The sequence below is a fragment of the Rhododendron vialii genome, chromosome 13a, assembly GCF_030253575.1.
Source record: "Rhododendron vialii isolate Sample 1 chromosome 13a, ASM3025357v1".
NCBI lineage: Eukaryota > Viridiplantae > Streptophyta > Magnoliopsida > Ericales > Ericaceae > Rhododendron > Rhododendron vialii.
In genome coordinates this window covers 3723045-3864492 of record NC_080569.1, presented here as the reverse complement: position 1 = coordinate 3864492, position 141448 = coordinate 3723045, and the positions used below count along the sequence as shown (strand labels likewise).

Below are 141448 nucleotides of genomic sequence, written 5' to 3'. Positions count from 1 at the left end.
GGAGAAAATAGCCTTCAAAATTTGAGAAAGGATTTGGTTCAAACCAAATTTGGGAAGATTTGATATGAGTTTGAGTAAGGAGTGGAGTGATGTTTTTGGTAATTTTTTACTCAAATTTGAGTAAGGAATAGAAATACTCTAATGATTATCTTTTAAGTTAGAATTTTTTTTTTAAGTTTCCATCCAAACAAAGCAACACTGCCTTGTTCTCTTTGCTTTTCAAAAAGCATTTTTCAAAAAATACTTCCTAAATTTTTCCTACTTTCATATTTCTCTTTCTATCTCTCTCCACTTATTATCCCTACTATTTTTCAAAAAAAAAAATTAAATCCAAATCCAAACACAACATCGAATGGTTTGAATTATTACTATATGAGTGGGACAATGAAGTTGCCTTCACTAATGTAAAATTATACCATAATAATAGACCCCTCAGAAATGTATAATTATAAAGTAGTCGGAGTATGGTACTCTCCGACTATTGAATCTAATACCGTTCCTACTTCCTTGACTCTAGTGAGAGCACAAAACAAAACAAATGCACCAGATAGAATGGGGGGGCCAAAAGATAGACGACAACAAGGTGTGATATTGCTGTTATTCTGCTTCACCCTCTTAGCAGAGAGAGAGAGAGAGAGAGACGAGTTTACCCACACACAAAAAAGACAAAAGGTAGACGACAAATATTAAGGTGTAATACTGTTGATATATCTTCTGCCTTATTTTCTTTTTCCTGGCAATCAGGAAGAACGCAACATCGTCGACGGCGTACAAACAGTCAAACACCACCTTAATTTGGCCAGACAACCACTGCGGCGGGGCATATCCAGGTGTAGCCCCTCTTGAGCAATTCATGTAGCGTCTCTTCTACACACATTCAGACATATACATACATACATACATAGATAAGCGTATAATGAGATATTTTAGAACGAGCTGTGCACAGCAGCTGTGCACAGATTCCGTTTTCTCCCATCTCGGATCGCACAAAGATGATCGGAGCAGCACATTTTGTTCAAAATATGTTGTTTAAGATCTCTGTAAAAAATGAGCTTTGTTCGATATCGTTAGAGGCGTTAACAAAACACCCAAAATCACTTCAGAATTTAGGCGTCTCTTCTACACACATTCAAACAATATATTTTGAACAAAATGAGCAGCTCCAATCATCTTTTGACAACCCAAAGCGGAAAAAAACGGGATCTGTGCACAGCATACTGTGCACGTAGCTTTTCTGTTATATGAAAGTGTGCGCACTTACTTTTAACCCTAGCATCTCTCGTACACAAACTTCCAAGAAAAGGTCAAAAAAAGTTGACTTTTTTCAAGTTTTTTTTTTTTTTTTGGATATTTTAAAAAATACTTGTGCAAATTCATAATTTTTTTTAATTTTTTGATTCCTCTCGTCGAAACAAATAATAATACATTAAAAAAAATTGGCTCAAAACTAGTAAATAGGTTAGCGAAAACGCCCCACTTAATGGAACGGTGATTAATTTAGTCCTACTTATATTTATCGGCACACAAAATGAATATAATTGGTCAAATTGCTCATTTAAGGGCGAGTCCCTTAAATTAATCATGTCTTTTTCTTCTTCGCTTTTTGTATTTTTATATTTGTATCAAACTTTGTGAGGTTAATCTTTGATCTTGATGGGAGAAAATTACGAAAAATTTAATTTCTTCACTAACAAAGCATTCCCACGATTTGTTTATGCACAAACGGTCGGTACCCATGCATGCTCAAGGTTTTATCCCGCATAGGCCCAACAATAAAATCCAACCCCATTTTCCAGGAACCTCAAGCTAGCCCAGTCCGATTGAAGAGGTTTTCCATCATATGTTATGTATGTTATGATGTTATAGCCGAGCCCAACACTCGAGAGGAAAGCCCAAGAAGACTCTGTTGATATTTTCCATACCTATTGACATGTTTAATTGGTAATCCTAATAAAATCCTAGTCCCAGAAAAGCTAAACCAAGTTTGAATCGTAATTTGAGAAACATGTTTGTTACAGCTGTGAGATTTTGAGATCTTTATTCCTTTTTTTTTTTTGAGAATTTGTGTTGCGGAATTCTAAAAGCTGCTTGATAATTTTATATGTTGTTTTTTTCCACTGAATTAACGACAAGTAGTACAATGTGCATGAGGAATAGATCCCAATTTGTCAAAATAAACTTAAAAAGAATTAGCTACAAAGTGTTTTAAACTCATGAGATGGGTATGCTTTAAGGAATTTTGTCCAAGGATGGTTTCATATGCCTTGGAACAACAGCAGTAGATATCAGGTGAAAACAAGTGTAGATATCGGGTGCAACGGTGATGCCACAACCGAGCTACAGGGAGCTAATAATGCGACGGGTGATGTGGTGGGAGATAAGTACATTTGACGTTACTCTATGCCATTTGGGGGCTTCTTATTGATAGGTGACTAGACAACACATAGTTATATTAGGACTTATATAGAAAAGGATCCCTTCGCTCTCTGCTAATTTGTTAGAGATTTACTTGGTTCTGAGTCTTCTTGACTATTCTTTCAAACGGTCCCCTCTGTGTTGATTGGGCAAACAACAACTGTTTTATGTTTTCTTTCAACTCGTTTGCTGCATTGTCGACTTTGTCTTCTATCAAATTCTATGACAGTTGTTGAGGACGAAGAGGGTTCTGCATGCGTGTTTTCAAATTAAACAGTGGACAAGATTATTTGAATCAGGTTTCGTGGTTTCTAGTATTTGTTTTTGATGTCTAGACTCCAATTTTTATGACAAAGTGCAACTAGAGTGTGACGTCTCTGCATACCTGGATGGACGTTTCTGAAAACGATTATAAATGTGTCGGTTTTGGTGGTTTATGCAGTTAGATAGATTTAGGAAATGGAAGTGCACTAATGATACTTCTTGGTTGTGATGTGTAATTCTAGATTAAGCGTGCTGTGACAAGAATGCCAGCAAAAAAGGAAGATGATCTTCTAGTTTTGTAGTGGTTCAAAACTTAAATGTTTTCACTTCCAAGCTGGAAACAGAGTATCAGAGCTCGTGAGTAGATGTAGGAGCCCGGTGTCTTCCAAAATGGCAATGAGGCCTACAGGAATGGGACTGGAAACAGTGATGCAAAAGAAGGCAATGAGGCCTTTAGGTGTTACGGGCATTGTCCCGAATGGCTGTTTATCCAACCTTGATTGGATTCCCTTTCCCCTTTCTTGAGGTACCCTTGTCAAGATTCCTCTAATAAAACGTTAATTTTGCCGATTAAAAAAGGAGGCGGCAATAAGTAGTAAGTGAACAAAGTGAGTTTTCTAATGTAGCCTCTCTCGAAAGATTCCGAGTATCCAACTCAAGCAAAAGATCAAAGCAAACCACATTAGGCCAAGCAAACCTCTTTCGAATGATTCCGAGTACCCAACAAAACGCTATTCCTTTTCTACTCAATAACTTAAAAAGGGAAAAAGACAAACGAATATTTAATAAAAACCCTAGTTCACACAAAACCATTCAAATTTCAGATTTTTCTACGGGACTTTCTTTGCCTCGAATCAACTTCACTAATTCTTTGAGATCATCAGACATAGCACAACTTACGGAATGTGCTTTAAGGATATCCGGAGTTCTTGATCTGGCAATAATTGTCGGCAATACAAGAATCTGCACAAAAATGACCAAAAAAAACTTGCCAACCATTAGTCACGGATATGGTAATTATGGTAATTACAGGGATGTCATAAGAACACAAAAAATGGTAAGAATGACGCAGACAAAACAATCTGGCTTTTTCTTGATCCCACCAAAAGAACAAAAAAAACTCCATAAGATGAACAAATGAGGATATAAGTTGGCCTTTGTTGAAAACTAAGAACAAAATCAGAGAGGGGTCCACCTTGTGGTTTCCAAAACTGAACTTCATGAAATCCTCATTACAAGTCTCTACCATACTGACCAAGCTCTCAAGGCCCTCAACAGACTTATTATTGAAAGTGACGAGAACCTACATTGCGATAAGCGAAAGAGGTCTAAGCAAACTAGCGTCAATGTATCTATTCATTAGTTTGACTTTTGTATCGAAAGAGGCACAAATTCCCAAACCTGATTCTCCACTAGAAACTCTGTATCATACCCAGCATTAATTTCATCTTTAAGCACCTGACAAACACATTCACACCCAAAATTTAAATACAATAGACCAACATATTCATGCTTTGCTTAACCTGGAGCCAAAACCCTAAACACAATTAAGGATGAGCAAATATTTAGCTTAGCACCACTGTGCCACTAAGGCTACCTAATAAGCATAATAATTGATAATTAGAGTCCCAAATAGTTCTCATGTAGTGCTTGATTGGATAATATAATTATCTTTTTGATCATGCACACACAATTGTTGATTATGTAGAAAAGATGATTATTGCCAATGTATCGTCAAAGCTATCAGCAAAGTTGTCAGCGGACTTAGCACATAACCCACATGGTTTGCATGACCGACGTGCTGGCTAGCCTAAAGAAGCAATGAACGACCATAGCGATGAAGATTTGCAGTTGAGTGAAGTAAAATCTGTCAATATTGCTAAGACTAAACCCCATGTTTTTCGGGGGCAACAAATGTTCACATTGAGTTTGTCATTTCACATAAGTTTGATGGAGCCAATGGGGTGATGAAAAGTTCGGCATTTTGGGCCTTCTCATTGTTTGTTCTAAAATATCAATTTGAATGGTTGAAACTCTGGCGCTCCTCAACTTTAATATTTAGACACTACAAAACTCGAGGTCGAGTCTTTTCCAACCAAGGGAGAATGAGGGGGACAATAAAAAACAATAAATTGATAGATGAGGGTATTTTGGTAATTGAAGAGACTCTAATCAAGAGTTTCAGTTCGTTCCAGGATTGGTGGATCTAGATGCATTAAATGCATGTTAGTAGGTTCAATGTATGCATTTATATCTAGATTCTAGGTTCATTCAATATCTTATTAAATGTGTTCATTGATTAAGCTCATTTCATTTAGACTTCTAGGAATTCGAAAGGCCATTGTTTAGCCTATAAATTTGGATGTAATCTTTCTTTCCAATACAGAGTCGATTAATGAATTGAGTTTTATAAGGCTAAGGCCATTGTGATTGGGTTTTGGGTTGCAGTCCTTCCTTGCAGAAACCCCCTAACCCTTCGAGAGTGAAGCACCTCTATCTCTCTCTACCTCTTCTCATTCTTTCCTTAATTCTTCTTTGCGCACTTATCCAAGTAATATTCTAATTTTCCCACCCAAATCCACCACAATTCTAGTTGTATGAGGCAATACTGCTTGTTCAATTTTAACTTAAACAGATTATCACATTTTTGTTAACTAGGTTAGTGTCTAATCGCTTTAGAGCTGTCTCTTTTTGCCACAAAACAGCAGTCCTTGTGGGTTCAGCCTCCCTCCCGCCAAAATGCATTTCGATACAATTCATGAATAAAATAAAATATCAAACACATGAGAACAATATTATGAAATGAACAGAAGGTGACCTGACAAAGCACAACAGGCTCTTCGTATAACATCTTTGAGAAAAGCTTGTCTTCGTCTGGCGTCTCATTTTCATCATTCCAATAATCCTATGGTAAGAAGTTTAATAAACCCAAGAAAAGAAAGCACGACAGTTAGGAACATACCATACAAATAATAATAAAAAAGCCTGATTAATGCAACAGTATTCTATTTTTTTTATCAAAAGAGCTACCACGAGATATCTAAGTGAACTACTCACCTCGACTTGCAAATAGGGAAAAGAAAGAGTGGTGAAAACAAATCCTCCAATAATGTAATACCGAAGAGGCCTCCCAATTATGTTGGCTGGGACGGATTGTTTGTGTGTTGCGAGTTCTATGATGAATTCACGTATCTCTGGACCTCGGCGCACTTTAATAACAATAGAATCACCACTATATTTTTTACCCATAAGATAACTGAATTCTATCCGCCGTCCTCTTAAAAATGGAACTGAAAATTAATTTCAAAGTAGAGCATAAATTTAAAGATGATGTTTTGAGGATCAAATCTTGCATAAAATAAAAGGATAGAAAGAACAAAAGATTTACCTGTTCCGTCATTATTAATGTTAATCCCATCAATGCTGAGAATAACGTCATATGGTTTCAGAATCATAGATTCTGGATAGTTAGGCTTGACTTCTGTAATAAGGACGCCTTGTTGATCATGTTCCATCTTCATTACCACGTGCAAATCGGGATTTTCCATCTTTTGCCACTTGATGCCAAGTTGTGGGAATCCTGTCGTTTGAAGATACGAATGTGATGTTTAGATTGTTAAGATTTTGAAAACCCAAACACAAGATTTAAGGGAAGAAACATAAAAATAAGGTGTAGCGGTGCTGGCATTAGATACAAATAGATAGATGGGATCAATAATCCTTAGTTTTAGTTACAGTAGACCTTCATATATATGGCTTCTCAAAAAGCAAAGGGCCAACTTGATTGTCTTCCCCGGGGATCCTAGATGAGGGAACCTAGGGGAGCCACTGACTCCAACTATGGTCTGTGTAAACACCATATAAAGGATTAGACTAGTTCAATTGAAGAGAATGTTTCTATGGTTAGATTCATATCATGACATACATGTGGAGGCTTCGTAAGATCTAGTAGAAGAAATGAAATAGATAAAGGTTTTTCTATTTCAATTGTTTAATTTAAGACTTAAAAATATTTACCCACGCCCAATCTAATATGAATTCATACATTTCTTTCCTTTTTTAGCCCCCATGTCGCCAAGAATTCATTTTGATTGAACCGGCTAGTTTCGAATGTTAACTCCGGGGCATGTTTCGTTTCAAATTTCAGCGCCAAAATACTTTTGCTAAGAAAGAGAGTATCCCAAACTCTCTGAGAGTTCCACAATTTGCAACCTCTATGAGAGAGCAGGAAAAAAAACATGTTTTTCCCGCATTGGTACTTAACCACATACGCGGTTCCATCATTTTACTCAATCGAAGTTGTTAAAGCATCCAACTCAATATCAATGGGTAATGACTGGAAAGGCTGTCCAGGCTCATATACTACTTTTGGAGGCTCATATACTACTTTTGGAGGAGATAATTAACCAATGTAGGACAAATTCCAACACTCCTACGCATGTGCAACCCCCAACTCGCACGTGGAGAGGTAAACAAACGATCCATAACACTTAGATCGCAACAAACAACGCTGCACTTACGACACAAACAAGGGAGAACAAATTCTTCAAAACCCTAGTTCTAATGCCATGTTAAAGCATTCAACTCAAAACCAATTTGGCAATGAGTGTAGAAGCTGCCCAAGCTCATATTCTAATTTTGGAGGAGATAATTAACCAATGCAGGATAAACTCTAATAGAAGTTTTATTCACCCCTATAGATGTACGAGCCTTTTTTTGTTTGGTTTAAAAGTTCTTTAAATTATATATTACAGCTTAACATAGGGCTACTTTGAATTAAACTTTTGCTTCTATTTTATTTCTACTTGTCACGTCTATACGAACTTGAACCGTAGACCCTTTTCTTTTTTTGTCTAGGTGCAGGTAGTCTACATCTTCACAGACATGTCTATTTCACAGAGCCAATCTATGAGACAGTGCCCAAACATGTATACAAGAATACATTAGTTAATACTCCCACTTCCCTTTATTTGAGATTTCCAAAAGGTGCTGGTTGGCGGAGAGATCTGAAGGAATCCGATGTTCCCACCCTTCCCGGTCGGTTGCGGAGGAGAGAAAGGTGCCCTTCGCATCTTGCCCCCCCCCCCCCCCCCCCCCCCCCCTCCCCCCCGCCCATTGCCTAGCCTAAGGCTCTATCTGTTTTCCAGTGGTTGGCGATGTGGGACAATTGATGCAATTTTTTCACTATGACAAAGAAGATAGAATACATTCGGTTGCCCATTACAAGAAGCTACAAAATCCAAGCATACCAGTATATGCTCCATTCTTGTCATAGTCTTGAATGAAGTGGTTAATAACTTCCGCAGGTATAAAATCACTTTTGTTGTTTTTGGACTGAAGTTTCAATCCTATACATTTGCCTCTTTCATCAAAAGCAGGTCCACTGCACATCGCCCCCTTCAAGCCTACATCGAGCTGTTAAACGCAAGCAAAGAATTTTGATTTGGTGAACCAAAAACAGACCGATATACAGTTGCAAAGAACAATGCAGTCGCTTTGGGGTCCCCAATTTTGACCAAAAAATGGAAGCCCCACATAGGCATAACCCTTGTCCTTGACAAAAATAGTAACATATCATTTCTCTTGGGCCTCAATCGATATCAAGAATACCAAAATGTACCTAATGTTTGTAATTGATAATAAAAATCTATTAACCATCAGGGTTAGCCCAATGGCTAGAATATCATTCCCCAATTAGAGGTCAGGAGTTAGATTGCTGTACCCTCCAATGTACCAATAAAAACATAATAAAAGTAAATAGACATAAGTTTTACGAAGTGTAAAAATAAATAACCAATACAAGTGCTCGATTAATTAGAAGGATCATTAATGGACAGTATCAAATGTAAGCATTACCTGGAAAACTTATTATAGTCATCATAATTGCCTTTCAGAGCATAACTTTTCAAAGTTGAAATTGAACAAATCATAGCTTACCCTAACAATGATCCTTTTTTTAAAGTTTCATCATTTTAAATTTTGTTGTGTACCACAAAAAGTTTAGGGTCATCCTTATAGAATTGGCAAATTCGGTTTGACAAGTTTGATACAAGTCCTACCTAATATGGTTGAGTATTAATCAAACATGTTGCCAATTACCTTGTTCCTCTAAGAGCTTTAGGGGCTTTTTGAGATTTGTCTTTATTCAAAAAAAATTCGCGTTTGTTAGTTTTGCATCAAACTATTGTGGATTATTGCTTTGTCTTGTCAAGAAGAATCGAAAAAGTAAAAAATTCACTTTTACCCTAAATCTTTTGAAATATCCAAATAAAGCCTAAAAAGCCGGCTTCTTGGACTTTATCTGGATATTTCAAAAAATATTAGGGTAAAAGTAAATTTTCTTTACTTTTCCGACTTCTCTCGTTGAGACGAATCAATAAGCCACAAAAGTTTGGCCCAAACTAAAAAATACAGCCCCTAAAGCTCTTAGAGGAACAAGTATGTAGAGTTAAATTAATAATAACCCCTCGATGTACTGACAACGAATGATAATATGCATGTGTTTGTCGCAGCTGCACTGATGGTACAGTTGCTTAGTAAAAAGCAGAATTTTCTTTCGAACATCTTGAAAGAAAAATTCAAAAAGCATTTTATAGAAGTAGCCTTTTCATCTTTTTTAGAAGAAGTTTTCGGTTTTCAACCCAAAAGCATAAAGAAGAAACTGTGCAAAAAAAATAGCAAAGTTTCGAAAACCGGACAGTTCGAACAGAATTGAAGCATGACATCATTATTATGACACAAACCTAATAAAGATAGCAAAATTTTCATCCTCCTCGTAAGAGTGTTTACTCTTTGAAATCTGCTTGGGAAGCAATTAGAGTGTCGAATGGTACTCAGGACTGGTGTAACATTGATTGGTTTCCCAAAAATGTCAATAGATGGGCATTCATCTTATGGATGGCCATGCAAGGTAAACTTGCTTCAAAGGGACTGCTGAAATGGAGTGTGGTGGACAATGCCACTTGTGTTTTGAGCAGCAATGGGGCTCTTGAGTCCCATAATCATTTATTCTTCGACTGCCCTTATTCAAGTGTTGTTTGGAGGGTGATTTCAGGAAAGAATCATATTCACAGAGGTCCTCTCAATTGGGAAGATGAAAAGAAATGGTTTCTGCTGCATTCGAAGGGGAAGACTATTAAGAAATCTATACTTAAATTATCCCTGGCAGCTACTGTCTGGTATTTGGTGCGAAAGGAATATGATAATCTTTCAACAATAGATGAAGGAGGCTACTGTATTGGGCTCCAAGATTTGTAACAATATCAGAGATGCCATGATTGCTTGGAGAAATATCAAAGCTACGCAGAACAGGATAATGTGCAGGACTTGGGGAGTTCCTTCCCCAAGATTGAGGCCTTTTGCTGTAGTAGATTAAATTTTGGTTTCTGTCCCTTTTGTTGATAGGTGCCTGGTTGTGTGTGTGTATATACAGTCCGGATCTGGTCAGGACGTCCTGACCAGAGCTTAGGTCCTGACTTCTCCCACAGCTGTCGGATTGTGTTTTCGATGTTCCGGATGCACGGATAGTTTGTTCGCACGAACAAACTATCCGTGCATCCGGACCATTGAAAACACAATCCAACGGCTGAGATCGTGGTCCGGACCTAAGCTCTGGTCAGGACATCCTGACCAGATCCGGAATATATATATATATACACACACAGTTGTTTTCAAGTCCGGACGCCTTATGGTCCGGACCTCCCATTTCCCGATCGATTTTCGATGATCTGAGTCGCTCAATGTGATCAGAACGTGATTTTAAGTGTACTTGAGAGAAATCAGCAAAAAAAATGATCGGGAAGGGCTTGATCCAAACAGTTTTTTATTGAACCGTTCAGTAAAAAACTGCTCGGATCAAGCATTTCCCGATCATTTTTTTTTCTGATTTCTCACGCGTACTTTTAAAATCACGTTCTGAACACATTGAGCGGCTCGGATCATCGCAAATCGATTGGGAAATGAGAAATCCAGACCATAAGAAAATCCGGGCGACTGGACCTGAAAAGAACTATATATATAAATATATATATATTCATGTTTAGTGACTCCTAAACTTATGTCTTAGGGACTTAGCTGAGATAGTTTTGGTTTTGTGTCCTGTTTTGGACCTTGCTGTGTCTTGTAAAAAAAGAAAAAGATAACAAAGACTACAGCTATTAGATGCAGTTACACAAATAACTTGTCTCCTTTGTTGTTTATAATTTGTTATTTAAAGAGGTTCTTTAAATGCAGTTGTTCAGTTCCCAAACAAGACTTCCCAAGTTTTCGACGGGTTGGGGATGACAACCATTTGGAGGATTAGTGACCTGATTACAGTTAGGGAACCTCTCCAATATTCTTTCTTAAAATGATTTAAAAAATAATAATACCTAATGAGGACTTTAGACATCTATTCATAGACTCAAGGACCCTACTAAAAGTAGAGGATGCTAAAATGACAAAATAGATGCTCTAAATTTACTGCACCAAAATTCCACATCAAATAAGCACCAAACAAGTGAGGCTTTCTTGTTCTATAAAAGCACTCCCCAAACTCTTACAATCCCACATCCGCTAGAGAAGTTAAAAACTTGCCTGGACACTCTAGTTCCATAATAATTTAAGCGGTGGTGTAGAGTTATATCTACTGCAAAAAAAAAAGTCCAGTTCTTTTGACCCACGACCGGTTTGATAGGTTTGCCAAGTCAACCGGCATTTTCTTCTTTGGTTTATCACGCAACAGTGCAACACTTTTGGATATAAAAACATTGGACTGTAGCACAGCTTCCGATACAGGAAAATCATAAACTGCAACACTTACACGGTAATAAACACTGCTAAGAAGCATGGACACATGGAAGTGCCGATCAAACTTATTTCTTAGGCATTGACATCAAAGAAGTGCTGGACACGTTACGAAAAGAGTGTCAAACAAGTGTCTGAATTAAATTTTTCTTCCCTAATTGTGGACACGAAAAAAAGAGAGTATTCGACACATGTCCAAGGAGTGTCGGTGTCACTCGCATGTCGGACAAAGACATACCATCTTCTTTTAAGTGTTTGTGCTTCTTAGCTTAGGTGTAGTGTATATGATATCAATAAGCAGTCAGATTTAAAAGGAATGCAATTCATTTGCTTAATTGTAGTTTCTAGGCTCTGTGTCCAACCTAAACCAACGTAATAATGTGCAATTTCTTCTCTCCAAAATTTGCATAATGACAGTCCTACACTAGAGTTTTCCCAATAGTTTTCTACATGGATTGCTAATACTCAGATTTTAGCATGAAGTTTTATTTCCTTCTTATGTGGTAAGGTAAAACAACTGGTAAGTCCAGTATATCTTTGCTGCCATTTTGGAATAAGTTTAACTATTAACCAAAATTCCATTAAATCCATTGTTTCTGCATCTTTGATGATGGACCCACATTTTGCATTTTTATAGGTTTGAGAAAATAGGCGGGGGGAAGTATTTGTACCATACTACCATTAAAGTAACAATTTTACACCACGACACTATAAACACAATTTTTACAACAAAAACGACACAATCTATAAGCAAAGTATAATAGATTAATAATGGCTAACCGTATAACTACTAAACCATTGGGGATTTTCATGTAATTGATGCAGTGGAAAAAGGAGATTTCTAAACTCCTGAAAAAGAAAAGGGACTCGACTATATGATTAATAGAACTTCACGGACGTTTTCCCATTACCGTACCTGAAAAGCCAGAAGTTTGGTGCCCCAAAATAAATAGCGTGTCATGCCCAATCTCAGCACACGAGCAGTCATCAGAGGCACATAATCTCTATCTTCTCGAGAGAGGGCAATGATCGCTTTATCCCCGGGTGATGGCATATCTCCAAACTCCATTGGCTTAACTCCCTTCCAGAATTCATCATCATTGACTGTAAGAAGTGCTGCATGCAAAATCACCCCATACAATATCACCTAATTGTTTTGAGCAAAAAAATTATCAAAAGTCCATGAACAATGAATCTTATCCAGCCTATCTTTATTATTTGTAAGCCAAGAATGGCAGTGGTTTGAAAGTCCCTCTGCTTTTCTAAGAGTTGCTTCTTCTTTTTTGATGAACCTTCCCTTATTTGCTGCAAACATTGAGATCTAATATCTTGTATTGTGCAAGATCTCTAGCACTCCAAACGAAAACATCAAACACCAACAACCACTAGATGAAATAGATTATTTGACGGTCCACTTGTTCTGAACGACCAAATTCTACTATCTTTTCTTGTCATATCATTTGGGTAGAGACTATATGCAGGAATCACGAGAATAATTATTTAAACTTGAGGATCAAATATGTAAGGCCTGAGAAAGCCCGACATATAACCACAAATCAAACACAAATAAGAAACAAACCACTAACGAGAGCCCATAGCTGGAGATGCGTAATAAAATCCCCACCCTAGAAGAAATTGACCTTCTAATGTCCCAGCTACTACACAAAGCAGAACTAACCCAGTCGTTCATATTACCTTTTCAATAGGGATACTTATACGCAGGGGTATATAAGTGCAAAGCAGATCGATAGAGTAAAAGCAGAGCATCTAATCAAGGGCTATAAAAGTCAAATTGGTTTACTTCAACATTCATAGGTCAAAAAAGAACTATTGTTTGCCTAAATCTCTTTTTTTTTTTTGCAAGATTTAACGATACAAAGAGTAGTGCATTAAATGACGCAGAGAGAAAGCAAAGTAAATCATACCAAGACCACACTCAGGTGCTATAGCAAGCATTGTAGCTGTATACAATGTATGACAGTTGTCTTTCATGAGCTTCAATACAGTGTGGTGATCCACTGAATGAGCAGTAGTTAACACTCTTCTCCCACTCATGATTAACCCATAAGCATAAGACTGATGTTCCTGTTCCCTTCTCCACGGGGATGAGAAATCTGGTTCCGCCATAATGCAAACTACCATGACAAGTGCATCTAATTGTGGCTGGAAAAAGACCAATAATTAGCATACACTTACTTTTGTGGTGTTCCGCATGATCATCACTAATGGTCTAGCTTATCTAACAAGGATGCAAGAAGAATGAAATAGAAATGGAAGAGAATGTTATTATCCTTTCACAACTTTAGTCAGAGAAAAAAGAATTATTCGTTGAGTTTATTTTGTTTTTCTTTTTGCATAACCAACCTTAATGGAGCATGGCTGCAAGTAAATTCTTTTTTTAAGAGCTGAAACTATGAGTAAATAACAAGAATACAGTGATACTACATGGGACATCATTAATCATAGTAGAGAGTGCACCACATGGTATTGTGATTTTTTATTGGCAACTTTTTGTTGGCAACAGCCATTGGGCACTAGGTAACCATGGTGTCACTGTCAAACTCAGTATCAAATCGTTACTGTCGTCAGTTTGGATTCTGGAATGTTTATAAAACCAGTTTTTTTTCGAGTCTTAGTATCATGTAGTAGTCTATTCTTGGGGTAAAAAGCTTTGTAACTTCTTTCAGAATTACCATAAAATCCAAATTGACTATACCTGCAAATTTTCAAACAAACGCAAATAAATAAAAAAGAAACTCTTTATTGTCTTCTCATAAACGATTCGCTTTTTAATTACTCTCTTCGTTCTTAGTTTTGAGATCACGACCATGGACTAAGTTATTGGGGGGCCAACAGGGAAATAAATAAATAGAAGAACCCCCGATTATTGAGCTGGTCATTCACGTTAGTCTGACTTCAACCAAATAAAAAGGGAGGGTGTGTGTGTGTGTGTGTGAGAGAGAGAGAGAGAGAGAGAGAGAGAGAGAGAGAGAGTTTTCCTATTGAATACCTCTGTGATCCACCAGAAATAAAGGATGGGTTTTTAATTCAAATTCGGGAAGAAGACTTTAGGGAGATGAGAGGGACGTAGAATTCTTTGGAGAGCAAATTGTTAAGAGTTTGCATTGTCCTATTTGGGCCAGTTTTTGGACCCACTTTGATGATCAAAACAGCTGAGTCTCGAACCAAGCAGCAAATAATCAAGAAACTAAAAAACGTAACTATTCCAATCATCAAACCGAGCCCGCAAAACAGCCACATAGGTAAGGGACGGGAGAGAGTACGATCTCGATTTTCCGGACGCCTTGATTATATTTCGTTCGCTAGCCAGTAAAAGGACAGAGCCATACTAGTTGCAAGAGTGAGTGTCAAGCTGTTTTGTCAACCTGATTCTCAAGTGAATGGTCGAATGCTTAAGCAACCCATGCTGTTTTATATACTTGTATATACAATCCATCATGTAAAATTTGTTACCCAAATTTAACTGAAAGCGACAGACGAAAAGGAATTTGACGACTTTCAAGAGAATCGAAACTGTCTGTCTTCTCTTCTGATTAAATACTAAGAGAAAGGAAAGGATCGGGTGTGATAAAGATATGGTGAGGAACGAAATAGACCCAACAAAGATTCCATCTTTTATTTCATCTCCTTTTTTCACCATTCAGGGGGCGGATAATTAATTAATCAAGCTTACCATATCCTCCGCCCGGCCGTATTCTTCACGATCTTCTTCTTCTTCATCATCATCTTCGTGGTCTTCAGCCCAAACTAACGATTTCTTCCCAAGCGAAGAGATATCGTCCCTGACAGAGGCGCGACGAGAGGAGAAAGACCCAGTAATGGTGGTGGCACTATTATGGATTACAGTACAATGGTCGACCCAATCATTACATGATGATGATGAAATTAAGAGGAACGATTGAATTCTTTTGGCCACGAGGAATTTGAAGGCAGAAGAAGAAGAAGAAGAAGAAACAACAACGGACGGCAACCGGCAGGAGTTTTTGGAATATGTGTTGATTGCCTTTAAATTAAGAAAGAGAGGATTAGCGATCGGAGAAGAAGTAGCCAACACCATCTTCTCCTTGTTGGGATGAAGAAACGACGGACTGAGGGCATGCCGGTTACTGACAAATTGTACTTGTAAGCTTTATAGGTTTTGAGAAATTTTTTGTCGTCGGATGGATACCCACGTAGTGTCCGCTTGACACGTCTGAGTCATCCAATGTGATTTTGGACGGCTCAGATTTAAAAAGAGAAAGAGGAGAGATGAGAGAAGAGATAATGTTTTAATCTGAGCCATCTAAAAATATGTCGGACGGCTCGAAAGTGCCGAACGGACACCGTATAGTATATACCTTGTCTGCACCGAAAAATTTATCCTTTTATATAGTATATGCTTAGCCCTAATAAATTTTGGGCAAGTGAACAAGTTTAGTCGAAAACCACTTTTAAATTGGTAACTCATCCGAGGCCGTAGATGAACCGAGCAGTTTGCGAGCTCGACTCGTTAAGGCTTGGTTCGGTTCGTTTACTAACTTCAGTTTTCTGCTCATTTATTGAACGAGTCAAGCCGAGCTCAACTCGTTCGATAAAAGCTTTGCTCGTTAAGGATGGTTTGGCTCGATTAAAGAGGATTGCTCAACTCAGCTCGATAAAAGCTCGACTTATTTACAACCCATAGTGGTGATGAACGTTCCAGTCCCATGAGGGGTGGGGCTTTGGGAGCCGCCGAGCCAAGACTATGCATAGCCTTTGGATTCCCTAAGGTCCCGTTCCAGAACCTTAAATAAGTACTTATTTTTTCGAAAGACAATTTTAAGCTCAAAAATAATGTGGTTATGAAAATAATTTTCTACCAATATGGATCTTACTCCCTCCGTCTCAAATTCTTTGTCCGGTCCACAGAACGGAGTGTTAAAAATAATACAATTTTTTCAAGAAAAAATCAAAAGTTTTTTAACAACTTACTAGATATTAATGAGTATTTTTAATTCGTGAAAAAAGTTCGAATTTTTTCTTTAAAAAATTGCATTATTTTTAATGCTCCGTTTTGCGGACTGGACAAAGAATTTGGGACGGAAGGAGTATTTAATAGATCTTATCAAGATCTTTTATACAGTGCAAAAAAAAAATCAAAAAACCATTTTTCATTTACATTATTTTTGAGTTTAAAAATGTAAATTAAGCTGTTTATTTTTTAAGAAGATTTTGGAATGAGACCTAACTCTAACACCCCGCTAATATCGATAAAAACTAGTTTAGCCAATATCGAAAAAAAGAAAAAAAAAAACTACTAGTGCATTTTATAATCTCTACTAAATTACTACTACTGCCTGTTAGTAAAATTTAGAATGGCCCCCAAGCCAGATTTTAGCCCGATTATAGGCCCACCCAATCCCTATGGGTAGGGCTTTGAGTTAGAGGATTTGAAGCCTGGCTCGTTGGGCTACTGACAAGCCCGGCCCGTTACCCCAAGATTTTAGCTCGCGGAAGCCCGATTAAAGTCTGCCGTGAGTAATATGTTCGGTGTCTATAAATCCATAGGGGCGAGCATGGATCGGATTTGTTGGATTTTATGGTAAACCAAGAATCGAACAAATCTTCACGGTTTTAAAAGTTTCTGAGAACCAAATCAATCTATGAAATGCATATAAACAATTAATGTAACCAATTCAAACCATTAGGCCACGGTTCAATTTTGATCTTGAGCCATGGTTTATCTAAATTTGAGGTAATTTGTTTACAAAGCATTTTGAAGCAACAAGATTCGCGTAACAAATTAAAACAAAACTTGATTTAGAACCAATTCATTTAAATCACCGAAGATCACTAAAATAAATTCAAACTCAATGAATAATGATAGTCCCTAATAGGATGTGTGTTTCTTTCGAGATAATAGGATGTGTTAATTACTGTATAAAGTATCTTAATAGAATAGGACGAAAGTATATCATAATTGGGCCCATTAGTTTTGCTATATGTACCGACAGGGGAGGGATTTTGTACCGCCGGCCGCCGGCGGGCCGTCTCCGGCCACCAGACGACCGATCCAAGCCGTCCAAAAATTCTATAAAAAAAAACCCGATGGGCCTACGTGAGAATCAATGGCATCCGAGGTGTGTAGGGTGCTTAATCCAAGCATATGCATATATACATGAAAAGGGATGCTCAGATCAAACACACTACACAAAGGGGTGCTCAGATCAAGCACCCTACACACCTCAGATGCCATTGATTCTCACATAGGCCCCATCGGTTTTTGTTTTTTAGAATTTTTGGACGGCTCGGATCGGCCGTCTGGTGGTCAGAGACGGCCCGCCGGCGGTACGAATTCCCTCCCCCCGTCGGTATCTCTATCATTTATGTTATTTATTTAGTGTTTTCAAATAAAGTATCTGTTAAATGTATTATCTATAATTGTAGTTCGAATCAATTTGGAACCAAAACTATCAACATAAAATATGCAATTCAAACCATATGATTCGATTTTTCATTTTATAAATCAGGACTAAACAACACTAGTAAAAAATCGTACCAAATTGGCCGATTTGAATTGTTTCAAACTGGATCCGTGGTTCAACGGTCATTTTGCTCTAAATTTGTATATTTCAAAGTCCAAAGTAGATAATGTTTTTCATTTTATAAATCAGGACTAAACAACACTAGTAAAAAATCGTACCAAATTGGCCGATTTGAATTGGTTCAAACCGGATCCGCGGTTCGACGGTCATTTTGCTCTAAATTTGTATATTTCAAAGTCCAAAGTACATAATGTTTAAAATTCTTTGGGTGTGTTCCACTAACTAAAATTCAAATAAGTACATAGTTTTTCAATTAAAAATGATGTATTATAAGAGAATGATATGTCTTATAAAACGAAAAATAAGAACCTTAGTGAAATGGAGCCTTAATCTAAAATCCAAACTCTACCGTACAAAGTCCAAAACTTTGAATATTGAAACTAGAATGCCCAATATTATTAGTGTCCAATGCTGGTGCTTTTGATGGTGATTTTTACGTGCAATTTTTTTTTATTCACTCTTGTTAAATATATAGTGCAATATCTTGCTTTTTAAGTTAGTATTAGTGGCGGAGACAAAATTTCAATTTGGTTCGGAATGAGTATATATTCGGTACAAATATATGTATATATGTGTGTGTGTGCGCGCACACACTCTACAGTTAATCACTAAAATACATAGTAAAGAGATACACATCTTAATCAAATTTTAGTAGCACCACATCCAAACACACACCCGCAATTACATACTTAATAACCCAAAACAGACGTGTAACGCGTTCTAAGGTCAACTATCCATAATACTACCAAAAAAGTCCACTTCCATGTTCCATCAGTTAATCACTTATAAACATAATTCTAAATGCAAAACTAGCTTCTTCTTTTTTCTTAAAAGACTCCAGGTAGCACGTGCCACCCCGCCCCACTTATTGCCTCTGCCCCCTGAGAAGTATGGAATCACATCGTTTCAACTTCTTCTTTTTTTTACCTGTATATAAAACCCGAAGGCAGATCGGTTCAACTTGATCTCTCTTTTTTGGAAAAATAACGACCAAAAACGTGTTTTGATAATTAACACCAACCAATGACATCCTGAGAACATTTGTTAATGCTGAAAATGTCTTTGGGAAGTATTAATTATCAAACGCGTCCCGGGCCGTCATTTTCCCCTCTTTTTTTTGCTGAAAAGAGGTTCAAAGGTAAAGCTTGATAATAGCGAAAACAAGGGAATGATTGTGTAGGTGAACAGCTATCAAAAAAAAGATGGCGTAGGATAACAAAACAGAAATTCTTCAAAAGGAACCAGATCCATCCCTTCGGCAGTTCTCTCCAGTTTTGGAGTTTTTGGGCTCATCCCGGGCCCACAATAGTTATCGGAACAGTTCGCATTGTACATCTCGTCAAGAACTTCAGCCACACCAAATATTATGTTGATCGGATATTAATCAATACCCGACCAGCAAGCATTCATATTGAAAAAGAATATATAGCGCACACTGGATTCGAACCCATTTGTGCGTGTTTTTTCAATATAAATGGGTGCCAATCAAGTATTGAGCCCAATCGGATGATTTTTGGGATGTTAAAAGGTCTCGACGAAATCTACAACGTGAACGGTCACGATCATTACTGTGGACCGGAGAGAACTGCTACTGGGAGGAGCTGGTTCCTTGAAAACTCAAGAAAAGGCTGAACAAAAACCTGAAACCGCATTAAACAATATATACTGCAGTAGCTATTACCCAATATTCCTTTCCTCCTATACAATTTTGAATCTGAAGTTAAAAAATAGAAATTATAGCTCGCTCCAACTCACAATTTCACATGATCTACGAGACTTTCTTTGCATCGAGTCAACTTCATTTACACCAAAGACATGGCACAAGGAATGTCGTATGCTTTAAGAATATCCGGAGTTCTTGCTCTGGCGATATCCGTCCGCAATACCAAAATCTGTACCAACATGACAGAGAAAACATCGCCCTATTAATAGGAGGATTTCTGTACATCCGCTCGCTCAAATTAAAAACCGTTTGAGCTTGTCCAACATCGGTCAATTATAACCTTTAAAACTGGTATATGAACATGGACAACCTCATCACTCGTTGCCAATTGATTTTGAATTGGATTCTTAACACGGGATCAGAGCTAGGCTAGATGCCATTCTAGTATATGTAATTATACATTATGCCTCTGAAGTTTATAAGCTTACAACAAACAATTCTCTAAGTAAGGTTTTCAAACAAGTTAAAGTTTTTTCCCTATGGGTTGGAGTGGGGGTTCTCCTAACTAGTGAATATGTTTGCAATGGTAGATTTACTATGACTAATTCAATTATTGCTTCTTCACGTAATTCGTTAAAGATAACTATATTTGCAATATTAGGGTCACTATGCTTCCCAATGCTAGCGTAGAACTGTCCACACTGACTACGTTTAGGTAGGTAATGGTCTAACAGATGAATCCTCTGAATATTGTTCTCATTAGAGCATACATACATTTACAGTAAATATATAGAATATTGGCAAAAGCAAAAAAAAAAAAAAGATTTCAAAAGGAAAAAACAATATCTTTTTAACATTATATTATATAATTATAGAAGAGATTATACACGTAGAAGAGAAAGAAAATATATTCATCTCTAACGAATTATGTGAATAAGTCATACTTGAAATAGCTATAATAATCTACTGTTACGTGTGTGTGTGCACACGTATCATATCACTTAGATTTATTAATAGAATTTTAGTATTTAAATAAATATTTACTAGTTAGGAGGAACCCACTCCAAGCCAATACAAAAACCTCGTGTTTACAAACCTAAAATAACTGTAAGGATAAAATTGAAACATTTAAAAATATAAGGACCAAATCTAAGCCTACCTATAGCTACAAGGACTAAAAAACTAGATAGGCCAAAATAAAAATGGAGGAGGACTCACCTTGTGGTTTTCAAGAGTAAATTTCATGAATTCATCACCACAACTTTCTACCATACTAACCAAGCTCTTCAGCCCCTTTACAAGCTTATCATTAAAAGTCACGAGAACCTACATTGCGATAAGCAAACAAATAAGGAGATTTTATAAGCAACCATAAGGACGACTAATTTATAGCTTAACGTTGAGTGTAACATATTCCCAAACCTGATTTTGCACCAAGTTTTCCCCCTCACACCCTACTGTAATGTCAGCTTTAAGCACCTGACCAGGAATATGCCCAAATAGTCTTAATTATAATTTGAAAGACCAACATATTCACCCATCAGGGAAAAAAACAGACAATTTAGGAGAGACCAACATATTCGTGCTTGCATTTCACTTCAAAAACAGTAGAAGCAATTTAAGATTAGCAAATTTTCATGTGCTTGCATTTCACTTCAAAAACAGTAGAAGCAATTTAAGAAAATATATTAAGACTAAAACAATAGAGAAATGGCATGAAATGGAAAGAAAATCATAGGGCAATTCCTCAAACACAAGGTTCACCTGACAAAGCACAACACGCTCTTCATATACTGCGTGGGACAAAAGCTCGTATTCATCTGGAATCTCACATCCATCGTACTTTACATCCTAGATTAGGAATTTAACAATAAATGAAAAGAAAACACTAGGGTTAGGTGCATAACACAGGTAACACAACAGTACTTATGACATTTTCATAATATTGGATGAAGACCTGACCTATCTATGTGATTTACTCACCACATCTTGCAAATATGGGATAGAAAGAGTTGTGAAAACAAATCCTCCAATAACATAATACCGAGGAAGCATCCCAGTACTGTTGGCTGGAACAAATTGTTTGTGCGTTGGGAGTTGTGTGATCAATTCATGAATCTTTGAATCACGGAGAACCTTAATAACAATCTTATCGCCTTTATATTTTTGAGCGATAAGGTAAGTGAACTCTATTCGTCGCCCTTGTTGAAATGGAACTGAAATTAATTGCAACACAGAGCATAAATTCATGGAACAATATTTACTTGATTATAGAAAACACAGAAAAATCAGGTGACATTTCAAGCCACTCAAATGATGTTTTAGTAGAATTCACTTTTCTTGCCCATACATTGAATGAAGAGACTACAAATGAAGAAAGTTGGCTTGAGGATTGACGTTACATGAAAAAAGAGGATAAACATAAAAGATTTACCTGTTCCATCGTTATTAATGCTAATCCCATCAATGCTGAGAATAACATCGTATGGTTTCAGGATCTCAAACTCTGGATAATTGGGCAAAACTTGTGTTATAAGAACACCTTGTTGATCATGTTCCATGTTCATGAACACTCGCAAACTAAAATTTTCCATCTTCTGCCACTTGATGCCGAGTATTGGGAGTCCTGTTGTTTCAATAAATGAAGCATATGTTCAGATTATTAGTTATCTATGGATTCCTCCCCATGATCTAGGGAGTAAAAAAAAAATCATAAAAATTCTTCTTTTTAGAAAATCATAAAAAGCCAAAGGAAAAATATGAACATAAGAATGCTGGAGTTTACATGGTTCACCTAGTAAGTCAACATAAAAGGCTGCGGCAGTTGTTTCACTATGATGAAGAAAAATGCAAAACTTATTGGGGTTTCCCTTTAGCTAACAATATAGACCTAGGATAACAGTTATCCGAAAATACAAGAAGTAGCTTTATTCATAGCTTCGTACTATCAAACCTCAAACCCAGTAATAGAGAATTCTACTGTTTAAAAAGCATAAAAATCAAGGATTGCATGAAACAAAAACACTTAAAATAGTACAATTAGGGTATTTAATGAGATAGAGAGATCCAAACCCACCAGTGTATGCTCCATTCTTGTCATAGTCTTGAATGAGGTGCTTAATAGTCACTGCAGGTACAGCCTCAACTTTGTCGCCTCCATACTGGAGTATCATTCCCACACATTTGCCCCTGCCATTAAAAACAGGTCCACCAACTTTCCCTAGGTTCCAAGCCGCCTTGAACTGTTTGACACAAACTAAGACATCTAAGATTGTGGGGGAAAAAAAAAACAAAAAACAGACAGACCAAAAATTGCAATGTTGGCCATGAAGGCAAACAAACTATAGTATTTTGACCAAAAAACTAGTGAGCCCACATAAGCTCCAATTGGATTAACTTGGCCACAGTCTACTCATTTTTACAAGCAAAATATAAAAATACATTAACTACTTGGGTTATGATGCCGGTCAATCAACGAAAAAGATGAACCCTTAGAATTGTGCACGTAAACAACCCTAAAATCACATCTAAGGATTGTAATGGTACCCACATCAGTAGTGAAAAAAAATCAATTCCGTTTCGTAAGCTAAATCACATAATATTAGAAGAAGAACTTTTTATTCTGCAGAACAAAAAAAAAAGTTGACAACAAAAACAACCAACAAAATGGATCCATTTGCTCTCATACCAAATACAACCTTTGGAATCTGCATAAAGAAACCCTATAAATACATATCTAGGGGGAACATGGGCTCCACACCAGTAATAAAAAGCAAGAAAGTAAATTTCAAAAACTGAACTCGAACAGTGGTTGTGGAGTCCTTTGAATAGGCTCCACCAAACCATAACAATACGTTAAGTTCTACGACTAGACTAATAATATTCCATAATATAAATAGGTGGCAATCACAACCCATATTGATCCATATCCACCCATTTACAACCCACCCATATTCTCTAATGGGTATAAATGGATAACTCAATTTCAACCCTTTTTTATGGCTTTAAGCAGGTTGTAAATAAGACTACTTGTAAACTATATAAACTCCATCATTATAACATGACAAAAATATCCTTGTATAGAGATATCAAAGGTATACATGCATATCTTTAGGTAATGATTGGTATGTTGTAACTTCTTTGCTCTTTTGAGTCATGCATTGTTTGGTTGAAGGAGAGAAGTTACAACATCTCATTTTCTGGTGAAATCTAAAAATTGTTGCCTCCATATATAATACGATTTTGTAATTTTATTTCCAACATTAATCTTATGTAGTATAATGTGTCTATGAGGACCCGAAGCCTTACTAAGAAGGAGAAAATGACAGAGCATTTCTTGTAACTACCTCAAAAGCCAAAAGATTGGCCTGTGAAATCACATAACATGTCATGCCCACTCTCGACACACGGCTCTTAATCACAGAAACATAATCAGCCCCACGTGGATAGCCAGCAACAGTTATCTCTTCTCTAGATGCTGGCATATCCCCCAACTCGACTGGATTAACGCCTTTCCAAAACTCGTCATCATTCACTGTCAAAATTGCTGCATACAACATCATTCCACGAAATATCATCAGAACTACCAAAGAACAGAAAGTTAACCAAATAATTTAACATACTTAAAAAGTTGGTCTAAAGTCTTATTAATGGAAAGAATCCTGAGATGAATCTATCATAATACATTCCAATCTAAAAGGCCATCGTTTTAAAAGTTCTCTAAGTACGCATCTATCTTCTTGAAATTGTCATTCTATGGACGAATTTGCAAGTATTTCTAACAAAAATGTAGATATGTGATCATGCAACACTGCTAGAGAATCGCAATCACCAACACCAGACATCTTTCTGTTACCTTTTCGTTTCGTTTCTTGATTTTCCAATCCCATAGTAGTAAAAATCACACGATTTACGATTCGATTAGTTATTGGATTCAAGATTCATGAAAAACAATACGAATCTATAGGTGAATCAAGGTTTAGACAAAATCGGTGATGAATCGTACGATTCACGGTTCGATTCATCCAAATATTACAATTGTTTTGCATTCGACGAATATGAAACCACTTTGACCTTAAAATTAGGAGAATGAAAAAGCAAGAATATAAGATGAAAAAGTTGCAAGTACGAAAATTGGAATTTCCATACAAAACTATATTCATAATTCTTTTGACATGAACACACATTTTGACATATCCATCTTTTTAATTCTTGTATCTTTTAAATCATATCGATCACAGCAGGGCTCAGAGCCTCAGACCAACCCACATATGCTGTCGTCATATATGCCAGTTTCTTAACTATGAGGCTACATGATCATTGGTAAAAACAACATTTTATTGTTTCAAGGGTAAGCTTTCATTTCTACAATGAATCTTTAATACATATATGCATACATGTATTTTCCTATTATATTTAAGTTCCTATTATGTACAAGTGTCATCATCAATTACTGGTAGAAAACAAACTGCAAAAAAGATTTAAGCTTAAATATATCAATTTCACAATGTAAATGCATAGATTTAATCCCCAACGTGTTTTTGAAATGTTGAACGAATCGTTACAAATCACAGTTCCAAAAAAGGATCAATCCAATTCACAATTTGACGACCTTGCCAATCAGTACGAAACCACATACCTGTATCATAAAAGTTGCATCAAATTGGAAAATCAACCAAGTAAGAAAGTCCAACATATGACCACAAGTCAATAAGAATAAGCCCAGTGATGAGACAGAAACCAACCAACCATTCAAAAGCACAAAACGGGATATAATTTCTAAAATCGGTGACCTTGAAAGGATTCTGCAAGGTCAAACAAGTATGACAAATACACAAAGAATACTAGACAGTAAATCCTCTCTTGATCTTTCACAAATAAGTGAGATTCCTGGTATGATTGCCTTGACTCCAACAAGAAGGTAATATGTCCTCAATTTCATCTATTCTTCTATTTTTATTGAAAGATTTCTTTTCGTCTTTCATCTTTAGGAGCGAAGTAATTGCTCCCCACCATAGACAATATAGTTAACGGTATCCATTTCAATTTGGCAATTTGTACTATTACATCACAACGACGGTGTCTTCCTAAGTTATTTCATTTCCACAATTCACTTTTAGTGCCCTACTTCTCGAGCTTTTCAATGTTGGTCATACTACCTTTAGTTCTCCAATAGAATTCCGTGTTAAATTTCTTCTGTGGAGGATAACTTTGCTTAGCTAAACACCTACTGAAGCTTCTTCGCCGAAATTTGACATTTTCTAGACTTCTAATCTGGCACATAATTTTGCCACGAACAATAAGGTTTTTTTTTTCTTTTTCAGTTAGTCTGAATATCTAGACGATAAACTAATTTGTTAATCAACTTAGTTCAAAAAATTCATGGTTTCACATCCCACACAGCTGTTATAGCAGCTGGATTTCAGACTGCAAACTAAAGAATGAATCCGGATAAAATTTGAGTAGGATAGACAAAGTGTTTTGGGTCAAATTTCAATTCATCATAGAACACCCCATTATAAGATTTCCTCAAATTGTACACAATGATTTTATGTGCATGTGCAATCATACGTGGGGTTGCTACTATCTGTAACCCTATCTTAAAGTTACATTTTATGGCATTGTGATTTTCCTTCAGTTTCCAAGGTATTATCTATATATAAAGGAGAACTAATATCTGCTCTAGATTTCATACATTGTCACCCAATAAATTTTCTTAAAAAATACTGTGTATAGAGATGGAAAAGATAATCGTACCTAGATTGGTCTCAAACGCTACAGAAAGCACTGTAGCTGTGTACCACACATCGCACTTGCTTGTCTTAAGCTTCACTTCCTTGTGAAGATCAACAGCGCTGGCACTAGTGCATACTTTTCGCCCGCTTACAATAAATCCACTCCAGCATCCCTCTTCTTGTTTCATTTCCCATGGGAAAGCATAATTTGGTTCTACTCTGACGCTAATTACCTTGACAATTGCGTCTGCAAATGACTGAGAAATTTTCACATAACTAACATTTCTTCACTTTTGTGGTATTCCACGCATGAATACCACAAAAGGGTGAGAAGAATCTCTAGGGTGAGGCCTAAAAGACACCGTTTCACTTCCTAGACACTTCCACTTATGAGCTCACGAGAAAGCAAAAGAGAGTTTTTTTGCCATGTTCCCATTAATTTCATCCCTATCCCCAGCCATACTATAATTCATCGAATGCTTAAAACCCTTAATTTGGGCCGGGATAGAATGGGGGTATGATTTAAATTATAACATACCGAAACAATAAAACAATAAACTTCCTATGAAATGAAAACAGTAAAGAATGGTATTTTCCCTCGACAACTTTACTTGATGCGAAAAAAATTATCTTATATCTCACTTCAATTGGTACTTTTCTTTTGATTTTTTAGTTTCCATTAAGTTTTTTATTCTAAGAACCTAAACTGAGAGTAAATATCACACATCATGGAGATAGCTATCACCAACTAATGAACAACTTTGCCTTGTGGCACCGAGTAAAAGTTAAAACATGGACGAAAGAGACAAAGCAGTGTCCACGTAGATTTATTTGTGATTTCTTATTTGCGGGTGACACTGGATAACATGGTATCAACATCATGGGCTGAGCCATGTGCAGGTAAGTGGGCTAAAGACTCATATTCAGGGCGTTTAATAGACGAATCTAACTGGAAGGAGTCTTTACTGACTCAAGCCTCGAACAACAGTGAATGTTCGGTTTGTTTGCAAGCCTACTCAGAACCAGACGAAACAATTCTTAAACAGAGTGCACAGCTCTAAATAACATTTTGGGTCAACTGCTACTTTTCCATATTTATCCGTTTCGATTAATGAAGGGAAGAGTACTCGTCCATTGAAAATAGTAAGCTCAGACTTCAGAGAATCAGAGGGTAATTATGACAAAGAAAAAACTTGACAAAGCTTCACCAAAAAAAAATTAACACAAAGTTGAATTTACGCTACCCATGGAAAAACGAAATAGGCCTTTTTTTCTACCTTTTCTGTTTGGTTACGGGACATCAACCACTGATTGTAATACGTAATCCAAAAGGGTTTTTCACTTTTCTTTTTCTTGAATAAACTCGCAAATTTTGGGAAAAAGCAACCAAATAGGAATTTGTACATATCAAATTTAAAAATGCAAACACGCCTAATAAATCAGACTTACAGTAACGGTCGGTTCTTCTTCTTCTTCATCCTGCTCCTCCTCCTCCTCCTCCTCATCATCATCATGGTCGCAGTCTTTAGTCCAATCCACCGTTTCATGCCCTAGCGAAGAAACCAAATTTCGGACATCGCGCAATTTAGAAAAGGTAATTCTTCGACACGGTGAGCAGAAGACACCACGACTGGGAAATTTTGCGGTGGAGGGGTGGGGTTTCTTGGTATCATTAAATTCATCAATGATCGACAACTTAGAATTGCATAGGAAGGGAATATTACTATTGGTAATCAGGGAAGAAGGCATTAGTTCCGACGCAGAGATGGGAAAACTATGTTTAGGGTTTTGTACATGTGGGAGTAGAAATATTGTTGCACTTTATTGTTGGCCCAAATTAGATAAACCATAACTAAACTTGTTTGGTTTGGCTTTGATTTTGAGCAACTTCTAACCGGTCCTGTCTGGGTGAGGTATAGCCGACTAGGTCCTGCCCAGAGAGCCTATAGCCCAGTAAGTTTTCTTTCATTATTTTGTTGACAAAAATACTCCTCGTAAAAAAAAACAATTGGAGAGAGACGATCCAACCACCACCACTCCACCCCACCATTGCCGCCGCTGCCACTACGTCACCACCACTGCCGCCGCCACATTGCCACCGTGTCGCCACCACCACCGCTGCCCACGCCACCACGCTATCGCCATCACCACCATGTTGCCACCACCACCACGCCGTTTCCGCCGCCACCACTCCACCATCACGACAAACCATCACCATCACGCCGCCGCCACAATCACCACTGTCACGCCGCTGCCGCCACCACCACCACCACCACAATCAACAGTGTTAATTTCTATTAAAATTAACAATGTTAATTCCTCTCTAAATTAACGATGCTAATCTTTATATAAATTTAAGCCACAATTAACAGTGTAATTAACAGTTGGCCTATATATACATCCTATATACCACCACTCCACCACCGCCGCCGCCACAATTAACAGTATTAAATTCTGTCTAAATTTATAATTAACAATGTTAAATTCAGGAGAAATGATATTGGCACTCCAAAATTTAATGCAGACACTCCAAAAAACAAAGGAAAATGACTTTGGAATTACTCTGATTTTTGAGTGCATGCATCAATTTTATAATTAGCAGTGTTAAATTATGTCCAAATTTACAATTAACACTGTTAGTTGAAAAAGGTGGAGACAGAGAAGGCGGTCGCCATCGAGTGGCCGGCGGTCACACGGAGGTGGAAGGACGGCATCGCACCGCTTCGGACGGAGTGATCCTGGTTGAAGAGAGGGGCGGTGGTGGAGGGATGGGCGGGGAGATTTGAAACCCTAAAATTATGAAATGGGGCATTCATTTTGTGAACCGCGGCAAAAACAACGATTGCAGTTTCAGACGGAGGCGGCGGAGGCATCAACATCCATGGAGGCGGCGGACGGAGGTGACGACAAAGGCATCGACATCCATGGAGGCGGCGGGGGTGGAATGGCCAGAGGAGGAGTAGTTGGCAGTGGAGCTAAGACCCGCAAAGGAGTGGGCGTTGGCATGGATGAAACCGGTAGAGGAGTAGCCAGTGGTGGCGGGGCTGACTAGAGGAGAGAAGGAGAGAGAGAGAGAGGGGGGGGGGGGACTGGGTTCATTTGAAACCCTAAAATAATGGATTATGTTCATTAGTTGCTATTTAAAGTGGAGTAAACAAGTAAAATCACACCCACAGGACTTAGTGAGCATTGCACTTTTATCTCATATGACTTGGTGGGCTATAGAATCCAATATTAGGACTAACCCAGAATTAACTTTTTGGTTGAGCTTTCTAAAGTCCAAGCCGAAGGAACCTGTTTGATTGTAAAATTTGTCGAAAACCAGACCAAATCGAACCGATTTCACCCTTGCTACTACTACAATATATTTCATTCTCTCAGTTTGTACTTATACAGATGCATTCTCTCAAATCTCAATATGCGACACGTCTTTTTCTATTTGGAAGATTAGATATTCGGGTCAGCTTACGTGCAACTCATCTTTTTCTGTTTGGAAGGTTAGAGATCTCCGGGTCAGCTTACGTGCAACTCAACTAATTTCCTTTCTGATCTTGTCATGCCGGGACTAGAAATTACTTCCTCGCGACCTAATCCTAAGAATCAAGGTCAATTGCGCATGAGGCAAATTCACCAACCAACTAGACTAACTATTGGGACATCAAGTGTAACAATTTGAAATTTTGGGGCTCGTTATACTTAATTTGAGAGGTTGTAAATGTAATTCATTCATTCATGAAAAAATGGAAAATGAAAAGCATAGAGCTGCTCCTTCTTTAAACCTTCGAGGCAGCTCTGTCTCCCTCCGTAAATAAAAAAATCTATACGTATATATAATTCTGCAAAATTCCGCATTGACTTTTCGGAACATCCGTCTCCGGTACAGCGCCACCATCGAATCGAAGCCATGAACATCTTCGCCAAAAAGCCCACAGCCAAAGGTTTGTGCCCTAATTTTGCTCTCTGGTTTTCAAATTCACATCAAATTTGGATTCTTTGTATGTGAATCTCCGGTCAATTGCTCATGTTTTTCGATTTGGTTCAAAATTGATCAATTAGTGTGGTTAGTTTGGACTTTGAGGCGAAAATGTTGTGATTCTCAATAAATTTTGTTTTTTTGGGGTCTATTGTAGAGGCGCTTCGTGAGAGTAAGCGAGAAATGTCCAATGCAACCAGAGGTATTGTTCTTACTTCTTACTTTTGTCGTGTTGAATTTCATGAATCCTAAGAAGTCGAAGTTCCTCTTCAGTTTTCGTAATCATAACGATGAGCATCAAAATTTGACTTTTTGGTCAACTTGATATGATTTGAAATTCCATTATGTAGATGCTTCATAATGAATTTTATGATTATTGCTCGTGTGCTAGAACTTGTGTTTCATTTACTAGTTTCGAAGTCGGTTTTTCATAGTAAATCTTGTAAATCTTCATGTATAAGTGAAGATTACTCGTTTTGAATCTGTGCTTCATAGTAAATCTTGTAAATCTTCATGTATAAGTGAAGATTCTAATTTCTATGTTGGCTAGTTGCTCTCTCCTACATAGCTACTCTGTTGATTACTTGATCAGTCACGGACATAGAAGTTGTATAATTGAATACGAGGGATTCCTGAGGTTGTTTTTGAATGGCTTTTTTCGGAAAATAGTTATACTTCTGTGTGGGGAATTTCATTATTTGGTTTAATGGCATTGAGGTGGTGTGATTGTAGAAACTGTTGAATAGATATGTTCACTTGTTGCTGCTCTCAGCATGAAGAGTCACATTTATTTGTTGGCATGGCAGACTTTATTTTCGGCTTAATGACTTGTTGGACTTTTGTCTTGATTTAGGTATTGAGAGGGAAATCACCACCTTGCAATTGGAAGTATGTTCAGAGTTCCTGGATGATGCTTCTTTTGTATGTTTTGGTTTTTGACCTATCTAATATTAGTTGTTGTTGAGACAGGAAAAGAAGCTTGTTGCCGAAATAAAGAGAACTGCTAAAACAGGAAATGAGGTACATATCGTATCCATGTTTCACTAATATTTTGAGGGCTTACTTAAAAAAAGAGGAAATCTAAGCTCCAGTTATTGATGGGATTCGTACTTGCTGGGTTTCTCTTTGTTGTCCATTAGCCTTTTTTCTTTTCTGGCATATATTCTGGTTGAAGCAGCCATTGTTTCATAACTTCCATATCAATAACAAATAACCATCTAAGTTAGTTGCACTCGTTGATTTATTCAGATTTGTCATGTTATTTCTTTGTATCTGTATTGTGCAGGCAGCAACTAAAACTTTAGCACGCCAGCTAGTCAGGCTTAGGCAACAGATTGGCAAGCTGCAAGGTAGCCGAGCTCAGATGAGAGGTATAGCAACTCACACCCAGGTGAAATCTCATAACCACTGTCTTTTACTTGTCAGGTTCCTTCGGTTTTGCATTGCGCCGTTTTCCTCTTATCCAAGTTCTCTTAGCAAGTGTATCTCCTTTGCAGGCAATATCTGCCCAATCATCAGTTGCTGTGGGCATAAAAGGGGCCACCAAAGCGATGGCATCTATGAGTAAGGTTAGCTAGTATTACCTTAAAAAACTCTTCTACCATTCATTAACATTGCATGTATGATTTATTTCTCGATTATAAGACTGGAGTCTGTTCAGCTGTGTTAAACTTGAAAGAATGGATCCTCGATTTAATTAGTCTGACAGAGTATCTTTCTGACTTTTGATTTTGTTAATGAACATGGGGAATGAAAAACAAAAGCTTGTAGTTTTGTTCAATACTTACTGTCCGGGATCTGTCTTATGTACAGCAAATGGAACCTGCAAAGCAAGCGAAGGTGATGCAAGAATTCCAGAGGCAATCAGCACAGATGGATATGACTGTAAGATTGTGCATTTTGTTTTTGAATGTTTTATGGAATGTTGATCAAGCTCACTTCTTAAGTTTCATAGTTGTGTAATCTAACTTTTAGCACTCGATGTTGCAGACTGAGATGATGTCAGACGCCATTGATGATGCTTTGGATGATGATGAAGCTGAAGAGGAAACGGAAGATCTGACAAATCAGGTGCACTTGATAAATTAGTGCCCTAATTTTGTGTGAACTTACTTTTTCGATGTGGATGCTGGAATAGTTTTGTTTTGAGTTTCATATTTATCAAGGGGGTAAAATAAGGACTTCTCAGCAGCTCATTTATCTCACTGCCCCAGATTGCATTCATTCTAATGAATGCATGTGTGTGTGTGTGTGTGTGTATATCTACGAAGAATAACTGTCTTCTAACGAAGCCTGGTGACTTTTTAAGGGTAATTATAGTGGGTGCTGATATTTCGCGTATTTAACTCTAAGCAACTTTTGGCGTAACATCACTATAGACAGTGTTGATGTTTCCCGTACTTTTGTTTGAGCACGGTCTAGTTAATTAAGTTTTGGATGTCATTGACTAGTGGATTTGTTCAAAAAATAAAAATAAAAATAAAAATTGACTAGTGGATTTGAAACATGGAACTGATGGCACTATTCTTTTCCCTGTTAAAATTCAAAGAAACTGTAATCTTTAACTATTTATTTTTCACTTTCCAGGTCCTTGATGAAATTGGAGTTGATGTGGCCTCACAGGTCTGCATTTCTAGGAATATTTTTTGAATTTATCTTTTCAATTGATGCTACTTTTATGTATCATGTGGATTTAAGTTTAACATGTGTCTGAGCAGTTATCAGCAGCACCAAAAGGAAGAATTGCAGGGAAGACAGCTGAGGGTGCTAGCAGGTACATTACTGTTCTTTGCCCTATGCCTTAGCCCCTCCCCATTTTTCCTCTCCGTAAACTATGAAAAGAGAAATTTGCTACTTTGGCGAGTCCATTGCATGATACAGCAACAGTAACATATGGAAACTGGATCATAGGAATTGTCTTGTATAACTTGCAATTTGGAGCAATCGTAATATTATTGGGTGAAAATCCATGGTCCGAGTTCGTTTCGTGTTTTAAAGAGGAAGGTGACATATTTGCGGTTTAATGCGGGTGTGAATACTGGGAATTCCTATCCAATTTTTGCAATTTACTTAATTTTGGCAATGGAGATTGATGCACGTGTTGGTATCAAGTTCTGATCAGTTATTTGACTCGCAGCCATAATTATGTTTCTGGCTGTCTTTTCTTTACGGCATCCTCTCTTCCCTGCAGTTCTAGCGTTGATGAGCTGGAGAAGAGGTTGGCAGCCCTTAGAAATCCTTGAGCTAAAGATTGGAGGACCTTGTTTTCTGCGGAAGTTTATGATTGGGGCTCATTCCTTCAATTTGTTCCAAGGTTGTACACTGGACACATATCTTTTCCGACCGAGCTTACATTTTTTGTCCTCCCAATCCTTGTATCCGATCAAATTTTCATGAATCTATTCTCGAGAAAATGTGCAACTCTCAGCCTATTAATGCTCATCTGAAGATTGTATATATATACTATATAAAATAATATTGAAGTTAGTTTGTATTTGCTCAAAATAAGAATGATTATAAAGTTAATCATCCGTGTCGGTGAACCTCCTCCTGTCGATACTGAACGTGCAAACCGATGTTTTGATGTTGCTGCCAACTGCTATACTCTTCTAGTCGTCATAACTACGAAATGAGAATGACTGGAAATCTCTCTTCCTTTGCAAGACTCACTGGAAATCTCTCTTGCTTTGCAAGACTATGGTTCGATAAAATATTATCGAATTAGGCCCCGTTCCAGAACTTGAATAAGTTTTTATTTTTTGTTTAATAATAAGACTTGTTCCACAAAATAAGAAGTAAGTACTTATTTTTTGGTCAAGGCAACTTTAAACTCAAAAATCATGTGTTTACGCAAATAATTTTCCTATCAATATGGATCTTATTCGATAGATCTCATTGAGATTTTTAATACGGTGCAAAAAAAATTGAAAAATTATTTTTCATTTACGTTATTTTTGAGTTTGAAAATGTAAAATAAGCTGCTTATTTGAGTTTTCTAGAACAACCCTTTCTTATTTTTCTTTGTGAAGTTCCAAAATAAGTACTTATTTTTTAAAAAAGTTTCTGAAACGGAGCCCCGAGAATTCTGTGGAATTTCACAGTGGAGGTACTTTGATTTTAAATCCTTGGCAAAACGATCTAGATTCACGCCCAAATGAGGTTATTTACCAGCAAGAGTTGAATCCGGCAAGGGCGTTACGAGCAAGAGCCGAATCCAAAGTCCATAGCACGATTCATTTCAGTTACAATGTTAAAAGTTCAATTGTACTCGAGAACCATCAGCTCAACAAAAGGAAGCTCAAGATCGATGCTGGCATTAAATCCCCATGTTTACGACTTAAAAGGATATTTCATGGTACATCAACGGCAGCAGTATTAATCACAGCCACCAAGTCTCGTACATGACAGAAATTTCCGACCATGTAAACTCAACCTTATAAAATGCGGCACACTGAAAGAGGGAAGAAGAAAAAAAAGTGGACAACAAATATTGGCAGTAAAAATGCCAATGCTTTCCCATGTACAAGATTGAGATACTGCTATAGACTCAACAAATAGAGTGGTTTTCATCCACTTGACACAAGAGTGGTACTTTTTAATGGACAAATACCCACCCCATTTACTTCCTTATTGAGAGAAGCTCAAAGCTGCGAAGAGGGTCGTCCCGGGTCCCCTTCATGATTGAGGTACGTGTAAAAGATGATGATTTTGGATCTACTCCCGGTTGGATTCTTTGTGCGGTGGACACACGGCCCCCACTCGAAGCCAGCCGGCTAGAGCGCACTTCACTGGGTTCGGTGGAGGAGGTTGGTCTGCTGGCAGAGATGGCCCGTTTTGAGGAGCTTCCATTTCGAGAAGTTCGGCCTCTGTCTGAATCAAATTCCTGTAAAATGCACGTGTATTAATTTTACGATCTCAAGTGCAGGCAGGGAACCTTAATGCTTCATCTCTTTGCATGACTCAAATAAAGATTGGTACTGAGAGTAGATTTGATTAATTAGTCAGACTAAACCTCGAGATTCTAATCATCGCATGCATGGGACAATTGTAAGGTTTTATCTGTCAGACACTTTCCTCATCATGACTCAAGAGTATACATGATACATCCTGGAGCGAGGAGTCATACGATCAACTATTATGCATACCACCCAGCCATTAAATTTAATCAACAGAGAATCAAGAACTGTTTGGAGAGCCAAAAATGATGGAATAGTAACTACCAGTGCTGAAAATGAAGCCAGGCTCAAACTTCATCTCAAATTGATTAGATGGTGGGAAAAAAACCATGAAAGTGATTAATACAGAAACATAACCAATGAAATCACTAATACATTTTTTTTTGAACATCACCCATACTGGAGATCGAAAGGGTAAGGCAGGTCCAAAAAAGAATTAAAGCCACAAAAACTTAATGCATAAATTTCCCTAAGAAATAAACATTACCACATCCTTAGATGAAGGCACATCCTCTGAAGTCCTGTTTTTGGAGTGGTCACCATGCCGACCAGAAGTCGAAGCATGTTTTCTAGAAAATACTTCAACTGCACCTGAGAATTTCTCTCTAATCTCTTGCCCTACTGGATAAAACAGATAAAACACAAAGGTCAAGCACGACAATCCATCAGAACTATCAGTCTTCTTTGGAATTAGGGTAGGGCATGTGAACTTGGCTCTTCCCATAAGGTGAACCCCCAACCCAGAAAATTAAAATCCCAGATGCAGCATGTGTTCAATCGTTAATGGGCCAAAGCAAGTGCTACGCCACAAGAGGATTTGTTGCCTCCACTCCAATTTGAACATTCTTTATTACAAAAGCACTGAATGTGCTGTGGAAGCAACACTATTTAAGTTTTGGCATCATCATTTCCATTACCAATTCAAGTTCGGGTTAGAGAGAATACCTGAGGTCCTTTCTGGTCTCTCGGCAGATGGTCCAGGATTTAGGCCTCCACTCCCGCTGGGAATCTACATGGAATTAAGTACCATTACTTAACCCCCCCAAAAAAATTAAGTACCATCATGGCAAGAAAAGTACTCCATCCATCACATTTACAAGCACTTACCCGTCCTCTAGAACTGGCACCAATCTGAGGATACTTCAAGATGGTCCAATCGAACACATAATCGAACTGATAACCTGCAGCAGTAGCAAGACCAAAATGAAAAACAAGTCTATAATATACACTAGATCTAGAAGCTTTAGATGCTCATCGAGACTTGGCGGGTAACAGGGGGGGTGAAAGAAGAATTGAAAGCAAATCATAAACACATCCATAGGCTATTACATTTTCAGTTCTTATTCGCAAATCATAAACACATCCATAGGCTATAACATTTTCAGTTCTTACTTACCTTCTCGAATAAATAAGTCGCGGAAAAGCCTCTTCAAATACGAGTAATCTGGTTTGTCTTCAAATCGTAACGATCGGCAATAGTGAAAATATGATATGAACTCCGATGGATATGATTTACAAAGTACCTATTGAACACAAGTGATCAAGCAAAATGTCATCCGGCAAATATAAGTAAAGCAACATGTCCAACAATTCCATCCAATCACTGAATCAGGGTGTTCTACAAGCCCAAACACAGGCCAAGGTAGGACCAGCCCGGCAGAGTAACTAAACTTAGTTCAACCTGGATTGAGCAATGTCATTAATCATTTGTAAGATGAGAGCAAGATTAAATTACTATGGCAGCCTATCTGTCCAGCAACGCTTTCATACTCAAACTATTTCAATTTTGATTAATAACCCATGTTCATAACTCACAAACTTGACTCTCAAGTGTGTCTAGGACCTGCCAAGATGTTAAAATGGGCATGAAGCCCGATCCATCCCTAAATGGGCACAGAGCATATTTGGGCTCGTCAACAATTATTTAGCTATTGCCGAGCAAAAAAAAAAAAAAAACAATTATTTAGCTAGGAAACTGTCTTGGGTCAGAGCGTCAATTTTGACATCTCTAGCATTCAATCAAAACTGATAAGCAACACTTATTTCTGAAAACGAGTTTAACTTATCCCTAAACTTAAGAATTCAAAATTTACATTTGATAGACGCAGTACCTCTATCGGTGTTAACATCTTCTTTTCACTGATCTTGTCATATTTCTGCTTTTTTGTTCCGGCTTTCAGCCCTTGCCAAGGAAGACTGGCGCAAAGGAACCATATGCAACAAATTTAGGGCAAAGCAATGAAACAAAGCTATTCTAAAGATTCAACAAGACAACGCCCCAAGAAAAATCATATAGAGATAGCTCCAGTATAAGTTCAACCTTCCTCTTAGGAAATACATAAGCACGTAACCAAGAGATTCCAGATCATCCCTTCTGCTTTGTTCTGCCAGCAAAGTTAAGGACAATTAGATGAAACATACATGTATGTATCTAAAGTTGTGACAACCTATCTAGTATCTCCTAATGTTAATTGGTAGCAGTAGCACAGAATGAGACAGTAAACCACTCACCCACTCCAAGGTGTGTGTTAACACTAGCATAGCGAGCTGTGCCTGTGAGATTTTTATTTTCTCTGCAAAGAACAGAACTTGTGGTAAATAAACCAAAAAAATAAGCTCAAAAACTACACAAAGGTACAACTCAGAATAAAAAGAGAGGAAAAAAACAAATGCAGAAAAAAAAATGTGCAAAACAAAGTTGGTCAAGGATATGGAAAACCAATTAATCTCTAGCAAATTATTGGGAAAGAGGACTTGCATAGCTGACTGCATGATGTGAACATTGTAACCCCTTGTTGCTTTGATTGAAGTTGAGATCAATTACATCATACAAGCAAGCTTGTAATGGGAAACACAATAAAACGAAGAAAAAAAAAGGACACAAAATTCCCCTTTACAACGAAAAGGTTGAAACAAAAGGATAAGAAAATCCTTCCAAGGGGAGCTTTTTCACCATGAGGAAATCTTACAGCAATAATGAGAGTGAAAACATATCTTACTGGATCTCTAACTACACACAACAGAGTATATCTGTGTCGAACTGATGCCAAACAAGATGGCTAATCAGTCATACCATCTCTAAGTACTAACCAACCCTCTCAATGGGTCCCTGTAAGTTATTAAGTGTGAGTGTAGAATGGGATGCAGAACTATGTACAACATTGTTTCCCCAGCTAAGGGGACGGCCTTGCCCTCCCAAAATACCTAAAAGTGCAATAAGAAACTCTTTGAAGCTGCAAACATGCACTTTGCATGTATATGCTCCTATCTGCAGTGATGCAAGGGTGCTAACCAAGCCAGCTTTAGCATGATAAAAAATCTGAAAAGTGATACTGCTTAAAATTCAACATGTTGGAATAGTCTCAAAGGATAGAAAATACATCAAATCATCAACTGTGAGACTATATGGATTCTTCACCTGTAAGGTATGTGCTTATGAGTCTGAAGATCCCTGTACTTTTTTGCGAGGCCAAAGTCAATGACATATACCTGCAATAAAGAAGTGGTGGAATTGTTAAGTAAGGATAACAGCAGACTGTTGCTATACACTACCTCCGTCCCAAAATGTTACACACTTTTGGGAGTTCTAACTTTTAAGGAATATTATTGTATTGTGCAAACACCTGTCCAATCTTACCCTTCCAGTGTACTTTGACTACTTGAAGATTTGAATTTGAAATTTTGGGCCCAAAAGAAAAGGGTAAAATGGGAAGTTTACCATATTTTGCTTTTGAATATTCAAAATAGACAAATTATATGAGACAACAAAAAGCATGAAAGTGTAACAATTCGGGATGGAGGGAGTATGGAATTGGAATGACCATAATACCCCTAAAGAATATCGCACACATGCTCTATATCATATACAACTGCAAACTATTATAGACTACAATTCAGTATATTCCACACAAGACCAACTATACATGAATCCCCACTTCCTCAGTGTCTCAGACTTGGTAGCAAACTCAAGATTATTGTGATTGTGATGCATCCACTTTGAATGCATCTCTCTCAAATCCACTATACAGTTCATCTACGAACTTGTCAGGCAGAGGAGAAGCTTCTTCTCTGGAGTAGCCCAAAGGTTAATTCCAAATGAGTCTCCCCTTCCCTTTTGTTATTTGTTTGAGAAAAGGTTACCTCTTTAAGCTTATGTAGTGTTTGTGGTTTTATTCTAATCCATTATAGATCTAGTGACTTTTAAGAAAGTTACAAGTCTAAGTCTTCTTTTGTGATAATATGATGATTTTGTACCGCAGTAAGTTATCTTCTATGAAAAAGTGAAGGCAAAACTAATAGCCATTACTCATGGAAACAAAATAAGGGGTTACTAAACACCAGGGTTCTGATTGTGCATTCGGTCTACAATTAGAAGCCAGAAGGTGTCTCACAACTGACAAGTAACTAGTGTTATTGCATATTAACCACTGCATTCTAGGATCAGATAGTACATATTGCCAAAAAAAATGGAACAAAGAAAAGGAGTAACTGCAAATACCGAGCAGGACATGTCCCACAGATTGCAAAAGCACAAATTATACATCACGAATTTACCTGATTTGCTTTGCGCCCTAGGCCCATTAAAAAGTTGTCAGGCTTTATGTCACGGTGAAGGAAACCTCTTGAATGCACGTATTCCACTCTGTTAATCTAAAGCCGTACCAAACAAGTGAATTATTAGAGTGACTTGGCAGTTCAATACACGTTTGTTGACATATTTGCTGCATGTAATTACCAATTGATCTGCAAGCATTAATACTGTTTTCAATGTGAACTTCCTGTTGCAGTAGTTGAAGAGGTCTTCCAAGCTTGGCCCTAGAAGATCAATGACCATGACATTGTACTCACCCTCTACCCCAAACCATTTGAGGTTGGTAATTCCCGCTACATAGAAAAAAGGTCAGAACTCTGAGAAAATAGGCAGGCGAAAAAGAAAATTAAATCATGGAGTTAAGCAAGGAGAGGAGGAATTCAACAAGAAAAATGTTAAGACCAAAGCAGATTTAGTCCTAAAGTCACTCTGATTAGAACCAAGCCTTGAGAGTTGAGACCCAATCAATTGCGCTCAGCTCACTCTGATGTGAACATTACCAAGAATTAGAGATGCGTATGACAATTTCAGAATGCAGCTCACAAATCAGCTTAAACGAAAAAAGAAATTGCAAAAAGCAAAAGCAAAATATGTTTAGCTACATAGCTTCCATCCACTCGCTAGACATCTACAAAGGTGATTCACTGTGTTTTCCAAGATATCAAGATAAATGAAACAATTACTACCCATCGAACCCAATGTTTTTTCCTTTGTTTTGTAACTTCAAAATAGCCCCTCCTAGGAAAATTAATTAGATATTGTGCCAACATCAAGTAATACATGGTCCACAGAGAGAGAGAGAGAGAGAGAGAGAGAGAGAGAGAGAGAGAGAGAGAGAGAGAGAGAGAGTTACTTCCTCCTACGAGAATTGTATAAATTTTGGACTCATAATGAAGTTGAGGATGCTTCGTCTTGACAGATTCCTGGAATAGAAACCGTAGAACTAAATAAGGTTGAGAACCACTATATAAAGTTCAAAAAAGTCACCGATACAACACTTGATAAGGGAAACTAGTTTAGAACGTAGTGAGCAGAGAACGATGCAATGATATCCAAAGTAGGCCAGTGGTGCAAGGCTTCACTCCAACTCATATGGGAGCTCATTCACAACTTAAAGAGTCTTTGCTACTTCCTCATCCCAAACTCAAACGAAGAAAGTGTTCTATGATTTAGTTTTCCAGGTACTAAAGGTTCACAACAGAAGAACTCCTCAAGCAACCAAGGATCTAAATCAAACCCAAGTCGCAAAGCCAACAATTTACAAAGTTTAAAAGATCAATGTGATTAACAAAAAAAGCATCAATTTGCGAATGGAATCGAGGTAAAAGCTTAAACCAAGTAATGTCAACAATATCATTTTTCTTCAAGAGCTTTTCACATCATAGGCAGAATTACACATGCATGTAGTCAAAGAGAAAAACAAACATAAGCAAGTTTCAGTATCCTATCAGTCGCATGAGCCAACTTTAAAGAGTCTATGATAAGAACATACTCAGAGCCATGCAAATTGCAGAATTTACTAACACAACTCAAGAAACATCCAATGCAAACAAAAACTGCAAAACATTTACAACCAATTAATCAATACAGAGAGAGAGAGCAGAATACCAGCTTGATAGCCACTTCCTCTCCAGTTTGTACATTAACACCTACACAATTGAAGCAAATGACATTATACCCCACAAAGAAATCAGAAAACAATTCAAAACTAAAGAAGATTAGAAGTTACTATGAAACACAAGGCTAGGGCAGCATTTTACCTAAATAAAGCTCTCCAAAAGACCCACTGCCAATCTTCCTCCCCAGCTTAAACTTTCCACCAATAACATGATCCATTATCTAATCAAAGCTTGTTTATTCTTTTTACCAAACAATTCAAAAACCCCCAAAAAAATCTATCAAAATTTGCCAAATTAACACTCCAGCGGATCGAAAAAGCCCATTAAACACAAAGCGATAGAACACCGACAACGATCGAAGAAGTTACGCAAGCCCTAAATTTTTGGAATGGAAACCTAATCCAAAAGAATATGGGCGGACATCAATCATCGAAGGAAATGATTCTGCAGAATATACATGCACGGATACTTGAATATATATATTATACATAAAAATAAAAACAAATAATGACGGATTTAGGGGGGGACAAACAAGCGGATATCTGAGAGAGATCAGAGTGAAAAAGACGATTATGTTTGGGTGAAAAAGGGAAAGTAAAAAAGGCGTGAGGAGAGAGAGAGAGAGAGAGAGAGAGGATTGATTGGAAAAGTAAAGGAAAACGAGGTGCGCAAGTATAATGGTTAAGGGGAGAGCAGGTGGCGATTTGATTTCTTTTTGGTGTTTTTTTTTGTGATTTTAATTCCTGTTTTTGGGGGGGGTTAAATTATGAGGGGTTAAGCGGCACCTTCTCTCTCTCTCTCTCTCTCTCTCTCTCTCTCTCTCTCTGCCGCGGCCTAACCTTTTTTCCCCCTCTAATTTCTCTCTCTACGCGTATGCAATTAGGCGCATGTGATATATAACGCGTTTAGATTCACTTTTTTTTTATTTATCCGCTATTTAGATTCACATATTGTTACTAATTTCTGAAAAGAGTGACGTTTCTAAAAAAATAAAAATAAATAAATAAATGAGCCCTATTTTTTATTTGTCTTTGAAAGTTTTTTTACTCATTCTATTTTCATAGTCTTTGAATTTATATAAAAATTGTGTTATTTAAAAAAAAAAATTCATAAGTATCTTCCTCAGTCCTCTGGAGACAAATTAAAAGGGCTACAATGCCGAGCGGTCGATCCGACCGTTCATTTTGGCACGGACGGTTCAAATCTCATTCGAGCGCATAAAATTCTGAATCGTCTATTGCTCCGATCTTAATCCTGAAATCCGAACCGTCGATTGCCGAGATGAATGGTCGGATCGGCCTCATCCATGATTTTATTTCCGAAGAAAAAAAAAATACTCATCCATGGTTCACGTGGGATACTAGTTTTTTTGGTCGGTGATTAGGGCTTTTCTAAAAAATCATTCAACTTTTGTCTTTGCTTACTTCTAAATTTCCAATCTCAATAAATCAGTAAGGAGTTTGAAGTGGGTGGTCCAAATTTAGACCTGTTGTTTTGGTCAGCCAACTAGTCCATAGACTTATCTGTCATGGGCTGAAATGTGTCTGGAGGAGTAATTAAACAGGAGTGCTACACAAACAGCTAAAGCTGTACAGACAACATATACAAATCACTTTTGAACCTGTTTTGGGTTTCACAAAGATAATCGGGGTTGTTTATTTTGTTTAAAATTTGATTTTTAGGGTCCTTGCAAAAAATCATCTCTAACCGATATCGCTAAAGACATTTATGAATCATCCAACTTTGCTTCAGAATTTGGCCTAAATTCTGAAGCAAAGTTGGATGATTTGTAAACGTCTTTAACGATATCGGATTGAAATGATTTTTTACAAAGACCCTAATAAACAAATTTTGAACAAAATGGGCGGTTTTGATCATCTTTGTGGAACTCGAAACGGGGTCCAAAAGTGATCTGTGTATGCTGTCAATACAGCTTTTGTTGTACGTGTATCATTTCTGGTAATTAAATGGGTGTGGCCTGGCCAACTTGAAACAGCCCAAGTCAACCTTCATGGACACACCTGTCTACAACTTTTACCAGAAGAATAATTTTCAGGTTACTACTATACTTGTTAGAGTCATTCTACAATCACACCCACACCCAATCACACAATTTGTAGATTTTTATTTGTGGTTGAAAAGTTTTAGGTGTTTTCGGTAGTGAAAAAGTTATTGAGAAATGTCAAGTTCTTTCCGGTAGTGAATAAGTTGTTAATGGGTTGTGAGTAAAATTACTGTAGCAAAAAAAGTTTTTGTTGACAACTTTTTGTTAGTGAAAACCAAATGATAAAATGCTGCAACTTTTTTGTTAGTGGACACAAGATGGTAAAATAGGTTAAGATTTTAGTATTTTTTGTTAGTGGAAACACCCTAGTTAAGATTCACTAGCTTTCCATGTAAATGACTCATAAGACCTGAAGGCGAATCTATCGCGGAGGAAGATGAAGATTCTCGGGGTTCGATCAAGTGGGAGCATGCGGGCATGTAAAGAGACTTACATGGTTACACCTCTGAGCTCACAGTTTCAACACGCACACCAGTAAAAAAAAATTGGGGTCACTGTAAATTTGTCCAATCATCAACTTCAAGATGCCAGAACTATTTGACACGCGCAAGTTGTTGTCAAATACTGGAAAAAATAAATAAATAAAAACAAGAGGAGGGTGGATGATGAGAACAAGAACAGCTACCCATTATTTGCAACCACAGCATCCGGCAAATCACATTTATAAGCACCAACAAATGCAATAACACAAGATTTTCCCAATCCCATATATAATCAGCAAAAGAGTTGTCAACGACAAAATATTGAGCAAAACTACCCTACCAATACCATTCATCAGAAGTATGGAGCAGACACAACCACAATAATGAGCAAAAACAGCAGCTATTTTATATTTATTTTTTAACTCCCCTCAAACATCATGATTGATCGCAGTTACTACTAAAGGAAGTTAACTTCTATAAATCAAAGTGACAACATGCTACATTTGGGCATGAGTGTAAGATATTTTTTTCCGTATACAGCATTTTACAAGAGGAAAAAATAAAGGTTACAAAACAAATTACAAATCAAATGAATCGGTGGTTTGATTTTTCCGCTCTTTCTTGCAAAAAAACGAACAAAACCAAAAACAGTTAAAAGGATCTCGATTCACACAAACAAGTACGTCCAAAAGCCAGCACTTCTCTGTACCGACTGTACGTGTCCCAATCAGACTCATGTTCCTGCCAAATTAGTCTCTAATCCACATGTACTAGCGTAATCGAGGGCAAAATTTACTCATGAAAGTTGATTCCATCAGAAGGTATGGAGGGATCAGCAATGTCAGACAGAATCTTTCCGTTTCTCATAAGCAGGCTCTTTCCGTTTCTCAGAAAAGGCTCGTTGAGGAGGCAGGTGGTTCGAAAAGCTCCCTTGAGACGTTTCACTAGCATCCGAGTCTGGTGTATCTGACTCTTCCTCTGCAAGAGGTGAAAACCCGAAGAAATGAGAGATGCAAAAATAAGCTATAGCAGCAATGCCAGGAGCACAGGCTATGCTATTTGGTTGCACCTATATTTGAATATATCTTTATTTGATTGGCATCTATATTGTGTATTGAAACATCAGATCACGAGATGTTGAGGTCGTATGGAAACGAGCAATTGCTTATCAAAATTGACAGGTGAAGAAGAAAAACATGCTCTCAAGAAAATAAAGATGGGGTGATGAAGATGAAAGCCTACCAAAGAGTGTCTTGATGGTTGGCCTCTTTGGTTTGGTGTTTTTCTTCTTCAATTCAGCTGCAAAGGGGAATAAAATAGAACCAAGTCAATGAAAAGATCAATAACAAACTAAGATCACACTGGTACAAACAACTAACAGCAAAAATAGACTAATGAATGGTCAAATGGATATAGTCCATCTTTACAACAAAGAAATATTGAAAGTTATGTCGCCACTTCAATCCATAGTAGCACTGATGGTCAATATTACTTTCCAAACCTCATCCCAGATAAGAAAAAGAGAAGACTGCACAAATGAGGCATGATGATGCACCACTGCAGTTGGACCATTTGATGACACAAGACTATGATAAAAATATATATATCAGAGGAAATTTAGAAGGACCGAAAACCTCTTTAGGTGAACCCAATGGCCAGTATATTAGACCTGAAGTAATGGAATTTCAACCAATTAGCAGTGGCCGTAACCTGGACCTCACTGGGAACGAGAATAAAGGAAAATTTGGAAATCTCGTCACCCAAATGCAACCTATGATATCAAAGATTCTTGAGCATACTAAAATATCAACAAGACAAGACAATGGCCAACATGCATGATAGCCATTAAATTTTTTAAAGAAGAAAGTTCTCCCATGCATGTTCCCATATTTGGCTCTACACCTCCCTTCCCTTTATCACTACTTGTCTTGCCAAACAAAAGGAAGGAGAGGTCACCATTCCTTTTTTTTGATAGGCAAAAATTTTATCAAGAAACTTGACAATGGGTGCATCAAGTCGGGGGAGGGGGAAGGAAATCCAACAAAAGGTTGAATGGAAACACAAAAAACACCCAAATACAATTAAAACGTACAATTTTGGAACAATTTTTTAAAGATACCATCCGTTAAGCTGTGGTAGCATGCACACATAAATATCCCACACTGCCCAAAAGGAGGAGACTAAGGTCATCAAAAAGGCCCGACAGCTGTTCATTGACAACGTCCGATCTCCACCTTACAAGGCTGTAAGTTCACAGTACCCACTTAAAAACGTATCATATCAACTGTGCGTGAAAACGACACACACACACAAACAGAGACAGAGAGAGAGAGAGAGAGAGAGAGAGACCCATCCCAGGCACTTGATAATCATTGACAATTTCGAAGTTCTTATACGTGTACCCTACAAAGTTGATGTCCTTGGATGAGAGCATCTGCAGAGAGGAGGAGAAAAAATGAGAGAGAATCAATACATGGAGGACACAAAAAAGAAAAAATGTTAACAGCAACACAAGGATATGAATAAATAGTCAGCAATAAAATGAAACCTCAATAACACAATTGATGAATAATAGACATTGAAGAGGAAATTCCCCTGCAAATGCACTTGCCGTGTATTCACAAGCAAACAACTACTTATAGACGGCATGTTCACAATTTCTAGTAAGCTCAATCACTAACTCAACATTTGCATGCTAGTAAACTCGTCATGGGTTCGAGTAGCGGGAGCGTCATCGTGAGGGAGGGATTGTTGGGCCCGGAGTGCCCCCATGGATTTGGTTACACAATGCCACTCCCGGCGACCGCTCTAAAAACAGACTTGTGGAAACAATCACTGAAAGATCGTATGTTCAATGTCACAATATTTAATTTGCTTTATTTAGCAAAACAACAACAAAATAAGAAAGCCAGTCAGTCCCAACAAATTGGGTTTGCCTACATGGGCCAGCTTATCAGTCAATCCTGTGCAGCTTTACCTCTTCCTCTCCTCTTTTTTTTCCTTCTCCATAAGCCTCTCCAAAGCTATAATTATAGTCAAATGCAGTCACTATTGTCATTGCTCAAAGCGTCAATAATTTCAACACAAGCTTCAAACCTCCGGGTATCAAATACTGCTTACATCAAACAGCTGTTTCAATTCCCCAGTACATGTACTTTGTTGACTGATACAAAAAGAAGCTCATCTTTTCACCATTTTAGCTTAGGAACGAAGACAAGCCAACAAGGAATTGTTATATGTTGAAACTTGAAACCAAAGATGATTTGAAGTCCGAAAACACATAAGAATCTATGAAAACCACATATCTCAGTTTAAGCTCCAAACAGTTGCAGCCAACAGGCTTACCTTTCTCCATGGACCTGCTCTGGATGAACTTTGAGATTGGCTATCAGACTGCAGACCCAAAAAATAACAGAATAAGACACTCATCGAGGGTGACAAAGGGCGCCTCAACACGTCACCTCTACAAATCCAACAAAAGAACTAGGGTTGAGGGGAAAAACAACCAACCTCATCAAACTTCTCAAAGTTTTGAGTATCCAACTCATCTTTGACCTCAGGAAGGAATGCAGCCTCCATTTGGTATATCCTATCCCAATCAACACTTTTGAACCAGGGATGAGCCTAAAATAAAAGAAGCAACCATCTAATTCCTATTATTGCAATCCACTAGCAGAACAGATAGAGAAGAACATAGAACAGGACACACCATACTACACCTTTATTTCATAAGCGCCTTTTGAGCCTAGTCTCTGGTTGACATTGCACAGTAATTTACTAATAAGATCTTTTGCTTCGGGAGATAACTTTGCTTCGTCAGGAAACTTTAGATGTGTTCTCCAGTTGACTATCTGCACAAGTGAGAGAAGGAAAAACCTTACAAAGAAAAGAAATTAAGAGAACAGTTCTACCATGTATTATCAAGTACTTCATGTGAACAAGCATTAAAATATAAATATCGACAAAGAAAATACGAGGCCCACTAGGCTGCAGGATGAACAAATAACAACAGTCAGTTTAACAGAGCATTGTAGTAGGAGCAGATCTGTAATGATTGATCAAGTATCTGGGACTACTTGAGGACATAAAGTATCTAGAATCCTGGATGGTTTATTATCCTGAGGGCCACCAAAAGGAGCTGATTTGGCCATGAAACTATTCAACATCCTTTGAATGCTACATCTTTCTTGTCATAATGGTAGTATTAAACCCCCCGGAGCATATAAACCACAAAAGCAAACAAAATTGTAAGGAGCATGGCGTTAGTAGATCCACCTGATATTGGTTAAAGATATAATTCAGCATCTGCAATTTTACCTTTCTACATGTTGACATAGGATCATCAGAATAAAAAGGAGGATATCCCACGAGCATTTCATACATAATAGCACCAAGCGACCACCTAAAAAAGCACCAATCATAAGTCTACTAGAAGTCTAAACCTAGTTTCATAAAGCCTAAACTCATCAACCCATGAAATTAAATTTGATTATGCCAGGAACAATATCACTTTTCAAAAATGCAATGGAGAGCACAATAAAATGATTTGTAACCAACAGACATCCAAAGGTCCCGCAATAAATATGAATAAATCACTAACCAATCACATTCCATCGCATAACCTTTCTTCAGCAAAACTTCTGGAGCAATGTAATCAGGTGTACCAACAGTAGAATAAGCCTGCCATGTCACACTAACATAAGCTGAACAGAATAAACAAACAGAACCATGATAAAAACAAACAAACAAACAGGACCTAGTGGAAGCCACCAACAAATCTTTTCAAAGTTTCAATTAGAATAACACAGACCAAACAAAATGGTCTTCCTTCTAAATTTGCTATTTACTGTATTGTTTATAAGTGAATGACATGATTGAGCCCAAGACTATTTCCTCTAGATGACACAAAAAAGAAACCATAACTCGAACAAAATGTTAACTTTATCTTAACAAATACTCCCATAACTGAGCAAGAGAATAAACAAAAGACGAGAAGAAACGGAAAACGCATTCAAGTAAATATGAGCTTACAAGTGTCCTCCTGTTTTTCTGCCAATGCTGCAATTGCTCTTGCTGAGTGCGCTTTGGTGCTAAAGGACGTTCACCATTTTGTGAAGTTCCATTAAAACTGTCCACCCCTGAAAAATCCTTCTCTTCGAGAGTGCTGCAATCTAAGGGTTTACATAGTCCGAAATCTGATAGTCTTAAGTGACCATATCTATCAAGCAGCAAGTTATCAGGCTTAATGTCTCTGCAGCAGGCAAAAAGAAGGAATCAGATTATCTGAAAGTAGCAATCACAATAAAACTTTAAAATACAAATAACATTTATGCATCGAACACCGCTAGCTACGAACCTATGGATGTAGTTATGCTTATGAATGGATTCAATCGCCAAAACTGTTTCCGCAATGTAAAACCTGGCCTCATCTTCAGTCAATGTATCCTTTCTCATAAGCAAAGTCATCATATCTCCACCAGGTAGGTATTCCATGATCAGATACAAAAACTCTTCATCTTGGAAAGAACAGTATAGTTTGACAATGCAATTGCTATCCACCTCCGCAAGCAGATTTCTTTCAGCTTTCACATGCTCAACCTGAAAGAAATAATAAGCTAAGTACCAATAATCTAGTGAACAGACCACAATACTAACATCTGCAAGACAGTATATTATCGTACCTGGCCTCTACGAAGCATCTCTGATTTCTTAAGCTTTTTCATTGCATATACTTGACCTGTTGTCTTTTCTCTACAAACCCTAACCTGCACCAGGAAAAACCCAAATAAAGCAAATAAAGTAGGTCAATGATGAATTACAACACATCAGTAACAAAACCAAGAAAGCAAACATTGCATGCATGATACATCTATTCTCAAAACCACTGTTCAAAATCTCAAAAGAAAGGAGGGAAACAGAAAAAGGAAAAAAATAAAATGACGGGGTAACAGTCCACATTGAAAATTTTCAAGTCCTGTCTCTCTCAACGCAAACTGTTGTTACTCAAATTCTGAAACAAAGAGAGACTGTTCCTAGTGGGGGTGAATGCCAAACTCAAAGGGAGTCCTATAAGGACATATTACAGGATATCATACCCCGCAACAAATAGGAATTAGAACAATAGAGCAAATCATGAATGGCTGAAAAATATGTACCTCCCCAAATGCACCCTTTCCAATCATAGTCAGTAACTCAAAATCGTCAGCACCCATTTTATGCCTCTGAAGGCGCATGTATTCAGTTTCTTTCTTCTCCAAGAATTTTAGGAGGTTGCTTTGATCTTCCTCAGAGACATCAGCATCAGCCAACTTCTTCTCCAGTAAATTTCGTCTGCATGAGGGAAAAAAAAGGGAGGTTTAGACATGATATTGCACTCTTAGCACCATGAATGCGGCTCTTAGATCTTATTAATAAAGAAGCTCCACTATATCAGCAGCTTTCTAAGAGTGATTACAATTATCATAAACCTCGGGGCGATAACTATTGTCATATTATGAAACCTGGACAAATGTATGTCGAATACAAATGTGCATGAGACAAAAAGAACAGGGAATATACGGAATTCATACAAATACCCTTGATGCATTTAACAAACATCTGACATGAAATTTATCAGTGTCTTCAACTAAGTCAACAGGTGAACATCACGACTAGGAGAGGGGCCAGTTCCTCCCAAAGGAGAACTGCATTGTCTAGTAACAAGAGATGTGGCACCTCCTTTTTATGATTTTTTCCAATTTTCTAAAAGTCGCTCGGCGTTCGTCGCTCGGTCGACCACCTTCGAGCTTCGAGACCTATTAATCGCCGATTAATCGGCTTGTAGCAATTAGTCGGGTTTTTATTTATTTATATATAAATACTCCCCAATGACAACTCTCATAAAAAATTGAACATTCATCTATCAATCCAACAACATCAATTGTTTTTCAAATATGACAGAAATCTCTCCTTTACAGAAAACTGTTAACATGATTATAACACCAACTGGTACTAGGTATGGGCCGTTCATTTATTAGTCACTTACCAATTATAATAACTTGTCAATATGGGTATGGGCTTTTAAAAAAAAAAACTAGTGTTCGAGGTCGGTGGAGACGTGGAGTGAGTGGAGATCTCGAATTTGAGAGAGAGAGAGGCGATAGGCGGCTCGGAAATCTTGTGTTTTACACAGAGATATGACATGACAGGTGACTCCGAGATCGATCAATCGATGACTGGGTGTTGAACAAGCCCTAAATACTGTGATTCAAAACCCTTAAAATGGTATGAGTATATAACAGTTACACCTCTTGATTTTCCAAAATTATAGATTTTATCCTTATTAATCGCCGATAGCCGACTAATCGCCCATTAACCGATTAATCGACTTATCCCCGCTAGACGCCGACTGACTAATCGCCGGTTAATCGCCGACTAACTCCGATTAACCTCCTGACCTACTAATTCAACCTTCGAGGCATTAATCTAATCGGTTAGGCCAAATTTTCGATTAATCGGCGATTAAATCCTTCTTTTAGAACACTGATTTTTTCTAATCTGTTAGGTGTTGAGGAATGAGGTTCAAATTTCAATATGTCGTGCCTTGGCTAGTGAGGCTTTGTCCAGTTGGAAAGTTAGGAATGATGGAGTACAAACCCTAGGACAGCCTTTATATTTGTCGTAAACCATGTAAAAGAAGAGGAACATAAGCTCTCTTCAGAGTGACATACCGATCCTTCCTTTCCTGCAGGTTCTTCATCTGCTCCTTGTAATGATTCTCTATATACTGCTTGGCCGCTGCAACTTTCTGTTTTGTAATATTCGATGCTTCTTCAGCCGATATCGGCTTTGAATCTTCTCTTCCCATGGAAGGGGATTCCTTGTTCTTAGGCGAAGGTCTCACTCGATCTCGCGGCTGAAACTTCTGAAACCAGCTCCTAGCTGAATCCATCACTCAGAAGCTACCTCAACAACATTCAATCATCTGCGTAAATCTAGTATGCCCTACACATGCCGTCCACCAACGGGTATCTTCCTTTAGCACTTTCACGACAATTCCCCACATGCAAACATACTCAAACTCCCTCAATCTGCAATAATAGCCAAACTTACATAATTTTCACCCAACAGATATCTTCAAATCTTATCAAATTCAGAAATACATGCACTACATACAAACACACAAATATGTCAATGAAAATCAATAATGGTAACCATTAATCATCTTTCTTCCCTCATAAGGTTCATAAATCCAGATTTTCCCTCGAATTTGTAAATCCCGTGTCTGTACGACGAATATAGCATGAAAGGAGAGACGAAATAAACCAAATTCAACCCCCCAAAAAAAAAAATTTATTACTCACATATCACTTATTTGAAATGAAAAACATCAAGAGAGACAATAATAGCTAAATTTACACAGATTTCTCGGGAAGCTTTCGAAAAAATACAAGCTTCAGGATCCAACCACAAGAGTCAACGGATCAGAACGCAATCCCATTCACGAAATCCAAGCACGATTCACAAAATCCATGTACGATACGAGAAATCAAACGAATCTGAATAGACATTTAATAACGAAACCCTAGAATCGAAGAACCAAAGAAACGACAGCCCCGGAATCCGGATTACCGTGTAACTGTGGCGACGAGGAGAGAGAACGATTCGATCCAGGGAAGGCTGTAACGCGAAGACGAACAAGGATTGTGTTGCGTGTTAATGTATGTCGCGAAATTGTAACTAACGGATGGAGAGAATGGGACACAGAAGGGACGAACGGACAGTTAATCCGCCATTCTCGCTCGCAGGCAGAGGATGGATCTTCTCTCTCTTGTTTTTCTCTCTCCTCCGGTCTTGCCTGTTCCGTCCCGCTTATTTACTTACGTGCTTCCCAATACTCTCCCTTTTTATATAGGTTTTCCCGTAATCTCTGAAAATAATTTGTGAACAATAGGGGCCTAAATTTCGCTTTTACTAATTGTTTTAGTAATTTATTTTGGGAAAAAAACTGAAATAGTCCCTGTAGTTAAGTATTTATGTCAATTTGGTCCCTGTAGTTGTAATTGGCTCGATTTACACTCTGTACTTTTCATTTTGTTTCAATTTGGTCCAATTACTAACTTCCGTTAGTCAGCTGTTAGTCCTTTAAACAACAAAATCATATGGCCCCCTTTTTTGGGGTTAAAATAGACTCGTTCGGCTAAATAAGCCAACTGGCTTATTTTTTATCCTTATTGAATTTTTTTTCGTATTTGTTAGTTTCTTGTCAATTTTTTTGGGGTTATTGTATCGTCATGACGAGAGGAATCTAAAAAATAAAAAATTATTATCGAAATCCAATTTTTTTTGAATAAAGACAAAAAAATTGGCTTATTGGCTTATTTTATCTTTATTCAAAAAAAATAGGTTTCGATCATAATTTTTTACTTTTTAGATTCCTATTGTTATGACGATGCAATAATTCCCAAAAAAAATGACGAAAAACTAACAAATATAAAAAAAATTTGAATAAGGACAAAAAAATTAGCTAGTTGGTTTATTTAGCTGAATAGGGTTACTCATTCCCCTCTTGCCCTAATATACCTCTGAACCAAAATACAGCTCATTATTCCATTCTCCATTGATATGGAGGCACTTGAGAAGAAATTTGGTTATAATTTTCTACAAAAAGTTGTCATCGAATTCAGCATTTTCATGATCAGCCATGAGGCATCATAACCACTGATATTGTCTACATGTTCAACTTGTGGACAAATACTGAGATGCTTTATTTTTCTGCATAGTACTGAAAATGCATATAGAACCATGTCCAAAAGTCACAACATGATATAGATCCAAAAGTCACAACATGATAAATAACCATGTCCAAAAGTCAGAATATTATATAAACCCAGTTCCAAATTTACCATGTCATAACCTAATACATAGACATAACAAATCACTCAACTAGGTTACAATAAACCTAACTTAGCAGCCCAAGTGGTTACAAAAAATAGTGCCTTGTCATTCTATTCATTTTCCTACACTTGGCCCATACATTGATTCCTGACTAGGAATGTTGAAAAATAAACCTAAGCCAATTTTTTCGTCTTTATTCAAAAAAAATTGAATTTTGATAATAATTTTTTACTTTTTAGATTCTTCTCGTCATGACGATGCAATAACTCCCAAAAAATTGATGAAAAACTAACAAATACGAAAAAAAAAATTGAATAAGGACAAAAAATAAGGAAGTTGGTTTATTTAGCCGAATGGGTCTGTTTTAACCCCAAAAAAGGGGGCCATATGATTTTGTTATTTAAAGGACTAACGGAAGTTAGTAATTGGACCGAATTGAAACAAAATGGAAAGTACAGAGTGTAAATCGAGCCAATTATAACTACAGGGACCAAATTAACACGAACACTAAACTACAAGGACTATTACAATTTTTTTCCCATTTATTTTTAAACGAATATTCATCTTGATGGACAAAATCATTAAAGATAATGTTTGGTTCATTGTGACTAAATTATACTAATAAATTCTCCGCCTTATTATTGCGACTAAATTACACTACTAAAATCTCCGCCTTATTTGAATGCTTGTATAGTTGTCTCGATATCAGAAGCGTTCAAAAGTACCGTAACGAATTAACATTTTCTTAATATGGATAAATGGTCATTTTATTTTATTTTTCTTGTCGACAGTGATCATTCCATTTGAAAGCGAGCCGATGAATGTTTGACTCCGGAAAAGAGATGACGTTTTATTTTTCAGAGCTTTTTTTGAAAATAAAACCGTGGTCTTTTACTGCATGGGAAATACTTGAGTGTATTTTTTTAATTTCTCATACCTCGAGTTTTTTGTGTGCTTTTCGTAAACCTGGGGCTCTGTTCTTTTGGCATTAACTTAAACTTAACTTAACTTAAAAATTTTGTCCTTATTTGAAAAAATTTTGCATTTGTTGATTTTGTGCGTAACTTTTGTAGGTTATTGATTCGTCTCGATGAAAGGAATCGAAAAAATAATTTTTTTTTACTTTTATTACCCAAATATTTTGAGAAATAACTACTTTTTAGAAAGAAAATATTAAATACAAAACCATCCTGACGATATTATAAATTGAACAATAGTACTCCATAAGCAGCCAAGTCCCTGTCCAAAAATAAGTCGAGATGTGCGTAAGCTAGTTTGGACACTTGCGTGATCAAAAATAAATAAATAAAAAGGCTACACATTTTTCATTTGTTTGGCTGTTTCGTTAACCAACAAAAAACAAACAAAAATACGTTGGCTGGGCTAACTTTTGACTTTTTCATGTTTGGAACGTTTAAAACTTTAGACTCTTTTGGGATATTGCTTGTCCAAGCTGAACGACTTTTGTTTGCCAGTCCAAACACAGCCTTATAATTTATATATAAATTAATTAACGTGGATTCAATGCATTTAAACACAAAATGTGGCCACGTTTCATTGTCCACATTGTTTAAATTACAAAAAATTCGCTCCGGCCTGTTCATCGGAATCCAAACGGTTCATTTCCCATGTCCTATGTTTCTTAATACTGTATATAATCTATACTGATCAGTTTTGACTTTGGTGGAAAAAACGATCCATATTTTGGTAATTCGCGTCTAATTAGTATTGTCCATTAGGTATACGGACCCGGGAACCCTGTAGCGTAGGGTGCACGAAAGGATTCCCGGTTCCTGGAGTTATATAAGTAAATGATATCCAATTCGGCAAACCTCCGCAATTATAAGGGGTGAATTTCAAGTAGTATCTGAAAAAGGCAAAAGGAACGAAAAATAAGGATCGGCGTCGACGTCCCTTAGAAATGGGGCATTATGGGGCCATTCATTGTCCATTTGAACAGAACCAAACGCAATAGCACAGCTTATTTCTCAATTCAAAAGCATGATGACATTCCCTCACTGGATGGGAACATGGCAACTAATTTAAACTGAACTCCACCTACAACAAACCACATTGTCTGATACGACGTACTCCAGTTGGAAGGGAAGACTGTCTTTGGGTCTACTCTTGAAGAGAGTATTCATGGTCACCGCAAGTACGGTCGCGTGGTGCCTCAGATTCCTCGCTTATCACATTGACGCGGGGTTCACATATTTGAATTTGGATTCCACAACAATGTATAGTACTAGAGTGTATGGTGGATAAAGGGATTGAGCACTGAATAATTTTTCCTATTATTACAATCCATTATTGTGAACTTATTTTTCTTTTCCGTTTTGTGTGTTTTGTTTGTCTTTTTTTCTGCTAGTCCGGAGGTGGCTAACGTGGATAGCTTTGTTAAGTCTTTTTTAATGCAAATTACGCATTTTTTTTGTTATATTCGCGTCATATTTTTTGGATTAATCAACTGTCTCGATGATAGTAGTCTAAAAAGTACAAAATTATAACAGAAAGCAAAGAAAAGAGTTCATGAGATACGAAAAAAAAATACCAAACAACTGTCTTATTTGGATTTTTCAATAGCTGTCCATGTTTTTATACTTTACTGATTCGTCTTGTCGAGACGAACGATTAACTTCAAAAATTACAATGAAAAGCTAAACAAAAAGTTAAAAAAGTAAAAAATATCAAAATATGTTTCAGACTCAACGCAACACGAGTCTATAAGCATATGGATCCACCGGTCATTTTCATCATGCTAAAATCAAGTCATTTTTGCCTACGACCAAATTTAGCAAACCTAGGCAACTGCTCTCTCATAAAAGGTTTGAAAGTATGTTTGTCATTTTTAAATTGTGCCTCCCCGAGGGATCTCGTTCACGATCTATCGTTATGCCGAAGTCTTTACGGTTAGTTTATAGTGGTAATTACGTTGGTCGCCCTTTCCTTCATCAGCTTCTTTACTCAAGAAAAAAAACCTACCTAAAATTAAACCAAAATTATTGATGACTGATCTCTTTTACAATCTATGTCATTATGTCGAAGTCCCTACGGTTAGTTCATGGGAAGTAATTATGTTGGTTGCTCTTTCCTTCATCGTGTTTACTTAAGAAAAAATCCTACCTGACAAGTTAAACCAAAATTAATCGGATAATGTTTTTGAGAGAACAACTCGTGGAAGATCGTAGATAATAGAATACATAAGCAATTATCATCCATTTTGTTTGGAAAATATCATTGAACTAGATAAAAGCATGCTCATTTACTATATCCAAATTATTAATCATCATTCCTATCATTTCCCTTCCTTTATAAACTCAAAAGGTAGTTTAGTTCTCATTACATACTGCCAGAAGTCTTCAAATTTTTGGATAACATGATATAATGATAAAAGAGATAAATTTTATCTCCTAAATTATACAAAATTTTTTTGGTCAAACGGAAATATGTAAATTATATGCATTTAATTTATCTACTTTCGTCCGTAAACTATGTAAGCAACAATTTTGTCCCTCAACTTTCTAATCGCAATATATTTTGTCCAATTTTTAGGTACAATCTTGTCCAACTTTGAACAAAATAGATTGCAAACCGGATGGTTGAGGGGACAAAATTATTGTTCACATAACTTAAGGTCGAAGAAGAAAAAATGTGAATAGTTTAGGATATTAAAGAAAAAAACGTCGACCCCGTTCGTTTAATTATTTTGGATTTTAATCATTATTCTATTTTTCTCCAATCATTGCTCTCATTTTTCTCCAATTATTATCCTTATTTTTCAATCATTACTCTGTTTTTTTTCTACACTATTACATACAAATCCAAAATCCCAAAACTAACGGAGTCCTAATGATAAACATTAAAACCTTATTTGGTCCCATTCAGAAATTTTCTAGTGAAATGACCTAGGCTAAGTTCCGCTAAAATTTTTGAGATTTTTCTTGTTTTGTCATTATTCCAAAAAAATTCACATTTGTTATTTTTGCACATAACTTTTTTGAATTATCGATTTGACTCGTTAACACAAATCGAAAAAAGTAATTTTTTTTTAACCCAAATATTTTTAAAAAATCTAAGATAAAGTTTTAAAAGCCCAAAAAACCAACTTTAAAATGGCACTATATACACCTTCTCTCGGTCGGGATGATGCCACGTGCAGAAATCGCCTGCGTGGGCGGCAAGGGTTGTTTGTCCCCGCCAAACATAAAAGGAAACGAAAACAGATGAGGCGCAGGATATCGAGCGTGAGCCCTGCTCACGTTAGAAATTAGAAAGAATCGTCGACTTCGAGGCCCTTCCTCCGCAAGCTACCCCTAACTACGATCGTCGACCGAGATAAAAGCCTAGAAATAAATCGGGAGGGAGTCGACTCAGGAATTGCTCGTTCGTTGAATCTAGGGTTTCTGAGGATTGAATTTCTGTTGAAGACTGGAATCACAAAATTCGGTGGGAAATCGGGATTTATTGGTCGCCGGTTCGATCGGTTGGTAGGTACACAGATATATACATACAACGGGTACGTATGTATCTATGTCGATGTTATATCCCCATTCTTAGTTATTTGAACTGTCATTAGCTATTTGGTTTAAGTTGATGAGTGAATGCAGTAGAATTTAGTGAACTAGTTGAAATTTATACGTTAACGATACGAGTAATGTACCTGAAATAGGAGCGCATACCCTAAGTCATGTAATGTGCGTGCACGAGCGTGAAAGTCTTTCAAAAACTAGAGCAGGGATTGAGAGTGTAACGCGGAGTGAGGATTGAAAAAGTGGGATGGGAGGATGCTACCGAAGGATTATTTGACTAATCTACCTGATAGTTGTGGTATAAATAGTTTAATGGTATGGTGAAGGAAAAAATAGTTTCATGGCGGTTGTACTTCACGAGGACAACCAGAGAAGATGCAATTATATCCAGATGGAGATAATCGAAGAGGTCGTTCTCACTGATGAATAAATCCTAATGGCAAGGCTGATTCTTTTAGCAAACTGGACTGGCAGAGAGTGCGTAATGTTCCATTTAAATCGCTTGAATGGCTAAATTTCTGTTTCGTCACAACTAATTTGGGTTCTTTGGGTGACACTGCATTATGCTTGTTACTTGCGTGGCTTTTCAGTGGCAGCCAGTGCTTAAATTGGGACAGTTTACTGGTTTTAGTGGAACATTATAAGCATATATGTTGAGCTGCTAAAGTCATGGTTAGAAGTTAATATGGCTAAAGTTGTACAGGTGACTCTTGACTAAGGACGTGGCAATAAATGAAAGAAGAAGAGGAGGATAGAGTTCTGCTAAGCAGCTTGGGTGTCACATCTGCAAACCCGGAAGATATTGAACGCCATATATTAGCAAAGGTTGCTACTGTATACCATACTCATTTGTTAATTTCCTACTAATCACTTTTCGCCTTTTCATTGGATAAGGTCTTGATTACATTTCCTGCTGAAAGGTAGATATTGGCAGTAGCCTAATTTCTTGTTGTTCAGTATGATATCATAGCCTCTAGAGTGTGTTCAAGGCATTATCGGGAGCTAGCTTAGATGGCAAAGCTTCTTGGTGTGGTTTGGATTCATACCTGTTGTTTAGCCTGTCACTATTGCCCCCAAAAAAGCCATAAATGCACAGGCTCACTCAGTTTTGTCAGAATTCTCTATCACAATAGGTTTATGTGATGGCAGAAGTCTTCGAGCAAGCATGCGAGAGAGAGAGAGAGTACCTGTAGCTGTTTCCACAAGTTATGGATTGATTCTTGCAGGATATAAGTATTCTTGTCATCAAAGAAGTGATCTTCCATATGTTTCTGGCTGTGCCGGCAATGCTGAGGTCCTTGATCATTTTTTCTAGGTTGATAGATTTAGACATTACATGTTATGGGCCTCCTAACGATTATGATTTGCTAAACACTGTCAGAAATGTGTATAACTAGTAGGGCGGTATATTTGTAGACATGCTTTTGCTCACATTTTGATAGTCTTGTATGTACTCAAAAGAATGAAGATGGCATCATATCCATGTAGAACTTGCTGAAATTGTTTAAGCTATCTCACTTGCGTGCTATTACTGATTGTGTATATTGCTCATGGTTTTTATGTTGGACGTTGCACCTTTCCTCTAGGATAGGTAGGAGATACACCTGAATACTTAACATCTGGAGACTAATATATAATTCTCATGGTCCAAAGGAGGCCACGGCTGTGCTCTACTGCCCATTTGTTGTCAGCATTTTCTAATTTTTTGAATTGCAATCTGATGATAGCTGTATCTGATGGCAGGCAAGAAATAATGCTGGGGACAGTAGTGAACCTGGAGGAAGCAGGGAGGAGGAACTTCTTGGCTGTTCAGAAAACAATGAATTGCCGTCCACCAACCATGCAGAACTATATAGCAAATTAAGGGCTGTTAAAATAGAAATAGACGCTGTTGCATCTAGTGTTGAACAGGTCAAGAACTTTGCAAGTATTGAAAATCACGTCTCTGATGGCGATGATGGCTGGGGAAAAGAAGATGAGGAGGATGATAAGAGTGCTGTCCAGGTTTCGCATAATAATTTAACCCTCCAGCAGGCATTGGCAACTGAGAGACTGAGAAGCCTGAAGAAAACTAAGGGTCAGCTTGAGAAAGAAATTTCAAACTTGTGCAAGAACAGCCCTTCCAAGCTCAATAAACATGATAGAGTGATACAAGAACTTGTTAAAGAAGAACCAAGGCTGAAATCAAGGTTGAAACAAGTTCAGAAGCCAAGCAAGAATTCAAAAAAGCGTCAGAAAATAGTTTCATTTGATGAAGATGGAGATTTTGACGCAGTGTTAAATTCAGCATCTGCTGGATTTATTGAAACAGTGAGTAATACATGGTTTTTTTTGCCGATTATACTAAGTTGGATAAACAGGAGATCTAGTAGTTGATAGAAGGGGTTTAAGCGGTTGATTTTATGTTCTTATCCTTTGACAAAAGTTAAAGTCTATTGCTATTGTAACTGGATGTTTAAAGTTACTCAAGAGTGTACAAATTATGTTGGAAATATGATGATGAACTGTGAAATTTTTTTTTGGGTCAGGAAAGGGATGAGTTAGTGAGGAAAGGAATTTTAACCCCCTTTCACAAGCTTAAGGGTTTTGAGCGTCGCATTCAAACAGCTGGGCCATCTGACAGACACAATGTAAGTGAAGAGGATAACAAGAGTGATGATCTTGCTTCCACCAGTATAGCTAGAGCTGTGCAGTCTATGTCAGAGGCTGCGCAAGCTCGTCCCACAACTAAGCTTCTCAATTCAGAATCCTTGCCAAAACTTGAAGCACCCACTCATCCTTTTCAACGACTAAGAACACCTTTGAAGGTTCCTCGATCACCTGAAAAGGAGACTGATACGAACAAAGGCACATTAAGGAAAAGGAAAAGACCATTGCCTGGAAAGAAATGGAGAAAGTTGGCTTCTAACGAGGGAAATGATCTGGACCAATCTGGTATGTTTGGGCAATTCTACAAGTTCTTTAGCTGAACTGTATGTGTATCTCATTCTTTTCAACTCCTAATCATTGTTATAACTTTTATAGGAGTTGGTCAAGTCCTGAGATGTTGCTGGTGTTTGTTCTTGGATGGCCTTTTGTTTTTACTACTGCATTAGATTTTACTCAACACCTATAACTCCATTGGGTGATGACTATCCGCACTTATGGACATAATCTAGATATCATATGTATATTCACCTCAAGCCCGTCATTGTATCTGAAGGTTGCTTTATGGTTGGGTTTTAGAGAATGGGCTTCTGTTTTCTTTGTGGAAATGCTTCTGGAAGTGGGGTCAGTTTCAGGTTGTTACAACAATTCCCTGCAGTCCCTATTGTTTCCTTAGCCCTGAGAATCATTTCTATCGTATCCTAGCCACTTTAGACGTAGTTGGAGATGCTAATGTGGGCATATGTTACTCTGACAAAATGGGCAAAAGGACTAGTATTGGTCCGAGTTGGTAAATAGGCTACATAAACCCCTTGTCAGTTAACTTACATTACAAAAACTATTTCTTCGCCCAAAAAATGTTACTTGTTCATGAACTTGAATATTTCCCAATAACCTCAAGTATTTTGGTTCTGACCGACTGACTCCAAACAAATGCATGCACAAACATCTTTCTAAGCTTGCACTGCCTATAATTTTCTTACATATATCTCTTTCGGTTCTGTAATATTTTTGTGTTGTTCTTTGACAACAAATTTGTCATTTGAAGGCCATGTTATACAAATGTGTATTAAAGTCAGGGAAGATTGTGATGCTTCTATAGATGCAGTGTATGTATTCCATTTTCGTTTATGTATAGTTTATATATCTGGGAATAGGATGTGGTATTGAACTTGTTTATTTTACCAAAGATGCAAATGGTGATGTGGCAACCTCCAGTTATGAACAAGAAGACCAGGAGAATGGTGAAGATGTGGATGGTAGTGAACCTCCTTTCGTGACACTTGAAGGTGGGCTGAAAATCCCTGAAAGCGTTTTCAGCAAACTTTTTGACTACCAAAAGGTGGGGGTACAATGGTTATGGGAACTCCATTGCCAAAGAGCTGGTGGGATCATTGGAGATGAGATGGGCCTTGGTAAAACAATCCAGGTCTTATCTTTTCTTGGAGCATTGCACTTCAGTAATTTGTACAAACCAAGCATAATTGTTTGCCCTGTTACACTCTTGCGTCAATGGAAGAGGGAAGCGCAAAAGTGGTATCCAAACTTTCATGTGGAGTTACTTCACGATTCTGCTCAGGATCCAACTGTTAGAAAGAAGCGATCCGAATCTTGTGAAAGTGACTATGAAAGTGAAGATGTAGTTGACAGTGATAGTGAACAAAATTTGCGGTCAAAAAAAAGAAAGAAATGGGATTCCTTGATAAATTGTGTTCTGAGATCACAATCGGGGTTGCTGATTACCACTTATGAGCAACTACGTTTGCTAGGGGGAAAACTCCTTGACATTGAATGGGGTTATGCAGTACTAGACGAAGGACACCGTATTCGGAATCCAAATGCCGAAGTTACTTTAGTTTGCAAACAGCTGCAGACAGTTCATCGCATAATAATGACTGGTGCACCAATTCAGAACAAGCTTGCTGAATTGTGGTCATTGTTTGATTTTGTTTTCCCTGGAAAGTTGGGGGTCCTCCCTGTATTTGAGTCTGAATTTGCAGTTCCCATATCTGTTGGTGGCTATGCTAACGCTTCACCCTTGCAAGTATCCACAGCTTACAGGTGTGCATCAAAGGATCTCTGAAGTCTAGATTCTATTTGAAATTTCATGTACTTGATCCGCTGTATTTGAAATTGTTCAGTAATTTGTGCTTTACTCAAATTCATTAAGAACTATGAAAATATCTGAATTCAATTGACATTGGGAAATAACCGGTAAATTAGGGGCCCATGCCTCCTCCAGCCGGTAAAAGTGACAACATAGAGCAAAAAGAGTGTTTTTTTTTTAACCTAAATAAAAATACTCATCCCAAAAGTAGTTAAAACAGTTTTAAGTAGCACCTTTCACAAAACGTTCAACAGCACAAGATTGTTCATTGTCTAAGTTGAAGAGATGCTTTCTTGGATGTAGCCATGTAGGTTGTTAGATTGATTACCGTCTCATTTCTCACCTTTTCAATATGCCAACCCCTCCCATCGTAAATCACTCCTATTAAATTTGACATGGTGCAGATGTGCAGTGGTTTTGCGTGACTTGGTCATGCCTTACCTCCTCCGGAGAATGAAGGCTGATGTGAATGCACAACTTACAAAGAAGACTGAACATGTCCTCTTTTGTAGCCTGACTCCAGAGCAGCGATCTGTGTACAGAGCATTTCTTGCTAGCTCTGATGTAGAACAGATCTTTGATGGAAGCAGAAACTCTCTTTATGGAATTGACGTGATGCGTAAAATTTGCAACCACCCTGATCTGCTTGAGAGAGAACATTCTTTCCAGAATCCAGATTACGGGAACCCTGAACGCAGTGGGAAAATGAAAGTTGTTGCCCAAGTGCTGGAAGTGTGGAGGGAACAGGGTCACCGTGTTCTTCTTTTCACCCAAACTCAACAAATGCTTGATATTCTTGAAAGTTTTTTGGTTTCTGGTGGCTACACTTACCGGAGAATGGATGGTATGACTCCTGTAAAATATAGAATGGCGTTGATAGATGAATTTAACGACTCGGATGATGTTTTTATCTTCATCTTAACAACAAAAGTCGGTGGTTTGGGTACAAATTTAACGGGTGCAAACAGGGTGATCATCTTTGATCCAGACTGGAACCCTTCTACTGACATGCAGGTGGGTCTGTGTTTGATTCATTTCGGTAATTAGTTTAGTTCATTCTCCTAATTTTTCTTGAAGATGAACATACTGGTTGTTCTGTAGATTTACCTCTGTAATGGTAACTATGAAGGTATTGACGTTTTGTTATTGATCTTTTATGTTCACTGCATCAATAGTGACATTTCCTTATTTTTAAGCAAAAACTGCTTCAGTTCTATTCCTGATTTTTTTTTTTAGCTTGCCTCTGAAAACACCATTAAGTATATTTAGGTGACTTATTGCTTATGACAGGCTAGGGAGCGTGCTTGGCGTATTGGTCAGACCAAAGATGTAACGGTTTATAGGCTTATCACTCGTGGAACGATTGAAGAGAAGGTGTATCACCGACAGATTTACAAACACTTTCTTACCAATAAAATATTGCAGAATCCACAGCAGAGACGGTTCTTCAAATCCCGAGATATGAAGGATCTCTTTACATTGAATGATGATGAAGAAAGTGGGTCTACCGAAACGTCCAACATTTTCAGTCAATTATCTGGAGATGTAAATGTTGTTGGGGCTCAGAACGGTGACCAAGATAAGCAGAAATCTGTGAAACTACCAACAGCAAATGCTGCTGCTGATGCAGTTGAAAAAGGGAACGATCCGGAGATTGGACCATCCAAAAGGAAGGGTAAAGGAAAAGCTGTCCTTAGTGATGGCGAAGTTGATGAAGATGCGAATATTCTTCGGTGTCTTTTTGACGCTCAAGGAATTCATGTAAGTTTTGAGTTTTCTATAAAGTGCCTTCGAATGAAGGTAGCTTTTGCCCTTTACTGAATGATCTCTCTTTCCGTGAAAGAGTGATTTACTTCACCCACCGTCACGCGCGTGCGTTTACTCTAGTTAGTTTGGAGGTTGAAAACAAGCAGATTTTTTGCTAATTTGCGGTCTTTCAAAGGAATAGACATTTGCATCACTCAGTCTCTGCTACTTTGGAGAGTTCATAATTGTTGGAAACTGGACCATATTATCAGGCTTGCTCTTGTTTGATAATTGAATGTTCGGCTTTTTGTCCACTTTGCTTTATTTGGTGTCTCATGTGTGTCTCTTCAAGACTTAGAAATCACTTTTAAGTATTGTTTCCTATCAGCTATTGAAGTTTTATCCCCTTCGTTACTCTCCAAAATTGCAAATTAGACAAGTGACTGGTTATCCCATAAATTCTACTTCGGTAGCCTTAACATGCCTTGCACATTGTCACTGCTTCGCCTCACTCTTTAGTTTCATCCTTTTGCTTCAGAGTGCTATGAACCATGATGCAATTATGAACGCCCACGACGAAGAGAAGATAAAACTCGAAGAGCAAGCTTCCCAAATCGCTCAGAGAGCAGCAGAAGCACTACGCCAGTCACGAATCCTTCGACGCCGGGAAAGCGTATCCATTCCAACCTGGACAGGAAAAGCAGGAGCCGCTGGCGCACCCTCCTCTTTGCCCCGGAAATTTGGCTCAACCATAAATTCCCAATTGACCACCAATTCCAAACCCATGGAAGAATCATCCAGCAATGGAATAGCAGCTGGGGCATCTGCTGGGAAAGCGTTATCCTCGGCTGAATTACTGGCAAGGATACGGAAGACCCAAGAAAGAGCGGTTGGTGATGTGATCGAACATCAGTTCAGTGTGGGTTCTAGTTCTGGTGGTAGAGAGAGAGATGCAAATGGTATGATTTCTAGGTCAACCAAAAATTTATCTGGGGTGCAGCCAGAAGTGTTGATACGACAGATTTGTACCTTTATACAGCAGAGAAGTGGGAGGAGTAGTTCTGCTAGTATTGTGGAGCACTTCAGGGAAAGGGTGCCCTCGAAGGATCTGCCCTTGTTTAAGAATCTTTTGAAGGAGATAGCCATTTTGGAGAAGGGTTCTGATGGGTCTTCTTGGGTTTTAAAGCCAGAGTATCAACAACAGTGAAGTGTTAAACCTCAGATTTGTAGGTGATCTGTTGTTTCTCTTTATTGCATATGTCGAACCAATTGTTTTGGAAACCCAATGAAAAAAAAGAAGAGTGGGAATTGCTCTGGAGCTGCTTCAGTTTTGCTGATAGCAGATTTTTGAAGTGGGTTGAATTTCCAAGATGAGGACACGAGCGAGCCCGCTGCTCTGGGTTTTGCCCCTTCTCTATTTTTTAGTTTTGCTATTGCCTTTCTGCTAATATTATCAAGGCGTCACAAACATAGGTGAATGGCTTATGCTGTACAGATTTAATTGAAGGCGTATGCCTCACTGATTTTGTAAATCTTTTATTTGTGGATAGAGGCTGAAGGAGATCAGAGTTAAATTGTTTCAAAATGAATGAAATCTTTTATTTGTGGATAGAGGGTGAAGGAGATCAGAGTTAAATTGTTTCAAAATGAATGAAGCCCCGTAGTTTCTCGGTCACCCTTTGGTGATGATCGGATACTTCATTGTTTTCATTTCCTAAACCAGCAGAAAAGGAAAGTTTCTTTTGGTTCATTTTCTCATTCTAGCTTTCCCTTTTGCAAATCCAAGATGGAAACCTAGCAGTAGAGTTGTAAACTTGTGCGCAAGGTGAGTGTGTACCATCCTGTTGTGACCAATTATGGGGTATGGAACTGTCGCATGAAAATTGTACCTCATCGGGACAATGAAATTGGGCTTGACCACTTATTGTAGTGAAAGCATGAACTGTTGGTTTAAACTAAGTGAATGTTTCCAGTTTAGTGTGCCATCAGTTTCGCAACAAGAATACGGAAACAGCCCTTCCCAGGTTCTAGACCGGAGAGCAATTGGTAGTCAAGTAGTCTTCTGAATTCAAAACGAAATCCTTTCATTGTTTGATTCCACTGGATTTTGAAGCATTTTGGCAGGAGAGAATCCATTCAACCTCCAGCCCGAAGTACATAACTAGACAATTTTCCTACCTCACTTAAGTAAATCTAAATTTACTAGCCCTTGTAATCTGAGAAATGAATATCGAGTGAAAGAAAATAAAAGGTGAAATACCTTTTGAATAAGATTCTAAGATCTCTCATTATATTAGGTTCTCCTTGATTTGCACAACCACCAGAATAGGGCAAAAAAAAATCCAGTGCATTCTCGTTTCCTCCTCTTCACCACCCAATTCATATGAAAAATAGTGACGGGCACCAAAGGCATTCATTGACCTAAAAGCACGATCGATTCTAAATAGCGCTCTGATCTAAGCACGACACGCAATACAATTCATCTCCAGGGTTTTTGTGCCAGACAAATTGGGGGAAAGAAATGAGTTGTTAGCCCACATGACCATGGTAATACATTTTTGCCACAATACCCGAAGCAATGTTAAAGAAACAAACCCACAGAACTACCCGTGATACTTGAATCAGGCTGATTTAACCAAACTAGGTTTATCTTCGGCCAAATAGATGGGGCCGCCCCAGATGTGTTGGTGGTAATTTGCATCAGTCAACTGAAAATCAGAAAGAAAGCAATATGCTCATCCAAAAAAATGAGGGAAATAATTTATTCTCTGTTACATTTTAGATAACACTCAGAAGTTCAATCAAATTAAAAGAAGCATATCAACACATTCCAGGATACATCACTTCCAAAAATCGAGGATTTGGTACCTTGAATTCTCTTTCATTTGTTTGATTTTCTTTTCTTTCTCAGCATAACAGCAAACAAAGATTTCAATCATATTCATGACACAATTAAAATGCTGCCCATCCAGCTGCACTAGTCTTTGTCGATGCTGATCCAGCTGTAGAAGGAAGGTTCCTCTGCAGATTTCAGAAAACAAAAATGAGAAAAGCGAGAAGCTCTTCTGGGTCAAAAAGATGGTAAAAAATGACTCGCATCAATGAGTAAACATGAGACTCCATTGATCCTTTGGATAGCAGTAAGCCAGTAGTTTGGCCAACAAAAATTTCAACTTATTAGGCAAAGATAGCACATATGACATTTGTTTGCACCGACCCACACGTTACATATGCACAAGATAAATGAGCGGTGCGCCCATATTGTTAACAAAATTGTTTTCGCTCTTTCGTTCCTTTTCTATTTTATTTTCTTCTTCGTTTTTTTTTTTGGGGTCCAAGACCGCAAAACAGAATGCTTTTCCTAGATACCCACTTTTACTGGTTGCTGCATCTTGAAGCTAATATAAAAGCAGACAACAAAACTGAGGTAACGCACATTAAATTTCTGCGTTGACAAAGAATGCAATCCATATGAAGTCATTTTGAGAACGACGACAGTTCGAAGGATAACAGGAGAACTCTGAAGACATTCTATAATCTGGTGTACCTTCATCTAATAAAATTGCACCTAATTGCAGAAAAAGACAGAAAATGTCAAATGCAAACACCTAGTGCAACACTGAAGGTCCACAAATACTGGGATACTTAAAATTAAGAGAAATTTATAGAAATGGTCCTCCTAGTTTCATTCGAGTCTCATTTTCATCCTCCAAGTATCAATTACAACTTTTTTGGACCTTTAAGTTTGGTTTTCGTACCAAGTTGATCCAATTGATAACGTTTGTCAGCCAAATTGGATGGAAAAAATTAGATTGAGGGAAGACGTCATCAATTGGACCAACTTGGTACGAACTGCAACGTGCAAATTGCCATCAATTAGATTTTTTCCGTCCAATTTGGCTGATAAAAGTTATCAATTGGACCAATTTGGTACAAAAACCAAACTTGAAGGTTAAAAGAGTTGTAATTGATACTTGGAGGACGAAAATAAGACTCGAATGAAACTAGGAGGACCATTTCTATAAATTTCCCTAAAATTAATCAACATACTGAAATCTCTGCATTACGCTAGATGTGATGATGGTGCATGAACCGTTAGTACCCTCAAGGGTAGAGGCTAAAGTGCGAACATCAAGATTGAAAAGGATTTTCTAGACCAAACAGAACAATTATATGTCTACTCAAGTCAGAGATAATTAGCTCAGCTAGAAGAACTAGTTTACGATCTGTCTGCAAATAAAATTCCGGGCGCGGTATGCAGGAAGACAGTGGTACCAAAACCAGAGGAAAGTGAAGAAGGTGTGTAGAGCTGTGATTGTGGAGCTTACAGGAAGTTAATTAAAATGACAAAACTTAAGAACAGATGGCAGAGAGGAAATAGAGAAATACCTCTAATTGAGAGAGATCTGAAAGAGGATCAGTAGATCGTCTCACATTCTCCTTGGTCCCCTTGAGACCAACACCATGACTCGTGGAAGTCATCCGAGCAGCAACAGGATCATTAGGTGGGGGTGGTAGAGGAGACCTTATTTTTCCACCCCCAACAGGTGGAGGGGAAAGGCTCAGAGCTTTAGGCTTTGCTGTTCCAGATAGCCCTCCAGATAAACCAGCAGCTGAAAGCATGCCAGTACCAGCAGATGACTTATTCTTCACATTTATTCGGATGGTTTCACCTTCCTGTATAAAAAAAAAAAACCGAAAAGTTAGATCCACCCAGAAGCACACAAGGCATTAGTTTGATCCTGACACAGTAAAAAATAATTGTATAGAACACCGCTGTCTCAGAATATGCCTATATGAATTATCAGATGAGAGAATCTAATTTGTTTTACTTTGTAATCACACGGGTCAACACACAAATAAATACGTTTGTGGAATATAGGAAAACCTCTGGCTGAATCAAGAATAGTATCGATAAGGCACCAGGCATGTCACTGCTGAAGATAAAAAGAACTTCTCTTGTACACATTGGCGACAAATCAAAATCACGGGCTGAAATAGGAGCCAGTCTTAATTAATATAGCATAGTCGGTCAATCAATTATAATGTGACTCGCCTGATCTAACACAATTACCCAAACAATCATTTTCAAGGGTATCACTTCTGGTTCTATCACCCACTGTGTACTCTACTACTTACAACAAGCATTGGCTAACCAACTCCAAGGAAATCATGTCTACCATGACATGCATATTTTGATTCCAAGGAATATCATGTCAGTATTGACAACAAATTCAGTTCTCTAGAATCCGGTTACTTCTCATTACAAAGCCAATCATTAACAAATCTTTACCCTTGGAAAAACAACCAATCAAACTCCAAAAACACAACCGCTGCCAAACCATGAAATGGGGAGGAAAATAAGACCACCAGAAAGGATTTTTGTTCTTTCAAATAAGTCAATCAAGTTCATGGCCAGAAACAGTGAAGCACCATTATAGTACAGCAATCCTGGATGGGATATTTCTGTAAAACTTGGATTAGAGTCCCCTCTGTCAAACCGAAGATCTTATTACTTGCCAGAAAATTAAGTTCTATGTGCATGTGTTAAAAGGTATACCTATACGTGAAATACATGCACACGCTCTTGAATCATGTGGCCCATATAATCCAAGTACAATATTAGGCAGAAATCAAACATAATGACAACAATACAGCTTACATTACTGTCAGCTCTTTAACTTAATACGGAAGGAACCTAGAACCATTCCCTTCATGAATTTCTTACTCAAATTCATGTTAGCCCATTCAAGTGATTCATATGCAAGTTACGGTGGGGGCTTAAAATGGCCTACCACACGGTGACACATTAGCAACTCAGATACAAGTGCCGTAGGCGAAGCTATGGTGACTCAGTGGAGTAGGGCAGCGAGCTCCACAACAAAAGCGAAGCGAGCCGCGCTAGCACAAATAATAATCCATAAAATGGCCCTTCACTCTGCGCTCACAATTCTCGCTCTCGCTCTCGTGAATTTTGTATTTTGAGATAGTTTTAAAAGAAAGACGCTCTCACGCTTGCGAATTATGTGACCTATTAGCACACATTAAACACATACAATTTGAAATCTGCAAAGAACACGAGCAGAATTATACCTTGAGTCTATGATTCACAGCGGGATGAATATCAATCTGCCCATCTTCACTCTCCTCCTCCTTCTCACCCTCCCTCTTCACGTACTTCTCGTGATCCGACAACGCCACGTTGAAATCAAACGCCTCGTTCCTCTCCCCAAACCCTAGCCCGATGAAGGCGTGCTTCCCCCTCCCGTCCTCGATCCTCAAAACAAAATACCTGGACGAGTCGAGCACGGGCTCGACGGAGGCCTCACGCTGGCCGGGGTAGACGAAGCAGGCGGCGAAGAGTTCCTCTCCGAAGGCGGCGCTGGGGTCCTCGAGGCGGATCTCGCAGCGGTCGTGGCGGGAGACGACGCGGAGGCGGCCGGTCCAGATCTTGTCGGACTGGAGCCACTCGCCGCACTTGTAGCCGCCCGAGGTGGACCGTGGTGGGATCTTGAAGACGGAGACCTCGCGGACGACGAGGAGAGTGTGCTCGAGCGATTCTTCGTCGTCTTCGATCGACATTGAGCGCGGTGGTTAGGGGTTCCGAGTTCTGGTTAGGTGTGGAATGACCGAATGAGGTTAGCGTTTGGGTGCGAGAGCGCGGGGAAGCGTGGGAGTAACGCCGGTGGGAGTGACGCCGGTGGGACGCGGGGTTTAGATATAGAGAGAGAGAGAGAGAAGGGAGGAGGTAGTGGGTAGTTGTCAATGTGCTGGAGAGACGTGGGACGGAAGCGTGTTTTTGTTTTCCTAATTTGTTTTTTCCTTGCTTTTCCCTGTTTTCCAGGAAATAAGGATCGGAGCGTGTTTCGAATTGTCAAAACTGTTTTTTTTTCCATGTTCAAATGTCAATAAACTGTTTTATCTATTTAGGAATATTAAAAGGGGTTGAGACTAATTCAGAGCATCGCCAATCTAATGCTCTACGGAGTACTAATGTATTTACCTCAACAAAGCATAAATTGTCGAGACAAAAATGGAAGGTCAATGTTTGATTGCCTATTTATCTTACGACCAACACAATTGGAACACCGATGTTCGATGATCAAATTTTTCACTGTCTACTAAACATGGGCCCATATCTATTCTAATATATAAAAGGGGAGCACCAATTTGGTCTCTTTTTTTTTTTTAAGGCTTATCATGTATTTTCGTTTTTTCTAAATGTCCTTAAAAAAACACAAAACAAAACAGTTAACTATGAAAAATTTAACTGCCAGGGCTAGACCGTAAAACTACCTCCACCACAACTTCCTACCCCACATTCCCCAAAAAAAAAAAATTTGACAAAAGACTGCAGCAATTCAAAACACAATTCAAGATCTGTCACCGACCCAGCATCATCCTCTTCCACCAACAGGTATGCCTTGCACTGGTACAACGTTTTTTAATACTCAGTATTTTCCTTTTCTCTGTGTTTCTGTATATAGGAGTATATATTAATATATTAATGACCCCTCACTGTTACAGGTTTTATTTGGAAGGTTCTTAAGGAATTGTTTATTCTCCCTTTCTTTTTTATTTAATAAGTACTGCATTAGGAAGAATACTTCATACTCTGGAGTGAAAAAAAAAATACAGGTTTTAAAAAAAAAAGAGACCAAGAACTGAAGAAGGAGGTGTACATAGTTATTGTAACGACTCTAATTTTTATTAAATAAAAATTTCATTTAAATGTTGTTATTTCTTTTAATCACTTATCATTACTTTAAATATTTCTTTTAAATTCCGTTAATTCGTCATAATTAAGTTTTATTCCTTTTAAAATTCTTTCTTTTGATTAAAAGCCTTACTTGACTAGTAGAGTTAATTTCCAACCGACTAGTTGAACAAACCAAACTACCATTTCTTCTAGTTACACTTTCCGAACCCTAATTGGACCTTTTTGACCGTCTTGGAGCCTTTTGAACCCCCGAAACCCTAATTGAACCCTTAGACTTTTATGGGTAATCATTATACCCCATGACAAGTCATTTCAAATCCTAATTATAACCCATATTCCTTTACCCTTTGGTCCATGAATGCTAGGGAAATTTTTGACCATTGGTTATTGATTATCAAGTTGCCAATAAGACTTTGATTTGACCATACAAAATCATGGGCCAAGGAATATCATCATTTTACTTCCAAAACTAGTTATGTAACGACCCTGATTTTTGGTAAATAAAAATTTCGTTAAATATTTAAATTTTATTTTAACTACTTGGATTTGCTACTAAAAATTTCTTTTTAATTTTAATAATCCGTCATAATTAGATTTGAGACTTATAAAATTATATCTTTCACGCCGGAACAATCTAGTCATTTTCTAAAAACAAGTATGCTTATAAAAGCACTTGTATATTTTCCTAACGAGTTAGATAAAATCTTTAAATTATATTTCTTGGCTAGAAATCCTACTTGGCAAGTAGAATTAGTTTCCAACCAATTCGTTAGAAAACCTTAATTACCGTTTCAATCTAGTTACAATTTTCTAATCCTAGATGGACCTTTTTGACCGTCTTTGAGCCTTTTGAACCCCCGAACCCTAATTGAACCATTAGACTATAGGAGTAATCATTTTATTCCTATGTTTAGTCATTTCACTTTACCTAGCATCATTACTCACCCTACCTATTGGATAATAAAGGCAAGGGAAAACTTTAACCTTTGGTCCATAATTGTTAGGGAAAATATTATCCCTTGGACAATAGATTTCCATGACTAGTCATATCAAATTATTACCAATATCCATTTACCCCTTGGTCCATAATTGTTAGGGGAATTTTTGTCCCTTGGTTATTAGACCTTTGACTTGCCTAAATGCATGACAAGACAAGTCATACAAGAATCCCATCATTTTGCTTCAACCTTAGACTTGCCATAATGAGAACCTAGATTTGACTAGTCATTCAAGCCCATACTTACCTTCTTTAACCAATGGTTAATAAATGCTAGGAGAATTTTTGACCATTGGTTAATAGCAATTAAGTTGCCAATAAAGCCTTGATTTGACAATACAAAATCATGGGCTAAGGAATCTCATCATTTTGCTTCCAAGGAAGCAAGGCTAGCTTTGCCATGCATGCACACCTATGTTCTAGTCTTAAAATCCTAGACTTACTTTCCTAGATTTTCTTGGATGTATATAGATACAAGTGAGAGAGAGAGAGAGAGAGAGAGAGAGAGAGAGAGAGAGAGAGAGAGGCCGGATGGAGAGAGTGGGGTGGAGTGTGTGCATGAGTATTGATTACTTACACAAGCAACATTTATAGCCTTAAGCCTATTTTTTTGACTACATGCCAACCCATTTCTAGTCTTTCAAAGTACAAAGTTAGCCAATGATTTCATTCTTCTTGCAAGCAACCTCCCCATAGACTTGACAAGTCCAAAACCCTTCATGATGACCTAAGATTTGGCCTACAAATGGAAGTGACAAGTCATGGAAGACTTGGCATGCTTTCAAGCTTGATTGGACATGACAATGGAGCAAAATCCATGGGAGAGAGAGAGAGAGATATGGCCAGCCATATGGAGGGAGGAGGAGCTCAAGTTTTGGCTATAAATAGCACCCCATGTTTGCCTTTCAACACACACCTTCACTCACTTCTCTCTAGAAACCATTTCCATTTTTCCAGACAGCTCACTGCCCTCCACGAATCTCCATTTTTCTCCTGCTTAAAGTAGTTTTTAGAACCAACTCCCTTCGAGAAAGTTGTAGAGCACTTCGAAACCTTCAAGTTAGACCCAAGAACCATCCCAATCGGTGAAGAAATGACAAAGATATTGGCATCCGAAGTTCAGTAAAAATCTCGGATTTCCATTTCCAGACAGCATACTGTCTCTGCCTTTATCACCATTTTTCTCCTACCTAAAATAGTTTCTAGGATCAACTTCCTTCACGAAAGTCGTAGAGCACTTCGAGAGCTTCAATTTCAACCCAAGAACAATCGTATTCGGCCAAATATTGACCAAGTTACTGCCATCCAAAGTTTGGTCCAGATTTGCAAGTTTCACCGCCCGTAGAAATCTTCCAACTAGCTTATTCGGCCCCGACTAAGTTTCGGATCAAGGTAGATAAATCTCTACTCATTTTCCCTAGTATAACTTTAGTTATTTTGCTTATGATAAGGCAAGTTAAAGTATTAGGAATAAATAGCAAGCTCGTTTTACAAAATCTTGAAATGACATTACGATCATGTAGATTTTCTCTACTCACTTCCCTAAGTATACGTAGAACCCTAATCCAATAACTCTACGTATAGTATGGAATCTACGTTAGAAAGTAGCATGTTCTTGATTCAAAGTATCAATATCGTAGATAAGATTATCTATTGTTTGGTTTCAAGTAAATAAGCTTATCGTTTAAAATGCATGATTGTCAATAAGTTTATCTCACTAATGGAGGTATGAACATGTTGGATAAATGACTTTGTCTTGAATAAACATATGTTGTATAGAATTTCTCAAAAAGTAAGATATAACGATTTTCGAAAGATAAGATTTTAACGCTTGAATTGAAGTATTCATATTTGATCTTTTCGAGCATGCTTAGCAATATAGAATTGGATGATCTTGTTAGATTACAATGAATGATTTATGGTTGCGTATTTGAAAGGTCCTACCGCGGAGTCTATGCATGAGAACGAGACACGAAAATCGAGAAAATAGAAACATGACACCTAGGGTGTGGTTAACAAGAAAAATGTGTTTCGAAGGAGGAAATATTTGTGAAACTACATAATGACCGATTTTGATGGCATTATGTGAGATGTGTGTGTGTGAATGTGTGCCAATGGGAACCCGGGACGGCGGAACCATTGTGAGGATACTCGGGAACCCGGAACGGCGGAACCGAGGTTGGGTGTGTGGCTTGGTTATCCGCGGAGAGGAGCCAATGCAAATGTGTGCCAATGGGAAACCGGGACGGCGGAACCATTGTGAGGATACTCGGGAACCCGGAACGGCGGAACCGAGGTTGGGTGTGTTAAAAACGGATTTTTGAAAATGTTGATTTGGTGATGAAAAGTGAAAATGGAGACACGGTCTACGATGAGTTGCGTAGGAGAAACACAGAAAAAAAAAACATGGACACCAACGATATTTGAATAGTGAATGTGGATGTGTGATTGTTACTATTCGTCGTATATGATTTACTGTTTGTAAGTTATGAGTTAGTGGGAAGGGTTTACTCTATTGAGCGTTGTAGCTCACGGTGTTGCCTTTTTGGTGACCCTGACATATTATATGGGTGGCGACGCCGGTATAATGTGTCAGATTTCTTAGATGAACAGGATAAGATGTACACCGTGGAAGCTTTTGGAGCAGAGGAGCTTGCTAGGATGGAAGAGCAAGCAAAGTAGTATTAGGAACCCTAGTTTCCTTCCTTGTTGAATAAATGTACCTTTTCCTTATGATGTATTTATGATGTAATAATGAGCCAGACTCTCTTTATTATATAATAAATGCCTCATTTAACGTACCCAAAATTGGGGGCGTTACAAGTTAACCTAGCCATGCATGCATGCAACCCTAGGATTTTAGCCTTAAAAACCTAGTCAACCAAGACTTACTTTCCTAGACACACATATATATACTTGTACACACACACACACACACACACACACACACATATATATATATATATATATATATATATATGTACCAAAGAGAGAGAGAGAGAGAGAGAGAGAGAGAGAGAGGGAGAGGCCGGATGGGGAGAGAGAGAGGGAGTGTGTGTGTGTGCAAATTATGGATACTTACACAAGCTACTACTTGACAACCCTTGACTAGACCACTTTAAGTATGATCCTAGCCAATGATGTTATTCTTTCTTACAAGCCAACCCATTCTAGGATTTGACAAGCCATGGAACCTTCATTATAACCTAGGATTTGGCCTATTATTGGATTGACAAGTGAAGAAATGCTAGGACTTTGATTATGGTCTTGAATTGACAAGTCTATGGAGCAAATCCATGGGGAAAAGAGAGGAGAGGGGGGGGCCGGCCATATGGAGGGGGGAGGGAGCCAAGACTTGTGCCTATAAATAGCAAGCTCACTTCAAGTTCAACTCACACCTTCACTCCCTTGCTTTCATTCCTCTCCAAAAACCATTTCCAGTTCCAGACAGCTTACTGCCCTCCACGAATCTTCCTTTTTCTCCTGCTTAAAGTAGTTTTTGGAACCAACTCCCTTCGGAAAAGTTGTAGAGCACTTCAAAACCTTCAAGTTAGACCCAAGAACCATCCCAATCGGCGAAGAAATGACAAAGATATCGGCATCCGAAGTTCAGTAAAAATCTCGGATTTCTATTTCCAGACAGCATATTGTCTTCTCCTTTATCACCATTTTTCTCCTACCTAAAGTAGTTTCTAGGATCAACTCTCTTCACGAAAGTCGTAGAGCACTTCGAGAGCTTCAACTTCGACCCAAGAACGATCGTATTCGGCCAAATATTGACCAAGTTATTGCCATCCAAAGTTCGGTCCAGATTCGCAAGTTTCACCGCCGTAGAAAATCTTCCAACTAGCTTATTCGGCCCCGACTAGTTTTGGATCAAAGTAGATAAATCTCTACTCATTTTTCCTAGTATAACTTTAGTTATTTTTGTTTATGATAAAGCAAGTTAAAGTATTAGGAATAATTAGCAAGCTCGTTTTACAAAATCTTGAAATGACATTACGATCATGTAGATTTTCTCTACTCACTTCCTTAAGTATAAGTAGAACCCCTTGTCCCCTAAACTCTACGTATAGAATCGTACGTTAGAAAGTAGAATGTTCTTGATTCAAAGTATCAATATCCTTATCGTTTTCCTTGAGTAGATAAGGTTATCTATTGTTTAGTTTCAAATAGATAAGGTTATCTATCGTTTAAAATACATGATTGTCAATAAGTTTATCTCACTAATGGAGGTATGAACATGTTGGATAAATGACTTTGTCTTAAATAAACATATGTTGTATTGAATTTCTCAAAAAGTAAGATATAACGATTTTCGAAAGATAAGATTTTAACGCTTGATTTGAAGTATTCATATTTTGATCTTTTCGAGCATGCTTAGCAATATAGAATTGGATGATCTTGTTAGATTACAATGAATGATTTATGGTTGCGTATATGAAAAGTCCTACCGCGGAGTCTATGCATGAAAACGAGACACGGAAATCGAGAAAGTTAGAAACATGATACCTAGGGTGTGGTTAACGAAAAGGCGTGTTTTGAAAAGGTGAAATGTTTTGGAAACCGCAATGTGGCCGGACTTGGTAGCCCATTGTATGGTGTGTCTTTTGTGTGCCAATGGGAACCCGGTGCGGCGGAACCATTGTGAGGATACTAGGGAGACTGGAACGGCGGAACCGAGGTTGGGTGTGTGGCTTGGTTATCCGCGGTACGGAGCCAATGCAAATCGTGTGCCAATGGGAACCCGGTGCGGCGGAACCATTGTGAGGATGCTCGGGAACCCGGAACGGCGGAACCGAGGTTGGGTGTGTAGCTTGGTTATCCGCGGTACGGAGCCAATGCAAATGATTTTGAAAGGTTGGGTGTGTAGCTTGGTTATCCGCGGTACGGAGCCAATGTAAATGATTTTGAAAGGTTGAAATGTTGACACGGTCTACGATGAGTCGCGTAGGAGAAACCCGAAAATCTTGGACACCAACGAAAGATGATTAACGAATGTGAATGTGTCATTGTTAACTGTGTATATACGTATCATGTGGAAATTGATGCTTTATTATAGTCTTGATTGTAAATTAAGGTTGGTGGGTAAGGATTTCCTATTGAGCATTGTAGCTCACGGTGTTGCCTTGTTGGTGACCCTGACATATTATATGGGTGGCGACGCCGGTATAATGTGTCAGATTTCTTAGATGAACAGGATAAGATGTACACCGTGGAAGCTTTGGGAGCAGAGGAGCTTGCTAGGATGGAAGAGCAAGCAGAGTAGTATTAGGAACCCTAGTTTCCTTCCTTGTTGAATAAATGTATCCTTTCCTTATGATGTATTTATGATGTAATAATGAGCCAGACTCTCTTTATTATATAATAAATGCCTCATTTAACGTACTCAAAATTGGGGGCGTTACAGTTATCGTGAAAATTGGCAAAGAGGTGAGTTAAGATAACTTTGCTATTCGGTCGATGAATAAGTTTTTTCCTACATTATTTTCCGATTTGCACATGCTCATCACGTTAGTAATTTTCCTATATGCATGTTAACTTCATATGGATTTGTGCGCGTTGGGTTCCGTTTGTGAATACCTAATTCTGGTCACTTTAATTTTATTTGATCTTTGCGCACTTGGGGCTAAGAGTGTGACCAGACATCTGTATAATTAGAGGCCGAGGCATGCACACGCGATGCACGTGCAAGCCTGATTTTGTCAAAATTTGTAAAAAATCAATCAACAATAAACATGAAGAAATTTTGTCAAAATCCAGCTTGCACACGCATCGCGTGTGCCCAGCCTCTAGTGTATATTATATACGAGTTATTATAAGATTTAGGGGTTTTTTACTCAATTAAAAAGGCTCAATGGAAATATAACAAGACCACAAATTAAACATTTGTTAACCATGTAACTATATTTATAACGTGAAACATAGTACAATTTAACAAAGAATATGATACTGTGTTACTCTCTCTGTCTCTAAATAAGTATTTGGATTGCAAAATTAGGCTTTACAAAACATGCATATTTTTTATTAAAATATATAATTTTTTTTCACAATCTAATAGAATTCATTGCTATCTATTGATTTTGTGAAAAAAAAATTAATTTTTTTAATGAGACAAATGCATCTTTTTGAAAACTTAGTTTTGCGTGTCGAATACTTATTTAGAGACGGAGGAAGTATTAATTTCACCGTTCATCCGATGGAAGTACACATCGTACAAAATTTTATGTTTTTTTATTGGTGTGGTCAAACAATCGAAACCCTAGTCATGATCAACAAGAGACTGAAGAGAGACGGGAACGTCCATGTTTCATGCTTCCTTAGGAGCATTTCCAACCAATGCTCTATTTCTCTATTTGAGAGTATAAAACTCCTCCAACCCATCCTCTCAAGTCTCAAGCCTTTTCTATTTGTGAGGATGAGATTTTGATCCTCTATATTTAGAGGATGAGAGAAAATATGGAGGATCTCCTCTAAAATCATTTTATAAATAAATAGAGGGTTTGTGGTTGGAGTAAATAGGAACAGTGATTTCCTCTAAAATCGCTTTATGAATAAAATAGAATATTTTAATACTCTCAAGTAGAGTATTGGATTGGAGATGCTCTAATGGGTACTTTATAAGGTTAGAACCACCAATTTTACGTGTGCACATTCGCAAACGAAGAATGATATTATCTCGCGACACGGTAAGATGGAAATAAAAAAAGTTGTCCGCTAAAAGTTTTCCTTTTTTTACAAACCATCCTAAAAAACTAAAGGTGAATTTCTCTTTTTGTTTCGGAATTCTAAATATAAGGCGTAGTAGTTGATAGAAAATTTGACATCTTAAAGCATCCACAGTATAATAATCAAAATTAAAAAATTGTTAAAATTAATAATGTGTGCTTAAAAAATGCTCATATTGTAATAATCAAAGTTAATAAGCTCCTAACCAATAATCAAATTTGGACATTTGAATAATCAAAAGTAATAATGTAGAATTTCACATTGCTAACTTTAACAACCTTCTAAATGAATAATCCAAAGCTGAAGTGACAAGTTTTGATTATTCACTTTTGATTATTACATTGCGGATGCTCTTATCATTTATTAACTCAATAGAAAAGCTATTTTGTATACAAATGGTCCGGCAAGTTTACCGACACCTTGACTAATCTTGGAAGGTTAAAGTCACAATCATATACACATGCAGTAATTTGTAGCTAATTTCCGAGTTATCAATTCACTACTACGTAATTTTTTGGCTTTCAAGTAGTATATCCCGTTAGACAATTCTGCCCCTCTCATTCGACAGTAATTAGGTCGAAAATCCCTGTCCTTTTACTACGTGTATTAGGCCTTTTATTAAAAAAATAAGTAGCTTATTTTATATTTTTAAATTAAAAAATAATGTAAATAAAAAATAATTTTAATTTTTTTTCACAGTATAAAAGATTTTTGATGGAATCTATCAAACAACATCCATATTGATAGAAAAATTATTTGTATAAACATATTATTTTTAAATTTAAAATTACTTTCTTAAAAAATAGATACTATTTTGAGTTGCGGAATGGTGCCCTAGTCGGACAGTAACGTAAATATGGACTCGTCCTCCTCAACTAGGGTTTTTGTTCGTGGGTTTTTACTTTTTAGGATTTCCAAAGACGAGAAGAATCGGCTCTCTCTGGTAAGCTTCTTGGGGTTTGTTCGTCTTCATATTATCTTGTAATCCTCCGTTTTCATTTAAACAAGTAGATGTAGACCAAAGGAAGCAGGAGTTCTTGCTAGGAATTGTGGTGTTTGTTTTGAATATATAAGATAAATCCGTTTTAATAGTGGATTTATTTATCTGTGGTTGCAGCAGGTGAACGATTTGACAGAATGTATCTCCAGTTTTACATAAACGAGAAGGGTGACAAGGTGTACACCACTAAGGTATGACATCCCGCCTTGTTCTTCCCATATGTTTTTTTTTTAATAAACGGATGTTTCGGATGTTTCGGGCTAGTTTGCGCTCACGTCAACTAATTCCGGGCCTGGTATTCCGGGCCTGGAGTTAACTACCGGGCAAAACTTCAGTGGCCTTAAGTTTTTGAATGTTTGGCCTGATTCGAACTTGTGACCTGTTGGGGGGCAAGCCCTTTAGTTGCTTTCTCATATGCACTTGGCCAAACCCTTTTGGAGTTTTGTTCTTCCCATGTGTTGCTTTGATGATGTTTTCACTTATCATATCAGTATTGGAGTTCCGAACTGCCTTGTGTCTATTGTCGTTCTGCTAGTTCTTTAAGCTGTTTTCTTGTTGGTTCGTTGAGAAGGGATAAAACCGGGTTCTGGTTATGTCACTTTGCTGCTTGAGGTTTGAGAAAAAAGGGGTTTTTCAGGGTGAGATGTGTGCAAAATCAAGGCGGTGGAAATATAGAATGAATACTCAAATATTGGTCAGTCTGTTTGTGTTGTATATTACGAAGTCATGGAACTTGATATTTTAGCTCGGATCATCTGGGGGGTCATTGGCAATGAAGTGGTTTGTGACTTCTTCATAGATGTGAACATATCAGCAGAAGTTTACAAAGCTCAACTGTGATGGTCACTAAGTTGGAGTATATGTTAGTTTAAGCCTAATGGTGGTGTTGAAACACAGTCCAAATTGGATATGGCTCAGAGACGGATTTACGTGGGGGCACGTGCCCCCACTCCCCCGCATGCCCCCACTCGAGATTAAAATAATTTTGTTATATTTTTGTATATATTAGCATTATTATGAAAGTGTGCTAATATATAAACATCCACACTTGCATATATCTAAAAAATACTCCCTCCGTCCCATAATATTTGTCCAATCCGCAAAACGAGGACTACAAAATAATGTATTTCTTTCAAGAAAAAATTCAAATTTTTTTCATAAGTTAAAAGAACTCGTCAAGATCTAGTAAATTGTTGAATTTTTTTCCAACTTTTCTTACAAAAATTGTATTATTTTTACGTCTCCGTTTTGCGAACCGGACAAATATTATGGGACAGAGGGAGTACACGTATAGAATTAGTTTTATACTTGAATTTCGTCATATGGTGCATTTATACTTGTCGCATTACGAGCTATTTGTCTATTTGGAGCTATTCTTTTTTGATTTTGAACCGTATAGGAGAAATATCTTAAAATGAAGTCATTAATAGAATTAGCTTGATCATTCTAAAACTTGTAGATGTTTATTTAAAACTAACTTGAAAAATTTTGTCTGAGATTTTGTGCTTATTTTTACCTAATTTAACTAAAAATATGTTTTATAAACTTTTGTAGTTAGTAATGCATGCCTTAATTTTGTATGATCTTAATGTGGTTGACCGTTGATAAAAAAAAAAACGTGGTTGACTAAAAAAATAAACTTTTGTCGTTATGATTAACAAGGTGCCCCCACTAGTCTAAATTCCTGGATCCGTCCCTGAAATGGATAGCCTAACTGTTAGGGAATGCTTTTAGAGGTTCATGTAGCATGGCCTAAATGAAAGTAGCTGGTTTTTTAGTAGAAACATCTTTAACTCTCATTGGGTCTTGCTTGTTGAAGAATGTGCTGGAACCAGTCATATCCTAGTATAATTAGATTGTGGATGCCTAACCTTGTCAACATACATTCGAACTATAATAAAAGATCACAGAACAAAAAGGAAGAAGAGCATTTATATGACTATCTAATGACAATCGACAGATATAATACACTTTTTTCTACTATTCATCGATGCTTGAATATCTTCTGCCAGCCTTGAAGAGTTGTGTAAAACTTTGTGAAATTGTTTGGTTAGCTTGTGTCCAGATCCTGGAAATTGGTGATGAACTCTTATGTTAATCTTTGAAAATGGAGTGTGGTTTCATTGTTGTCCCAAAAACTTGTAATTTTGCTATCTCTTGGTTGGTTTAAGCTGATGACAGCTCTTCTTCCTCCTCCTCTCTATATAAAAGGACTTGCATTTTTATAGGCCAGTTTTTATGCTTGGGCTTGTTTTATCTTTACATATTTAAATTGGCATACTGAGATTTGATTTGATTCCTCTGTGTAGAAAGAATCGCCCCTTGGATTGGCTACACAATCTGCTCATCCAGGTATTTTCTCTTTATTCATTGTGCGTGGAACTGTGGATCTTACTACTTCCATTGCACTGTGAAGTTAACTTCCTGAAGATTCACGGTTCTTTCAAACCTTTGGATGGAGTACTAACGTAATAACGAGTCGAGCTAGTTATTGCTATCTCGGTCTTTCCCTCTCTCAACCTCTTGTGGTTTGGTAGCATGCCTTGTGATTGAACCCAACAAGATGCTTGTATATAACCTTTTGTAGATTTAAAGAAACCGTCTACCTCCATCCAGCTCATCTGGTTTGGGAAGTTTTGTAGATTGGTTTCCTCATTGAAAATAAAGCAGTACCAAGTTATTGCGAAAATCCTGCCTTTTGCAACTTACCGTAAATCAATATGATTTCAGAGAACATTTCCTGGGGTTGTTCTAAATACAGATCGGATTATTGCACGTATGTGGCTTGGGTTTTTCACTAAGGATATTACCATAAATTATCATAGATTGTCAATCAAACTGACGTATGTCGCTTGGGTTTTTCACTAAGGTTATTACCAGAAATTATCATAGATTGTCTATCAAACTGATGCTAATCATGGTATTGTAACAAATCCACTCATTTCATTGCTGGGTTTGGTAGTAAGACTATTTGGCGGTACCTACCTGCTATCAATGCCATCTATGACCCATCCTCTTTTTTCACCTCCTCTTCTTTGGGTTTCTTGTCTCATTTATGCGTGCTGTTTTTTTTGTGTCTCGATGCTACTTAATGATATATTGATGATTTTTACCTTTGTAAAGTACTGTACAATAAATCAATGCAGTGCAAAGTCCAGTTTCTCCAATAATTGATCTCCTTTCTTCTTTTTCTCCCCACTGTAGCTCGCTTCTCTCCTGATGATAAATTTTCGAGGCAAAGAGTTCTCCTAAAGAAGCGGTTTGGATTGCTGCCGACACAAAAGCCAGCTCCAAAGTACTGAGCCCTTCGGTGGCATGTTGATCGGAGCATTCTTACTACGTGGAGCTTTTCAAGATCATGCCAGATAGTGTGGAAGTGTTTTCCTTTTAGTAGCTGTCAAACTGTATCAGTATCAGGAAGTTGTGAAATGTTGGTGCTAAAATCGAACCAAGTGTCAGAGATTTCCATTTAGATTTGTTGCAAGTTTGTCAATTGTCTTATTTATGCCCAGATTGAGCCTGTAAAATCTTATTTTTGCTACATTGTTGTGGTATTCACTAGTTTACCTGTTGACATCCGTGCTCAAGGATGTTGGTATCATTTCAATGCATTGCTGCCAGGACCTAGGTGCTGTCTTGGTGGATAAGGCGTTACCTTAAACTGTTACAAGACATGATGCCAGGATTTGAGTCAAACCATTGAGAAACTTACCTTTTCTTTTCCCTTATTCACCTTTTTCCCCTCAAGAACTGAAAAAGTACTCGCTTCAACAGTTTGTGCAGTTTCTTGGGTCTGGCTTCTTTAGTTGCCATGCTTCCGAACAAGGACATCGTGGGTGCCAAGTTGCTGGATGGATGAGTTAATAATTCTTGCCTGCTTTTTGACCTTTTGGAGTCCCAAGTTTGCAGGAGCATAGGAGAAATCTTAAGTCTATGTTTCTCGCAGTATAGCTCTACTCGTTTAGTCTCCATTGCGGGTTGAAATGCCCAATCTCAAGGAAATATGGTTTACTGTGATGGATGCCCAAATGGCATGGCACTGATATACATTGCAGATTTTTTTTTTTTGTCAGTCGATAGAGGTTAGTGATTTTAATATACTTGGTTTTGCTATGAGATTTGATTTAATTTATCTCGACAGTTTTGAGTAGTCAACATTGCTTATAAAGATGATATCTCAGTTTTAAGCAAATAGTGGCTTAAAACTGAAACCACACCGTAGTTCAATGTTTTAAATTGGTATGGTTCTATGAATGCTATGGTCTTGTTTGATTCTCCAGATCCACAGTTCTTTGGTATTTATTGATTTACAGTAAAATTGAATCAATCCGGTCAATGCTCAACCCGTTAAGTGTATCAGTAGAATCGTAACTAATGTGATGGGAGGGGAGGCCTTTACCTTAATGAGTGTTTTCCTTCATTCCCAGTGATGATTTTTTTATTGTTTTCAAATAATTCCTCTTTTCTAATGAGGGTTTTCCTTTCTCAATCTCAGATGAGGGAGATTTTTTGTGATTTTCTTTTCTTTTCTTTTGGCTTCTACTTTATCATCAAGATGCCGTTTCAAGTTTTGATAAATGTGGTGATGATTGGTCTTTTGATGAAGTAAGGCAAAGGCAGAGGTTGTCCAATGGCGAATCAAATTGGTTTGATTGACTTACCATCAGTGTGTGATCTTTCTCTACGGAAGTGGAGCCGTTATCGAAGATATTAGCTATGAAGTTGATCGGTTTATGATTTGTGATTTTCTTTTTTATTCATGGATGGGCGAATGTAGTTGCACATACTTTGGCAACCTCTGGTTTGTGAGGTTTTGATATTCGTACTTGAAAAATTAGACCTCCTGATTGATTATTGATATGTGGAAGATAATCGTCTTCTTTGATGCGCTGTTTATTCTTTAGACAACATATTAGTCTAAAGTCCAAATGAAATAACCTCACAGGAGCTTTAGTCCAGCCTAAGTTTCTATGATGTATAGAGTCCATTAATAAAAATATTTTAGAGTTTAGAGTTTATGAAAAGACAAAATTGCTATTAATGAGACAAGAGTTTTGTTTGGCTAATTCAAAAAATATATTTTCATTTAAATTGTCTTAAATGAGACGAGAGTTAAAATTTTTTTTTTCGTATTTTTCGATCTTGTTGCACTTACCGCGTTGAAAACAAAAAAAAAGAATCGTAACTATAGTCTTGGGTGTACTGAGAATTAAGAGGTAACTCCAATTTATCGAGCAAGAGGTAATTTCATCTGCTAACTCAGCTAGTCAACTGCTGGTTAGGAAGAGGGCAAAGTAACTCCATCAGTGCTGTATATTCCTACCTTATTCGGCTATTCAGTAGTCAGTGACAGTCACAAAGAAGAGTCGAAGCACTGGTCGTTGGGGCGCAGAGACTCGGAAGCCTCCATCTCGGTAAGCTACTCTCCGAAGATCTCCGCACAGTCTCGCGTCGAGATGTAATCTCTAGGGTCCGGAATTCTATAGTCTCAAAGTGATGATGTTCTCTCTTGCTTTCTCTTTGAACCAGGGATGGCCAGAAACTTGGGATTCCTGGTTCTGATTCTATGCATCACATTGGTCTGCGAAGCTGCCGTATTCCATCCGATCTCGGATGCGCACCGATCCGCCGCATTAGAGCTCTTCACTCCGGTCGATGGATCCTTTGGAAGGTCGTATTACACCACGAACCCCGCGATTCAGGCCCCGTTTAGGCTATTTTTTGTTTGTCTTTCCTAAATTTTCGTTCAATTCACGTTGAAGTTTTCAGAATAATCGTTTGCCTGGACGACGAGAATTGTTAGAAAGTAGAAAATTACGAACGAAATCTTGACGCGAAGAGTTTAAAAAGTGGACACTGACGAACAAAAAGCAGAAAAAGGTTTACGGAAAAAGTTTGAAACAACTGTTTTTTTCATCCCTTTTTATGTTTATAGAACTACCTCGATATCTTTGGGCTTTGATTTGGGCATGGTTACGCAGCAAAACGTCTTTTTGGAGGTAAAGGGGGCCACTGTTACGGTCGACAGTCACTTTGTGCATATATTGTCAAATGTTAGGTTGGTTTCCAATTCTCTCCACCCATACCTCCAATGATTGGGGACTAGATGGGTTCAGGTGTTATTGTTGTTTAGGGTGTCTTGTCTGAATTATTTTGCAACCCTGCTTTAGTTTTTTACACCTTCTCACACCCTCTCGTTGAGACAAATGGTTGTTCTTAAACAATTTGACAAAAAGCCAAAGAAAAGATTCGTATACAATTTGAACTGTCTTTAAGACAAACTAATTAGGCCAAATGCACCCTAACTATCTTTCTTTCTATTTTTGTTTGATTTCATGGTTCTTCGTGACTTTTGTATTTTAAGCCGAATGTGGTTGTCCTTGGTTCTGTGTTTACCGAACTGATCTTAATACACTTGTTTGGTACCTGGTTTTTGTTGCTCCTTTTAACAGCATTTGAAAGTAACTATTGTCATGTCATACGTTTACAGCTTGAAAGAAGCATATGAAGCTTTAAGAACATTTGAGATTCTTGGAATTGGGAAAGAGCTTAATATAAGGGATTCCACTTGCCCCTTTGTGGTGGAGACTCTTGGGTCTTCGTCTTCAAATTCATGGGATATGTTCTATGCACTGGGGGTTAATAGGCTACTAAAATGCGAGATTAATGAGGAAGTTTACGCGGTAACTTTATGCTTTTGCCCTGATAAGTTTAATACAGTGTAACATTCACTTGTTTGGGTAATTTTCAATAGAGTGCTGCTACAGGTACAGAAAATTGGGGACCGAATCCGGACCGACGGCCGCCGGCGAGCCATCTCCGGCCACCGGACGGCCGATCCGAGCCGTCCAAAAATTCTAAAAAAAAAAACCGAGGGGCCTCTCGCGGGAATCAACGTCATCCAAGGTGTGTAGGGTGCTTGATCGGAGCACCCCTTTTCGTGTGTATATATACACACCTTGGATGACGTTGATTCCCGCGTGAGGCCCCTCGGTTTTTTTTTTTAGAATTTTTGGACGGCTCGGATCGGCCGTCCGGTGGCCGGAGATGGCTCGCCGGCGGCCGTCGGTCCGGATTCGGTCCCCAATTTTCTGTACCTCTATCATTTTTGTTTTCAATATTAGATGCTGATAATAGATTATGTTGATTTTTGTCTTTTTCCTCCATAAGGGCATTGCTTCAAGACTAAAAGCCTATGTAAATGATGCAAATTCATTACTCGACTTCTACTACTCTATTGGAAGTTTGAGGCTTCTTAAGGTAGTACACTGCAACGATTTATCAATTTCCAACATCGTTCATGTAGCTTTTGAACGGACTTTCTTTTCCATTGTTTTTTAAGATATGGTAGATATCCCTTGGCTGTTAAATAACTTAACTCTTTTCTTTATCGTTCATGGAGCCTTTTTTAATTCTGTTATATCCATGAGGATTTAATACGACTCCTAACCATTGTTTTGATTCTACGATACTGATTTTATATGCAGGACCTAACTTCTGAAATTGATGTGCTTCTAGTCGATGCTGATGGAATTTTTCAATCCATAAAGGTTGGTATCGACTATCAATTGCAGAGGGCAAATATTGGATATCTTTCGCGTTCTAGTTGTGGGATGTGCGCTTGTGCTTGTATTTGTATAAACATTCCATGTCTTTCCTATAGTGCAAACGTCTTTTGTGTATATTGAATTTATTTTCAAAGCTATTCGTAGGCGCTCAGCCAAAGTGATGGTAGGTGGCGCTATAGCTCTAACGACCCTGCATCATCGAGTACTTCTGCTGCTGGTAATGATCTTCCTCCAATGTGTCTGATTATCATGTTCTTCTGAGTGTGTTGCCTATGATGTTTTCCTGGGTTAGTTAACCTTCTTATTTCAGTATTTGGTATTGGTTATTTGGTACCTAGTTAGTTTCTGGCATCGAGTTTTTTAAACTCAAACCGTTGCAGGAGCAGCGCTTCAAACACTAGCTGGAGTTGTCTTGTTAGCAAGTTCTGAGATTGATCAGTCTCTGGTGAGTTGAATTTGTCTTAAGTTTATGCTTGGGAAAACATGGGTGTTGTAAACATCAGAGCAGCATTTTGGTCCTGTTGAATTTATGAAAGGAAAAGACATGGCACTTTGGCCTTTTGATTTTCTGATGTTCTAAAATATTGTGCTTTGGGTTGTTGCATTGATGCTTACCGAACAGTTTGTTTACTTTTAATATGTCATGTGATGGTAGTAAAGTCATGCTTACCTGAAGTGTTGAATTCTTGTCCGTTTCTCCAGAATGGTTTGACTGTGTGTTTTATTACAAGGCTTAGCTTATCATCATAACATTGGCGTCCATGGGGTTTCATATGGTAATTGCTTAGTATTTGTTAGAGCAATTTTTGGACTTGAAAACTATATTCATTAAGGATTTCTTAACATCCAGTCTTCCTGGAAAAAAGGGAAGAGATTGATTGTGTGTATGTGGGTTATAATGGTGCTCCTAGGCTTTGCAATGAGAAGAATTATTGAAAGTTATCTTCTAATAGTCATACTGGAATTTATTAGGGCATCGTCTTTAGCATCGGTGCACCTGTTTACGCTATTAGTCTTAGGTACTGGCAGGGTAATCAGCTTGGCTCTAAGCCTTTTGAAAATCCAGAAAGGATGTGGACTTCTTGCCTTGTCCCTGGCAAAGGTTTTTTCCCCTACTTCTTTGGGTTCTATATGTAGTCATTATTCCAGCCCTTTTGGGAATTGTATTTGGATATTTTCGAAAAATGGATTTGCTTCTGTCTCGCAATTAAGTTGTTATCAAACAGTTCTTTTGAGAAGAAAGAAACTGGCTTCAGGGATTTCTAGCTTCAGCATGACAGAGCTTATTTCCTAATGGAACGAGCATGAGAAAAAGGTTCAGGAAGAAATTGTAATCATCTTATTTCTGATTCTAGAAGCCTTTTCCTGGAGTTGCTAATACTCTTAAATGCTTTAATTATTTCTGGAATACAAATCATTCATTTGTATCTATCATGCGGCATGCCTTGCAACTCCTCATTAAGGATATCTTGCCTATCTTGCAACTACATGATAAAGGTATGATCAATGGAATCCGGATTATGCTAAAAAGTGCCTAGGATAGTTGAAGTAATCCTCCGAACATCCGCAATGTACTCCTCCAAAGGTTTCCCGCTGTATGACATCCACATCAACTGAGACTGTACTGGGAATATGGATCTAAAAGTCAAGACGGTAAACAAGGCACCCCTATGGGCTATGGAGGGTGGTTTACTCTCTTTCGTAAATACTGCCTTTACGGCCTGCTAGTCTGCATTCGAACTACGTTACCACTATGTTGCATGTGTGACATTGAAGGGAGAATGAGAAGGGGAAGGGGAAGGGATACCCCATTGCGATGGTGGATGGATTGAAGTGTACACCTCAAAATATCCACTGAAGCTGCCATTTTCAACTAATCCATTCTTTTCTCGTTTATCTACCTCTGTACTTGTCTAGATCTGTACTTGTCTCATATTTTCGTGCTGGAATCTCATTTATCTACCTCAAAAAGTTTACGCGTTTTTTTTGGTTTCATGTTTAAAACTGACAATTCTTATTACTTTCAGATCGGAACTCTAACAAATGATATAGTGAAGCTCTTTGACACTATTGAGAATTATGGTATGTTTCTTTGTTGCTTTTTGTTTGTGATTTGTTATCATGCAACTTCAATGATGTTCGTTGGATTTGTGGTTGTCTATTAGTTATAAGGTTTGCTTGCTCAGACTGTAGTGTGTCGTAATTTGGACTTCATATACTGAACAATCTACTCAAGAGCATATAAATCATCTCATCTCATCACTTCACGGAACGTTTCATTTTCTAATCGTGAATGTTGATTTAAAGCCATATTTGATTTTTCTAAGTTTGGTTTTAATCTGAATGTAACCTGCTGTCTACTGCAGATGACGGGGCCTACTACTTTGATGAGAAAGTTGCTGATGCGCGTGAATATCAGGGTCCTCTTTCAGTTACTTCGCTCGTAGTTCGAGGGCTGACAGCTGTTGCTTCAGCTACTTCTGGAAGTATAAATGTGTGTGGACCCTTGCTCATTTGGAGTCTATTCAGTGCATTTGTTAAACTTCACATATAATGGATTTACTGGCATACAGTCTAAAGCTTTTACTTTGAATTTTCAGTTGCCAGGGGACAAAATATTGGGTTTGGGAAAATTTTTTCTTGCCATTGGAATTCCTGATAGTGCCAAAGGCTTTTATAGTCAAATTGAGGCATTAGCTTGCTTGGAAAGTAATAGGTAACTACTTGAAGGATTTCTATCTTGGCCTTCAGTGGATATCTCTGATTATTGCTTTTGGAAATGCTACTTATATTGCTAAAACATATAGTATCGATATTGGTTTCTGTAACTACTAGTTGAAATGATTTGCGCTGTCGTCCTGGAATTTACTACCTGCTGTCGTCCTGGAATTTACTACCTACTACTAAGCTTCATATGGTTTTATACTTCGTCGTATAATTTCTGAAGCACATTTACTCCGTTGCAGGGTTTCCATTCCACTAATTTTATCTCTTCCAGCTACCGTGCTTTCTCTGACTAGAAAAGACCAGCTCAAGGTATTCATCTCTGTTTATTTTCGTCTCTCTTTATTGATTAAGGTGCTAAATTACACGGATGACCAAACATTACGTGAGGGTAAAGTGTTTTTAAGATCTCAGTGAGATGGTAAATCCCACTTTCTGTCAACATTGTTATCAGGGAAACTCTGACACGAGAGGTCTTGTCATTTATTAAATCTCAGGGCTCATGGCATTAAATGAAAACCTTATGGGAGGTCCTGTATTACGTAATTGGTATCAACTTATTTGTCAATCAGTCAATGTAACATTGGCTAGTAGTATATTATCTATTTTGATTACCTTCCTTACTGCATGTCTTAGATATTTATTTGTGAATACTTCATCAATACCAATATTATTCTGTTTGTGGCCTGGTAGGTGATGAATTGGCTATAGAAATTCACTTATCTTTGTGCTTTCATTATCATAATATTGATTGATCTGAAGTAATATATGAGCATTTACGGGGAAACCACGACCACACATTTGCAAACGTAAAATCACATCAACAGGGGACTGGAACAAAATTAGTTGTTTTGAACAGCCCTGATGTTAGCTGCAGTAATAAAAAACCCGACCCCCCACCACGCCACACACCAGAAGAGGAAAAAAAAAGGGTCATTTCCAGGTGTCTTGGTATGTGGATTGGTTGTCTTTGATCTGGTAAGCCCACAAAACGAGCAGCATCCTGTGGGTTGGTCCTTCTCATAGGTACTTGAATTCCGTGTAGGGACTTGTAGCTGTAAGCTGTCAGGTGTCGATCTACCTCTTGAATCCTTGATAACTCAGCAGAAAATGTATCTTCCCCAGACCTACTCTTTCATCTTTCCTTAATGGATTGATTGCAAGTGTTTGTTGCCGTCAGTTGGTATATCGGTTTAGGTTATTGCTATATCAGTTTTCATCTTTGTTGTGTTTATTATTTTATTTAACCTTTTTAGTACTGTTTATGACTTTCATTCTTTGCTTATGTGCCGCTATTTAATTCTCATATTGATAACTTCGGGCTTATCAGGTTAGGGTGACTACTGTATTGGGATCTAAAGCACCACCTCTGTCAGTAAAACTCATACAAGCTTTCAATTCTGGTTCAAAAGATGCTTCTATAATCGAGAGCCAGGTGCTGCCTGGGCCCTGGACTGTTTTGATTTCGCTCAGATGCACATAAGCAGTATATGGCATCAGTTGTCTGAGTTGTGTCTTTATGATCTTGTCATTTCCTTGATGCAGGAACTCAAATTTGATTCAGAAAATGATGCCCATTTATTGGATGTGGTACTAAAGAGTGTTGATGCAGGCAAATACCATTTTGTATTTGAGGTAATCGAATTTAACATTTGCATTTTTCCCCTCCACGCTAGCTCATGTACCGAATGAGCCTGATGTTCATCTCCTTTCTATTTGAAATCTCTTTTTTCTTTTCTTTCTTTTCCATCCTGCTTGGTAGATTGTGCTACATGATTCAGAGAACAAGAATATTTATGCCACTGGGGGCCGAACGAAAGTGCCAATATATGTCACAGGAGTTATCAAAGTTGACAATGCAGAAATTTCAGTACTGGACAGTGATCTTGGGAGTGTAGAAACTCAGAAGAAGTAAGCTACTATCTTTGTAATGAAACTGGATTTATTTGTTTCTTTTCCTCCACAATTCTATCCAGTCCCTAGCCTCATTAATTCTCCACTATTGTGCTTTGCCGACTTCCCTGGAATGTGATGTGCTCAATTGCCGATTTCATTATAGTTTCAAATCTAATAACTTTCTCTGAACTTTGAATGTCACTTGCAATACTTAGGCAGTTAGGTGTGAGAAGAGTGCTTCTATGCACAAATATGATTCACTGATCTTTTAAATTGCCCCATTTCCTTTTATTGATGCTGTATTCATTACAAAGTCGACTTCAACAGATTAATATTTGCATCATGCTATGCTTTTTCTTCAGGCTAGATTTACCTGGAGAGACGGCTCTTTCTTTATCAGCAAATCATCTACAAAAGCTTCGTTTGTCCTTCCAATTGACCACTCCTTTTGGGAGCCCCTTTCAACCACATCAGGTTTGTATTCTGCTTTTGCTTTGCTTCTTTAGTAATGTCCCTCCTACATTAAGTTGTTGAAACTTTGCTTCCTTGCAGGCTTTTCTAAAGTTGAGACATGAGACCCAAGTTGAGCACATCTTTGTCTTGGGGAACTCTGGGAAACAGTTTGAGATAATGCTAGTTAAGTCCCTCCAGGCGATCACATATTACATTCCTTTTTACATATTTTACTCGAATGAAACCCATAGACATAGAGTCGCTTGTTGGGATCTAATGAACTTTATCAGTTGAGCAACTTACAGATATACTGATTAGGGATGCTATAATTATTAATTGCAATGCATTCTGTTCAAAGTGAACTGAAAAGTGAAAACTTAATCGTGAATTCGCTAAGATAATTACCTAACGTCTGTGGTTAGATGAAGTTGTTTCCTTATATATTTTGCATTTTTTCTTCTAGGATTTTCTCGGACTGGTTGATAAGTTTTTCTATCTTTCGGGTAGATATGATATTCAACTTGCAGTTGGGGATGCTGTCATGGTAAACACGGCCTTTCCCTCCTTGAATTTTTGTATTTTGTTTATTCACTTGTTTTGTGTGTTCTTTGGGGTGGTGGGGGCCGGGGGGCCACATGTTGTACTCACATTTTGGTTTTGCGTGATTTTTTTTCTTTAATTATAATTCTTGTTGCTTACAGGAGAATTCTTATTTATTGGAGCTGGGCAATATTGATTTAGATCTCCCAGAACCACCTGAGAAGGCTTCCCGCGCTCCTCCACAACCTGTTGACCTTTATTTGAGATATGGACCCAAAGCTGAGATAACTCACATCTTTAGATCTCCAGAAAAGCGTCCACCTCCAGAGCTCTCTCTTGCATTTTTTGCCCTTGTTCTCTTGCCAATCCTTGGATTTGTGGTTGGGGTGAGTCTTTGATGTACAGTTCCTTGCCATATTCTCATCTTGGACAGACATTTCTGAATTCTAGTGTCCTTATACTTCTGAATATTACCATCTGAGGACTTACTGCATGCCTGGTGAATTTGGCGGAGCCCAGTCTGTTTGCACGTTTGTTGAGTTCCCAAATGGTTTGGAATAGTGATACTGCCTTCCCAAAAACATAAAGTAAAAAGGAAACAAAGAAGAAAACGATAAAGCTCGTTCTTCCTCTCTTTGGGAGGAAATGGACTCTAGTGGTGTAAACATATTGTCTGCTTAATCTAACTTCAAACTCTGCAACCTTCCTCTCTTTTGTTTTGTGCTTCTTCACCTTCCCTTCCTCCCCTTTCCTCTCGTTCGCTATTCTGCTTAAATGACAATTTGTGTTTAAATCATTTTGAACTCCCAAACTGCCTCGTGGACCTGACTTATGGACAGCTACTCACATTGCATACTTCTTGAAATATTTTGACAGCTATTGCGTCTGGGTGTGAACTTGAAGAACTTCCCTACAGCAACAGTATCTGCCACATTTGCTATCTTGTTCCATCTCGGCATTGCAGCAGTTCTCTTGCTCTATGTGCTTTTCTGGGTGAAGGTCTGTGTCTTAATTTGCACTCATCGTTGATCCTTTGTTTGGAACATTAATTTACCCTTTATTTCATGGCAGTAAAGGTTAAGCAGTGACTTAAGAGTTAATTTCTAAAAGACTTGGATACTAACTAGCATCCCCACTCTTTTTCCTGCAGTTGGATCTATTCACAACGTTGAAAGCGCTTGGTTTCTTGGGCATCTTCTTGATGTTTGTTGGGCACAGGACCCTTTCTCACCTTGCCTCAGCATCAGCCAAGTTGAAATCTGCCTGAGAAAATTAGAGTTCTGTTTGCAAGGAATAGCATTCAGAATGAGGAAATACAACACCTGTAAACCGACATGTGGGACAAATCATATTGATAAAGTTCTGTAACAAGATACAAATGAGTTAGTCAGAAGTTACATCGAAACGAAAGCTTCCATCTTCTAGGTCCTTTTCTTTCCAAGATGACTCGAGAATAACGAGAATTTTATCGTCAGTTGCCTGAACTGGCTTTGTGAATCATTTTTCAAGAGGGACCTGTGGTCTTGGAGCTTCTGTCGAAGTTATTCTGGAGAAATTTTAAGCTTTTTCCTCTCTGAGAAGAACCAATTTACTGTTTCAATGATCTAAGCTGGCTTCTTCAAAAGTATTTAAAGGGAAAATTGGAAAGAAACTTGCACTGCCAAAAAAGAGTTGTACCTTCAAATCAGTTATACTAGAGAGGTTTCGTGTGTGACGAGAGTGTTTTTTTGGTTCAGTGTGCGTAGTAGGAGTTATCACTTATCATGGAGTAACATTCATCAGAAGTATATATACTATATTTTTTTCGATTAACCAGAAAATGCAGATATTATATCTAAGAAAATAGTACAATAAAAACGGATACTATTAGTCCGCAAATAAAAGAAACAACAAACGAAAATAACAAAACAAAAAGCTGCATGGAATCAAACGCCGAAGTCAGATCCCTCAATCACTCGTGTAGGTGGGTGGATAGACCAAGAGGAGAGGCAAGGTATGGGAAGAGCAACTCTCAAAATGACCTGCTGCATCATCTTGAGGTTGTGCTGCCGCAGACTGAAGGGTTGAATCCGCCACAGACGCCGCCAAACTGCACATGGCCCAGATCCAGTTCCAAAGATCTAGCGCTTGAGTCCAAAAATGATGGGAAGAATGGGAGATCTACTCTTCTTACGCAGAGAGTCTCAACCATCTCACATCCATGGGAGTGAGAGCGTAGGACGAGGAGAGAAGAACATAGGAGGAAAGAGATGGGGGAAGCTGACCGGAGAAGGGAAATCGGAAAAGGGGGGCTGCTGAAGAAAATAAATGACCTAACCCCTCCTAACCCGATGGTTGGTAGGCGGGGTTTTCACACAATTGTGTGACTATTTGGAATAGGTTACAAGAAATTATTACTGTAATTTGTTGTGAATCCTTTCCCAAGGCGAATGACCAGCCAATAGTGAGGATTTTAGTCGATTAGCTAAAGTGCGTAAATTAATTCAGACGCTCCTGAATATCGGAAATTTAAAAAAAGGAGGAATTACACACCGCCGGAAGCTGAAGTAGACATTGGCTCGAACTCGCGTTGCGCTTGAACCGGATCCGGCTAGACTCGCAGCTCGAAGATGCGAGTTCCGGTTTGGCCCTCAGCTCGAGTTTAATAATCACGAAGTTTGACTCCCTCTCCCTCCCTCCCCCTCGCTGGTGTGATTAGGAGATGGAAGTGGGAGCCAATTAGACATTTGATTGATGAAAACCACAAAGAAATGGAAAATACTTCTTCTTCTTCTTCTCTAGGATCGTTGACCGGCAAGAAACGTCAAAGAGACCAAGAGTCATCAGTTCCCCAAAGCCAAGCCTCTGATCACGCTCTCTCACTCGGTCTCTGTCTTCCCTTTTCTCTCTGTTCGATCTCAATCCCTCGACTACGCACTAGTAATTTGCAAAATTGTTGTTGTTTTTGTATTGAGCTAACAAAAGTTGTCGCTTTTGACCGAATAATTTTGCTGTGCGCAGAGGAGAGTTTGACGTTTAGCGATACTTTGGTTGCTCTGCGAATAATGCGCGCTCAATTTCCTCACCTCGACAAGGTTTGCTTTCAATCTTTCCTTTTCTTTTTTCTTCTTTTTGACTTCGATTTTGTAAAGCATGTGTCTTGGGATAAGAATAAGTCGAAACTTGAAAGCGGTCAGTTGTGGTTTTAGGTGTTGGTTGATTCCTTGATTTGTTAATATGGCATCGGAACAGTAGAACATATGCGTGATGACAAAGGGAATTGAAAGATTGAAGTAAAAACCAAGTGCTTTTGTTAAATGACGGTTTCTATTCTGAAAATCTGGGTTTTAATTTTAATAGGTTAAATGTTTGCTCTAATGATGAATTGCTGATGGCAAATCGGCAATGTATGAATGGCATGGTGGTTGAGCTCACCAACAGACTCTTGATATCCTTGATTGTCCAAGTTTAAAGATTTTTTTATTTTTTCCAGTTCTGTAGACAGTGTGTGGGTGTTTGACATGTGGCGATTTTTATTATTTTGAAGGTTTTTGAAATTGAAATTGAAATGCTCAAGGATCAGAATGTCATAGTTGGGGGGATCAAATTCTCCAAACTTCGTTCAGTGTGGATGTTTTCTATTGAGCCTCTCCGTTCTTTAGCGATCATGCTCCAATGTGTAATAAAAACATCAAAAAATGGTGAATGCATCTCGTTTAGCCTTGTCAATAGAAATACTGAAAAGTTTGTGAGTATTCGTACGATTGCTACTTCTGCATCTAAGTACCTAACAGATGAATCACTGGAGCGCCTTGAATCCCGGTCTTTTAATCCAATTGTAGCACAATTTAAAGGATTGTGTTACTAACAACTTTGAACTTGTGAGATTGTTGGCTTTCATTTGGCCTGGGTTCTTTGAGCAACTTAGTGACGCCTGTCGGCCCTGTCCAGTCCAAGTGTGGAGTTTTCAAGTGATATTTATCTTTTTAATGACTTTCTTGGTTATGCTGTCGATTTGGTTATATAATTGATTGAATTTTACATTTTTTCGTTGAGACTTGCATGTCTAATACCACGCAAAGCATTTCCATAGTATGGAGTCAAATGCTGCTTTTTAAAGTTACAGTTGCTGTTGTAGATCATGTGGTGTTGTTTTGTGTGTGTGTGTGTTTTCAGAGGTAGCTTGTCTTGGCCAATTAGCTTTTCTGTATGTTTTAACAGTACTGGGAGGATGCATGTGCAAATAAATGTTAATCCAAGTATCTACTTTCTATTTTTGCCAAGGGGAAAACCTCTTAATCCTCATTCATCTTTAAGACCTCCCTTAACTTTTAAAATGAACAGTTGAACACTTTGAGTCTTTGCTTCCATAATGATAATGTTTTTCAGAAAAAGATGTTAAGTAATGGATAGTTCATATTTTTCGTTTATTTTTTTAAAATTTCTTAACTATGTTCTTTTTCAGGTCTCAGTTCATCCTTTTATTTTACGATCACAATTGTATAGCAGCGTAAAGGACAGAACTCAAGTGGACAGGGAACTAGAGGTCTGTGACATTGAAATTTTGGAATTTCCTTTGTGGCAAACACTTATATGATGTTGTTTTTACTGAATTTATGAAGAGTAGCACAATGTGGAATGGATCCAGAGTTGTCAAAATTAAGTAGCTACAAAGTTTTGTAAGCTCATGAGATGTGTATGCTTTATGGAAAGTTGTCGAGGGTTTCAACAAGAGTAGATATTCGGTGAAAACAAGTGTAGGTACTGGGTACAACGGTGCTACAGGAAGCTCCAAATGAGATGGGTGTCATGGAGGGAGATAAGTTTTTTAAATTTATTTATGTTACTCCGTGCCATTTGGGGCTTCTTATTGATAGGTGACAACACATAAGGAGTAGGACTTACGCAGAAGATTCCTTCTTTCTGCTACTTTGTTAAATATTTGTTTGGTTCTGATTCTTGCAATTGTTTCTCTGCATTGGTTGGAAATAGCTGTTTCACGTTTTCAACTCCTTTGCTGGAGAGTCATCTTTGTTCTACAGAGGTCTTGGGACTCACATAGGCCACCGTAATTTGTCTTCCATATATTTCTGTGGCAGTTGTTGAGGAGGGAAAGAGTTCTGCGTGTTTTCAAACTAAACACTGGGCAAGATGATCATGCCATTATGTTTATAGATGACTATTTGAATCAGGTTCGTGGTTTTTGTTTGTTTTTGATGTCTACTAGACTCAAATGGTCATGATGTGTTAAGTAAATTTTCTTGTTGACAAAGTGCACCTAGGGTATCATATCTGTTCCTATGCAGGTTGGATGTTTCTGAAAATGAATGTACATGTGTTGGTTTTGGTGGTTTATGCAGATAGTCAGATAGATTTAAGAAATGGAAGCGCACTAAGAATATTTCTTTGGTTATGACATGTGATTCTAGATTAAGCGTGCTGTGACAAGAATGCAAGCAAAAAAGCAAGATGATCTTGTAGTTTTCAAGTGGTTCAAGACTTATGTTCTCGATTCAAAGCTGGAAACGAGTATCGGACATGAAGAGCTTGTGAGTGATTCTGATTTAGGCTCATGTCATTTCTCTTTATGCAACTTTGAGAATTCCAATTTCAGCTAATGCTTCAAGTTTTGACTAGAAGAAACTCCTAGATATGTTATATGGAATTTGCTCATGCTTTTGTTGTTTCTATATGTTATCCTATGTGTTCTTTCTGTACATCTCTCTCTAACGTGGTCTGCTCTCTGTTTTCTGATAGGGCAAAGGTTTTGTGAGTTGACTAAGGGACCTACGTTATCACTTGTCAAAAACAACATCCATTCATTCAACAGATATTACCTAATGTTGTTCTAAGTATGCCCCTTTCTGACATGGGTCTAATCATAGGTGTCCTTTTTGCTGATAGTCATAGTCTGTCTATTGCTTATGTGGGTTATGACTTATGAGCTATGTCCTTTGTCTCATCGGTTTACAAGTTTCATCCTTGTAGTTACATGTCATTATTAGCCATCACCAATCTTCACTTACTCTTATTCTTTTCTGAGCCTCGTTTTTGAAACACAGGTTATATGCTATCCTTTGGGTGACAGTCACAGTTCTATTGTTTGAGTAGTAAATGTAGTACGGCTGTGACTATTAATTGGGGAGTAGGGATACCTGAAGTTGAAGAAGTTAGTGCTCTAAAAATCACTCTCTTGGGATGTTATCGTTTCAAAAGGATGACACTGTTCCAAATAAGGGTTTACATAAGGAATCATTGTCAATGTTTGGGACTGAGATTTTCGTATGCCATAAACTTTTATTGGGCTATCGCATTTGTTGACTTGTGATTTCTAAAGCGTTGATGTGTTATTTATAAAGGATTTTTTTATCTACCGAGTTTCAAAGTGGATACGTTTAGATGGAAATATATAAGAAGTGTTTATGTTAATGCTCTGATTTTTGTTGTTAGGGTTCAAGTGCATCCATCTTATTTCTTATTTATGAGCATGGAGTGGTACTTGAGCCATTGGACTTACATTCTACAGTTGCCACATAGAAAGCTAATTCTTAAGTTGAATGTCTTAACATTTATAACGAGCATCCTTGTCACATGCTTGGATGTTTGCAGGTCTGATTTGTTTGTGCACTTATTTATTTTTGCATGGCTACTCTGTGGTCCATTGCAGTGTTCATTTCTATCGTCAGGGGGAAATGTGAAGGATCAACACATCTCGCTGTTAATAAGTGCTGGCCTTCTCGTAAGTATAATCGGGATTCTTACTTTTGAAATTCAGTGAGTTCAGCTGCTTGAATTGTGAGATCTTATGTGCTGGAATGTTTTCTTCACCAAATTGTCTGAGTTTTAAATTTGGAAAGCTGGCATATTTGCATAATCATGATATATACCATGTGTAAGAGTATGCAATATGTAGGAATGATAATGTCAGCCATGCGTCCTTGGTGGTTCCCTTGCTGCATTGTGGCAATACCAGTGCCGTACAAACGCTGCCACACCTAGATAGCACACACATGTGCACAAGCGCACGTGGCAATCGTAATGAGCGCACTGTATGTGGCTTGACTGAAACTAGTGAGAGCAGCTGCATTTGACATGTATGCACCAACAGTTGGCGTGAAGTCTCTCCAAGCCAATAACCTTTGTGTATTGGCCCTAATGCATGAGTGCTAGTAATGAGGCTATGGCATGAGGAGCTTTAAGAGCACAGCATGCTTGAGCTTTTGACCTTGGCCTGGTGGTTTCAATTTTGTCGGATCCTTGTGGTAGCTGGTTGGGTGATAGAGTCCGGAGATAGCAGGGATCAGCACTAAAGAAGAACTCCCGCTTTGCGGCATATATTTTCTTTTGGGCCTGCAGAGCGAAATGGGCATTTTGTTTTTGATAGACATTCTTGGGCATCAATAGATGCTAGAAGATGCTGTGTTGCCTGATCTTAGATTATGAATATAACAGATTCATCTTATAGTGATGATGTTTTTCTTTCCATATTTTATTGGTTTGGGACTGGACTTAATATTCTTTTATGACGAAAAGAGTGGACTCGTTGAAGAGGCATGCCCTTAGAATTAAAGCGAATCTTCTAAAGGGCCTTGAAAGTTCTATGGAAGCCTCTTTTCTCCATAATGTTGTAAATTTGTGGCAGGCCAAATACACTTACACACGTAGGGAGAGAAATGAGGATCGCGACAAGTCACTATTTGTAATTTCTGTAGACACTTATGATAAAAATTGGCTCACTTGACTCGTACATATCATATTTCATCTCGCTTTACTCTATATCCACTTTACTCCTCACTATGTACAAATGACTGGATTACACAGGTTGTAGTTGAACCTACCCATATACACGTACAACGCCTGCATTACTCCTAACCTATTTTCGTAACTCTGCATCTGCATACAAGAGCCCTAGGAGTACATGAATGCTTCCACAAGAGTCTTTAGTTTCTACATGTCTGATTTTGTTTTGTATTTTCCTTATGCATATTGGATCTTGATGGTTCCCTCTCTGTTACCTTCCATTCTAATGCTCTGATCTACTTTTCAGACTCGGCAACTTATCGATCCAAATTTGTACTGGTTTGCAATTCCCAATATTGGATCGCTACTCAAGGGCCTGTCTCAGGTAAATGATTGCTTGTGGATTTTTTTACACGTGTTGAGCGGTCATTTAGGGGCCTTAGCTGGGGACTGGTCAAGCTTTTAGCTTTGTACCCACAGAGAAAATCACCAACCTTAGAAAATGCCCTCTGTGGGTCAGGGCCACTTACCTTTTCTTTTGATTGTTCCTGTATCTACGTGTCTGGTGCTGATAAATGGTCTAACATGACTACTTTGGGGGATGTAATGTATAACTAGCATGTGGGCAGTTATTACCAAACAAACAAGTGGGAGTGTAAGCCAAAATGTCCAGAAAACTTTGTAACAAATTCTAGTTAGCTGTTTCTTGCATAGAAGAAGTGTCACTGATTTATGTACAAACCTGCAGGTGTTTTCTCAAATAGTGGTTTTTCAGTTTTTTAAACAAGAATTGAAGGTGCTTTAACTAGGAGTTCTGCTAGGCTTTAAACAGCTTGCTTACTACTTCTTCATGGTCACTTAACAAAAAGCATTTGTAAAGCATTTACTTTCTTTCTTTTATGATAGGGAAGAAAGGAACTCCTGTCTTTTCTCAACCGTAGGAAATACAAAGAGATGATGTTGGCTTCTTTGGAGAAGAAGAACCTTCGACTGTCTCCACTGGATATGAGATTCCATCTTCGTGATCTTATTGGTTCAGGTCACCTCAAAACCATCGAGACACCTAGTGGTTTAGTTGTTCGGGTCGTAAAGGATTAGCCCAGATAGGACACCGGTGGAAGCTGATCTCACATATTGCATTGTTATTCTTAATTGCTTGTCCGATTTCATATGCATTTTAGGTGCTTATGCTTTGGAATGCTAGCTTTAGCAGTCCTTTGTGAGAGCACAGTAATGAAGTTTAAGTGGTGCATGTATGAGATACTAATAATGAATAGATGCAAGATGACATGAGTCTTTTTTTTCATTTTTATTTGTTCATTCAGTATGGGAATTATTTGATGACCTCTGTCAATATAATTTTGGAATTTCAGTTCTCTCTAGATTACTGACACAGTTATACATATAGCATCATTTCTTGTTTCTCTCTCATTCACTTTGAAGGAGCTCCAGACTTCTGTACTAAGTTGGTATGCCAATAAATGCTGGGAGTAAAGGGTCATCACTTTGAAAAAGGAGAAACAAGGGGGAAAGTGGTAAGGGCAAAACACATACCCTTTGCTAAGTTCTTTTTATATCCTTTACAAGTTCATTTTAAAAATGGGATATTATTGATCAATGATAGGAATTGTTTATTGAACATAGGGATACAAAAATGAGAAGTTTGGCAAAATGTAGAGAATTAAATACATACTTAAATGAATACGAATGCAAAAATGGGGATGTGCAACTTGGAAGGAAGATAGTTAGAAGAGTTGGTGCGAAGTATTCAGTGTCAAATTCTAGGTTGGGCAGCACTGTTTTCTTTCTCTCTATCTTTCTATCTTATTGTGGCAAAGTTAATATTTTGGAAAGCGAAGTGTCCTCACCTTTTAACATGATCTTTAGTTGACATTAAAATCTCAATAGAAAGGCGCGTGACTGTTCAAAATGTTTTCCGAACTTTGTAAGATGACTACAATGGCTGCTTTCTATAATCTCTCTATCGTCATCTTTTGTTGCTCTTTTTAATGGCCCCGACAAGTCAACATAGGCTAAGCTTAATTTTACAGCTAGCAGTTGAATTATTGTTTCCCTTATTTCGTTGTTCTTCCATTATCATCTCTGCTAAAACCTGCCCCATTAGTTATTTGATCAAGTAAATATTTATCGAACAGGTTTATTTGGTCATTTCGTTGGGCATCGGGAAGGGATTACAAGAATAAGTTGAATCAGTCAGGGGATATTCAGGTAGTGATTAGAGGGAATATGCTACCTTAAAAGGGTGAGCAGTAGTGGGAGTAAAGGAGATTGCCGCGATCACCATTAGAAACAAATTAAGCTTGTTCTTTGTCTTTTGTTGTTGAATATATGTTTCGTATGGTACGTTATCAGCTATTGTTAGCGTATGTGCTCACGTGTGATTCCATGGATCTCAATCTTGGCATTATTTATAAATAGCAAAAACTATCATACAAGAAACATTGATGTCATTTTTTTAAACAGACCTCCATACTTTATTCGACAATCAGATTGTGTGCATCTGTGATGTATTCTTGCTACGTCTTATTTTGTTTTTTTGTATGACAATGAGTGTACAAATCCATATAATTGCTTGGAAATTCAACTTATTCTTGTAATCCCTTGACAGCTAATTTGGGACTGAGTCAAGGAAGGGACAATTCAAAATGGGTTAGGGATGAGCATGTAGTTGAGATTTTTGAGAATACTAATGTCTTGCTTCTTCCCTGCAGGTACAGTTGCTGCATATGGCTTAAGCTTCTCTAAGTAGTAATTGTCTAATCAGTTTCTTTGGTAGTTTATGAGCATCTCTGAGCTGCATTAACGCTGCAAAATACTCGTGTTGGACACCCGACACTCGACCAACGGTTTGGAATCCCTGTTGACATGTTTAGTTGGACAGTTGTAGGCAGATGTGTTTTGTTATTCGAGTTTGCTACAAACTAGGCATAGATCTCCTGTAATATGTACGAAATGTCCGAAAGGTACCTCTTAAATTACCAATAACCCCGATCAAACGAAACAGTTATCCTTTAGGATTGAATATCCTGGCGTGTCTCCATGTCCTAGAGATAGAAACGAGATGAACACGACGCTTACGCTTAGACATCTACCCGCACCGAACACACTCACCTGAGTATTGTTGTACTATTGTTGTACTATCTTTAGTGACTTGGAAGATGACCTTGATGTTATGTTTCTTTAATAGGTTTTAGTTTAAATATACCATGATTGCACAGTATAGTATGAGGTCACTGAAATCTATCAAGTTGACCTGATAACTGGAAGATTAAGGAAACATCCAACTAACTGCAAGTTGATTTACAGGTATAAAATAATAGTGGTCCAGGTAGTAGTAGCTGGTTACTTGATGAGAAACACACAAAGGCAGAGATCTGATTACATCACGGCAAATTAGCGGAGTCCAGCCCTCATTCGATAGGATCCTTAGCTCTTGCTCTCAATCCTTGCTCTTGTGGATTTTAGTAGTTTGTAATATTTTTGAAAGACGCATTACGTTACTAAGGTCGAGCCAGTACTTTGTTGGCTCCGGCTTTCCCGTGAAATTATTATTATTGTTATTATTATTATTATTATTCCTTGGTTGTAGTTTTATACAAAAAATCGACATCAGAATCTCAGACTAGGATGTGGATAAGGGAGCAGAGAGAGAGGGTTTTTTTTTTTAATTTGATTGAGCGTTATTTTACGGTATTTTTTTTTTCCTTTCAATAAGCATGTCCTTTCATTTTCTGGAAAATAATTGATCGGTCTACATCAGTTGTTGCAAATTGCGGCGATGTTTTTGCTTTGATGATTCACGGGTTCTGTCTTTTATTATCAAGTGTATCCATTATTTGATTTGAAACAAGGTGAAATGCTTTTGCACTTTTCACTCGGGATTTATAAGATTCTGCAGCTATTACTCGAGAGCTGGACATTTTGGGTGCTGGGTGGATACCACATGGAGCCCGTTTGGCACATCCGGGCCGTCCATTTTGATATTGGACAGCTTGGATTTGGAGAGAGAAAAAAGGAGAGAGAAAGAGAGAGAGTAGTGGGGTGAGAGGAGAGAGAGGGTTTTAACCTGGGCTGTCCAACACACTTGTAGACGGCCCAGATGGGCTGCTTTGGCCGTGCCCACGTTATTTCTCATGATTTTGGAAACATTAGTGTACAGAGGAGGTTTTGTTGTAGAGAAAGAATGGGTTTGGTTAGATTGGGCTTCCGATTGCAAGCTAGGTCACATTAATATTACTATCTGTCGGTAGGACTCTCACCCCTAGCTCTCAATTCTCTCTCTATGCTTTTGTGCTCATTTCTTGTTCTGGGATGTTTTGGATATATGCTCACACGCTGTCATTCTCACTTTCACACTCACACATTCTCAGTTTTGCAAAATTGGGTTTTCATGCAATAATTGGCAAGAGCCATCCAATTCACCTTGTTTGTATGTCATGACTGAGACCCAAAGTGGGTCATCCATACCAAACTTATTGCAACTTTTTTTGTTTTCATCAGCAAGTTACTCCAGTCTCCAGTTGTCTAGATTGTTATGTCGTTTTCAACGGTTTGGATTAAATACGAACTCTTCCAGTAAAGAGTTAAGAAGAGGTTGTTTTTTATTCCGGATTATTGATTACCGAGATGGACGGTCCGGATGTACCTTGGAGGGCGCCCTACAGGGGAGCTGCTTTGCAGCATTCCCGGATCTTGTTAGGTCTCTTCAGTTTTGGTCATGATATATCACTATAGACGTAGGTTGGGATTCTAATTTTTAGGCTACTTTCAGTCGTTACGAATTTCATATTTGAAAATTAAATCAAGAGAAAATCTAGTGAAGTATCGTAAACAATTTTTTACGGCATGTGTTCTGCCATAAGGATTTTGTAAGAAAGATCAGATTTAGTAGAGTATAATTGGGTGGGGAACTGGACCCAAAATAAAATTCATGCAAAATCTAATTTTAATTGCAGGACATGTTTTGAGGAAAAATTAATTCAAGAAAAAGTTTCAGAGGTCCATTCCACGAGTTTTCCCAAGAGAGAATATGTGGTAAAGTCGGATATTCACATGTTTTTACTTACTTTCCTGACTTCTGAACGATGCCTTAGAGGTCGGGATGTCTAATATGAAGAGTGTGAAGTTTTTTTTTTTTGTAGCTTCCTTAACCACCACACAATGGAGCCCCAGTTTATGAGTCTTACGTGGTTATGTGACTGCTTAGGGAGTTCGGGAGCGTCACATCACATCACCGTGTTCTAGGATCACCCGACAATCACTCTAAAGCATTGAATAATTTTTGCCAAGTTGTCACCATGACAACTGTACGGTTTGGCCAGCTGTCATGACGAGATGAGCATTCTCACATGGACTAGGTGCCTTGTGTTGCGTCCAATCGTGAGAGAGTATTCTGTGTTCCAGGAGCAATGCTTTTCCTCTCATAAAAATATGGGGTCCAAATACATGGAAGTGGGGCCTGTAGACCAAATATGCGGTCCTCTCACATTGATCTTTGGAACAGGAAATAATTTTTTCCATTGTCGACCCTGTAGGCCAAATTGAGATCCACATGGTCTCTTGATTTGGGAAAAAGTTATTAAGTGCTCTTAGTCACATAATTCTTCAATTGTGCCATCTGCTCTCGCACCCATTTGCAATTTTCGCTCTTTAGTTGCCTTCTCAATTCTCGCTCTCACGTATGTTAGTAGTATGTGATGTTTTTTAAAAGAGACCGACACTCCCGCTCACACATTGGCACGCGGTATTTGACTTAACTTACGATTAAATGTATGAATGTGTTGCAGTAGAAGGTCTTGAACCACGGGAAGCAATGAATAATAACTCATGTATTTTTTTTTTATCGGCAAAAGTAACATTTTATTAAGCAATGAATAATCACTCATACTTTGGTGTTATTACATACCTTCTTCAAACAGATTTATTCAATATGTTATTTCTTGGATTCTCTTGTACGAACTAGAATACAGATTGCATGGCGGAAATTTTGAGGAGGAAAGAAAATGTGAAATCATATCCTCGTGATTCTTAATAACATACATTTAACTAGGAATCACATTCCCAGACCAAGTGAGAATCTGATCTCTCCCTCATTCCATGCTGATCTTAGATTTGGCTTAATCCTTCAAATAAGATTTTGTTGACTCTAATAAATTTTCATAATTAACAATTTTCCCGAGATTACTAAATTACTCCCAACATTGGACCTGAATTACCTCATGTATTAAATTACTAGGAATTTAGTTCCCGGTAATCATAGTCACATTCCTTCTCAAGATTTCGGTCATTCAAACATTGCTTGGAAAATGATTATTAAAAAAAGAAAATATGGCCTCAAAACTTTACAAAAATTTCAGCCCCCTTGTGAAAATTGGAATGGGAGATGCTGTCTGTAGAGCGGTGCTCATCTTGGCAGTCGACGACTCGGATATTAACTGAGCAATGAACGGTTTAGATTTGTATGTGCTGATCATATTCGATCCGAGCCGTCTCTGTGCTGATGAGATGAACGGCTGGATCTGCCTGCGTTGATCAGATTCGATCCGAGCCATCTGTGCTGATGAGATGAATAGCCGGATTTGCCACTCGGCACTCGCTTGGCAGGGAGCTGCTCGGCAGCATCCCTGGTCCGTGAAAATTAGTCTATCTCGATCGGGAAGTTCCCAGGTAACTTTTTCCCTTTGATTTCTTAGCCAAACAAGCCCTCAAAAGAGCATTACCCCCACGTCATTTTTATTGGCCAGACGCGTGGTTATAATTTGAAAACGTCTTTTTCAATATTAGAGAGCAGAATTACGTTGAAATATATAGAAAGAGATTCTCTGCTGATGGCTTCTAAATGTGGGAAATTGTTATCTACAAGTAAAAACTTCGTGGGTCACACAAATCAAATGTTTTTTTTTTTTTTTTGGCAAATTTTTTATTATAAACGGGGAGAGGGGAAAGGGGAATCCAATCAAATGTTGATGAGATGTTCCCACTAATGGCCCGGTAAAACTACAGATTAATATTGCTACAGGCACAAACGGATAGAAAATCGTCAGATGCGTGTGAGACCCACATAACTCGAACGTGTTGGAATCGTCTAGTGCATGTGAGACCCACATAACTTGAATGTGTGGAAATCGTCTAATTTTTTTTGCTCGGCAAAATGAAACTTTTATAAAATACTCGAAGGGGTTACATCTAGGGAAAACACCAAGCTCACAGAGCTTTGATACACCATAAGCTGCTCACGCATCCAACCGATAGGTGGATGGCACACCCAAAAAACTACATCTCCCACTTTCCAGGCTTGTTTTGTTGAGTTGTTGAAAATGTAGTCATTCCTCACCAACCATAGGGACCATAACGTTGCATAAAAGCAAGCTTCCCAAATGTTTTTCTCCAACTTAATGAACCCGTTTGCAAACCACCAGCTAGCCAATTTTGGAACCGAAGTAGGATAGACCCATTTGATATTCCACCAATCTAGGATTTACTCGAACGATTCTGGATACAAATTTACTAATATTCCAACTAATATAGTGATAATTGACTTTTTTTAATCAGTTACGACTGTCTCGTGTAATTAGGTAAACCAAGCTTTTTCTTGAAAATTGAACTCCTTTCTACTATCAGTAAAAAAATTTCATATCCCTTAATTTGCTTAGGTCCTGTTTGGACTAAATCTTGACGTACACGTGAGCATAAAATAAGGTTGTAAAAGCCGGCCATCAAATTATGGGCGAGTCTCTGCCACGTCATTACATGTTTTTTTTCTTCTTCTCAGCAAACGAAACATTTTATATTGCTCAAAAGGGTACATTGAGAAAGGGCATCTTAGCATAAAGAGCTTGGAAACACCGGAAAAGAAAGACATCCAACAGATAGTTGGATAAACACCTTAGACTACATTACAATTTTAATTTCCGGATTCCGTCTAGAAAAACCTTAAAATCCTCCACAGAATAGACTTTGATGTTGAATTTCGCCTTCATCCACGTAGCTACCCTAGTTTTGACCAAATCCCCCACATGTTATATGCACACATTAGATAATAATTAATCGCACTAATATCGTCATTCCATATTGGGGAAAATGATTAATAAATACTAAAATTTAGCTAATTATAATTAAATCACTCCCACTTGACAACTTCTATAATTAGTAGTAGTATCTTGTGCTATTAACACTAATTTGTTTGATTCTATTTGATGTCATGTTCTTGGAGGACAGTGTGCCGTAGGATTTGTTTTCTGAGTTTGTTTTTTTTTAACCTCTCGAATGGGATTTTTTTAATATGAGGGCCTTTAAATAAATCTTTTTGCGAATGAGATGTGAATTCGCACAATCGGCCTCATCCCCTACTTCAATTGTACGATTTATTAATTATGGTGTCCCTCGTGGCTTATACCAATGGACGACTTGACGTTGATGTGAAAATCGGACACATCATCTCTATATATCCGATGTGGCTGTGAGATTACATACATATCTTTATTATATTTTTTTGCAAAATTAGAATATACCAAGAAATATTCTTCAAACTATTTTCTAGTTTTGGGAAAATATTTGGGGAGGGGCCGGGCTACTAGTAATTATAAAGAGAAAGTCCTTTCCCCTTGTGACTTAAGCTTCTTCTAACCATCCTAATTAATACTTTACTTGCGAGAGAAGTTTGTTATTTATGTTGTCAACAAAGGATTATGAGAATAATTTAAGCAATTAGTAGAAAAAAGTGATGTTGAAAGTAAAGGTGCCCCACCACGAGAATCTTCTGATAAGGAATAAATTCTTAAGAAATTGAGATGATATTTCTTGACAACGCCCCCATATCCATATCCAAATCCAAAATAAAATAAAATATTGGCAAATTAAAGGACCACCATAGAATGTTACCTGGGTCCCATACATATATTTTTTCATTTATTATTGATTTGGAAAAATTATTCTGTTGTCGGTAGTATCTCAATTGACAAAATATGATAACTCAAGGGGACACGTCAATTTATGCGCAAGCTAGTACTCCATCGAGTGATCCCTAAACGATCATGTCAATGTTCACGAGAGAGGTCTCCGATTAGCCGGGACAATTAATACCATATGAATTAGTAACACTATTTAAAGGTTTCGAATTTGAGATATTCAGCCGCAGACACTCCATTGTAAGGAGACGGAAACAATGTGGAGGTCAGAAAATTATATTATAGAATACCCACTTTGGTTATATCTCAGAGGCTATATATATCAATTACAGTAATTAACAAAATATTAGTGTATACATGCAGATATATATACACATACAATGCAATAAAATATGTACTCCTTTCGTCTTTCTTTAAATGTCCTTTACGGAAATCAGTACATTTTTGGAATTTGAAATTGTGCGAATTTCCGTAAGAAAATATTTAAATTGGGACGAAAGAAATATCTTATAATAATATAGTACAAAGCAACTGTACCAAGAAAGAGTAAAATGGTGAGACAGGGGTACGTGGCAAAGGGGGGACCAGTGTCTCCTTGAAGAAGGCCATAACTTATGGAAGTGAATTTAAGCAAACGGACACTCAACATGAGAATGTGAGAAAAAATAAAATAATTGGTTACAGAGAAAGTCCGCGTAAATTGATCTGAACATCCGCTTATAAAAAAAAAAAAAACTGTACCAAGAGAGTGAAATGGTGAGACGAGGGTACGTGGCAGGCCAGTGTCACCTTGAAGAGGCCATAACTTATGGAAGTGAATTTAAGCAAAATTATTGGTTACAAAGATAGGAATATGAAGCCGTTACTCTATCTCCAACATCACCTTAAACCACCGGATCCCAAGAGGGACCTCATTCGAGAATAAACTATACCCGGGATTAAATTGACCAATAATTGGATTTTTTCTTTCTTAATTAGTAAACATAATTATATAATTAAATGGGGCAAATTAAAAATGACACGTCACGCGCTTCATGACGTGTACCCTAGATGGGTACGTGACCATCGCATCAATTACATTCTCATTTCTCATCGAACCCCTGACAGAAAGCTTTTTTTAAAAGTATGGCTTTAGTGTGAATAAGTTTAGTTCACCAAGTAATTGGAGAGAGAGAGAGAGAGTAAATATGAATATTTGTACAAATGGGTATGTGACCATCGCATCAATTACATTCTCATTTTTCATTAAACCCCTGACACAAAGCTTTATTAAAAAGTATGTCTTTAGTGTGAATAAGTTTAGTTCACCAAGTAATTGGAGAGAGAGAGAGAGTAAATATGAATGTTTGTACAAATGGGTATGTGACCATCGCATCAATTACATTCTCATTTCTCATTAAACCCCTGACACAAAGCTTTATTAAAAAGTATGGCTTTAGTGTGAAAAGTTTAGTTCATCAAGTAATTGGAGAGAGAGAGAGAGAGAGAGAGAGTCAGTTCACCAAGTAATTGGAGAGAGAGAGAGAGAGAGTGTGCAAATATGAATATTTGTACAAATATCATGAATTTTAAGAAAGGGGTGTGTATTATTGGAACAGCAGTACGGCAGTTCTTAATTAATTCTCCAACTAATTAATGTTTATTCATTGATGTACACCAGCTACGAGATTTCAACCATCTTTTTCATGGCTGTTGCATGAGCTTTGTGCTTCTTTAATACTACCAAATAAGGCATGGAACTAATACTATCATACTAAATGATAACTAACCTCCATTAGGCTATTAATTCTTTATATGGTCACAATTCTTCTGTCACATTCAAAATGAAAAAGAAGTGAGAATTAATTGGATTGCTGTGGGGTTGGTTTAGTGATTGAAAATTTAAACTTGGTTAGATAAGGTTCGGCCAAGTTCAAGTTCTCATAGCCCGCATCAATCATTGATGCTAAACATATATACTTCTAACAACAGTATTCATACGTGGTGGAATCTTAACTACTTTCGGTCTCGATATAGGTGTGGTGGGGTTTCCAACATATAGTGGTATTGATCGATGAGGCATTACTTCTTGGCAAAAGTTATGGGTACCTTTCATTTTTTAAATCAGAAAAAAAGAATTGGATCGCTCCATTATTTCCATCTCTGGGCTAATAATCAACTTTAATAGACTCCCTAAATGTCATAATCCTACCATTCAATTACAAGCTTAATTATTATCATTAGATATTTTTTTGATCTGTAATTATTATCATTTGATGACAAAAGTACCTTTTGTCCACATTTTCACTATTATTGGCATTTTGCCAACAACTCTTGAGTCTTGACAAAGGAAAATGCTGTAACCCTTGGCCCCTTATTTGGATGCGCATGTGCTCTCATTTATATAGGAATTTAATCGTGTTTTGGGTTGGTTGGCTTCTTGCCAGCATATCTTTGTCAGAGTAGGGTGGTGCCTCTTGTGGGGCCGGGACAAATTCAGAAATCTAGTCCAGTGGGGACACCTTATTAATCATAATCGTGAATTTTTTTTTTAGTTAACCACAGTAAATCATGCTAAATTAAGATATTCATTATTGACTATAAATTTATAATGCAAATTTTTTATAAAAAAGATCCAAAAATATGCACACAATCTTAGACAAAACTTTTAGAGTATGTTGTAAAATGACAAGTCTTTAAAATGATCAAGATGGTTTTATTGATAACTTTTTAAAATATATTTCTCCATTTTGGATAAAAATAAAGAGAATCAAGAGCTAAAAACTTGAAATAAACGAACAGTTTATAAACTAACAATAATAAATGAACCAATCAACAAAAGTTGAAGAACAGAACTAATTCTACATTTCTAATTTTGAGATATATATATATAAGAGTGTGTATGCTAAATATAGTAATACATTACATAATTATGCTAAATATGTAATTTTTTAATTTAATTTTTTTAGTTTTCAGCTGGGGCATGTGCCCCGCTGGAATCTGTCCCTGCTTGTGGGTATGCTCTTGTTCCGGCTTGATGTCTCGTGTTTAATTTGGGTCATTTTGATCTTTGTAATTGATTTTCAATGATTAATAAATTTCTTTTTTGCTGTTGAAAAAGAATGTTACGAATTGTTAACCCCAAGGGATTGACCTACCACCAAGGCATGTGCTTAGGAATCGCACCTCTTAGGTTTCATGTTTGAAACTTCTCGGGTGCTATCAACTCTTATAAAGCCGGTTCCTACGGGCAAAAATCGACTCCCCCCTTTCCTCTTTTTTTTTTTTGCTCGGCAAAATGAAATTTTATAAAGCTCGAAAGGATACATTGAGAGGGGAGGGTTGAGGAACACATAAACTCAACTTAACCAGGGGAGGGGAAGACGAGAATCATCCAGCTGGAAATTGGATGATAAACGTCAAAACAGATTACAGTTTTAGCAAACGGATACCATCTAGAAATCTTTTGAAATCCTCCACATTGTACATCCTAATATTGAATTTGACTTTAATTCACATAGCCACCCTGAACTTAATTAAATCCACCACCTCCTCTGTGCTTGCAGTCCCGTTGTTAAAAATACATCCCTTCCGCATCATCCAAATGGACCAGATGGTTGCATGAAGCAAACTTCCCAAATGTGCTTCTCCAAGTTACGGAAGCTGTTGTTGAACCACCAACACATGAGATCCGCTACTGAAGCCGGACATACCCAAAAGGTATGCCACCAATCCAAAATTTGAGACCATATGAACCAAGAGAAATGACAGTGAAGTAGCACGTGGTTGGGGGTTTCCAAATACAATGAGCAAAACGGGCACATGGGATCAATTAAAACAATATTTCTGCTTATAAGTACTGACCTTGTGGCCAATCTCTCCTGCATTGCCTTCCACACCAGAATTTCCACCTTATTGGAGCATAAGTTTTTCCACAAGGAGCCCCAGGATTGGATTTCTATCCTGTGTCTGCACTTCCCACTGCTCGTATACATACCTTACTATAAAGTTCGTTTGCCGTCCGGCCATCTCCATTGCATCGAATCAGGATTGGAGGGATCCATGGGGTGCAACTGCAATCTTGATTTCAAATTTCTTAGCATCAAATTCTCCCTGTCGTGCAAGACTCTCCTAAACTCCAGCCCCCAATTTCCGTTTCCCATCCCATCCCAGATGTTACCGACCACCTCCTCCTATTGAGTGGATAGCAAAAACAGCCTGGGAAAATCATCTTTGAGTGTGGATAGCAAATTCTCCCTGTCGCGCAGGACTCTCCTCCTCTTGAACGGTTCCAATTGAAATAGTTACTAACAAAAGTTAGGAATTTCGCACTATTCAAGGGGTAGATAGTTAATTTCCCTTAAACAAGATTCAAAAAAATCATGTGGATATTATTTTCATTAGCGGTGGCTGAATATAATTAGGCCCTAGATCACAGCTAAACTAGTGCCCCGGCCACCATTCATCTAATGATTTTGAGGAAGATATTTCTCTTTCTTTGGAATTTTAAATCCGAGAATTGGCGGTTAATTTTGTGGTTTTGTCCCTTCGAGATGTTCTTGTTTTTTGTCATTAGCTAGGTTGTTGGTTTGTTTAGGTGTGCGGTTTTCGTTTTTTGTTGTAGCGTATCGGTTGGCATCTTACCTTCATTTAAGTTTGGTTTTTAGGTGACTTTTGTCGGTGTACCAGAAATCCGTTTAATCATTATAATACTTTTCAAAAATTAATAAAATCCATTTTTGCCTCGCAAAAAATTAAACAGATTCAACACAAAATAATTCACCAAACTCGATTGGGATAAGACGAATATATAGGACGTGCAATTAATTCTTGCAGCTGACTCCATGATTGGCATTAATTCTACTTCAAGTTATTTCATTTGATTTTCATAAAGTTGTCCTAATTATTTCTTTGGACTAGTTCATATGAATGCATGCTTAATGATTATATATCTTATCAAAGAGAACATGGCCCACTGACCAATTATTTATTTCTTTCGATAGACAATTAAGGACCTACCAATTACTATTAATGAGCATGGAGTTGAAAAATAGGTTCAATTAATTATAGATGCAGTCGCCAAATCTCTTGAAATCTAACCTAGTTACCTAGCTATGGGTGTAATTCAAACCCTAGATTTAGAAAGCTTCTTGTTTACTACTTTCTCACATCATATATAGGTGCAATTAACCAGAAGAAATATATTGCTCATTATTTTCCCTACCTTCCATTACTGGAATAAACTCATGACCATTAATTTCATTCTTCATAACTATTACTACAAGTGATTAATTTGTTAGTTCATTGCACGGGACAAATTTATGCAAATGTATTGTATATACTACTCCTAATTAGCTTGATGTCATTATGTAAAAGCGATTTATACATCAACTGTACGTGAAGCCTCGGTATTATACATTCCACATAATGAAAGATAAGAAGTAACTTTATTAATTCCTCTTACAGCTTGGATTTGATTCAAAATTGTCAATGAACGAATTGGCGGCGGCTACTATCATTTTCTTGTCATATGTAGCTGATGTACATGTGGAGTAATATTTTTTTTTTGGGCTTGCGCATAGAAATATACAACTGTCTATAGCTATACATGTATTTTCTAATAGTGTCGGTGTTTTGACTTAGAGTTTATCTTCTTTTTTTTTCTTTCCACTTGTGGATTCATAAATAAGGTAATATGTTTTTATCTTTGCTGACCTTTCTTTTTTCATGAGAGCGGACGGGCAGAACAAAAAGAAGAAAGCCCGAAGGAATGCGCGCCATATGAAATTTCAAAATATTTTAGTAAAGACAAGAAAAAAAAAACATTTTATATACTATATAGAGACTAGATTAACCGGGAGGATTTATTTTCGTCATTCTCTCTTTCCCTCCGGCCAAGGTGAAATAAATCATATTTGCCAAATAAACTCTTGACAAGTTGATAAATTGACACTAGTTAAAATGGCAGCTAGTAACTAATTGGTAAAAAATTCGGGATGAGAAAAAATGTGCAATGAATAATTTGTATTTGTCTATTTGCATTTGTTCCTATATCACCCAAAAAGATGATTAAACTTGAAGTTTTTTGGTGGCTTTCCATAAACACAACTTGGATTTTACACATTAAATGCATAAAGGCTTCCCCCTTAAATGCAAAGAAAAGAAGAAGAACTTTTCCTTTTTGAAGAGAATGAAAAAAAAAGATGATTTCTTGTCACATTGGATTTTCTTGGAAGTTCCTACTATAGCAATAATTAACTAATCTACACAAGCATAAGGTTCTAGAATATTGTACTACTAACAAATATCTTATTACTAAATGCTGAGGTGTACTTAATAAGCCAGCTTACGGCTTACGCCCGCTTCGACTAATCCTCGAGTACCAATTCCACCGTCTACATGTGGGGTCCCAATCAACCTATTTATATATGATATATACATACCTACCTTTCTTCTCTCTCTGCCTCATAAAATATTCCAACTCCAAAAGCATCAATTTAAAACCTTCCATTCTATTGGACGACCTACCTACCTTCTTTCTCCCACCAATCCAGAACTGAAATTTCCTTTCGAATCCTGAAACTTGTATATATAAATCTTACTATTACTTGTCAATTCCCCTACGTACCAATTATAACCCTTAGTTTCACCCCTCCAAACACTTCAGGAAAAAAAAAGAAAAAAGAAAAGGGGATGGATCTAAGGGATATTGGATCATCACTTCCACCGGGGTTTAGATTCTATCCAAGTGATGAGGAGTTGGTTTGCCATTATCTGTACAAAAAGATTGCAAATGAAGAAGTTTTAAAGGGTACCCTTGTGGAAATTGACTTGCATAAGTGTGAGCCATGGCAGCTTCCTGGTATGTGATCTCTTTTTTCCTTCTCGATCTCCAATTTCCATGGCTGCAATTCTTTCCTCCTTTCGGGAAGTTTCATGCTTCGGCTGTGCGATTGTTGTTTTCGAAATCAGTTTTTGTTCCAAGCTAATTTCGTAGAAACTTTAATTTTTTTAATTTTTATTAAAAGGATCACTCGTCGGCTTCTTGAAAATAAAATAAAATTGAAAGAACTATTGAAACCATGTAAGGGTTTTTTTGATCGTCAACCATGTAAGGTTCATGTGAAAGTATTCTGAAAAACTGATTGTAAAACGACCATCAAACAAAGCCGCACACAAGATATTATCCTTTAGAAGATTTTTTCTCTTAAATTCTGAACTGACTGAGAAGATAATTTGAAGACTCTTATCGTAAGTATTCTCTTGATCCTAAAAAGATTTGTGGTTATTCAGTGGAGTACTCAAACATGAAATACCTAATTTTCGAAAATAATACTACATCGATTTCATATCTAAAGAATTTCATGAGTTCCTTCTTCATTATTCTTGGAACCCGAAAAAACTCTTTCGACCATGAATGAATTAAGGAACTAATTAATTTGGTTTTTTGAGTAACATGTACTAGGTTTAGGACATAAAGACAACGAAACTTGCCAGAGTAACCAACTTGTTGCAATAATATGGAGAGAGAGAGAGAGAGAGAGAGAGAGAGAGGGTGGATAAAACTGTTTCTTTTAACCGTTTGTTAATTAATTAAACTTCAAAGTGATGAATTCTTTTGGGTGAAGTTAATTAATTAGTTATAAATCTATTTTATTGCCTAATAATTGCCAAACACTGCCGAGCAAAAAAAAAAAAAAAAATTGCCAAACACTGCTCCAAATGGGGAAAATAGATAGTAATCCTTGTCATTCTGCTTTTCCCTTTTGTTCATAAAGCTGGAAAAGAGTCAAAAAGGGAAACTTTTATAAAGTGGGATTAGTGACACCGAAGGAAATTAAAAGAGACGTTCTTCCTTCTTACGCTTCTCACATGAGTTCTTGAGTTCAGACTTCAGATCATTTATACAGTAATCTCAAGGCCTCAAAATCACTTCTTCTTCTTCTTCTTCTTCTGATGAGAGAGAGAGAGAGAGAGAGAGAGAGAGAGAGAGAGAGAGAGAGAGAGAGAGATGCACTCCTCTGAATTCAAACTAATATCTCATGCAACTTGTTTTAATTTTGAAATCAATAAACTTGTTACAGTATAAAAGATTCTAAGTGGTATCTCAAATTGGCATAAAAGAAAATAATTCCAATGGAGCTAATGGGGGTGATCTCATCAAGAGGAAAAAAATGGTGAGCAGATACAAAAGATTGAGAATCTTTGTAAACAGTTGATAATATTCTTGGTAAAGGACATGTTAAGGTGGTGATATCAGATATATGGACTTTCTACCATTCATGTTGGAACCTCTCATTGGAGTAGTACTCTCCTTTCATGATCTCTCTCTCTCTCTCTCTCTCTCTCTCTCTCTCTCTAAGAAACCACCCAGCAAGTGTTTTTATTGTGGGGTGCAGCTAGCTAGCTAGGTAGAATCTCGAGAGCAAGAATCAACTTGACTTCTGGCCAAAATCAGCTTTCTTTTTTGACATCTTTTGTTGAATGGAACGCGTTCAGAATACAAGCATCGTGAAGACAGCATATTAAACGTGCAAAATTCTAAACGCGTTCCGGAAGAATATGGGTGTACGTAATTTCGTTTACCAAACTGATATGATCCGATCTAAATCGGAGAGGGTAATTTTGACCGTCTTTAATTTTTAAGAGATAATCTACAGTGATCTTGTAAACATAAATACTTGTGATTATATATCTTTTAGTATCTAACTACCAAACCCTACTTTGTTATGCTCAATCTGAAAGAGGTGGCAAAGCTGAATTCAAGTGAGTGGTACTTCTTCAGCTTCCGGGACCGCAAGTACGCCACAGGCTTTCGAACCAATCGGGCCACAGCAACTGGATACTGGAAAGCCACGGGAAAGGACCGGACGGTGCACGATCCGAGAACCTGTGCCCTCGTGGGGATGAGGAAGACGCTGGTTTTCTACCGCAACCGAGCCCCCAATGGCATCAAGACCGGTTGGATCATGCATGAGTTTCGCCTTGAGAACCCTCACACTCCTCCCAAGGTATCTATTTTCTATTTGTTCATATTCTCGTTTGATTGAAGAGATGTATGTAGCTAAGGCAATCACGTTATATTTAGTTAAAACTACTTTGACCCGAATTAAATGTTTATCGATACAAAATCTCAAAACGTGAGATATACAATAGTATAAAAAGTAAAACAATATTATCTCCATAGAATAATAATTCATATCTTCACTGATAGTCTAGTCGAACAACATAGGCCTACAAAGAACTTAAACAATACCCTTACAACCAGCTAGCAGTCAAAATTCTTGGGGATAGAAGGGGATCCCGATATAGCAGGAGGAAGAAATGGTAGAAATTAAATTAGGACTATTGTAGAAGGGGGTACTGATTCGTTATTCACGCATTATTTGGGTGTTTTTTAAGAAGAGGAACAATGGTCGATATCAGCATATGGATGACTTTTTCGTAACTCATTATAGCGTTACGGCAAATGGATGCCGGATATAGAGGGAGACTTATTATGGACATGTGGAGGGTAAATTACTAAATTCTACCTAAGTGGAGGAGAATTATTTAGTATCCCAAGTGGTCACAATCTACGACATTGGAAATTTGGAATGCAATCAAACCCCGAAAAATAGGATAAGAAACTAAGGGAGAGATCCGGAATCTGAGAAAGCAAATGGGCTAGACATTGAAAATTTGGAATGCAATCAAACTCCGAAAAATAGGATAAGAAACTAAGAGAGAGATCCAAAATCTGAGAAAGCAAATGGGCTAGACTGCATATCTTTTGGAGTAGTCTGACCCTTATGAGCGAATCAAATTATCGTATCTAGAGCTATGTCATAAATATCCGATCCTCCTGACCCCAACAAACATGTTAATCTCATGGATATAGAGAATGAATGGAATTAAGAAAATCTATATTCTTTTTAGTTTTTTTTTTTTAGAAAAACAATGTATTCCACCAACGAGAGTGAGCAGTGGTGGAGTCAAAAATTTTTAATATGTGAGCTCAAAAACTAAAATAATGGCAGCGTAGAATAAATTAGGAATTCTATCGTGGGGTCAAAATAGCGAATTAAAATACGGTATTTTTCTTATTGAGAATCAAGTAAGTGAGGTCATTGTCTCTTCAGTCCTCCCCTTCCTGAGGGTTTAGTAATTCGCTTCTACCATCTTTTACTAATAAGGATGTGAACAAAACCATTTGCAATTAATATAAACTTAATTTTGACTAAGTTTCCGCCGGCCGACCATTTCCCGAAGGAAAGAACGGTAGACATTCTATGTGATTACCACCTCGTTGCCGGGGAAGAAATAGACACTTTGCGTGGAGAGAGAGAGAGAGAGCAGTAGAAAACTGTTCAAGTACAAAATACGACCAACCTTTTTTCCTCTCAGCAATGGTTTTCTGTTGTTGCCTATAATCCTGTCGATTAACTCTCTCTCTCTCTCTCTCTCTCTCTCTCTCTCTCTCTCTCTCTCTCTCTCATGCCACACTGTCATTTGTGTTAACAAATCATTATAAGAGGAGACTGTTGAGCCACTTGTAAAAGAATCAATTCTTTCTCAACTATAAAATGTAACTGCCCACTCAGATCGATCTTTCTAATGAATCATGCTGATTTGATACTAGCTAGCTCGTGCATGCCATGAGAAACAACAAATTGTCAAATCCTTCTCCTTCCGCGTTGCTTCATGAGCAGTACTCGATCTCTAGATTCTCTACCATATATAAATTAGTGTGGGGTCTGCCGTAAAATAATGTGAACCCACAAAATATTTATGCGGCCTTTTTTTGTATTATACATTAAACTTCGAGGATCAATACTTATCGTATAACGGTAGTGCTTAATACAAGCATTCGATTCTTGGTCCAGAATCCTGGACTAAAATTCCGAACCAAAGGAATTCTAATTTGAATTACTCAGCGATATGGGATTGAAATGATATTTTACAACTTTGCTTAAAAAATTAATTAGCTCTACGTGTAACATGAACGGATCCGATAATCGATGTGGAAACTGATGTAAACCCCAACAAAGTGAATAATTTTATCCACTTTTTTCGGTGCATGAACAAAAATGCACTCCTATTATATATATATGGACAACGTCTAACATTTACCCTATTCATATGACAGGAAGACTGGGTTCTATGCAGAGTATTTCAAAAAAGCAAGGGAGAAAGAAGCAATAATAGCAGCAGCAGCAACAATGAGCTTAGCCCAGAGAACATACTTGAAAATTCGAATTCCCCTCCGGACCAGACATTTCCTTCTTCTGGGCATTATTACCAAAACATCACTTCTTTCTCCCCAATCCCATCCCATCAATTCCAAAACCCTAGCACTTTATACTCATCACCCGCGTTGACGTACCCTAATTTTCCCCATTCATATGATCAGCAGGATATAAACAACTTCCCCATCACTGAAATCAACGCGAAGTGCGAGGATGATTACCCGTTCTTATTCGAGGGGAATTTTCCCGGAAGTGGCTTGGCCGATCCAAATTTCGGGGAAATGAGATTTGATGAGGAAAACAGTTTAGTTTACCTCTGAAATTGACCAGGAATGTATGTAGAAAGGTCCATTTGATATGTGGTAAAAAGGTTGTTAGGGTTTGGTTTTTTTTTTTTTTTTTTTTTGAGACGGCAAAAGAAAGGTACTTTTATTAATCTTTGAAATATATTTACAAAGATTAAAGGGATCGGGGGACATGACGACATGACGACGAGAAATAAGCATCCCAACAATGGACGATGGTTATTAGGGTTTGGTTATATTGCTAGTGTTGATAATTTTGGTATATTGTGCTGTATTTGTAAATATAAGTTGCAGTTTTTTTTTTTTTTTAATAAGTTGCATTTACTTTACATGGTATAATTTTCTCCTCCATTTTTTTTTTTCCCCCTTTCCCCTATCTATATTTTCTTGTATCTTGTCCTGTAAAATTGTTAATATATAGGATATTATTCTGATATGGGGAAACCATCATGTACGTAAGGAAACTTCCTGGACAATTGTGTTGTTTGGATTTTTGCCCACAATTATTTGTATTTCGGAAGTACAATTTACAAAAATCCGACGGAGAAAATGTTAAATGTATTTTGTTTCGATTGTGAATGTGATTTTGATTGCGATTGCGATTGAGGTTAGTTAGTTCCTTCTATTGAGAAGGAGTAAATTAATTAAGCAGTTAAGAACGTCCAGAAAATAAAAACATGCCGTGTAAGCTAAGGTATATAAAATGACATAATTAAATAATTAATGAATGAATGAATGGTAGGGAGGTCGAAAACGAAGAAATGTTAATCGTACTACAGGGTGTATGCACACGCGACGCGTGTTTAGCACAGAACGAGCGTTGTTGCTATATATTTGTTGACACCCAATTTAGTCCCACCGTTTGCGCGCGAGTCTAAATTTATCAGAGTGAAACTTTTGAACGACGCCGGCTTTACCATATTTGTCTGCACCCCAATGCCATATGTGGATGCATGTCCCTTCCTGTTCTCCTACTTGGCCTTTAAAAGCCAAGCTCGCCTCAGTATCTGGGGATCAGAGAAAAATACGGGAAAAAGAATAAGCTTGAATACTCTCTCTCTCTCTCTCCAGAGGAAAAATCTAAACTCAAAATTCCAGCTCCCCCCACTCTCTGTCTTCATCCGAAACGCATAAGAAACTCTCAAGCATTTGTTTGTTTCACACACTCTCTCTCTCTCTCCAAAAAAACTCCAAGGAAAAATTTCTCTTCCCCATAAAATTACCCATATATGCTCATTTACTTCTGATTCCAAAAAATAATAATAATAATATTCATTCTTGTAAAGCTCCAGCTAAAAAGCCGAGACTTCACCAGCTCCTTTTCTCTTCTTATTTTCTCTCTCATAACCTATACAAACCTCTATTGCCTAGGTGAGTTGATACGTGAAATTACTCTCTTGTCCTCCTTCAAAGAAACCTATACAAACCTCTCCAAAAAAAAAAAATTTGTTGATTTTAGCGTTCCACATTTGTACGCATGTGCTCTAGTAACTTCACGTTAAAAGTGAAGCGCCTACGTACAAAAGTGGAACGTGAAAATCAATTTCCAAAAAAAATCCTTCTACATATATATTACCCAGAAAAAGCAAAATAGAAAACCCTTGCTCCACACCAAAAATACCCAAAAAAAACAAAAACAAAAAAAAAACACCATCTCTCCTGCCAAAAAAGTAAACATTCCTACAATCCTCCAACCCAAAAAATGCCTTCTAGTCTGTTAAGCTAGCCACCAAAATGATACCCACGGGCTGTTCATAGTTTTTTTTTACAACAAGATTACACGCGACAACGTTAATATATCTTAAAAATAGTGTGATTCAGGCTAAGTTCCGCAAAGATTTTTGACTTTTTCTTATTTTTTCCTTATTCAAATTTTTTTCGCGTTTATTAGTTTTGTGCCTAACTTTTGTGGATTATTGATTCGACAAAAGTAAACAATTATGACTTTTACCTAAATTTTTTTTTGAAATATCCAAGATAAAACCCAAGAGCTTTTGAAACTCAATATTTATTATCATCGCTTTTAAAAGTCGTGATTTTGAAAACGCTGCCTCTTTGCCCTAAAAAGTGGGTTGGCGACCGCCAGTAAAAACAGGGGCGCGATAATATCAACGCTCGCATTTTATGTTCATTTGTTTCACCGTATGAGTGACGATGACATGTGTTCCATCTGAAATTATGCGATTACTCGTGTATCTACTATCTAGTTTGTTATACAAAAATCCAATAACAAGCATCTAAGCGAGAAGTAACATTAAGGCTCTTTTTGTTTCGAAGTAAAATGTTTTTTTAGAAAACAGGCTTCAAAATTTTATTTTTTGGTTCTTGGTTGGCACATGAAAAACATTTTCAAAAATCAACAAAATAGTGTTAAGAAAGAGTAAGAGGGAATTGAACGTGGATCTGAACTGACGGTCGTGGAAACTGAGCAGTGAGAATTGCAATAGAAAACAGCAACCCATTTCGGAAAATAACTTACGGAAGATTAATTAAGGGTAAGTTATTTTCATCCAACTAATGTAAAATATTTTTCTCTTTTTTTGCATAATCAAACACCGAAAAATAAGTAAAATATTTTACCATACCGAAAAATATTTTACGCCTAAACAAACAAACAGAGCCTAAACAATGATACAATTAAATTGTGCATTTCTTCAACAAACCACTTAGATCTCTTGGGCCTAATTTTTTTCGCGATTTCCTGGCCCAGATTCAACAAACCACTTAGAGATCTCTTGGGCCCAGATTCAACAATTGCGAGCGCGTGTTAAAACAAAACGACGGCCCATGACGTGTTTTGATAATTAATACCCGTCAATGACATGTTGAAAACATTTGTTAATGTTGAAAATGTCCTTGGCGGGTATTAATTATCAAAACACATCTTTGGCCATCATTTTCCCAAAAAGTAGGGAAAATGACGGCCCAGGACGTGTTTTGATTATTAATACCCGTCAAGGACATGCTGAGAATATTTGTTAATGCTGAAAATGTCCTTGGCGGGTATTAATTATCAAAATACGTCTTTGGCCGTCATTTTCCCCAAAGTAGTTAGGCTAAATAGTCCATTAGCGACATTGAAAAAAATAGGTGTTCCTAGCGGGAGAACCACTCGAGCCCATAAAATTGGGCCCGTTATGAACGAAAGCAACATCTACAACTGTTAGATCACTTTCTGTTAAATTTTTAGCCATCAAATCATTTTTTTTAAAAAGATATAGATAATATTCTCCTCATAAATCTATATATCTCTCTATTATCACTTTTAGGTAATATTAATGTATCTCTATGTAAATGTTGTCTTTTAATGATTAAATAGTAAACTATCTCAAAATGATAATTGACGTTTTGTGGAGATTCCGTTTATCGCATATAGAAGTCGGATAAAATAAATAATTTATCTAAGTTGAAATTATATAACATTTCGATGTGCTTTTAGGTACGGGCATCCGTTAGTACACTACTTCCTCTGTTCTAATTTAATTGTGCACTACGGTTTTGCGTTCAATGACATATCTCTCAACATATATTATATTTTATTTTTTTTAAATCATTGTCTTATAGAAATAATTAAAATCTATCAAACAAGATCCGTATTGCATATTTTTAGCAATATACATGGAGAGATATAAACAATTGAAAATGAAATGCAGAATTGTAGTGGACACTTAAATTGAGATGGAGAGAGTATTTTAATCACTTCCACGCTCCATCTCATCTAAACCTCAAATTTTACATCAATTAGATAATGGGTTCTACAACCTCAGAATAACAACAGATTTTCCCACCAAATAAATGAAATTCTTCAAATACTCCAACTCCGGCTATTCCTATTCTGCTCCGTACCTGCCACGTACACATAGAATAGGCAGGAAGTATGCAATACGAGGACAGTAAAAGGACGTAACAGAATCAATAAACGATATTCACAACTTCAACTGAATCAACCGTGATCATAACAAGTAACTTAAGCCTCATAACCAGCCCACTCGATAACATGCCAAGCATCATCAAAATCAAAATAAACTACATAAGCCGATAGGCTGTATAAACAACAATATACTTGATTCCCCACAGGCCAATTAATCAAATCTTATTAAATTCTCAAGACTTAGAGAATTTGCACATGTACCACTCTGTTGGATTAAACAAATGATATAATTAGCCAAAGTGGGGCATATTGAATAGTTCACCTTCTTTTTTCTTTTTTAGAATAGACTAAATAAATAACAAGAAGCTGTTAATTCTCAATTTTTAACCCCAAAATAACAGATTTGTCCTCTCTGACAAAACAATTCTTTTAATGAGTAATAATAAAAAAAAAAGGATTGTTCATAAATTGAAAAATGCTAAAACAGCCCAATTGCCGCAGGAGTAAAAGTGCACTAGAGCGTGTTTATAGTCATTGACCAAAACCTCTGATATTCAGAGAAGTACAACTAACAAAGCGCAAGGTGAAACTGCCGTCCTCGGTTGAAAAGGCCAGAAAGAAACGGTCCGTACAAGCCCTAGATCAGGGTTTCTGTGTTCGAAGCTAGTTCTGAGGGCGATTCCCCCACACCTTGAACTGAAAATCTTCCACTCGCACTTTCAATTGAAAGTACACGTGAGTCAGTGACCTCATCACTCCTTTAATTTAGTATTTCCTTTTTCACGCTGTTTTTACTGTGATTTTTCGGTGAAATCCACTTTTCGATGTTAATTGGCTAAATCTGGAAATTCACTGAATGTATGAGTTCATTGCGAATTTTATATGGATTGGTGTTGCTCTTTTCAGTGTCGTAACCTTAGTCACATAATCCTTCAGTAGTGCCTCCGCTCGGGCTCTCAATCCTCGCTCGGCCCTCGCAGTCTTCGCGATCTCAAATACTAGTAGTTTGAGATGTTTTTGGCAAGTCGCTTTTGCGCTCTCTCTCATGCACGCACGCGAATTATGTGACTTAAGGTCATAACTAACTGTGGTACTCATGAAGTGAGCGACAGAATGAAACCTGAGACTTTTGTCACTTTTCGTTTCTGTGTGCAGAGAGATTTCATCTTTCTAATTGTCGTTTTGGGATTTAATTTTGTTCAAGTGAATAATAGAGTTGTATTACCCTGTTACAAATTTAAATTTTTTGTTTTTCTTTCTGCTAGTGTGAATGTATGGGGTGCATTGTGGGGAATGGGGATAGTGCATCAAGCCATTGTTTTCAGTTATATGATGTGGTGATTGTGGGATTTGGTTCTCTTCTTGTTGTATGTCCTATGTATCTTTTCGGTTGAATATGAGAAGACCCTAGGTTGTTAAACTTAGAGTGAGGATAGCTGAGAAATTGGTTATTTATACTGGAAACATTTAAGTTCTCAGTCCGATGGATACCCACTGAGATGGGGTGCATTGTGGGGAAAGTGCATCAAGACAGTGGTTTTCCGTTCCAACATCCATGGTTTCTCCCCCACCAGTCTTTTTTCTATGCATAGTAATCCTCACTGAAACATCCAATGGTTGAAAATGAAAGTAATGACGTTACTCAATCACCAAGGGTGTGATGTTTGCATTTGAGGGTACGCTCTTGACTGTGTCGTGCGACTTGTGTATTAACTTCTCCAATACTTACGAGGCCATTTACCCTTGTATTTTTACAGATTGGTGCAGAGAGCTAGGTTACTTGTCAAAATGTGGCAAGTTTGAAAGATAATTAATGTTTGTTCCACATTAATACCTTGGTGCGTGTTTCACTGGTTCAGGTGACTGATGGATTTATTTGTCCCAGTGTTCAACCTCTGTTAAGAAGGATGAGGTGCAGGAGTCAGGAGACAGTTTCAGATTCAGCATTTGATATGCCTCACGGTTGACAAATTGATGAACAGAGGTAAACCAAAGAGAAGAGGAAGATATGAAGATTGCGTGTGGCAGTAGTTGCATTTGATATAAGTCTTTGGTGCATTATTCTATATTTTGCGATTTCCATGTGAAACCTAACATGTTTCAGGCATATCAGGTTTGTTGTCGATGGTGTTGGCATATGTCATGTTCAAGGACTCTGGTAGACAGTGCTTGTACTTGACTTTTTGCAATAATTTTCTTTTTGCTCCTCTTGTGCTGTAGACAAGTGGCATGCCAAGGAGGAGGGGCTCAGGACAACGCTGACGACTGTTGCTAACAGTTGCGAGTGAGAGGTACTTTTCCAGTAACATGACTTCTTAGTTTCTAAAAGCAGACTGCTCGATTTTCTAATTTTAGAGTAGAACTAATGCTCCTTGGTTTTGGTATTTACTTTTTGTTCACTTGTGTTCAGTCTTCATGGGGACACAACGCATAAGGACCTCTGTCAAGAATGGCAAAAGGGACAAGCTCTCAGTTCCACCTGGTTTTGTGTCACTTACATCTTTCACGCTTAGTAGGGTAGAGAATAGTGAAGAAATTTGTAGCTCCATGTCGATGGGGAGTGAATCTGAACCAGAACAAGTGCAGGCGGACGTTTTTTGCAGCATAACTGACAGTACAATACTTAAGCGGGCTCTAAGCGGCAGACCGTGGATACGTTATGATCACTCCGGTCACAACCCTGAGGAACATGAATGTGAACAGCTTGACACGGTCATCTTTCTTATTTTTATTCACTTCATGCATTGCCTTTAGAATGCAAGATTGTAAAGTGATGTTGCATGAGTAGAAATATATCTGACATTGTTAATATGCCGTAACTAAACATTCAGAGTAAATTTAGTACTAGGCCATGTTTGGCCGGTCTAATTGTGACAAGATTAGCAATACCACATCCTCTAAGGGGTTGTAAGTCCTATATGCTGTAGGATTGGTTGTCCATATGATATGTAATTCCTCAAGCAATTCCATCAATTATTTCATTCAAAAGCTAGAAGTGTGCTATCATTTGATCTGCAATCTCGGATGCCTTCAGTTTTTCGTGTAACCGGCTTGTAACTTGTAAGGTAGTGCAATACCTATATCTATCAAGTCTTGGACTTTGAAGAGCTTCTTGATACACGAGGATGAGTACCACTATCGGGCCTTTTTGGTTGGTGGCCTTTTGGTATACCGTCGCATCTCTGAATGCCTTTGTTTTCATATTAACAATCTTACTTGCTTGTCAAAATATAAATTCCACAATTCGATGCCTAAACCGACCAATCAAACAGGTCCTTAGACAACATGGTGGAAGTGCCATGAAGTTCTAATGAATAGTCTGCTATTATCAGCGGTTGCATATGTTTTCGTCCAATGTGCAACATATTGCAGAGTTAGGGAAACAAAAAAATTTGAAGCCAATCACTTAGTGGGAATTTAAAATATGAGGTAAAAAAAGACAGGTTAAGATGGTATTATTATGGGGTTCAGTAAAAGGACGGATGTCTTGATTAGTAGGGAGGTATGAGCTTTCTGTTGATTGCTATGAGGTAAAAGTCTATGATCTACCCCATGAAGAACTAAATTTAGACTCAATCTGGGAAGACAGGGCAATTACTTATTATTGACTTACTTCGTTAATTGAAGCGTACGATTCGCGATATGTATTACCTAAAGCAATCTATAGTTGTATCTGGGGGTGAAGCAACATGAATCATCGATAGCATCAAATCGTTCCATTCACTGTAACTATCACATGATTCGGTCCAATACACCAAGCAATTAAGTCAAATTAATCTCTTTTTACGCTTCAGATTTAAATTTCAGGATCATTTGAGCTTCATAGTTGAATTTCAAGATCATTGTTTTATTCTTTGCCAGTATATGTCTAATGTAGGATTCACGATTAGAGTGAAGCTAATAGTAAAATTCTTTTGCAGAATCGTCCTAAGACTTGCCTTCCCAAAGGGGTGATCCGTGGATGTTCTAGCTGTAGTAATTGCCAGAAGGTTTTTAGTTATTTACCAAGTACTTTGACGTTATTTCATAGAATACTGGTTTCCTATGTGTTACCAACTTACCATATTAAAATAACTTCTCTTGCTTTGAGCCATAATCAATGACTCTAATAAACTGAAGATTTTGTAACAGGTCATTGCGAGATGGCGTCCAGAAAGGGCTTGTGTGACTTTACTTGAGGAGGCTCCTGTTTTCCGCCCATCTGAAGAGGTTTTTTCTTTTAACTTCTTTTGATGGGTTTATTCATTTCATTTTCTCCCTTGACTTGTGTTCTCTGGAGTTGATCTGCATATTTTATTTTGTTCAGTTTGGTGCTTTTCCAGCCAGAAATTGACTACTCTGTGTGTGAGTTTTGAATCTTCTCGCAGGAATTTAAAGACTTGCTTAATTATGTTGCAAGCATACGTCCAAAAGCAGAATCCTATGGAATTTGCCGTATTGTTCCTCCTCATTCCTGGCAACCACCATGCCTTCTGAAGGAAAAGAACATGTGGGAAAGTTCGAAGTTCAAGACCTATGTTCAACGGATTAATGAGCTTCAACGTGTATATTCAGACAGTAAACTTCAGGGAATTAATAAAAAGGTGATGGGAAAAAAGAGAAGAATTCTGGACATGAGTTTGGAATGTGGGTCAGGTGAAGAGTGTACCACAGACCATGAACAAACTGGGTATCATGCTGAACGATTTGAATTTGAACCGGGTCCAGAGTTCACATTGGAAACTTTCGAGAAGTATGCCAATGAGTTCAAAGGGCAGTTTTTTTGCATTAAGGGGAAGGATACAGGTTTAGATGACAATTCCTTAGTTATTGGGAATCACTGGAAGCCCTCAGTGGAAATTATTGAAGGTGAATACAGACGGAACATTGAGAATCCATCTGAGGAGATTGAGGTTTGTTGGAGAAAACATGACGAGTCCTTTATGAACTCTTTTATGCACTTTTTGTTTATTTGGCAGCTTTCTTAGTCATCGTGTTATGGTGTTTAAGGTGCTTTGTGGTTCTGAGGTTAATTCTATAATCTTTGGAAGTGGGTTCCCGGCAGTATCAGATTCAGCTGAGAAGTATCCCAAATATGAAGAATCTGATTGGAATTTGAATAACATCCATAAGTTGCCTGGTTCTCTTCTTTCTTTTGAGAGCAACAAGTCTTCTGGAATTTTGCTCCCTCAACTCTTTGTAGGAATGTGCTTTTCATCGCTTTGTTGGGTGAGATTCTGAAGCTTTTCAATGCTTAGGAATGAAGTAATTTGTCGGTTTTCTGGTCCATCCAATTTGAAATATTCAAGTTTTTGTTTTTGTTTTTTGAATCCTTTGCTATCTGGTTAAGTAGTAGATATTGGTTCATGCAGTTGTTCTGATACAGATAATTGATTTGGTTTAACCGTTTAATTTGCATAACAGAGAGTTGAAGAGCACCACTTGTATGCACTGTGGTACATGCATTTAGGCGATCCTAAAGTATGGTACAGCATACCAGGACAATATTACTTCAAGTTTGAGGCGGCCTTGAAGAAGTACTTTCCCGACTTGTTAGCGGAAAATCCTGAGTTGCTACATAAAATGGTGGGTAATGATCTCCTTGTTATGCTACTACATCATGTTAGAACCTTGTGCTGTTGTTCAAATGTTTTGAAGGTATGAATGTTTAGCAGCAAGTTTGGGTCATATCTTTGTCATACACCTGAGGGCACTATGTTCAACTTTAGACTAAGTGGGACTAGACAGGATATATGAACTGTAACTTAAGCGAACCTAGAACTAAGGTAGATTAGGGAGGATGATATAGTAAAGTTTAATGGACAATATAGAAGAGATTTCTGGGACTGGAGATTTAGAATAATGACAATGACAGACTAAGTTATTGACATATTGTAGTTTGTACTTTGAATCTCAATGTAACTTATTTGACGTTAATGCAATCTATGTATTAATTGACAATTATTAGAAGACAAATTCTCTTTTCTCAGTTGTATGTGCTAAAGATCATTCATGTAGAATTGTTTCGTGCAGGTCACTCAGCTCTCACCCTCCATATTGAAGTCCGAGGGTATTCCTGTCTACCGCTGTGTGCAGTATCCTGGGGAGTTTGTCCTTGTGCTCCCGGGAGCCTATCATTCAGCATTTGATTGTGGCTTCAATTGTGCTGAAAAAGCCAAGTTTGCTCCCTTTGACTGGTTACCACATGGGCAAAATATTGTGGAACTGTATGCTGAACACGGTAGGAAGACATCAATCTCCCACGATAAGCTTTTGCTTGGGGCAGCCATGGAAGCTGTGAGGGCACAGTGGGATATGTTATTGTTAAAGAAGGGCTCTAACGATAAGCTAAGATGGAAAGCTGTTTGTGGAAAGGATGGGATCCTACCAAAAGCACTAAAGGTAAGCCTCTAGGTAGGTTAATTTTTGTTGTTTCAGATGGAAGTATACACTCTTTGATGTGAATTCCACATTTCTACCTTTCCGAATGCATATTAAGCACGTGATCCTGAATATATCGAGGGGCAGGTTCGTAATGATGCAGTGTTTAAACTTTGGATTTGTTTTCTTCTTGCTATTTTTACATTTGGCATCTTTCAGAGTTAGTATTGAACGATCTCTCTCTTCCATAGTCACGTATCAAGCAGGAAGGCACAAGGAGGAAATATCTTTGCAATTCATCACAATCACGAGAGATGGAAGCGGACTTCGACTCTACCAGTAAAAGGGAGTGCAGTACTTGTTTATATGATTTGCACCTTTCTGCCATGGGTTGTCCATGTTCCCCAGGCAGATATTCTTGTCTAAAACATTCAAAGCAGCTCTGCTCCTGTGCTTGGAGTTCTAGATTTCTCCTCTTCCGATATTCAACCGGTGACTTAGATGTCCTTGTTGAAGCTTTGGAAGGGAAATTAAGTTCAATTCATAGATGGGCTAGGGAAAAGCTTGGATTGAACTTGTATCCATTCGTCCCCGAGGATAATTTGCAAGTACCCAGTGTTGTTGGAGACAGATTACCTTTTTCTGGAGCAAAAAATCAAGAATTTACATCTGATAATGCAGAATTGACAAATGGCATATCTAAGTTAAGTCCAGAAATGGGCCCACCAGTGCTCCATGCGACATCCTTGAGCAAAGAGAGAGATAACACGAAAGCATCTACAGTCAGTTCCGTTAGTCATGGCTCTCAGTCAAAGGAAAGGGAAAGCTTTCTTGCTGCGCAGTCAAGTTTTCTGGCTCATCTCAGAAAAGATCCCAAGGCATTTGAGGGCGCAAAAGAAAGATTTCTTGCTGCGCAATCAAGTTTTCTGGCTCATCTCAGAAAAGAAGCCAATGCACGTGAGAGCGAGCAAAGTGTTTTGAAGAGCACCAGTGCAAGTAATGGGGAAGGTCCTTCTAGTGGTTCGGCCTCTGATGAAAAAAATCCAAAAAAGTCTTCTTGTTGTCAAAGCGATGTCATTCTCCTTGATGATGATGAGGGCGAGTAGCCGTGAATCTACAGTATTGTGAGTTCAACTTGATTTTCTATTAGGTGATCTTACTGCATTGTACCATATTACCCTAGTACTAGTCATTGAAAAGCTGAGCTAGTGTACTACCTTTGCTGTTGTAGATTGTAGTGTTTAGGCTATGCTGAATAATGAGTTGAGGTTGTAAATTAAGACAAAGTTAAGGTGTTCACTGACATAAGTTTCATGGATCATCACTAATGCGTGTTTTAGAGCTCTTGTTGATGCAGTTGCGGCTTGTGTCTGGGAATAGTCAGGATTCGTTGTACATTGAGCACCTTTTTGAACATTTGTGATTAGAAAAGTTGAAGGCTTTCTGAAGCTAATTACCGCTAATATTCCGAATCTGGGAATGCTGTAGGTACGCACTAAGTACTTCTTTCAGGCCGATCAAAAAAAAAATACTTCTTTCAGTTGCGCTATCATTATCAGAGTTGCCATTGGCCGTTGTTCCTATCACTTTTTGTCCGTCTTATCATCATCGCAGTAGTAATGAGGAGTCTCATAAACTCGTTTCAATGGGGTAAATAGGAAATGAAGCAACTCGATCGACCAGATTTCTTATTCTACGAAGTGCATGTTTTTCATTTTCATCTAGGTTGTTATGTTCTTATCCTCCCTCTCTTTGTACAAGCATGACAGCATGTTTAGGCCACATGAGACAGGCGAATTTTCTTTTTCGTTTTTGCTTTTTTTCTGCCATGCCTCCTGATCAATCATGTCTCAACTTATGCAGGATAAGCTATATCCATTACTAGTTTACCTTCATACATTTTCATCTTGATTAACTACAAAATCCTTGTATCGATGCCAATATGCATAGAGGACTGAATCGATTGGTTCAGCATTTATAGTTCGGCTTCTCTCCAATTTCGTATCCCTGTGGAGTCTCCAGCTCAACATTGTGCCTTGTTGCCACTTTATGTAAATCTAAGGTTTTGATTTTGTCGATCCATTGGGAGAAAGCAGGTACCGTTTGATCTTGAGTCGGGATTTTTTCCTCGGATCGAACATGAGTGGTGGAATCTAGACCTTTGATTTGCCGAAAGTACCGACGCGGCACAATATGGTGCTCATGACTGCACCTGCTACTCCAAACCTTGACGAAGAGAAGGCCTTTCTAGGATTGCCTTGGCAGTTTGAACATCTCATCCCTTTTTTTTTTTTCGTTTTCTTTTGTGGTGTTAAAATTTGTCTACATAATGTACTCCTACTAGTTAACTGCTGGATGCTCGTGAATTGAGGGTGGGTTTAGATTGAAAAGTTAACTTAGTTTTTTGTCTTTATTTGAATTTTTTTTTTTGCGTCAAACTTTTGTGACTTATTGATTCGTCTTGACGAAACGAATTAGAAAAGTAAAAGATTATGTTCGAAACTTATAATTTTTTGATTAAAGACAAAAAAAAAAGTAAAAATGACAACTTTTTGTACTTATTTTTGTATTTTTTTAAAAAATTATGAGTTTCATTTAAAATTTTATACTTTTTCGATTCTTCTAGACGAGATGAATCAATAAGTCATAGAAGTTTGACTCAAAATTATCAAATGCAAAAAAAAAAAAAATTTGAATAAAGACAAAAAAGAAGAAGTTACTATTGTACTTTTAAAGCCAAATCAAGCCTGAATATGGATAATCAAATAGATCCGAATCACTTACCGTAAAAAGAAAAATTGGAACTGAAACATAGCGCCATCGGAGACTGAGCTTTTTTGCAAGACCTTGCTCCTAGAATCTTATCTTATGAAAGCAGAGTCGGGAAAAAAAATTGGAATTAAATTCGCGTATCTTTGGTCCGGTTTGCTAGCACTTATAAATTGGGTTTTTGGATTATAGCTTTTTAGATTATTTGCTTGAATAAATTGAAATAAGTTATAAACGTGTTTGTTATAGTTTTTTACAGGTAGTATATAAAACGAGTGTAACCTATTTGTTGTTGTCAAATAGCTTTTTATAAACGAAATGTCCAGATTGTCCTTAAACCTTGTGTAAGAATAACTTATTACCATAAGATTCTTTTGTCCATTCATGTTCTAACGACTTAAAATAAGCAAAAAAGCTTCACATTGGAGCTTAAACTAATCTAGCTTTTTTTTTTTATTTAAATAAGCTAGAAAAGTTAAAGAAGTGATTATTCATACTCCCTCCGTCCCTTATTTATAGTCCGGTATTTCATTTTGGGCTGTCCCTTAATAAGTGTCCATTTTGTAAAGTTAGTGGGTAAAAGTTGGTGAATTGTCTATTTTGTCCCTAAAAGTAGATTCCATTTTAAAAAGTAAGTGAGTAAAAGTGTAATGATGATGGGTAAGTAGGGAAAATGGGAGAAAAAGTTGATGTGAAAGGTATAATGATGATGTCTTTTTATTAAGTTGAAATTACGAAGCAGGACATTTAAAAAGGGACGGAGGGAGTAATTGTTAACAAACACTATTCATTAGTAGTTTTTTTAGGGGAGTTATTTTGTCACTCTTTTTTTTATTAATGTCACTCCTCTTTGTATCTTTAATTATATGATTTGTTTTGTAAAAGAAAGGAAGTGTCATTAACAAAAAAGAGAGTGGCAAATTCAATTTCTTTTTTTAAGCATATAAGCTACGTAAATAAGTTAAATTGTACTGCAGGAAAGTCCTACATATAAGCTACGTAAATAAGTTAAATTGTACTGCAGGAAAGTCCAACATCAAGGTTCCCTTCAGCTGTCGGCAATATTGTGTGAGAAATAGACTTTCAGGAAAAATGAAGTGAGATAAAGTAAAGAAAAATAAATTTTATTTTTCTGTGTTTGTTCTTTTGGCGAGCAATTTTGCAAAAAAACTAAAATTTCTTCCTATTGACAAGACATATTTTGCAAGAAAGTATTTTTTAGTGGAAAAGTTCAAGTTGTGAGTCCGTGAGTCATACAAGTTTCTTGATAACTAAATACACAAAAAATTACAAAAAAATTAATTTTTTCATTTTTTCCGTGCAATCGAACGGGACCTAAAGTTGAAGGCTGTGGGTTCTACCACTCATTCATTTTTGAGACCATTTAAGACCGAAAACCTACTACCACCGACGGCCCGTGAAAAGTCTAACTCAATCCGAAATGTGTAGTTGTTCGATTCAATCTTTTCAATTTTTGTTTAGATTACATGATCAATTATTGAACAACTCGAATTTTCGTACGTGTCAGTCGGTATCGACTTGACTGAGAGTCGAGGGCCGTAATAAAAGGACCGGGTCCCTCGAGTGAAGAAGGGAAAACCTGACAGGTGGATTTCGGATGTGGACGCGTCACCCGATATACTAATACTAGTATCGTACACGGTTAACGTTGACTGAGCATTGCCTTGATCTTGACGCGTGGCACGCGAATTTCATTCGTTTGTTTTCGGTGTTTGCCGACATTAGTGACCGGCATCCACGTGGGGGCTCATTCAACTGGCTGGATCGGGCCCCACCATCTTACTAATCTTCAGCCATCACAACGGTTGTGCGCGTAGTATTTTTGTTTTAATCCAACGTCTCATTGGATTCACAACGCAGAATGTGATGGGAATTCTCGTACACGTCTCCCCTTTCCGGAATAATCCTGTCCGCTATCGGACCGGTCCGTCTATAGCTTAGACCTTGTTTGGTTAAAGATTTTGAATTCTAATCATTAGCATTTTATTTCTTATTCTATTCATTACCTCTATTTTCAATTATTACTCTCATTTCTCTATTTATAATCATTATTCATATTTACAATCATTACTTTATTTCTCAGGAAATGATATTGGCACTCCAAAAATTGATGCATGCATTCCAAAAAATAAAGGAAAATGACTTTGGAATTACACTGATTTTGGAGTGTCTGCATCAATTTTTGGAGTGCGAATATCATTTTCCATTATCTTTACATTCATTACTTACAAATCTAATCTAAAATCCCAAGACGAACGAGATCTTAAGGATTTTAGATAAGTTATTTTTGTTACATAAATTTTTAATCAATGTATGTAAAGAGTGTCTCAGAATTTGTTTTTTTTATTACCTTCGGTCCGTTTAGACAGTAGAGACCCGTTTGGATGCGGGATAAGGATTGGGAGTATTAGTTATGAAGGGGATAAGATAGTAGGGGATATTATGTAAGAAGAGTTGTCTCACATTGATATGACGGATGGATTAAATAGTACTTGATTTGGATGAGGGATAAAATGGGGGGATAAAGTTGTTTTGTAATTGAAATGGAAAAGAAATGGGGTATTATCCAGTGGTATTATCCGGGGGTATTATGTAATAACACTCCAAAACCTCTTCATAAATAATCCTCCCGCCAGGAATATTAGGAGGTACAAGAGAATCCAAAGCTTAGCTAATACTCGATAAATATGTTTTCAAACCATGGCTTAACTATGGACCAACGGTCTTACGAGGGGTATTACTAATACCTCTTCGGTAACCCCCATCCACAAACAAGCCCTAGGAGAATTGGAAAAACTTGGCCTTACTAGTATGAGTTTCACCTAATTTTTCAGGGACTTTATGTCAAGTTTTATTTTATTTATTGATTTCTTTTAATTTTGAGACCACATAGACAGTGAACGTTCACTCCCCAGCTGAAGAAGAGAAGAGGCTTGGAAAGTTGGAAACAGACAACACATGGGGTCATTTGGGTTAAGAGTACTACTACTTCAGAGTTCAGTCCTCCAAGACCCATCTCTCTCATTGTGCTGCGTCTCTCTCTCTCTCTCTCTCTCTCTCTCTCTCCATCACGAAACCCTCGAATTATTGCCCGATTTGGATTGTAGTATTGCCCGATTTGTACTGTGTAATTTTGTCCACTTCCCACGGCGTGCATAGCTTTAGGTCCCCCCCTCCCCCTTCAGGCCCTCCACTCCCTTTTTTTTTTTTGGCCTTTCTTCAAAATCTCATAACTCTACCAAACACAGTTTTTACGTACCCCGGCCAGAAAATCCGAAGACGAAAGAAAATTTGAATACTTAATTACTACTCCTTCCGTCCTAATTTAATCGTTTTTTTTGAAAATTCGTGTCACTTTTTAATTAATTATATATTGTAGTAATTTATAATGTTTTAGGTGGTTTCGAAAACATTGTATTATAGAACAAATCGAGATCTATTAAACAAGATCCATATTAGATATGAAATTCATTACCAATTTAAAATATAACTAGTTTTTTTATCCAGTTAGAATAGAACTGGATGTGTAGCATGGTTTGTCGCGCAACGATTTTATACTGTGCGCTCATGCACTTTTTGAATTTAGTTAGGAGTAATTAATTAATTAGTTATCACTTCATTTCATTGAACTTTTAATTACTGTAATTTGTTTTTTTTTTTTTGCTCAGCTTAATTACTGTAATTTGTTTCAGTTGGTAGACTATTAATTCAAACTTTACGAGTGACTATATATGCACTTAATTAATGGGGGGGTTCAGAAAAGCAGTACTCCTCCACTAGCTCAATGTACCATTATGGTACAGGAAATTGATTAAAGGTAGACAATTGACCAATGGAGTGTAATATTGTTTTACTCCTACCTCTGAAGAAAATTACTCCATTGTACTATTAATTTTATCTTATGCACCAGGACGTACGTACCCCATGCACCAAGGAATATTATAAACCAAACAAAAAAATACCGCAAGCTATCACCAACAAGAATACTCTGTGGTTTCTTAAGACTCAGGTACCTCCACGATAGGGATAGTGGGTTCTGTTATATATCAACGGAGCTGAGGAGGATTTACAATCATATTATGTACCTCCACGATAGGGATAGTGGGTTCTATTAAGCTCTCAGAGCTTAATTGTCCAATTTATTTATTGAAAAAGGATTGTTATTGTGAAAAAGTAAAACAAGCTCAATTTTTATTTTAATTTTAATTTATATCCTCAGTATCTAGCTAAACCTTGTGTCGTAGCTTCTACTCTAGCCGGCACTGCTAAAATGACCAGTACAAGAAATATCAAAACACAAGAAAATGGAGTGAACTGTTATGTAGTACATTCAAACATGCATGACCAAAACAGTAAGGCATCTATCTTTGGAAACCAAAAGATACACTATAAATTTAGAAACTAAAATAATAAATAAAAGTTGATCGGCAAAAGTTGGTATTGTTAGAGCAATTAGATCAATTAACACATTTTTTTTCTTGAAACAACAAAAATATTATTAATGAGAAACTCGATAATGAGTACATCGAATGAGAGAAAAGAGAGTCATAGTGAAAGCCACATGACAATCCATGTAACCATCACATAGCTCCAGCCTCCAGGAGAAACTTCCAACTAGAAGTTGAGAAGAAGAAAAAACAGGTTACAACCGAAAAGAGAAAAGGAGGAATTTAACTCCCGATAATTTCTTTTTCCTGTCACCTAAGTGCACTTTTCTTTTTCCTGTCACTGAAGTGCACTTGTGAAACTAAGCTAAATTTTTAGTTCAATCACAAATCACAAGACGAATTAATGATTGGAAATAGAGGTGATAATTGGAAAAAGATGCATGAAGAGAAAAATAAGAGTAATGATTGGAGAAAAAAATAAGATAATAATAAGAATCCAAAATCCTTAAACGAACGGGATCTAGTGGAACGGGACCTAAAGCTAAATTATATCATGCCTAGGATAATTAAGGATAAACCATTATTGGTCCGAATAGGTCCGTTGATATACCGAAAGTGGAAATTTCATATCCCACCAAAATCTCACTTTAAAAGTAAAGAATTAAAGTGCCCAAGCTACAATTAAACTCTAGCTAGATGATGTATTTTCTCCGATCACGGCTATCCTATTATTCAAATTAAATCTCGAAGAGAGTCATACGTACCTTGTTAATTTCTTTTTCACGTTAATTAATCTAATTGTACTTCATTCAACAATTAATAAAATTTCTCTTTTTGACTGTTAAAAAAAGTAAAAATAAAACTCGAAGAGAGTCACATATATAGCTTCTTAATTTCTACCATGTATATAACGTTTGTCTTTCCCTAAGCATAGGTACTCTATGGTTGAAAAAACTTATTAGTAGCTAGCTTCACTATATTAATTGGTTAATGCTTTCTTCTTCTTTTTTATCGGCAAAAAGTTTATAAATAAACTCGACAATGGTACATCGAGGGAAAAAGGACAAGTACCCGCTACAAGATATTGATACATGCACGTAAGAGAAAGTCCGAGAGACCGGAAAAAAAGAAAAGAAAAAATAACCATCCAACAAAAAGATGAATGGAAGAGCCAAAACCAAAACTGAGAACAACGGCTTAAATTCGACAAATCTAGAACCAATTAAAATAGCAGAAGATGATGATGGCATATCGATGCATCCTCCAAAATAGATGATCCTA

General features: G+C 37.5%; 10 protein-coding genes across 26 annotated transcripts; 7 read left to right on the top strand and 3 right to left on the bottom strand.

Annotated features, from left to right (window-relative positions):
* Positions 1-3343: 3343 nt before the first annotated feature.
* On the bottom strand, positions 3344-42261 carry LOC131313081 (casein kinase 1-like protein 10). Of its 7 annotated transcripts, none has more exons than XM_058341166.1 (22): positions 41724-42261; positions 41572-41612; positions 40817-40886; positions 40108-40256; positions 39927-40022; positions 38791-38861; positions 37884-37945; positions 37693-37756; positions 37484-37568; positions 36769-36895; positions 36480-36553; positions 36318-36381; positions 27894-27997; positions 13389-13626; positions 12380-12579; positions 7929-8094; positions 6068-6259; positions 5737-5969; positions 5498-5584; positions 4081-4137; positions 3875-3982; positions 3344-3642 (listed from the first exon to the last, which is right to left on the bottom strand). In XM_058341166.1, exons 1-22 carry the CDS (start codon positions 41797-41799, stop codon positions 3493-3495), a joined length of 2514 nt encoding a protein of 837 aa, XP_058197149.1. In that variant the 5' UTR covers positions 41800-42261; the 3' UTR covers positions 3344-3492. The 7 variants fall into 7 exon arrangements, 6 of the variants coding, with proteins under 6 accessions (XP_058197149.1, XP_058197150.1, XP_058197151.1 ...); XM_058341167.1 differs by lacking the exons at positions 6068-6259; positions 7929-8094; positions 12380-12579; positions 13389-13626 and adding exons at positions 22145-22336; positions 22787-22952; positions 24057-24256; positions 26467-26701 and having other exon boundaries at positions 41724-42260; XM_058341168.1 differs by lacking the exons at positions 3344-3642; positions 3875-3982; positions 4081-4137; ... (4 more) ...; positions 12380-12579; positions 13389-13626 and adding exons at positions 19677-19939; positions 20929-21036; positions 21133-21189; ... (4 more) ...; positions 24057-24256; positions 26467-26701 and having other exon boundaries at positions 41724-42260.
* Positions 30169-33945, top strand: LOC131313082 (vacuolar protein sorting-associated protein 2 homolog 3). Its single transcript, XM_058341173.1, has 11 exons — positions 30169-30382; positions 30575-30619; positions 31271-31305; positions 31387-31437; positions 31703-31807; positions 31914-31985; positions 32230-32301; positions 32407-32487; positions 33004-33039; positions 33135-33190; positions 33608-33945. Exons 1-11 carry the CDS (start codon positions 30349-30351, stop codon positions 33657-33659), a joined length of 639 nt encoding a protein of 212 aa, XP_058197156.1. The 5' UTR covers positions 30169-30348; the 3' UTR covers positions 33660-33945.
* Positions 42262-44470: 2209 nt separating the features above from the next.
* LOC131313080 (uncharacterized) lies at positions 44471-52945 on the bottom strand. Its single transcript, XM_058341165.1, has 14 exons — positions 52680-52945; positions 51779-52138; positions 50225-50399; positions 49751-49834; positions 49426-49667; positions 49101-49320; positions 48670-48749; positions 48387-48471; positions 47789-47920; positions 47580-47693; positions 47415-47462; positions 46419-46503; positions 45312-45368; positions 44471-45047 (listed from the first exon to the last, which is right to left on the bottom strand). The coding sequence occupies exons 2-14, from the start codon at positions 51997-51999 to the stop codon at positions 44911-44913; spliced, it is 1680 nt and encodes a 559-aa protein (XP_058197148.1). The 5' UTR covers positions 52000-52138; positions 52680-52945; the 3' UTR covers positions 44471-44910.
* A 5202-nt stretch (positions 52946-58147) lies between these two features.
* Positions 58148-66584, top strand: LOC131313078 (protein CHROMATIN REMODELING 8). Its single transcript, XM_058341163.1, has 8 exons — positions 58148-58461; positions 59178-59299; positions 60218-60784; positions 61003-61408; positions 62311-63181; positions 63632-64241; positions 64518-64988; positions 65512-66584. The coding sequence occupies exons 2-8, from the start codon at positions 59207-59209 to the stop codon at positions 66178-66180; spliced, it is 3687 nt and encodes a 1228-aa protein (XP_058197146.1). The 5' UTR covers positions 58148-58461; positions 59178-59206; the 3' UTR covers positions 66181-66584.
* Positions 66585-67425: 841 nt separating this feature from the next.
* LOC131313079 (uncharacterized protein At1g03900) lies at positions 67426-71820 on the bottom strand. Of its 2 annotated transcripts, XR_009196064.1 has the most exons (4): positions 71067-71777; positions 69363-69650; positions 67842-67994; positions 67426-67681 (listed from the first exon to the last, which is right to left on the bottom strand). XR_009196064.1 is itself a non-coding variant. In XM_058341164.1 (3 exons), exons 1-3 carry the CDS (start codon positions 71553-71555, stop codon positions 67926-67928), a joined length of 846 nt encoding a protein of 281 aa, XP_058197147.1. In that variant the 5' UTR covers positions 71556-71820; the 3' UTR covers positions 67722-67925. The 2 variants fall into 2 exon arrangements, 1 of the variants encoding a protein (XP_058197147.1); XM_058341164.1 differs by lacking the exon at positions 67426-67681 and having other exon boundaries at positions 67722-67994; positions 71067-71820.
* Positions 71821-81240: 9420 nt separating this feature from the next.
* On the top strand, positions 81241-84997 carry LOC131313077 (H/ACA ribonucleoprotein complex subunit 3-like protein). Of its 2 annotated transcripts, none has more exons than XM_058341162.1 (4): positions 81241-81362; positions 81540-81610; positions 83729-83771; positions 84624-84997. In XM_058341162.1, exons 2-4 carry the CDS (start codon positions 81557-81559, stop codon positions 84719-84721), a joined length of 195 nt encoding a protein of 64 aa, XP_058197145.1. In that variant the 5' UTR covers positions 81241-81362; positions 81540-81556; the 3' UTR covers positions 84722-84997. The 2 variants fall into 2 exon arrangements, with proteins under 2 accessions (XP_058197145.1, XP_058197144.1); XM_058341161.1 differs by having other exon boundaries at positions 81269-81362; positions 81537-81610.
* A 1730-nt stretch (positions 84998-86727) lies between these two features.
* Positions 86728-96187, top strand: LOC131313076 (dolichyl-diphosphooligosaccharide--protein glycosyltransferase subunit 2-like). The gene is made up of 20 exons (XM_058341160.1): positions 86728-86833; positions 86949-87090; positions 87910-88102; positions 88590-88679; positions 88907-88969; positions 89132-89204; positions 89368-89432; positions 91015-91069; positions 91354-91481; positions 91588-91703; positions 91954-92023; positions 93042-93146; positions 93257-93346; positions 93474-93622; positions 93970-94081; positions 94160-94243; positions 94524-94604; positions 94762-94986; positions 95477-95599; positions 95751-96187. Exons 2-20 carry the CDS (start codon positions 86951-86953, stop codon positions 95865-95867), a joined length of 2079 nt encoding a protein of 692 aa, XP_058197143.1. The 5' UTR covers positions 86728-86833; positions 86949-86950; the 3' UTR covers positions 95868-96187.
* Positions 96188-97132: 945 nt separating this feature from the next.
* On the top strand, positions 97133-105918 carry LOC131313075 (uncharacterized). 4 transcript variants are annotated; one of them, XM_058341159.1, is made up of 9 exons: positions 97268-97465; positions 97601-97674; positions 99045-99125; positions 99679-99771; positions 100009-100128; positions 101247-101318; positions 102627-102704; positions 103772-103854; positions 105052-105918. In XM_058341159.1, exons 1-8 carry the CDS (start codon positions 97351-97353, stop codon positions 103811-103813), a joined length of 675 nt encoding a protein of 224 aa, XP_058197142.1. In that variant the 5' UTR covers positions 97268-97350; the 3' UTR covers positions 103814-103854; positions 105052-105918. The 4 variants fall into 4 exon arrangements, with proteins under 4 accessions (XP_058197139.1, XP_058197142.1, XP_058197140.1 ...); XM_058341157.1 differs by having other exon boundaries at positions 103763-103854; XM_058341156.1 differs by lacking the exons at positions 103772-103854; positions 105052-105918 and adding an exon at positions 103226-103701 and having other exon boundaries at positions 97133-97465.
* Positions 105919-117679: 11761 nt separating this feature from the next.
* LOC131313074 (protein CUP-SHAPED COTYLEDON 2-like) lies at positions 117680-123270 on the top strand. The gene is made up of 3 exons (XM_058341155.1): positions 117680-118087; positions 119971-120236; positions 122354-123270. The coding sequence occupies exons 1-3, from the start codon at positions 117919-117921 to the stop codon at positions 122771-122773; spliced, it is 855 nt and encodes a 284-aa protein (XP_058197138.1). The 5' UTR covers positions 117680-117918; the 3' UTR covers positions 122774-123270.
* A 3900-nt stretch (positions 123271-127170) lies between these two features.
* Positions 127171-134345, top strand: LOC131313073 (putative lysine-specific demethylase JMJ16). Of its 6 annotated transcripts, none has more exons than XM_058341148.1 (11): positions 127171-127364; positions 128489-128613; positions 128850-128920; positions 129040-129341; positions 130550-130618; positions 130761-130838; positions 130997-131521; positions 131619-131837; positions 132033-132194; positions 132642-133010; positions 133241-134345. In XM_058341148.1, exons 4-11 carry the CDS (start codon positions 129045-129047, stop codon positions 134093-134095), a joined length of 2574 nt encoding a protein of 857 aa, XP_058197131.1. In that variant the 5' UTR covers positions 127171-127364; positions 128489-128613; positions 128850-128920; positions 129040-129044; the 3' UTR covers positions 134096-134345. The 6 variants fall into 6 exon arrangements, with proteins under 6 accessions (XP_058197131.1, XP_058197132.1, XP_058197135.1 ...); XM_058341149.1 differs by having other exon boundaries at positions 127182-127364; positions 128489-128742; XM_058341152.1 differs by having other exon boundaries at positions 127191-127364; positions 128515-128613.
* The last annotated feature ends 7103 nt before the right edge of the window (positions 134346-141448 follow it).

Excerpts from the sequence above, each read along its gene's own strand:
- LOC131313078 (XM_058341163.1), top strand. The coding sequence starts at position 59,207 with ATGAAAGAAGAAGAGGAGGATAGAGTTCTGCTAAGCAGCTTGGGTGTC. Across the intron at positions 59,300-60,217 it reads AACGCCATATATTAGCAAAG|GCAAGAAATAATGCTGGGGA; the intron begins GTTGCTACTGTA and ends ATCTGATGGCAG. Across the intron at positions 63,182-63,631 it reads CAAGTATCCACAGCTTACAG|ATGTGCAGTGGTTTTGCGTG; the intron begins GTGTGCATCAAA and ends GACATGGTGCAG.
- LOC131313079 (XM_058341164.1), bottom strand. The coding sequence starts at position 71,555 with ATGTCGATCGAAGACGACGAAGAATCGCTCGAGCACACTCTCCTCGTC. Across the intron at positions 69,651-71,066 it reads CTGTGAATCATAGACTCAAG|GAAGGTGAAACCATCCGAAT; the intron begins GTATAATTCTGC and ends TTTTTTATACAG. Across the intron at positions 67,995-69,362 it reads CAGATCTCTCTCAATTAGAG|AGGAACCTTCCTTCTACAGC; the intron begins GTATTTCTCTAT and ends TGAAATCTGCAG.
- LOC131313080 (XM_058341165.1), bottom strand. The coding sequence starts at position 51,999 with ATGGATTCAGCTAGGAGCTGGTTTCAGAAGTTTCAGCCGCGAGATCGA. Across the intron at positions 50,400-51,778 it reads CTGCAGGAAAGGAAGGATCG|ACGAAATTTACTGGAGAAGA; the intron begins GTATGTCACTCT and ends TCCCTCATGCAG. Across the intron at positions 47,463-47,579 it reads ACTTTGAGAAGTTTGATGAG|TCTGATAGCCAATCTCAAAG; the intron begins GTTGGTTGTTTT and ends TTGGGTCTGCAG.
- LOC131313081 (XM_058341166.1), bottom strand. The coding sequence starts at position 41,799 with ATGGATCATGTTATTGGTGGAAAGTTTAAGCTGGGGAGGAAGATTGGC. Across the intron at positions 37,757-37,883 it reads TAACACACACCTTGGAGTGG|AACAAAGCAGAAGGGATGAT; the intron begins GTGAGTGGTTTA and ends CTTTGCTGGCAG. Across the intron at positions 3,643-3,874 it reads TCAGTTTTGGAAACCACAAG|ATTCTTGTATTGCCGACAAT; the intron begins GTGGACCCCTCT and ends ATTTTTGTGCAG.
- LOC131313075 (XM_058341156.1), top strand. The coding sequence starts at position 97,351 with ATGGAAAATACTTCTTCTTCTTCTTCTCTAGGATCGTTGACCGGCAAG. Across the intron at positions 99,126-99,678 it reads AAGTGGACAGGGAACTAGAG|TTGTTGAGGAGGGAAAGAGT; the intron begins GTCTGTGACATT and ends TTTCTGTGGCAG. Across the intron at positions 99,772-100,008 it reads TAGATGACTATTTGAATCAG|ATTAAGCGTGCTGTGACAAG; the intron begins GTTCGTGGTTTT and ends ATGTGATTCTAG.
- LOC131313073 (XM_058341148.1), top strand. The coding sequence starts at position 129,045 with ATGGGGACACAACGCATAAGGACCTCTGTCAAGAATGGCAAAAGGGAC. Across the intron at positions 131,522-131,618 it reads ATCCATCTGAGGAGATTGAG|GTGCTTTGTGGTTCTGAGGT; the intron begins GTTTGTTGGAGA and ends ATGGTGTTTAAG. Across the intron at positions 132,195-132,641 it reads CTGAGTTGCTACATAAAATG|GTCACTCAGCTCTCACCCTC; the intron begins GTGGGTAATGAT and ends TGTTTCGTGCAG.
- LOC131313074 (XM_058341155.1), top strand. The coding sequence starts at position 117,919 with ATGGATCTAAGGGATATTGGATCATCACTTCCACCGGGGTTTAGATTC. Across the intron at positions 118,088-119,970 it reads TGAGCCATGGCAGCTTCCTG|AGGTGGCAAAGCTGAATTCA; the intron begins GTATGTGATCTC and ends TCAATCTGAAAG. Across the intron at positions 120,237-122,353 it reads ACCCTCACACTCCTCCCAAG|GAAGACTGGGTTCTATGCAG; the intron begins GTATCTATTTTC and ends TTCATATGACAG.
- LOC131313076 (XM_058341160.1), top strand. The coding sequence starts at position 86,951 with ATGGCCAGAAACTTGGGATTCCTGGTTCTGATTCTATGCATCACATTG. Across the intron at positions 93,147-93,256 it reads CTTCTATAATCGAGAGCCAG|GAACTCAAATTTGATTCAGA; the intron begins GTGCTGCCTGGG and ends TCCTTGATGCAG. Across the intron at positions 95,600-95,750 it reads ATGTGCTTTTCTGGGTGAAG|TTGGATCTATTCACAACGTT; the intron begins GTCTGTGTCTTA and ends TTTTTCCTGCAG.
- LOC131313082 (XM_058341173.1), top strand. The coding sequence starts at position 30,349 with ATGAACATCTTCGCCAAAAAGCCCACAGCCAAAG. Across the intron at positions 30,383-30,574 it reads CAAAAAGCCCACAGCCAAAG|AGGCGCTTCGTGAGAGTAAG; the intron begins GTTTGTGCCCTA and ends GGTCTATTGTAG. Across the intron at positions 32,302-32,406 it reads CAGCACAGATGGATATGACT|ACTGAGATGATGTCAGACGC; the intron begins GTAAGATTGTGC and ends TCGATGTTGCAG.
- LOC131313077 (XM_058341162.1), top strand. The coding sequence starts at position 81,557 with ATGTATCTCCAGTTTTACATAAACGAGAAGGGTGACAAGGTGTACACC. Across the intron at positions 81,611-83,728 it reads ACAAGGTGTACACCACTAAG|AAAGAATCGCCCCTTGGATT; the intron begins GTATGACATCCC and ends TCCTCTGTGTAG. Across the intron at positions 83,772-84,623 it reads TACACAATCTGCTCATCCAG|CTCGCTTCTCTCCTGATGAT; the intron begins GTATTTTCTCTT and ends TCCCCACTGTAG.